Source organism: Acomys minous, assembly GCF_964271855.1.
Source record: "Acomys minous genome assembly, chromosome: 5".
Classification (NCBI taxonomy): domain Eukaryota; kingdom Metazoa; phylum Chordata; class Mammalia; order Rodentia; family Muridae; genus Acomys; species Acomys minous.
The window spans coordinates 109,062,183-109,192,298 of record NC_140494.1 but is presented as its reverse complement, the minus strand read 5'-3'; the positions used below and the strand labels follow the sequence as shown (position 1 = coordinate 109,192,298).

At 46.7% G+C, this 130,116-nt stretch overlaps 2 protein-coding genes across 9 annotated transcripts in view; one reads left to right on the top strand and one right to left on the bottom strand.

Annotated features, from left to right (window-relative positions):
• The window catches only part of ANKK1 (ankyrin repeat and kinase domain containing 1), a 12,114-nt gene extending 8,607 nt beyond the window's left edge, over positions 1-3,507 (top strand). For 4 of the 5 annotated variants that reach the window (XM_084783664.1, XM_084783666.1, XM_084783667.1 and 1 more), the window contains 3 exons: positions 192-310; positions 904-940; positions 1,790-3,507. In XM_084783664.1, coding sequence (XP_084639790.1) covers positions 192-310; positions 904-940; positions 1,790-3,051 — 1,418 coding nt within the window. In that variant the 3' untranslated portion in view covers positions 3,052-3,507. The remainder of the gene's footprint in view (positions 1-191; positions 311-903; positions 941-1,789) is intronic. The other variant, XM_084783663.1, reaches the window with a different exon arrangement.
• Positions 3,508-9,803: 6,296 nt separating this feature from the next.
• Positions 9,804-74,266, bottom strand: DRD2 (dopamine receptor D2). 4 transcript variants are annotated; one of them, XM_084781360.1, is made up of 8 exons: positions 74,099-74,250; positions 22,221-22,536; positions 18,958-19,067; positions 17,915-18,051; positions 16,562-16,752; positions 15,532-15,618; positions 13,744-14,074; positions 9,805-11,889 (listed from the first exon to the last, which is right to left on the bottom strand). In XM_084781360.1, the coding sequence occupies exons 2-8, from the start codon at positions 22,503-22,505 to the stop codon at positions 11,696-11,698; spliced, it is 1,335 nt and encodes a 444-aa protein (XP_084637486.1). In that variant the 5' UTR covers positions 22,506-22,536; positions 74,099-74,250; the 3' UTR covers positions 9,805-11,695. The 4 variants fall into 4 exon arrangements, with proteins under 4 accessions (XP_084637488.1, XP_084637486.1, XP_084637487.1 ...); XM_084781361.1 differs by lacking the exon at positions 74,099-74,250 and adding an exon at positions 73,315-73,564; XM_084781362.1 differs by lacking the exon at positions 15,532-15,618 and having other exon boundaries at positions 9,804-11,889; positions 74,099-74,253.
• Positions 74,267-130,116: the final 55,850 nt, after the last annotated feature.

Sequence of the window (130,116 nt, the reverse complement as noted above, 5' to 3'; positions counted from 1 at the left end):
GTGTACCCCGGCCATGTCAACCAACAGTAGGGCTCAGCTTCCTATCTCATTGTGGGCAAGTGGGAACACACATAAACTTAGGAATGTGTTTAAGGGAACATGGGCAGCATACAAATATCTAAAATACAGTGAGCACCATTGAGCTTGCCTGCTACCTCCTTTTTTTCCACCCCTTATTCCTTGTGGAGCAGATGTGACCATCGAGACAGACATGCTGCTCTCCCTGCTCCAAAATCCTGTGGTAGACCCCGAGTGTGAAACCCTGACCCGGAAGGTGTCTTGCAAGCCATCACTGAGACAGCCCCACAAGGTGGGTATGGCAGGCTGGGCAGGCGACTTAGGGATTCTAGAAGCCACTGTGTGTTGACATCCCATGGGATAGCCCATGAGAGAACAGGCAATGGCTGCCATTTACAAGGCCATCTGACTGCTATGGGGAACATGAGAGCTGCATGCCAAGTCAGCCCACACTTAGCTCGCCAATCCAGGGAGACTAGCTGAGGGCTGCCAGCATCTGTAGAGGAGGGCACCTTTCCTTATTCACCTAACTGTTCTCTAAAGGCGGTAGGTGCTGTGGCTCAGAGCCCCTGGGAAGGACCTTATCCTAAGCTGTCATACTGTGCATGTCAATATCCTCCTTCAGTCTCCTGTCCCCTACTCTGACATGGGAACTGACAAGGACTATCCGGGGTTCCAGAGATCCACCCTGAAGTCTCTAACTGAAGGCCAGACAAGGCCAGAACTCCCATGCTTATCAATATCTTTTATACACATCCTGGAGGGACAGTGATATAGGAAGGTCTCCCAGGAAGGGTAGGATGTGAATCTGGAGAGAGGAAAGGCAGCGGGATGGGACCAGAGCTGATCCCTGATGACCCAGCCACCCTGTACGTTACTTCCCAGGTCAGCAAGGAGGTCAACCAGGAACTTGCAGACTATGGTGAGTCTGTTGTGCTGAGATGAGGCGAAAGACTCCACACGGGGGGAAGAGTGGAATCTCTCCGTTCTCGTCCCTCATCCTCCTTGCCCCCCTCTCCTTTTCAGGCCTATCACATACCAGGGGTGGAGTTCTGCATCCGTGTTCCCTTCACATCTGTGTTCTTCAAAGATTAGGTTCCCTGGTTCTGTCCCGAGAGATAGGACACAAGCTCCCAGTACTGGCTTTGTGTTAGAATTATTTGAGGGAAAAAAAAAATATGAGGAAAAAAAGATGTGTTCAGTGCCTTCCCCACACAAGTTGGAACCTGAAGAGGGTGTGTCTTGCCAGTGGTCACTATGTAGCTCTGATACACAGAAGATGGATGGACCAGGAGGCAGGAAGGCCTGCGGAGCTTATATCACACAAGCCCAAGTCCTAGTGCCGTTCTGATTTTTACAGCTTGCCTTCCTTTCAGGTCCTTCCCTAAGCATTCTTTCCTGCCTACTCTGTCTCCCCAGTGGTAGAATGAGCCGGTGTTGTTCATCTCCTCTTTTAAAAGCTACACGCAGAGACTCTAAGAGGCAGAGAACTAGCAGAGACCAGGGGATGTTCACCGGTAGAGTAAGGATTTTCATCCAGGCCTCCCAGCCCCGGCTCATCCTGCCTCCTCTGCAGAACCACAGGCTCAATGCTCTAACAAAATCATTGGTCCTTGATACCACCAAAGCCACTGCCCTCGAGTCTAGGCTGTTTCTGCAAACTCGGGGGCGGGGGGTGGGTAGGCAGGGGGAATACATAAGGTGACCTTTTAACAGGTTATGGTCTAATTATGTTTTTTTCCAATCTATCCTTCTATCTTGGAAAACTCAGGTGATTCCTTGAAACAGCTCCTACAGCTCTCTGACAGCAAGAGCTCGGTCCCAAGTGATGTCTATGAGAACAAGGTGACTCCCCTCCACTTCCTAGTGGCCCGAGGCAGCTTAGAGCAAGTGAGGCTACTGTTGTCCCACGAGGTTGATGTGGACTGCCAGACATCGTCTGGCTATACACCTCTCCTCATCGCCACCCAAGACCAGCAGTCTGACCTCTGCGCCTTGCTCCTGGCACATGGTGCTGACACCAACCTGGCAGATGAGGATGGCTGGGCCCCATTGCATTTTGCAGCCCAGAGTGGGGATGACCACACTGCCCGTCTGCTCCTGGACCATGGGGCCCTGGTGGATGCCCAGGAGCACGAGGGCTGGACACCACTCCACCTGGCTGCACAGAATAACTTTGAGAATGTGGCCCGGCTTCTGGTCTCCCGTCAGGCTGACCTCAACCCACGCGAGGCTCAGGGCAAGACGCCCCTCCATGTGGCTGCCTACTTTGGCCACATTGGGTTGGTCAAGCTGCTGACAGGACAGGGAGCTGAGCTAGATGCCCGCCAGAGAAACCTGAGGACGCCCCTGCACCTGGCAGTGGAGAGGGGTAAGGTGAGAGCCATCCAACACCTGCTAAAGAGTGGGGCGTTCCCTGATGCACTGGACCAGAGTGGCTACAGCCCACTGCACATTGCTGCAGCCAGGGGTAAGCACCTCATCTTCAAGATGCTTCTCAGATATGGGGCCAGCCTTGAGCTACCCACACAACAGGGATGGACACCCCTGCACCTAGCAACTTACAAGGGCCACCTGGAGATCATCCATCTGCTGGCCAAGAGCCATGCAGACCTGGATGCTGTTGGAAGTATGCAATGGACTCCCCTGCACTTGGCTGCCCTCCATGGGGAGAAGGGGGTGATGTTGGCACTGCTACAGGGCGGGGCCAACCCCAATGTGGCAGAGCAGTCAGGCTGGACTCCTCTCCACCTGGCAGTGCAAAAGGGGACCTTCCTGGACATCACCCATCTTCTGGAGCACGGTGCTGATGTCCACGCATGCAACAAGGTAGGCTGGACAGCTGCCCACCTGGCTGGCCTCAAGGGCAACACAGCCATCCTCAAAGTACTGGTCAAAGCCGGTGCCCAGCTGGATGCGAAGGACAGAGTTGGCCACACACCCCTGCAGCTGGCCCTCCAGAGCCCAAAGCAGAGCATCGGGGCCTTCCTGGAGGGCAAGGAGCCTTCAGCTAGCCGTTCTGAGAGTTTCTGAGCCTGGATTCCAGGTGTACTGGCTCTCTTCACCTTTTTTTGGAAGAGGAGGGGTTTGTGAAAGTGAAACTTGTCATCTGAGAGTCTACTTCCCATCTGCCCATCTGACCTTGAGAGGAACCAGTGTCCTAGGTGATGGAAGGAAGTGGAGAGGTTCCAGTAAGGTTGTTCCAATGAGCGGGGGAAGCTACACACTGCCTGGGAAACTGATTCCGGCTCCCCTCCGAGTCATCTCCAGCCCAGCCTTGCTCTTCCTGCCCTTGAAATGAGCACGTAAGCTTCCTCTCCGGCCTCAAGACCCCTCCCATAGTTTGCCTCTTGCTTTTGAATAACGGAGTTCCTGTATCCCAAGAAACACCCCCAAAATAAAGGCCTAAAGATGAGGAGAGAGGGCTCTGCTCAGCTCCAATTTTGCGTTCTAGATGCTTTGCCTTAGGTGGAGGCAGGAGGGTTGTATACCTTTACATAGGAAGAGTGCACTTAGAGCTCAAAGGACATACCTTCTTACTGTTGGTCTCAGCCATGCTCCTGTCACAGTGACCATAGCTTCTGCTGGCACTGGTCTCAGCCTCTGGTATCCTATACATTCTCGTGGGAGTAGGGGGAAGGATGTTCCCAAACTGCTGGTATGTGCCCATTGGTGGGATGCCAGTGTCCTGTCTCCAACCCCACACCTCTCTCTACCCAGTTATATTGTCAGGTTCCACACCTCAGAGTGAATAAAGCTGGTGATCTTATTAACCCAATTAAACATCAATCAACTGGGAACCCACGGGAGGTTAACCCAAGGTTAGCATGGCATACACCTGTGCGTAATGACTGATATATGTGCGCTAACATATGTATGTGAGCTCCCAAGGGTGGATGGAGCCGGCAGCTGAGGGGAGTTGGGTGACTGTGTGTGCAAGCATTTGTGTGGTGTGGTCCGTGTGCATATATAATACTTTGTGTGTGAGTTTCTGTGAAAGGAGGTAGGGTAACTAAGAGACGTTGCAGGTATGTGCACAATGCATGTATGCATATAGGATGCCTTTGTAAATTAATGCAGGGGAGTAGGCAGGTAGCAAAGAGGAGATAGAGGTATGAATTTATAACATATGCACATGTGTATAATATGTGTGAAAATTAATGTGAGGGAGGAGGCAGAGCAGCTGAAGTCGGTAGTGAGAGGGGGTTGTCTGGGCTCAGGGTGGAGCTGCAGCAGCAGAGACTTCCTGTCTTTCTTATCAGCCGCTCGGAGAACTGCTCTCTATGAACACACATAGGCCACCCACCCATTGGACTACCCAGTGGTTGTGGGCAGGATGGGGAAGCACCAGGGCTGCTCATATCCACTGTTGTGTGTTGGGAAGGCTGGTTCAGTGGTCAGTGACGCAATGGCTGTTAGGAGGGTAGGAGGACGGTAGGTTCTCCCTTCTGCCCTGCCTTCCCACCCCATCAGCATCCTGGCATCACCATGGGGTGAAATACAGGGCAAAAGAGACTTGCTGCCCTAGGTGCCACCCTGCCTCGGGCATGATGAGTTCTCTTTGGCAGTCTTTCTTCCTCTGCCCTGGAGTCTTTGGATAAGATCCACCTGAGCTCTGGACAGTTTGGGGCAGCCGAGGGAGAATCTGAGGTCAGCACTTGTCTGGGTTGTGTCTTTGAGAAGCAGCTGTCAGGCTAGCCTACACATTCGGATTTCCTAACGAGGGATTCTTTAAATATCTCCTCAACCAATTAAACCAGAATCTGAGGGGCAGATCCAGATGTAACTCCGTAACTCTGACGTGGAGAAGCAAGTGCTAAGGATGACCACCAGGGGGCGTACCCAAGGCTTTCTCTGGGCCCTTTCTCAACACAACCATGTCTATGGCACAAAGAGGAGAGGAAGTTTCCTCCAGAGAAGTAGTAGAAACTCCTGGGGCCCGGGAATGCCAGCTTCATCCCCCTATTCTATGCCAGCTTCCTGCTGTGATTAAGAAAACGCTCATAAGTCCGCCTCCTAAAATGAAGAGCAGGAGACTGGAGGAGCAGATCTCTGTGCTCCTCTTAAACCTGGCATATTGATGTAGCTCCTAGTCTAGGAATCTAGAAAAGCTATAGGAGATGGTAGGGACTGAATATTCACACCCCCAGTAAGCATGGAGCAACCAATGGGAATCGTGAGGTCGGAGCCACAGTGCAAGATGACCACATTAGGAAGAGTGTGAGGATAACCCTGAAGACAAGTGTTGGGGGTGGGGATGGGAAATGCATTGGCATTCATTATCCAGTGCATGGCAAGGGTGTCATGGAGGTATGGCCAAGACTGTGCCAGTGAATCACCTTGGCGCTGATGATCCTGGCTTTGCATGGAGGTCCTCAGATGCTTGATTCTTTGAGTCACTTCCTCCAAGAGCTATCAGAAACGATAGTTTAACCTAAGTCTTGAGCAAGAGAGCTTTGCTGTCTGCTGTATTCTCACATTGCCCTAGACAGCTACATACGCGGTCTGTCTTACGCTTTGTTTAGGCACACCTGCCTTCTCAATTACGTATGGATATTTTGGTTAGGTTTAAAGGAGGTCCTTAGAATTGCTGGAAGGAGGTCTCTAGTACGTTTCCACTGTGTTTAAAGTACCTAGGAATGGGGGTGCTAGAAATTGGGACCCTGACTTTTTACTGGATTTCTTTACTGGGAGGCCCTATAGGACCCTTAAAACCAAATCATCCCAGAGTGAACATTGAATGCCCTTCCATCCACAAACCTGCTCCTCACTCTTTATTTCCATCTCAGTCAAAGGTCTCTGAACTACTAACCTAGGATGGGTATGTCCAATGGGAGGGAAGGGATCTTTGGGACCCATGTTGCTTAGTAGGTAGGGTACCCCTAGCTACCTGTGGGACTGAGTCTTTGAAATGTAAAGTGTAACTGGGGGATCAGGTTTTTAATATCACTAAACTCAAGTAGCCATATTGGATAGAAGTGGTCACTGACCTCTCCTTTCTTGCCATCCTCAAGTCAGTTTCCAACCTAAACATTGGATGGATCAGAGTCTCCTGAAAGCATGGTTGTCACTGAGAGGGTCAGGGGCTGGCATAGGAGATGATACTCCATAAGCTTCAGAATGGGGCGGGGGGGGGGGGGGCGGGCAGATAATTTCTGCAGGCAGACGATGTGATGGATCCCCAGTGGGTGAGGCTTTGATGTCCATCTTGAGTCTGGAGCTTAGTCTCGCTGTGAGAGGATGAGGAGGGTTCCCACCTCTTTCCAAGCAGATGGTGAATAGAGTCTGTCTGTACAATGCATTACAAAACCCCTGGGAACTGTGCGCAACGAGGAAGTTGGACACTGTGGCGGGAAACTGGAATTTCACACTATGACAGAGGATTTAGAGGTGGCCAGACAAACCTGGCCTAGGGTCTTGATTTTACACTTTATTAGATGTAGGCTTTCCCGAGACAGGGAGGCCTGTGGATGCTCTAGCCTCTGTGTGTGGAAGTTTGGTTTTTGTTGTTGTTTTGTTTTGTTTTGTTTTTGATGTGAGGATGCTATTGGAACACACTCAACCCCAACATACAAAATCACTCACCTTCACTTTGTTTCTCTTCTGTCTTCCAGTTCTTGTCTTTTCTCTTCCACATTATTTTACTTACCTGCTCTTTCCTTACCATTTACAGAGGCAAATTCCTTTCCTATTCTAAACCTCTGCTTAAGTGGCTTCTTGTGCTTTGAGGAGTCAGTGGGTGGAACCCTCCCGGAGACTAGAGCAGGAAAACAGATGGTGCAGTGCATTTAGCAAGCCACAGCCAAGGGAGTTAAGCTGCAGACTGGAAGTTCCAGTTGGCTTGTGTGACCTTCTTAGATGGGACATGGGCTTGCAGTGATCTGCAGAAAACTCCAGGGGGCTAGAAACTTCTATGGATGCATCCTCAAAGACCTGGGAAAATATGCTGGGGAGGGCACAGAGTGAAGATGGAAGGAGAAGCCAATCTGCAGGTTTGTGGGGGAGGGGGACGCAGGGCAGTCAGTAGGGCAGGGAAGGCCCCCGGAGATTCTGGCTGCACAGATGGTTGCTCTCGTCATCTGTTCACAAGCATTCATTTACGGAGCTCACCAGGCCCAGGGTCATAACACAACCGCTTGACGCTGTGGCTGAGTTCCTTTCCTCCACTGTGCCTGATGTTGTTATACATATCACCCCTGCCTACTTATTCCTACCTAAGAAGCTTTTCCTGCCTGCCCTAATGGAGATGGCCCTTCCTCTTGAAGGCACTGAACTGACACGGCATGCTATCTGCCCTGTTGCTTGCTCAGGTATACAACCTGGCCATTTTTATATCTCATTCTCTCCCCTCTTAGCGCCCAGGACTACCCATGGTGCTGAGTCAGATTACAGGCAAAGGGGGCTGGAAGATGTGCAATGTCGTACAGGCACAAAGGGTTCAAGCCAGGCTAGCCTTTGGCAGGAGAAGGAAGCTAGGAAAGGTTGGTAGGGTGGGCCCAGGAAGGAGACCTCAGTACACATCCTGCCTGGGTCATAGCCTTCCACAACCTCAAGTCGCTGAAAGTTCCTTAGCTTAAGTCACACCACTTAGCAGCTCTTGTGTCCTTAGGGTGTTGTCCATCACACTGAAATCTGATGCCAAGCCTATGAAATGGCAAGGCAGTTAATAAGCACTCAACATTTCAGTTTCTCCTAAACAACAGAATTTTTTTTTCTTGGAAAAGAGCACAAATAATCAAGCGTTGGTAGCCTCCTCGTGAGAATGATGCCCTAGGACGCAGCTGCCTAGTTTCCCATGGCCGTGCATTCTGGGAAAAAACAGGCGAGACTCTTTCTGAGCCTTGGAATGGGCTGTGACCTTGGAACACACCCACAGCCATGCTGAGTCACTACAAGGCAAGGGTGAGCCCCTAGCTCACTAGCTATAACCACTGAGCCACAGCGGTGACATGTGTCTAGCCCCTAATGCTCCAGGAGTTGAACAGAGCTCAGTGTAGATCAAGCCAAAGCACTGTGCCTACATCCATAGGAACAGGGTAGGGTGGAGGGAAGGGACATACATACATATATACATACATACATACATACATACATACATACATACATACATACGTAAGCACATACGTACACACACACACACAAATATGGATCTTGACCTGTCTAGGAGACTCAAAGTTTGTTTCATCATTAGAAGTCTTATGAGGGCACTCCAGTTTATTGGCTGTGAGAACTGGAGAGGTGGGAGGATGAGGGAGGGAAGGAGGGAGAGAGAGAAAGAGGGAGAGGGGGAGAGAGAGAGAGACAGAGACAGAGAGACAGAGGGGGGGAGGGAGAGTATTTGCTGTGAAAAAGGGATGTGTCCAGGGCGTATCAGGAGGTAGCAGAGTGGGTTGGAAGATAGAGGAAGACTAGCTACTTTTCTCCTCTCTCTCTCTCTGTCTCTCTCTCTCTCTCTGTCTCTCTCTCTCTCTCTCTCTCTCTCTCTCTCTCTCTCTCTCTCTCTCTCATCTCCCCATCCCTGCTCTGGAAGTAACCTGAGCAGAGTGAGGATGGCAGGAAAGGCTGTTTGATCACGGTCCTCCCCGCTTCACCCATAAAGCTGGGGGCAGGTCACTTAGGTCTTCGCGCTTAGAAGATGCTGCATTCTCTCTACTGTCCTTCTGCTTAACTTGGTGTAGCAGAGCTACAGACATGTAATAAACAGGAAAGGAACCCCCCAGAAATATAAGACTCCCAGACTCTAGCCTCTTGCCATCACTAATGCTGTCCCTGCTCATTCTCCGCCATCTGCTACTGGGCAGGAAATTACTGTTTGTATGGATCCCCCAGGTATCACCCTAAAGGCCTGGTCTCAAATAGATTTTCTTTCTCTCTCTAAAATAAAATAAGATAAAAATATTAAATCTGAGCACACTAGCCACTCCCAACTACACTGCACAGAACAGACGGTATAAGATCCAGTCAGGGATCTGGGCTGGTCACCCAGGCAAACCACCCTCACGTGAGTCCAGAGCATAGGATTAGCCCCCCTGGGACTAGGAGGAGAGCATCCATGAAAACAAAGCCAAAGACACTCTGTACTTATCAATTCCAAAGTCACAGATAGAGTCTGTCCTTACACCCAGGAGGACAGTAAACCTTTTGGCTCAGGGAAGACTGGGGTAGCAGGCGAAGGAAGCCATACAGTTACTGGAGACAAGGATGGTCTAGGAATAGGCTCTGGGTAGGTGGGGAAACTGGAAATGTTGGGAAGGAAGTGGAGTGGGAAAGTTTTGAGGCTTCCTTCCCAAATCCATCAAGAGAAAGGGTGGGGCCTTTTTTTTTTTTTTGAAAGCCAGAACCCGGGATACCCATTTCTGCTATGTGTTTCTGGGTCCCACTCCTCCCATTCCTTTGCTCCTGAGCACTTAAGGGGGAGAGGGTGGAGCCCAGCCCTCCCCCTGCCCACTCCAGCTGTCAATCTGCTGTCTGGAAGAAAGACTTGAAGCCTCCTGACAATTGTGGGCACCTCTCTCCTGCCCCGCCTCCCGCCCCTGCCCTGCCCTCTTCCCCTTTTCTCTCTGACAGGGTTCTTCTCTGATGGCTCTGTGGATTGCCTCCCCACCCCACTTTCAGGCTCTCTCTCTCTCTCCCCCTCCCTCAAACCTCCTTACCCGAGGTCTCACAGCTGGTAAACTGGAGTGCCCTCATAAGACTTCTAATGATGAAATAAACTTTGAACCTCCCAGACAGGTCAAGATCCATCCTTAGGCTGAGAGTATGCCGTTTGTGTGTGTGTGTGTGTGTGTGTGTGTGTGTGTGGTTTTGGTTTTTGTTTTGTTGGTTAATTATTGGGTAAGTAGCAGCAGCAGAGAGTTCCCTAGGGTTTCTGGGCTAAATTAAGGTCTGATCCATTCCAAGAGATGGCCACCAAGTCATTGGTGGCCCTGGGCTACCCTAGGAGACCTACTTAGCTTACCTTCTGGCATCAGGGAGCTCCTGGGGACAAAAGCCTTTCCCAGAGCTCAGCTCTAGATTCAAGTTCAGCTAGAAGATCAAAGTCCATAATTAAATGTTCAGGGCAAGTTAAGTGCTCCAAACTTTGGTGCTAAAAATATTATATTTAGCATGCAAATTATGCCCTGACAGTTCCCTGGAGCCTGAGCCCGTGGGTGCCACTACCTTGTTTGTCATTATTCCTAATTTTTTTTGTAAGGTGCCAAGAACGTTCCTCTTTCACTAGGTTGATTGCTATCTCACTTTTAAGGAGTCAAGCTGTTGTTGGACAGCGCCAGCCTGAGATCCTGAAAGCCTAGAGCTGTGAACAGGCCTGGAAGTAAGAAGATAGACAGCCATCCAGGACAGACACTGGACAAGGAACAGACAGACAGAAGCAAAGCCAATACCTCAGGGGCCACCTTTACTGTGGAGCTCTCTCTACCCTGGTGGCCACGATTGGTCCTGCGAGGTACCAGGATCCAGGGAGCTGGGGATAGCTGGATTCCATATTATCGTTGTCCCCTGAATGCTATACCTAAATGTTAAATTTATACCTAAATGTTGACAGTGTTCCAGGCCACCCAAGGGCCCATGGGAATGACTCTTGTCAAAGTTTTATTGGTTTGGTGCATGTATAGTGATGTTACAGAGTTGGAACCCGGGACCCTCCAAGCTGCAGTTTCCCCTCCCCGCTCAGGGCTGAACTATGCCTGGTCCAGTGTTATCAGCATCCTCCCCCCCCCCCCCCCGCCCCATCCACAGCCTCCTTTGAGGCAGAGGCACTGGAAAGGAAGAGAAATGGGAGATAGAAGAAGTCGTCAGTCCCCCCAAAGAGCCCCAAGTTACCACCTCCAACTTGAGCTCCAACGCTGGTCCGAGGCCTGACTTCCCAGGCTGGCCAGAATTTGCTGTGAGGAGTGGATGTGTCCAAGGCATGTCAGGAGGTGGCGGAGTGGGTTGGACGGTAAAGGAAGATTAGCTATTTTTTTTCTCCTTACAGTCCCTCTTTGGGCCCTTGAAGATTAGAGTTGTTCCCCTCAAAGGGAAAAACAACTGTATGGGGTGCTATAACAAGGTAGGACATAGCAGGCCCCACTGCTATGAAAAGTAGGGCCTCACACTGGAGTTGGGGGTAGAAAACAGATTTTCAGCCTCAGTTTCTCTCAGGGGGGCGCAGGGGATCCATGGAGCCATCTGGTGTTTATAAGTGTTGCCTAGAGGCCTTGGCGTGTTCCCTGCTTTCCTGTGTGGTCCCTGTGAAGTAAGAACTGTCCCTCCTTCCCACTATCTGATCCAACACAGGCAAGCAAGGCCCAGGCCAAGCCAGCAATCAGGGTGTGCTCGGTCATTGAGTTAATTTCTGGCCTCAGGAACCCCAGATGCCCCCAGAGAAAGGCTATTGCATCTTTGGTGCCAAGGAGACAGGGTCTGGATGTGAAAGGGGGCACTCTGCGAGCTGCCCTGAGCCATGAGTCCAACCCCAGAGCTGGTAAGATACCAGTCTCCCTGGCCCTACACTGGCAGGATGAGGGTACGTGGGCAGAGAGAGACACCCAGCCAAGGTAACACCGCAGGGCCCGCAGGGTTAAGAGAAGGCCGAGTCCATCTGGGCCTTTCTGCCCACAGCTTGCAGGGATGAGGTCTGGCCTGCCTGGGCCGGGAGGCCGGGAAGCAGCTGCTGTGCAGGTGAGGGGCAGTCTCAGCAGTGCAGGATCTTCATGAAGGCCTTGCGGAACTCGATGTTGAAGGTGGTGTAGATGATGGGGTTCACGGCACTGTTGACATAGCCCAGCCATGTGAAGGCGCTGTAGAGGACTGGCGGGATGTTGCAGTCACAGTGTATATTCAGGATGTGTGTGATGAAGAAGGGCAGCCAGCAGATGATGAACACACCTGGGAAGAGGGGGGCAGGGTCAGGCTGGTGCCAGGACAAGGAGAGACTGGCCTCGGTGGGCCCTGCTCCCTGGCCACCTGGCTGCTCTGGCAGAGGCTTCCCCGGGGTCACCGACACTGCTAACCACTGGTGGCAGCCCCAGGTTCACAGCAAAGGGAGCCCTGATCTCATATCTAAACAGCCTGCTTTTAACACACATCAGTAGGAAAGAGTCCCTGCACCTGCCTCAGCTTCCATTTGCTGAATGGAAACGGCATTTGCCTGCTAGGGAAAGAACTGGTTTGAAAAAAAAAAGGGGAAATGTTAGCCTTCTGACATCATTCAGTCTCTGCAAATGGGAGCACCAACTACTTCCCAGTCACCACTGGAGGGAAATGTTATCCTTAAGCTGGTGACACTAGAAAGAATTTATTGTCAGCAGTATAGGACATAACACTGAGGAAAAGAGAGCACTAAGTATCTATCTCACTTAGCGTTCATAGTGACCCCTCAAATTCAATGAGAAAGTTCATGCTGGCTCCACAATGTCCCCAGACCCCATGGCTCTTGAGTGACACAATTGATGTCTGCTCCCCATGTGTCTAGGCCCCTCAAACGGCAAGGCTCTTGCCCTAGCCTTTCCCAGGATAGCTCAGTGTTGGTAAACATACCCTTTGTTGGTCCTCACTGGAGACCATGCCCTCTTACTCAGGCAGGCTTCAAGAGCACTTTCTCCAGTTGGGCACTCGGTGTGTGGGGTTTTAGGGACAGAGCAGTGTCTTGGAGGAACAAGACCCTAGAGTAGAACTGGTGACTGCCACATAGAGCCTGGCTTCAAACCCAGATATGTGTGGGGGAAAGTAATCCCTTACCTTCCTGGGTCCTGTGCTTCTGAACAGGAGGTCATGAGGACCTGCCCACGCATGTGCCAGGATTTCCAGACCATCAGATGGGGTCCCGGTGTCACAAGAATAGCAAACTCACACCCTGCCCTCCTTTCCCAACTGCCTGAATAAGTCTACTTCCTAGATTGTGTCCTTCATCACACAATTTTCTAGAAGCTAAAAAACAGCAATTGCATTTTAGAGAGAGAGACTGTGTGTGTGTGTGTGTGTGTGTGTGTGTGTGTGTGTGTGTGTGAGAGAGAGAGAGAGAGAGAGAGAGAGAGATGGGGGTGGGGTGGGCGTGAGGGAACATCCATATGCCACACGGACATCAGAATTGGTTCTCTCAGTCCACCATATGAGCCTGAGGGCTTGAACTCGGGTTGTCAGGTTTGTGGCAAGTGCCTTTCCCAAGTGTGTCATCCCCTTCTAGCCCATAGGAGAACTTTATTCAAAAGTCTTGCCTAGCAAATCTGTAGCCACCTCTCAAAGGCCAAGCTTGTTTTTCACAGTTTTGTCCCACAGGATTGGTTGAGTGAAAATACATATGTGCCAATTCCTTGGCAATAGTAATAGTGATAAAACACACAGTAACTCACACATGTGATGCTTTCCCAACCACGTGCCATCCTAACTATGACAACAACTCTGAGAGGCAACTTACTCTACAGACAGGAGGACAGAAGGAGAGTACACATACCTAGAACACAGGCTACAGTGTTTCAGAGACAAGGGAAGCTCAGACACTGGGTCAAACTGCCTGTGTTGACCATGGTCAAGTCATACAACTATACAAAACCCTGGTTTGCCCTTCTCTGCAGCAGGCACAATGAGGGATTCTATTGACTATTGACTGTATGTAAGGAATGTGGCCTGCTACTGAGGAAGTACCCAGCCCAAGGTCACCAAGGCAGAGTCTGGGACCTGCAGGGTTGTTTTCTTTCCCCAGCATGGTGGGCTGTGGGTGGCCATCAGCCAGAGGTGACTCACCGAGGACAATGGCAAGCATCTGAGTGGCTTTCTTTTCTTTCTGCTGGGAGAGTTTCCTGCGGCTCATCGTCTTAAGGGAGGTCCGGGTTTTGCCATTGGGCATGGTCTGGATCTCAAAGAACTTGGCAATCCTGGGGTTGACAATCTTCGCATGCCCATTCTTCTCTGGCTTGGCAGGACTGTCAGGGTTGCTATGTAGGCCATGGTGGGATGGATCGGGGAGAGTTAGCTGGTGGTGACTGGGCGGGATGGGGCTGTACCGGGTCCTCTCTGGTGGGCTGGTGCTTGACAGCATCTCCATTTCCAGCTCCTGAGCTCGGCGGGCAGCATCCTATGGCAGAGGCAGAGAATTTGGGATGAGATTCCTGGACAGAAATGCACCAAGCCTCCTTGGTCTTCCTGCTCCTCTGCACACTCTGGAAGACAACAGGGTTCCTCTGCCAGGAACACAAAAAGGATCATCACTGAAAGGCAGAGAGCATCTGAATACAGCACTCAAACTCACAGCAGTCACTCCTGGCCCACTTCTGAGAGCAATCCTTGTGAAGCCTCAATCCCCTAGAAACACATGGGTGCTAACACCCAGACAGTTGTCTTTTTATGACCTGAGTGACACTTCCTAAGTGCTAATGGCAAGACACCAATTGGGCCACTAAGACAAGGCCCTGCTTGACATTCAGTCTTGCCTCACCTTCAAGAACTCAGTTCCAACCATATACAAATCATGTTCCTCATCCTCCCTTCCAGGCAGGAGAGCAGGCTCCCGCACCAGCATGTGGGCTAAGTAGCCTGATCCAGAAACCTGGGCTGATCTGGAAGCTCCCAATCTTCCTTGTTAGGCTGGCCTGGTGGATCCAGCATGGATTCACACATGGCTGCCCCGTTCCTCTTTAGACTCCCCAGTCACAGGCCTTGGTGATCAAGCCTCCAAAGTACAGTCAGTGTGCCCAGATGGTACGAACAGGCTGCTGCCTTGAATATAACCTGGGATCTGCTTTGGTATCAACTACACAAACAGCTCACTTGAGCCCTGTCTTTGGGATGCAGGCAAATTGTGGGGACCTTGCTATCTAAGAGACATATTGCTGGACTTTACATATCCCTACTCAGCAGGGAGATGAAATGCCTGCTTCTTGAGCTGGCACTAACTAGTACCATGAAGAGCTCAGGTCGGCTGAGTCTGCACTTTCAGGATATGCGTTTTGTCTACCCTAGCTGCTCTGCTCCGCCCCAACCCCACCACTGGCCACCAGCTCCCAGCCTCAGAAGTTGCCTATCCAGAAGGTGGCACATGCTAAAGTAAGCAACTTGGGTGTGCATTGAGAGGTTACATAGACTTGGGTTCCGATACGCACTCCGTCACTACTGTTACTGTTTATTTAGGCTTGGGTGAGCTACCGGTAGTCTCTGAGCCTTGGCTTCCTCATCTGCAGGCTGAAGACCAATAAGACTTACTTCCCGAGGTCACGTGAGGATTTGATGAGACAACAGAAGGCATGGCAGGTGTTTGAGAAGTGGAACTAGGCCATATTGTCACTTTACTAGGTTATTGGGTAGGCCATTTCTTCCTACAAGCTTCTACATATCTGTGCCTTGTGAAATTGAGGTATCTCATTGCACTTAATGCTCAGAAGTGTGCCAGGTGAATGTGCTCTCAGCGAAGGCAAAGTAGGGGTGCCAGGAGGCACTTCTCTCCCCTTAAAACAGCTAGTGAGGTCCTAGGAGCAGTGATGGTGGCCTCCACTGGGGGCAGAAAGATGGTATTGGGTCTCTGCTCTGAGCACTTACCATTCTCCGCCTGTTCACTGGGAAACTCCCATTAGACTTCATGATAACGGTGCAGAGTTTCATGTCCTCAGGGTGAGTACAGTTGCCCTGTGGAGTGAGCCAGCACACGAGTCACACAAGACAGGGGAGAGCAGAGGTGGTAAGGGGATAGAATCCCAAGACAAGGGAGTCCATGAAGAAGTCAGACTCTGAGCAGGAGCTCAGCGACTAGAAAAGTGTGGGTTACAGAGGACGGTTGGGGTAAGAGTAAAGGCAGGCGCTGTGATGAGAAGAGGTGGGCAAGGTGAGAGGTCAAAGGGCCTTGCTCTATGTGGAGGACCTACCCAGGATCATGCTAGGCACATGCTCACATCCCTTCTCACATCAAATCTTCAGGCCAGCCCTGTGAGTTGCACATGACTCCCATGTAACAGACGAGGAAACCGAGGCTCACAGAAGCTAAGCAGCATGCCCGAGGACACACATTTTTTTTTGAAAAGTGATGACACCAGGATCAGACCTGAAGCATCTAACTCAGAAGTTCGTGTTATTTCCAAATCCACCCACTGTCTTCATTGTAGAGTGTTGAGTGGAAGAGAGAGACTATGCGACTAGGAAAAAAACATGCAGGGAAAGGATAGAGGGGCAGAGGAGGAAAGTAGGGAAGAGGAGGCAGGGGTGTATTTGGAGGGAAGGACAGAGCATAGCAGGTGCAAAGAATAGTAGAGAGAACATGGAGGAAGGGAAAAAAAAGAAACATGGAGGTCAGAATGAGAAAGGCAAAACATGAGGAGAAAGAGACAGAGGATCTGAGCAAGCAAGATTGCTTTGTGCGGCCACAAGAGCTTCACATTGAGAATCATAGTTAGCTCCCACCATGGACCCCCATCTCTTCCCTTTCCCTTTCCCACTGAGGTCCACCCCCTCATCCAGCCCCAGGAAGCTTTTCCAGCCTAGACCTCCACCTTGCTACAATGTTTAGGCCCCGCTCAAGTGTAGCATGAGTTCTCTTGGTAATGCTTAGGGTAAGGACCCTTGTTGGGGCTGAGACCTTGAGTGGGGTCTTCAGGTTGGCTCTGAAAGCTCGGCTGCTGCGCTTGGTGTTGACCCGCTTTCGACGCTTGCGGAGGACGATGTATATTTTGATATAGACCAGCAGGGTAACGATGAAGGGCACGTAGAAGGAGACGATGGAGGAGTAGACCACGAAGGCAGGGTTGGCGATGATACACTCATTCTGGTCTGGGGGAAAGGAGAAACTCAGATGGGCAATGAGTCAGCAGGCCCACCGGGCCAGAGCACCACCAGAGGACACTCATCTCCTTGCTGGGAATCAGAAGCAATCTTATAGACTACATACCGAATGTTGCCTGGAAATGGTAGATGCAAATAAATGCTCAGTTTAAAAAAAAAAATCAAGGTATAAAATCCACACCTATGAGCAAGAAGTAAAGCTGGGGCTGATTGCTTCCAAGATTTTTATTCCTCTTCTCTAATTACTTGATCATTAGTTTTGTCATTTCTATGTGCACAGGAAAGTCATGATTCAGAAGATACAACACAAGGAAACATGTTTTCAAAAAGGAAAGCCTTAGTCTTTTTTATATTATGGGGGGAAGAGAGGCTCTGCTACTCCATAGTTTTGGAAATGGAATAAAGTCATCTACCAATTTAACTAACGCACCTTTATTCTAGTGCTCAGTATACATCCACATCCCTTCCAGGTAGACCAGATATCTCTTTGTATCAAGTCCATTCTGAATTAATTGGGAATTCCTGTGGCAAGCGTATTCTGAGCTACTCACCTCCAGGGCTTCATGTATGTAGCCTATGCACCACAGAGGTACCTGTATAGCAATTGTCTCTGCTGAGGAGCAGCTCCATACTACAAGAGTTCTGTGCCTCTTTTGTCTGAGATGCTCCTAACTCTGCCTCCTACAAAAGGGGTTTTAGGTTGGCTCACTTTCTACTTGTTTCTAGATTTCTTGCTCCAGGTATTATGGGACCTTGGCTCAGCTAGCCCAATAGGTTGAAATTTCATCCCCCAAATACCACTAACAGACATGGATGGAGTAACCTCCTTGGTAACATACATGACTATATGCATACATGTGAAGTTTGTAAAGCTTTCTGGCTTGCTTCAACACATTAATTGATATTGAAAATGGCTAGACCTTCTCATCAGCCATTTTCCCTACTCCTAACTGAGTCCCAGTGTGCCTGGAAACACTGTTTCCCCTTCTGCCCAATCTATAACAACTCTAAGTTAGGCTGGATCTGGGTGATGCATCCAGCCTCCTTGGAGGTAGGAACCGGCCACCATTAGGCTTCCAACCAACCATATCTGTATCAAAGCCTCAGCCCCTCATTGTCCTAAGCCATGCCAGGCAAAGGCCAGACTTGCCTGTGTTGTTGAGTCCGAAGAGCAGCGGGCAGGAGATAGTGAAGGACAGGACCCAGACGATGGCGATCATGACAGTGACTCGGCGCTTGGAGCTATAGCGTGTGTTGTACAGCATAGGCATGGCCACGGCTGTGTACCTGCAGCGGTGGGGATCTTAAGTTGGGTTACAGGCCATAAGACACATCACTCTACAAGATATACCACAGATGATGCCCCTTCTACCTGGCTCCATGCAGCTCCCCTAAGTCACTCAGCTCTTCCCCTGGCCCCACATTCAAACACACCATCAAGCACTTAATGAGCATCAGCTACTGTGCGCCTCTAGGCCATTCCCTACTTAACCTCCCTCCTGGATTGTAGACTTTCTGGTGGGTCTTTGCACCTTTGAAACCACCCTTACTATACTGGAGGGGATAATTTGTTAACAACTGGTAATGCTGTCCCTCGGAGGAAGGCTTCAGCCCCGTTTAGCAATATGTGATAGCAGCGGCAATCATTTTTAATCCTCCTTCACATTTCTCTGCCAAACACTCGCTGCTCACTCATCTGCCAACAGTGCTGCGAGAGGGAAGTGCAGGGCCTCTGGAAGCCTCATGACGTGTCCTCATATGTGAGTGAAAGGCTCTAAGAATACAGCTTAGTAAAGAGGACATGGCCTGGACCTCCTTGACCAGATGGCTGGACACAAAATTCAAACTCAACACTGGCTTAAGGCACAGGTATCATTTTCGTGTCTAGAGAATGAGCCATGGAGTTCAAATAACTTCTACAACTTTCTCATGGGCAGATGAATAGGGAGCAAGAGGCCTAGGGCTTCAGTCAGAGACAACTCTTTGATAGAAGTTATGATCTAGGGAGTCTGTACTATCAAGCCAAACACACACACACACACACACACACACACACACACACACACACACACACCACACACACAGTCACAAACACACAGCCAGTCATTATAGGGCCTGACTCTGAGAAAAGGTGAGGCACCCAGCAGAAAAGTGAATGACCAAGATCACCTCACTCAACATGGCTGTCCTCACCTGTCGATGCTGATAGCACACAGGTTCAGAATGCTTGCTGTGCACATCATGACATCCAGAGTGACGAAGATGTCACAGTGAATCCTGCTGAATTTCCACTCGCCCACCACCTGGGGACAAAACGATGTCATGAATGGAAAAAAGGGGTGATGGAAATAAAGATCCAAGGCTCAATCTCAGAGGACAGCAGCCCTAGTAGTTGTATTAGCTACTTTTCTCTGTTAAAAAAAATACCTGACAAAATCAGTGTAATGCAGATTTATTTGGGCTCACAATTTTAGGATATTGTCCAGCCTGGTGGAAAAGCATGGTGGTCAGAGCTTGAGGCATCTGCTCACACTGAGTCATCAGTCAGGAGGCAAAGAAAGACGGATGCTTGTGCTCAGCTTGGTTCTTTCGTTTGTATTCAGCTCACCTGTCAGGTGGACATTCCCTAAGATCCATTGTGGAAATCTTATGGGTTACCAGCTGAGTAGCAGTGGGGGTCATGTAGTTCCTATGAGGACTTGGGGCCTGCACTCCTGGCCTCTCTTCTTTCAGACATGGGAATCTGCTTTGTGCCGAAAAGTTCATATTAGAAGAAAGATGACTCACCTCACCTCAGGGCCTCAACTGTAAATCACCTGGGTGATTCCCTGCTGATCTCCACGAGTCTTCCAAAGTTCTGTTTTTGTCCACGTGGCATCCATTCACCACACAGACAACTACAGTCACTATACTTTCTGATGCTCTGATTTTTGACAGAGGGTGGAAAGGCAACTTACAGAGCCAGGGTGAACTTACCCCTCCCAGGGCAAGCTAACTGCAAGTCTGGAGATCCCCAACCATAGAGGAAACCTTCAGCTTCCACTCACAGGAGAGAGAGTGAGAAGCACTCACCCGTGGCCTGGGAAGCACCCACTGTGTGCTCCAGCTCAGTAGGTCCTCATATTAATTGCCATATTTATCCTCACCAACACCGCCCTCTCCTCCCCTTCCCAGACACAAGACCAAACATTTCCACGCAAGCTCCACGAGGGGTAAGAGAGTTGCCCCCGCCTTCCATGGATGGACAAAGTGGCAGTTTTCCTACACACATCTTCTGGGGGTTCACACAAGCCTGTTCCTGCACTATGGGAGCCGAAGACTGGATATACAGCTATAAAGCATGGACAGGACTTCCAAGATACAGCATTTATTTTCAGGGCACCACTAAGCAGGCACCCCTAGGCCCATCTGGTTCACAGGAGCTTTGGAGCCCTCCTGGGGCTGGTACCTGAGAGCTGCCTTCATGTCCCTGAGGACCCAGGACTGAGATATCAATGCCCTCCTTCCCATCTTCCCTGCCCTGTTTCTCTCCCACCTTCCACTCTTCCTTTCGACAAACACCCATTTAGAAACTTAGTGTGTGCCACGCTCCGGCCTGCACTCCTCTCTGGATACAGTCTGGAGCCTGGGTAAAGAAGGAAGATGCTGTTTCTATGGTCTCAGGAGCAGCTCCTCTGGAAAGTAGCTGGGAACAGCTACTCCTCCTTGCTGCAGCCTTCTCAACATTTCTTGCCTGGTGCGTGTTCCCAGTCTCCTATTGAGATCTAGCCATGTTGCCTCAAGTGGACTGTTTAGTCTACACCCTCGTCTCTTTTCCTCTGTGGCACCAAAATTCCACAGGCCCAAGCCCAAGGGAAGAGTAGGACAAAGTGCTCAGTTAGAGTTGAATAAGTGAGCAAATGACTCTGAAAGCGCTTCGCAGTCGCACCTCTTCTAGAAAAGGCACATGGTGACTCTCACTGGAAAGGAGGTGAGACCTCCAAGTCCCCAGGAAGGCAGGAGCTCCCTCCCTGCCCTCTCTCGGTAATCTCTCCCTTAGCTATCCAAGTGGACATGAGTGGAACCAGGAATGCCTTTCTGCACCTTGGCTCTTGCAGCACTCAGCTTCACCTCAGATACAACGGTGAAAAGTTATTCATAAGACATCCTTATGAGGGACTGGGGTTCCTAGAGATCCCAATGTGGTCACTATACAGACTGTCCCTATCCCACAGTCTAATAAGGACGCAGAGGCTGGAAGCTAACAGACCCATGTCCATAGCCCTGAGCAGAACATGTTTCACTCTGTAAAGAGGGTGCCTCTTTGCCTGTGCATGAAGAGGGAAAAGACGTGTGGATGAGATGTGACCAGCTGCTTCAAGTTTCTGCCTCCCTTTGTCCCAGCAAGGGTCTGTGACTTCGAATTATGAGCCAAGATAAACCATTTCCACCCTAGTTTGCTTTTCATCAATGTATTTTTATCATAGCAATAGAAACAAAGCGGCAACAGCCTTTAACACCTAGTCATCCTTCCACATAGCCAGACTTAAGACTGCCTTCTGGCCTGGACAGGCCACTCCAGGCTCCCAGGCAGAGAAAGCAGTGGCACCTCAGTTGTGTCTCTGAAATTCCCCTGTCCCTCGTATCTGCTTGCTAGACCTGAAGAGTCCCCTCAGAGAGAAGAAACAGACATTGAGACTTATCCATCAGCAGCTTTTCCCTTTACTGCAAGGCTTAGGTCAAGATAGACCGTTTCTTCTCGAAGCCTCTGCTTCCTGTTCCGGGACCTAAGCAGGGAAGTGTCAGCTCTCAGGGTCTCTCCATCAATGTCTGCAATGCATGTGCCTGAGGGCCCTCGGCAGGGGCTGTCCACCCTCCAGCTTGAGACAGGAAGCAGGCCTCTGTCCTGGGATGCTGTACTATCCTCCCTGGGAAAGGCCTGGGGCGTGGACCATCCATGGTTGCCTCTACCAAGACATAGACAAACTAGAAGACACTGGGAAGGGGATGTAAGGACAGCCCTGCATAGCAGCCCCCCGTTTCTGAAATGTGGAGAGAGTTCAGACACTGCCTCTCCTTAGGGAGTCTCACCCAGTTAGTCTCACTTCTAGTACAATCTACGGAAGCAAATCTACACCAAGACAGAACCCCAGCAAGGACTATCCAGCTGTGTGAGCAGAGAAGACATCTTCTCTGACCAGCTGGCCCATCATCTGCAAGATGGTGTTAGTGCCATCTCTTGCCAGAGCTGCTATGAAAATCATACAGGAAGATTCTGCATGTATAAAATTCTTACCATGGTGTCCTGCACCTAGAAAGCACACTGTGAATGACAGCCATAATTATGATCATTGTCTGTTCCTTAAAGAGAAAACTGAGTCCAAAGAAGAGGGAAAGGCTATGGGTGCGGAGGGAAGGCAGACACCATTGGGGACTTAAGAAGGTCCTCCTGGAGCAAGGCGGGGTCCCAGACCTACCTCCAGGTAGACGACCCAGGGCATGACCAGTGTGGCTACCAGAAGGTCAGCCACAGCAAGGCTGACTATCAGGTAGTTGGTGGTGGTCTGCAAAGCCTTCTCTCTGGATACAGCCATGCACACCAGCACATTGCCGAAGACGATGATAAAGATGAGGAGGGTGAGCAGCATGGCGTAGTAGTTGTAGTGGGGCCTGTCTGCCTTTCCTTCTGACCCATTGAAGGTCCGGTTCCAGTTCTGCCCCTCCAGATCATCATCGTACCAGGACAGGTTCAGTGGATCCATTGGGGCAGCAGGGCCACTGGGTGGCAAGGCTCTGGCCAGGAGAAATGAACACAGAGGGTGAGAGGGAAGGCTTCCAAGGCACGCTTCATCCCACAGAGGGCTCACTGCAGAAAACCCAAGAGTAGGGAGTTCTCCAGCCTGTGGCCTTTATGCTCATATGTAATGATCTTAAAATGTTGGCCCTGCTTGTGTTCTTCTAGCAGGTCACTTAAGAAACAAAAAAGCATACATTTTGCAAGTGTGATAAAATAACTGAGCTTCAAAAGAACTACTCATCCATCCTTTCATTTGTTCAACCCACTCATACGCAGTCAGTCAGTTAAGAGTTCCAGCATCCACTGGTAGAAATAGGAATGGGCATTCATTAATTTTCAACCCTATTAACACTTATTAATAATTATCATTTTATATGTAGCTAGAAAATACAAGCAAACAAAATATACATGGTTTTGTATCTTACATTCTAGAAGAGATAATAGCTATTCTGCTCACTGGCACACATCTGCAATTCCAGTTGCCCTAGATGCTGATGCTGGGGGATAGAAAGTTCAAGGCCAGCCTGGGCAACAGAGTGAGTTCAAAATCAGCCTGACAACTTAGTGAAGCCCTGTCTCCAAAACTCAAAGAACTAAAAAGAGAGGTTTTGGTATATTTCAGTGGTACAGTGTTTGCCTAGTATACAGAAGGTCCTGGGTTCTTTAGTACTATAAAGAAAGAAAGAAAATAATAGCCAATTAATCAAGCAGCTAACTTGCTCATGGTAAGGACTAGGACATGGAATGGGGAGAGAGATACACATCCTAGTTTTTGTACTTAAGCAAGGCTGAGACCTGAAGGATATGTAGAAATCAGACACACAGAGAGCTGGAGATTATGGAAAGGGTCTGGTCAGAAAGCAGCAAGTGCCATATTAGAGGACTTAAAAGAGATTTGAGAGAGCAGAAGCCTAGAGGGTCTTGGCATGAGTTGCATCAGAGCAGATGTATAGGTGAGACCACAGAGGTCCTGAAAAGTCAGCATCTACTGAACCTGCCTCGCATTCAGATCTGCCTTGCAGAGAGATGAAGCTGAGCATAGCACATAGTGGATGGAAGAGGCCCACAGCAGAAAGAGCACACCACAAGGAAGCCATCGAGGGAATCTAAGCAAGAAATGATGAGGTTCCACAGAACACAAGCCAAGTAGGAAGAGCCTGTTAAGCAACTAAATGTTGGAAGGTGTTTCATTCAAGGAGAACATAGCACAGTCCCAACAGCAAATATTCTGTTCAGCTAAAAATGTAGGGTGTGGCAATGAGGTTGAGGAAAATTACACCAGAGGGACCTTCATAGGCCAAATGTTACTGGGTCTTGTCAGCTTGGGTGAACATGGAAACTTAGGAATAAAAGAATGATACCATTAAACTGGGGTTCTGGAAAGTTCACTGGCTATTTATGGTAGAGGACAGCATAGAGCGAAATGAGGTAACCATAATTCAGGTAAAGAGATGGCAGTCACTAAGTGGAAGTCGTGGAAGTGGGCATAGACAGACCTTAGAAACCAGTGTCATGGATGGAGCCTAGTGGTTGAGTAGTTGGGGACAGGAGAGAGAAGGAAGCTAAGAAGGCAAAGAAAAGCCTATGGCAGCTTATTGATTTCCCTGGGGCTCTGGAAAACTGGCAGTGATACGCTCACAGAGAAAACAAAGATGGGGGAACACTCACAGAGATAATGGAGAAGAGGAGGCTCAGGAGCAGATCTGACAGGCATCAGGCTTGGCTTGGGTTATTGTTGTGATTAAAACAATGCACGCACATGCACACACACACACACACACACACACACACACACACACACACACACACATACAAAATGTAGTCTCAACACTGCTAACAAAGGTGTTTCTATTTCACAGGATGTAATAACGTTTATTGGCATCCTGAGGCATCCCCCTCAAAGTACTGTGGCCTCCAGGTACTCTGCCACCCAGACAGGCTTGAAAACAACCTGTCAATGCCATTTGAGATGAAAATGGGGGGAAAAAAACAGATTGATGGTGTCGTACTCGGCACCACCACTCTGAGATCTCTGGGGATTCAGTGTGGGGTGGCACGGAGTGCGATCCTGCAGGAAGTTTCCCAATTCAAAGTCAGCGAAGCATCATGTCTTATTGATGCTGTATTCAGCAAAGCCAATGGGCCCCTCTCCGCACTTGGAGGACACAGCAGGAAACCTGTGAGTATGTATTGACCAGGCAGCTGGGTTGCTTCTGACATTAATTTATTTAATCGGCCCTTATTGAACCTGCTATACACATGAAACACCTGGAGGAGCTCCTCACTCCTATTCTGTTTGCTTTCCTTCTCAGCACTGGGGGAAAGGCTTGGTACCTTCTGAGCAGCTTTTCTGAACCACCTCCCAGTGCTCTTTCTCTTTGTGTTTAGACAGAGTCTTACTACATCACTTGGGCTAGCCTTGAACTCACTCTGTAACCCAGAGAGGCCTTTAACTAGTGACTGATCCTCCTGCTTCAGCCTTCTCAGCCACCAGAACAACAGGACTTTACTACCAGGCCTGGCTCTACCCCAGATCTCTCTGTTCCCCTTTTTGTTGCCTTGGTCCTTCTGGACTGGCCACTGGTATCTGCCATGATTTTCCTTATGTCCGCTCCCATAATCCTCAGCTCCCTGTGTCCGCTCCCATGATCCTCAGCTCCCTGTGTCCCTTCCCATGATCCTCAGCTCCCTGTGTCCCCTCCCATGATCCTCAGCTCCCTGTGTTCCCTCACTCCACCTGTTCTTACATCAGACCAAATTCATGGTTCACAAGACAACGGTGATATAAAATGATGGAACCATAGACTTATAACGGGCACAAGAGTTTGCCAAGTGACTTTAGATGCACTGCCTCAACCTCAAAACAACTGTCTGCTTTCAGTATCACCCCCACTTTGTAAATGAGGCAAGTATCCAAGACTCTCTTAGTCTGAGCCTACACAAACTTCAAAGAAAGACTAACTCAGAAGTCTCCTTTCCTGGAATTAGCCTGGACTGTCTCCCGCCCTCCTTGGAGCTCTCGCTGCCCTGTTCTGGGTTCTTCCCTGGAACACCTCCACCTGCGTGTCTATTTTCTCATTCCAGCTTTCTCAAGGCTGCACCGTGTGTGGATCCTGCTTCGTTTTCATAGAGTAAACACATGAAAAGCACACTGCTATCTTGCTCTTTCTTGACTCTCAACTCTGTAGTCTGCTGACAATGAATATAGAATCCATTTGCTGAACTGAGTCAGAGGCACTGCCAGCAGACCCGGGAAGAAAACCCTTCCAGCCCTGAAATGTGCTGGCTAACACAGGCCACTAGATTCCCAAATGCCCAGAAGCAATGCGGCACAAGAGCACCACGGATATTGCATGTCAAATCTAGTAACGGGCTGCATTGTGTTTCTCGCATCTGCCTTACAAAATTCACATGATAATGTGCTAGCCCCAGTATCTCAGAGTATGGTCGGAGATGAGACCCTTAATTGGGAGTTAACTTAAATGAGACCACTAAGGTAGACCCTACTCCAAGCTGACCTGTGTCCCATAGGAAGAGGAACTCTGGACACAAAAAGAGTTCTCAGGATTGCAGGAACAGAAGAAAGACTACTTGGGGATACTGCGCAAGAGGAAAAATGTTCGAAGATGAGGTAAAGCTTGTGCCTGGGCCTTGGCTGCAGAACAAACACTCAAGGTGATGGGCGGTTAGCCTGGAGGGCTCTGCCTTCCCAGGTCACCTGCTACAGCCCACTTCTCTAAGACCAAGCACATTTCTGAGGCACTGACAGAGTGAAATGTAAGCTTCGGGGTTGGTTTGTGCAACACCAGGAAAGCAGACGAGAACACTCCAGCATGGACCTAAGATGTTGTCCATTACAAGATGCACTCTGACTTTCTAGACACTGAAATGGAGGGAGGGCACTGCATCTTAGAATGGGTAAAGCAGAGTGCTGCTCTGGCACCTTCACAAAGCCTGAGGAAACCTGGCAAGACCAGGGTCCTGCGTTCGTCCATCTCCTCCCTCTTTTCTTTCAGTCTTTGGACTGTACAAATGGGTGGGAACCCCAAAATATCAAGAGACGTGAAAGCACCTGAAGGAATTTTCCCAATCACCCATGTCTTTGCCATCTACCCTCAGGCTTTTTCATCCTTGCCAGAGATTATCCCTATGGGGTAGACAATGGAGAGTCAGTGCTGAGGCATCCTGGCCTGCTGCTGACTCCAAAGAAGCCAGATGAGATTAGTGTCTGCTCCTAGACTTGTATCCGCAACGAGAAACTACACAGCAGTCGGGACCCTGGATTGGCCAAGAAAGACCAAAATGTTTGTTCTCTCTCTCTCTCTCTCTCTCTCTCTCTCTCTCTCTCTCTCTCTCTCTCTCTCTTTCTCTCTCTCTCTCTTCTGAGACTATTGCTCAGAGTGAATTATTCAGATAAATATGATCACATGTAAGAACAAAAATTTCGGTCGGGGTTTTAAGAATACAAATGAATTGCTCACCACCCTCTAAATGCTGCCTCCATTTTCTCGTAGGTGGCACCTACCTCCTGCAAAGAATTCAAAAACTCCCAATTTACAGTTCCCAGCCAGTGAGCACTTAGTGACCAACAACACATGGAGATGTGGTCATGGCCATATCTGAGGAACCCCGAGATGCTAGTCTCATTCAAGAAGTGTCTGTCTGGGTCAGCCTCCTTAAAGTACCCCCCTGTGTCTCCCTGAGCATCAAAGGGTGGCGACAACTGTTCCCCACCCACCTCACGAGGAGACAAGGACCCATGAGTTTTTCTCCTCAGCTGATTCTGTGACAGACAGGATCACAGGGCGACCTTTTATGTAGGCGGCCTACAAGCCTCAGGCCACTGAAGGGCCAGAAACCATCTGCCCCTCATCTGTTCCCAGTATTCACTAGCTCTGTCCTTGCTTAGAAAGGCAACAGCCAACTAAAAGGTCCTATAGAACCATCTGTTCTGGTGCTCAGGACTTGTCCTCATCAAGTCTCCCTCAGCCTAGCCCCAGCCTGCACTAACGGTGGTCTGCTCAGAAGCTTAGAGCGGATGTCTGGAAGGAGCGAGATTGTGTGGAAATAACAAGCCAAGAGTATGGAGTTTGGTTATCCAACTTCAGCAGCTTCTGCCATTTGCCCCATGGGCCTCACAAAGGCCTCCTTCCTGTGTCTTCCCTAATTTCGAAATTAAGCCAGCTTTCCCATGAAGAAGCTGAGAGACAGTTTGGCGCGGCAGAGCAGGAACTACAGGCAACCTAGACTGATACCCTGCAGAGACCACCCACTACTGAGCCAAAGACAGGGAGCACACAGAGCACGGGACAGGGAGGGGAGCGGAAGTTATGGTACAGAGGGCCTCCCCTCCACACTTCTCCCAGTCACACCCCAGACACAGGCAGGCTCTCTCAGCCTGTCAACAGAAGCTGCTCCTCACAAGCAGTGGGGAGGGGGGAAAGACTGCTTTGAGGTACCCCAGTTAAAGGATGACTCCCAAATAAGGCATTTTCTCAGGGAATGAACTAGAGAGGGGTGATCAAGTTCAGTCCCCCAGACCTCTGGGGTGAGGCCAAAGGGTCCCATCTGTTGGGGCAACTTGGGTCACCAGAAGAAAGCTGGTTGGTCCAGGAAGATGGGTTCGTCCTTTCCCCCTCTCCAGCCTTTGTGCCTTCTCCTTTCTGTTCCACAGGGCACAGAGCTGGCAGGTGGGGGAAGAGCAACCCAGGCAGCCTGTTTCCTGTGCTCTCCCCTCAGCTTCTCTCTTGTGCTGCCTCCTCTGAAGTTTGGCACTTGAAGGAATCTAATTGTCTAATTAAAATTTAACAATCCCTTATCAGGCTCGGTGGCGGGTGAGACACTGCTGTCTTAAACACATCAGTTTTTTTTTTTCTTCTTCTTCTTCTTCTTTTCTGAGACTTTAAGCATTTCAATGAAAAAGTAAGGGGGGGGGGGCATTTCTCATTTACATGTCAAAAGCAGCTTAGTGGAGTGATTTGCTGATGGAGATTGGGAGTGAGTAGGTAGGATGCTTCTCTACAGGGCCCCTGGCAACCCAAGCCACCCCCTCCCTCCTCTAGATAGAAGGTCAGGCTGTGGTTCAGGAGTGGCTCTTTCTCTAGAGTCACTCAACACCTAAACCTGGGTCCACTGAAAAGCTGGTCCTTCTCAGGTGCCAGTAGGTCACATTTGAGTGAAGAATTTGGAAGGAAAGGTACTTCTGTGGTTTGATCTGAGATGTGCCACCAAGGCCCATATACTGATTGATGGCTTGCTCCCCAGATTGGCATTATTGGCAGGTGGTGGCAAAGTTAAGAGGTAGAGCATGTGGGGGAGGGGGGCTCTCAAAGCACTGAGGTGAGCCTCAGTGCCCACCTCAGAAACTCTGACCCTTCTTCTTCCTCTCTTTGCCTCCCAAGTGCTGTGAAGAGAACAGCTTCCTCCACCACAGGCTCCTGACACGATGCGCCTCCTCCACACAGGTCCCCAGACAAAAGAACCAAAGAACTGCCATCTATCTCTCTAAACGAACCCTTCCTCCTAAGTTAATTGCCCCCATATGTTTGTGACAGTCATAGGAAGCTGGTGTTACTCTTGGGCTTCAGAATGGTCCCCTCCACAGCCTCAAGGGACTCCCCCCTCCCCCTCACTGTGGCAAATCAGGTCTGTACTATCTAGACACCTAGGCTAGCGGAGAGGCCTTCCCTCCCATGGCCTGGGCCACCATTTTGGGGGTGACAGAGATTTTTGTAGAGGAAGGAGAACAGACCACACGCTGATGTCATATGGTTATGTTCCCAGCCCCTAACTTCTTAAACGCTCCCTCCTACTTCTGCCATGGGCCATCCAACCTCAAGTTGCACAGCACCGCGCACAGCATAGCAGCACAGCTCATTTTCTTGCTCTGAGTAGAACACTGTTAAGCCTTCCTTGAACAGTTTGGGAAAAGCCAAGAAGAATCTCTTGCCCTCTCACTTTCTGCCTGTGCCTGCCCTGCCTCACTAGAGCCAAAGATACAGCACTGTCCCAAGGGCCTGCAGTGACCCAGCCTGAGCATTGTAGTTCGGCCATCAATTTGAAGTCTCCCCCTAATCTTGCTTCCTAGAATTAAACCTTTCTTGACAGCCTCCAGCCTTGCCTCCTGCTTCATAGGGGGAAAAAAATGGGAGCTCACCCAGCTTCCTGTCCTAGTCTACAAGCCTCCAGCACAGAGGAGCCACTTGTTAACTCCCTGGGTTACAGGGACCCATCTCCTCTGCAGGCTCAGTCCAGACCCGGGCTCAGGATCCTATCACATTCAAAGTCTAGCCTCCCCCTCGGGACTGTCTCCCCAGCCCTTATCCAGGGAAGCTTCCTGGAGATGCTTTTACCATGGCACACCACTTCCGGGAACTCTGCAGACGCAAGGAGGTCTTTATTTGCCTCCTAAACATTTGGTATCAGTGCATCTTATCAAATGTGAGTGACTTGGTATAAGGACCCTGTCTACGTGGTCCCCTCTGGGTGCTTGCCTTCCGGCACAGAGCCTGACAACAAAAGGTGCCTCGTCAATGAAGAGACATTTGTGAAGTAAGTAGCTCATGCAAGGGCGAGGCCAGTAGACACTGGGATATGGGTCTTACTCCTCATGGATCCTTTTCCATGGGGACTACACTCCTTTTCTAGAACTCTCACTTGGCTTCCAGGCCCCAATGACAGCGGCCTAGCTGTCAGGCTCCTTCTAAGGTCTCCTGGAGCTGTACACTGTAGCATCCAGAGTTAAAGTATTGGGAGTGGAGACTGCATGGATCCATGAGGGTACAGGAAGGCAACAGGTGGAGCTGGGTCCCAGGTCACTTGCATTCTGTGGAAGGGGAGCCCACAGCTGAACTCTGGGCTACTGAAGGCCAGGGAAGCCAGGGTGCCCCGGCCTCTTCATTAGTGCCCCACTGAAGAAGCAAAGTTGTCTCCAGAGCCATCACCTCACAATGGTGCCAACTAGGGTGCTAAAGTATTGCAGAGAAGAACAGAAAGCCAGCTTATCTATGGGACATAAAGAGGAGTCTGGGGTCAGCACACATAGCTCCTCAGTCAGCTATGGAGAGAACTCAGCCTGGCTGAGAACTTTCTGGGAGAGAAGGGAGTTAAATGTGACTGATTTCTGTCCCCAGCTGGAAGTGGCTGGAGTGTCATCTCTGGGACTTTCATCCCAGGCACACCTTCCTGTCTGTCTCTTTCTCAGGGTGACCAGGTGTCACAGGGATGTCCAGGCGACCCTGGCAATGTGACTTCCCCACCCCCACCCCCAAGGAGGCCCAGGCAGCAGTGGACTAATGTCAGATCTTTGTCTTCTGCCCTGGTTGCAGGCCTTCGAGGTCTCCATTGGAGCTGGGCAGCATCTGGAGACTCAGGAAAGGCAAGCAGGCATGTGTGGCTCCCAGTCTCATCCCTGTGGATTTTGATGGCTCCGTAAAACTGTCTCCGCACAAACTGTCAAAGTGTCACACATTAATTAACTGTTAGCTGAGTGACTCAGTGTGGGGAGGGGTGTGGAGAAAAGCTTCACTTGGTGCTAAGCAAGGTACCATTCCAGCCGCCGCGTGATTAAAATTCTTCACTGTGCGAGGGAAGGGGCAGATCTCCAGGGGAGCTCACGTGAATTGACAGGTGGGATGCACGCTGTGGGGGTGGGGCCCAGAGCCCCCTCCTTGATAAAGGGAACACAGAAGGGAGGGTGAAGCCTCTGGAAAATGTTCTGACCTAAATCAGAAAGAATCCCACAGGCGTTCTCTCTCTCTCTCTCTCTCTCTCTCTCTCTCTCTCTCTCTCTCTCTCTCTCTCCCTCCCTCCCTCCCTCCCTCTTCCCCACCACCAAGAAAAGACCTAGGGAAGGTGAGTTTGATTTTCCTAAGGGAAATGATCTGGACATTTGAGCCCAAGACACAGACCAAACCAACTCCCCTTTCACAGGAGCTGGAAAGGGAGGGAGCTGAGTCTCAGACCAGCCTCCTTGACCTTTACTTTAATTTCAGGAAAGAATTGAGAAAACATGCTCTTGAAAGTCAAGAGGGAAACAAATCCTGAACCTTATTGCTCTAGAAAGAGGGAAAACAATCCCGGCTATTTGGCAGAAAATTGTTCTACTTTATGAAAAAGCAGCCCTGTTGATGAAAAAAAAAAAAAAAAAAGACACAGGCTGCACAGACTGGATCTGCTTCTGGTTTCAGTGGAAATAACAGCAGGATTGTGATCTTGCTGCTGGGAACATTCAAGAAACACTTCTTTGCCTCTCAGTCATAGGATGCAGCAAGTAAGGGCAAGGGCCATTTCTGTCCAGGGCAAAGAAGGAGAAAGAACCACCCACTCCCCCTTAGCAGACTGGTTAGGCCAAGCAAGACAGAACTTTATGACTCCGAAATAAGTAGCAATTTCATTTCAGCACCTCAAAGACCAATTGACAGTGAACTTCACCAAAGGAATACAAAATCCAGATAGCAGAACATGCTACAGGGCAAATGGCCTGCTTTCTTCAAAAAAAATAAACTCCAAGGAAACAAACAAACCAACCAACAAAAAAAAAAACCCAAAAGATAGAGAAGCATCTAAAATAAAAGCTACTCCAGTGCTGCACTGGCCAGTCACAATGTGTGAATGTATTTGGGTTCTGATTCAAAGAAACCAGCTATTCAAAATCCATTTCTAAGACATTTCTGAGACACTTGAGAATCTCAGCAGGAGATTTTTGATATTAGGACTATGAATAACATTTTTTAGGTGCAACAAGGGTGTTTCTGGTTGGATGGTTTTCTCTTTAGAAACAAGGTCCCAAAGAGCCCAGGTTGGTTTCAAGGTCACTGTACAGCTAAGGATGACCTTGAACTCCTGACCTCTCTGCCTCCACCTCCCAAGAGCTGAGATGTCAGGCATGTACCAGCATGACCAGCTACACTCAAGTTAGAATTTCATGAGTCCTTAGGCTGTAGAGAGACAGAATGAAATGTTTATAGATGAAGTGACATGCTGCCTGAGATGTATTTGAAAATGGTATGAAAGTGGAGGCATAGTGCAAATAAAAATGACCCTAAGTTTATGGTTGACAGTAGGTGATGGAGAAACCGAGTTCCTGCTGCTGTTCTTCCTGTTTCTGCATATGTTCGAAATATTCTCTAACAAACGGTTTTTCTAACCACCTCTTTATAATTTCTTTATCATTCCCTCCCCAACTAAACATTCTTGGGGTACCTGGAATGCCAAACTAAAAATACCAAACTGAAAACTGAGCTCTGAGGAGCACAGAGCCCAGGGGATTCTGGGTAGAACCAATAGGACCCTCGTTCTCTCTTGACTCCAGAACATCCTCAGAGATCTTCCCTCAGGTCCGGTCAGCCAGATGTTCATCCTCCTGTTATTAAAGCTTTCTTTGAGTCCTCCCGTGGGTCATGGCTCCTCTCCCTCCCAGCAGAACTATGGGTTCTCCTGGGATGTTAGATCGTTACTTAGAGGAAATCAAGACGTGTATGTTGCAGAAGGAAGCGTGGAAACAGTGGCCAGGTCCCAGCCACAGGCTAGAGACAGGCACAGGGCTTGTTCCTCCCAGCCTCTCCCATCGATCAGACTTCTCTAGACAGTGAGAACCAGAACACAGTGTAATGAACAGGATTTGACGTGCCCTGTGTTTATTTTCACCACAGAGACACAGCTGGTCTCACACAGTCGCAGCTTGAACACTTCAGGCACTGTGTGCCTCAAGCTTTTTGTTTTGTTGTTTTGGATTTTTTTTGTTAGTTTGTTTGTTTGTTGTTTTGAGACGGGATCTTATGATATAGCTCTGGCTGCATTGGAACTCACTCTGCAGACCAGGCTGGCCTTGAACCCAGAGACCTGCCTGCCTCTGCTTCCTAAGTGCTGGAATTAAAGGCGTGTACCATGGGGCCTGTCTTTGTACCTCAGTTTTCTTATCTGGGAAACTGAGCATTAACTCCTCCCTCGTTGGAATTGCTCTGAAATTAACTTGGGAAACGTAACTCCACTGACAGCAAGCCCGATAGCTGACGGGTAATGTTATAAAGAGGGACGTGATGGTAAATGAGCCTGAGCTGTGTAAGGGCCCCAGAGAAAAACAAACAAACAAACAACAAACTCATTCAGGGATGAGGGGCTGTGAGAGAACCCTGTGATTTCTTCATAGCTCCCAATCCTCTTCACGCCAAGAGACTTCAGCCATCAGGCTGCAAATTTCCCGCCAGCAGCCATGAGCTGAAAGCCTGAGATGGTGATGCACCTCTTAGTCATCCTTCCATCTTGCTGTGTACCTTGCAGTTTGCGACAACCTTGACCCTTTCCTCCGAATGCCACAAAAGTAAGCCATACCTGACCTGTAGCCTTTGTGGTAAACTGGAAAAACACTGAGATATGAGACCTGCTCTTCCTCCAAACACAGAGGTGGACAAACAAAGAGTTCAGTTGGGAGCATTAGACTCTGTGGTCTATAAGGGCATCATCAACCATGAATTAGTTCATCCAACTGCAGGTGTCTGATATGCAGGCATCTAATTGGGTTCCCTTGATGAGCCATGTCCCTAATTCTCAGTTAAATAATTAATACTCAATAAGACTGTGATAATGAGTGCTCTTGTTTCTAATTTCAGAGAGTAGTAGAGGAATCCAATAAAATGATACATTTCAAAGTAACCTGAGAACTTGGAAGTCTTACAGGAAAAGTAGTGTTCGCCTGTCAGTCCAGCTCAGGCCTTTCTTTAAACATCTCCAGATTGGCAACACCTATATTATCACTAGGTGAGGGGGTCCCAGGGATGAAACACAGTGGGTAGAGGGCTTTCCCAGCATGCACAAAGCACCAGAATCCATCCATAGCATTGTATAAGCCACGTGAGGTGGAACATGCAATCCTTGCACTTGGGAAGCTAGGGGCAGGATGATCAGAAGTTGGGGTTTTCAGGACTTGTGGTAAGCACTTTTATCTGGACAGCCATCTTCCAAGTTCAGGTCTTTTGTATTGTTTTTCATTTTCTTTTAAGATTGTGGGGGAAGGGGGTGCACATATGTACAAGTATGCGTGGAAGCTAGAAGAGAGTATTGGTTACCCAGAATCTGGAGTTACAGGGTGCTGGGAGCTTTCCAATGTGCGTTCAGGGAACCACAGTCCAGTCCTCGCAAGAACAAGAAGTGCTCTTAGCCAGTGAGCCCCTCTTTCCAGCCTCCCAGCTGGATTTTGAGACATGATCTTACTCTATAGCAAAAGCTGGCCTAAAACTTACTGCATAGCTCTGGCCAGGCTCAAACCCCCAGGAATTCTCCTGCCTCGGCCTCCTGATTGCTGGGATTACCAGCATGAATTACCACGTCCAACTTGACAGCCACATAACAGAATAGCATGGTGTTGTTTTTATTTTCTTGGGTGTTGAGAGATAAGCCTCGCCGGTGATAGACAAGCAGTTTACCGCTGAGGCACCCACATTCCCAGGCTCCCCCTTAACTTGATAACAGACCAACAGTGAACCTCAGAGACCCACTTACTGGGCAAAGGAGAAAGAGAGAAGGTGCCCATGAGGGAGCTACCAAACTGTTCTGTGGTCCTGAGAATTTCAGAGGCAGAACAAACACTTGGGTCTTACCTTGAGCTCCTGGGACACCGATGAGCTAAGTTCCCTGAGCCCGGGGCAAACAACATAATGTTACTAATCAAACTTCCTATGCACCCACCCAATTTTATAAATCAGTCTTTTGATGCACTAAGTGAAGATGAATTAGCAGTAATGAGGCTGTGACAGCTCCCTGAGGCACAGGCTTGATGAGCGCTTTGATGGCTGTGGCATGAAGGAGGGAGACTCGGCTCCTTGCAGGCATCAGAGCGCGCTGCCAAATTCATGCACCTCGGATTCACCTGTAAATCATACGCGCTCTCTCTCACAAAAGAACGTGGTATCTGAGAAAGTCCAGCCTTTGCAGATCTGAGAAACTGAGTCACCCACCCACTTACCATAAGCTCTCAGGCAGTAGCCACCTTAAACCGTCCACAACAAACGTCTGTCTGTGTTTGTATATGGGAGAAGATAGAGGCCAGTTATACGAGGCTGCAGCAATCAAGGCTACCGATCCCTTGCAGTCTCTACCAACCCAGCAATGCTTGCTAATTCTTTTCGGCTCAAATGTGCAACCTGACAGCCTTCGGTCCACATTTAATTTGCAGATGGAATGTGTTGGACTCGCACAGCATTGTGGGGAAAAAAGAATGCAATGCCAACATTTAACATTTGGAGATTTCATATTAAAATATGAATCTGTAACTTTTCTTATTTAATGGATGCTAAGGTTTTTTTTAAAATACTGGGTCAGTTTATGTATTTGTTTAGTTTATTTTTGGACATGGTCCTATATGCCCTAGAGTTGGCTTTGAACTGCATATGTTGAACACCGGATGCTGTTCCTTCTACCTCCTCAGTGCCGGAATCACGGAATGTGCCACACCTGGCTCTGGACCAGCGTTCTTGAATGGCAGGGACATGCTGGAGCCAGGGAGAGGCAGCTTTGCCCAAGACACACAAGACTGAAGAAGGCACAGGGAGAGCCATGCATACGCTTTGATGGGATTCCAAGGATATGAGAAGGGATGGCTGCCATTTCTATCCCACAACCCCCACTATGTTCTCATCAATTGCCTCATCTTGGAATAGCTTAGACCTCAAGAATTTGGGAAAAGGACTTCTCACATGTCGTGACACCAAGTCTTAGCTGGCTGGGGACACAAGCTCTTGGGTGTACCACGGACACTACCAATGCTTATAACCCTACAACCAACTGGTTTCATCCAGTTCATATTTCCTGTCGGGTTCCACAAAGCATCTAAGATGTGTCTCCTGTTTTATGCTTTTAGGGTAACGCACTTGGACAGCTCCTGAAAAACAAAGACTGTGTGTGAACGGGACTCTGGCACCCCTTGAACCCTTCTACCTATCAAAGGGTAACAGCAGAAGGATGGGGTTGGGGAGGCCGGAAGTTACTCTGCGCCTTTTGAGCACAGCAGTGATTTTGTATACCTCTCCAGCCCTCTGTGGAGACAGGAGCTGAGTCTCACAACTATTTCCCTTTGGCCTTCCAAATGATAGTAGAAATATCATCATCATCATCATCATCATCATCATCATCATCATCATCATCATAATTAAACCTCCCTCCTCGAAAGTTGAATTTGCTTTAGATTCTCTGTGGCTGATGGTCTAATTACATCAGTAGCCTAGAAAGTGGCTATCTTTCCAGGAACTGGAATGCACGCACACTGCAGGCTGAAACAAAACAGTCCATCTTCCTAGCATGTGACAAGCAGAGGGCTGGCATCTGCCTGGAACTCCAGCCTAATAGGCAGGGCTACTGGTGACCTGGGGTGGGACCTGCCTGCTGTCTTTGCTGCTGTGTTTACGCTGCAGAACTGAAACCTCCGAGGAATGACTGGCACCTGCTACCTCATCCCCTTTCCTTATCCGGAATGCTAAGAATCGCTGCGTGGCACAGGGTCCAAAGATTCTACTCCTCACCAGGATCCTGATGATAGAACATGTAACACGCACTCAGCCACTAGTCCCTGCCAGTTCCATGTCAGGGAGGAAGCCCGCGAGCATGCTCACTGGTACAATTGGTTTATTTGAAGGAACAACGTCAAATTCCTTTCTCTCTACAGATCTATCGCTGATCAGAGGCTGCCTCCTCCAGGAAGGTGGCTGTGATCGCTCCTGGAAGAATTATTTACTTACTCCTTCAGAGTCACAGCATATAAATGTTACTGGTGCTGGGGCAGTGCAATCCACACGTCTGTCTATCCCGTGTCTTAGGGTCATTAACGGCAAGGATTCTGTTATATTCGCTCTTAGCCACCTAGAATTTGCTGGAGTGGAACGAGTGTGCAGCAATGGCTAATGAAAGACCTTATGTGTGAGAATGTCTCCACTTTCCAATCATTATTTCAGGAAAGAAAACAAGTTGCTGGAAGGATGCAAAGTGATGCCCGTCATAAACAATCCCAGGGAAGGCGCAGAGCTCTGTCCATCATGCACAGTCTTTGGGAGGATCCAGGGCTCTGCCCATCAAGTCAATACTTGGAGAGATATAGGAAACAGGCTTATGTATAGAGCGCAGTGGTGCACACCTGTAATGCCAACACTCTGTGAGGCAGAGGTGGGGAGGATCTCTCTGAGTTCGAGGCCAGCCTGGTCTACAATATGAGGACAGCCAAAGCTACATGGAGAAACCCTGTCTCAGAAAACCAAACTCATAACAACAACCTCCCCTCCCCAAAAAAGAAATAGGCTTACAATGAGTCAGGCACTTGCAATATAAACCCTTGGATGGTGGCTACCTTGAATGGCCCCTAACACAGAACCAGTCCATGTTGTTATAGAAAAAGAGCTGGAGAGCAGAGAAGACAGGCAGGGGGAAACAAGGCTGCGGCTACCTGGTAAATCTCCACCAATCCAGCAACGGTAGCTAATCCTTCTAGGCCCAAGGGGTTTTTTTTTGACAACTGTCATTAATTCAGTTTGCCATGATATACAGGCACCAACTTATGTTATTGACCCATGACAATGAAATGGAATGCATGGGAAAAGTTTTCTGACAAAGAAAAATTGCACATGAAATTTTTTTTAATTAAAACTATAAAAAGAGATGAAAAAACAAAAACAAAAGAAAAAAGGCTGGGTGGCAGGGAATCCTGACTAGTTACAAAGTAATGAGATCACTCTAAAAAATTGTTTAAAATCTATATGTTTTTGGAAATTTACTTTCTTTAAAAATATTGGAATTTGTAAAAAGAGAAAAAAACTTAGCTATACTACTTCAAATAATTTGAATTAAATTCAAATAGTGGACTCAGGCGTAAAGGCAGGACCTAAGAGGTACCCAAATAATTTGGAAGATGAACATGAACATACATGAGTGCTCTAAGGTATAATGCAATGATTAATGTATTACTTGTTAGTAAGTCCTCTCTCTAAGTCCCTTTTCAATGAGCCCAGGAAGCATATTGAATAAAAGGGTGTGATAGTTAATAAAATATTATCAACCTGACAGGATCTAGAAGCATCTAGGATACAGACTGCTGTCATTTTGAGGAAGCTTCTAGATCGGGTTATTGAGGTGAGAAGACCAACCCTAAATATTGGCCAACAACATCCCATGGGCTGGGGTCCTGGATTGGACAGAAGGCAGAAAGCAAGCGAACAAGAGATTCACTACCCTCTGAGGTTACAACGTATCCGCTGGCTTTCCTGCCCCAATGGTTTGCATCATTAAAACTGAGAGAGAGAGAGAGAGAGAGAGAGAGAGAGAGAGAGAGAGAGAGAGAGAGAGAGAGAAGAAGAAGAAGAAGAAGAAGAAGAAGAAGAAGAAGAAGAGGAGGAGGAGGAGGAGGAGGAGGAGGAGGAGGAAGAGGAGGAGGAGAGGAGAGGAAAAGAGAAGAGAAGAGAAGGGAACCACTCCTTCTCTAAGTTGCTTCTGTGGGATACTTTGTAACAGTAATTAGGACAGTAATGAATACAGAGGACTTCTGTAGGAGGGGTGGCTGCTAATGCTGATTATAATGATTCTCCATTGATTCAGTACATCTTATTGAACCCATCCTATCTGCAGCCTTGATTAAGAGCCCAGAGTGCAGCGCTAAGGAGGATGGGCTAGTCCTCTCGTCCTTAGAGAGTCTGTTCAGTTAGAGTGACTGCGAGCACAAGCTGGCCGCCAGGGTGAGAAGGAAAAGGGACTCACCTCCTGCAAAGGGAAGGTGCCATGGCTAATGTAGCAAGCTAAACAGATTAACTTGCTGCCACTCTTGTAGCTGTGTAGGATCTGTCGCTCCTCGGGGCAGATTCTTGGCAGGAGCAGTATCTCTGGCAGCAGGAAAAAAAAATATAATCCAGCAAAGTGTATGAGAGCAAACCTGCCGAGGTCTGCAGTGCCCGCCTCGCCACAGATGTTCAAAGTAGCTGTCACAGCCTTGATAACGCCTCACCACAGCTCTCCAAAGGTCTCAAAGGTCATGAAAGGCAGGGAGAAAGAGGGGAATGGCTCCAAGTGGGAGAAGGAAGGTGTGGAGGATTGGCAGAGAGCCATCTTTTTGCCTGCAGGTGGGAGTGGAGAGAATGCTGTTTCCTGGAGAGCTGAGAATTTGTGACGCTGCCCCTTTGCACAGATGACTGAGTGTCAGAGGAGGCATGTCACCTGACCATTCTGGGGCAGCTGCAGCTCTGTCTGTGTCTGTCTGTTTGGAATAGGATCTCATATGCTTCTGGCTGACCTCACGCTCTTTAAGTAGTCAAGGATGGCCTTGAACTTTTATTCTCTTCCAGAGCCTCCTTAGTATTGGGATTGTTGGCATGTACCACCATGGCCAGCTTGACACCTGTGCTTTATCTGAGGTAACTTTAGACTTACAGAAGGTTGCAAGAACAGTTCAGAGAGCTTTGATACACTCTTCACCCAGCTTTCCCTATTATCATTTTTACACAACCATGAAACTGTTGTTAGATACTATTAACAAAAAGGCAGATTTTTTTTTTATTCTGGGCACTTTGTCAGTTTTTCCACTAATGTCCTGTTCTCGGCCAGGCTCCCACTTGGTCTTCAGTTCCAGCCATCCACTCAGTCCTTCCAGATCTCTAATGGATATTAGACGATCTTTTGGGCTAGCCTGGACCTAGCCTCTAATTGCCAGGTTCTTGTTATCAGAGTGGTTGCCATGTCATTTCTGCTAAGATGAGTCTCTTCCGTTCGCATTGAGAGTCCCTGTGGCCAATGCTGGAGAAAATGGATTCTTGTTTACCATTAAGACAACAGTAAGAGTGATAATAACAGCGCAAGATGGTTCATCAGGCAGTGAGCACCATGTTGCCCAATAGGCACACCTCTTTCTCCAGCCCTGAAAGAGGCGTAAGTGGTAAATATTACTAACCCTTTTATTACCGACGAAGCAGGAGGTCCAAGGGAGGCCAATAGTATTATACGGCTAGTGAGCAACAGTGGAGGACTAAAAACCTGAGCTACCTACTAGAAAAGTCCTGGTCTCCTCCAGCACAAGGCCACCCACTGTACTCTCAAAGTAAGATGGGATGTGCGGAGACATTGTTACCATGCGGCTGTTGACCTATACAATAAGCCTCTGAAATCAGTCCTGTGATTGAGTCCTCCAGTATTGATTGACTCAGGTACCTCTGAACACAAGGCTGAGAAGCCTGCAGTATTCCTCAGCACTGATGCAAGCAGGCATGCTGCTGTCTCTCTTGGAACAGGATGCAGTCGGCTTCCACAGACCATGCCTTGGAGAAATGATTGATCACATGGAGAATCCATGGGCTCTAACCTGTATTCTCTCCACCACCTCCAGACCAGGTTCCAGTAGCCTTGGCCTTCTCGTAGTAAACAGATGGTCAGGAACAGATGTGGTGTCATAGTGTCACCGAGAACAGGAAGCCATCACAGTTACCTGCTGAATGTGTGCGTGGGATGGTGGGGCAGAATTCCTGACTGGCTACCACTGACTTGTCTGTGATTTTTTTAAAATTCAAGCATACTTAGTTATTTTCTATAATCAAACCCACAAAAATAAGAACTTACATACTTAATGCAGTGCGTTATCCCTGTATGAATGGGGAGAAATGAAACTTAATGTTTTGAGAGCATAGTGGTTGCAATAAGAAAGGCTCCCCTATATCCCCTAAATCCATATGTTTCAATACTTTGTCGCTAATTAAGAGAAACTGTTTGGGAAGGATTAGAAGAAATGTGTCACCTGAGGCTGGCTTTGAGGTTTCAAAATCTGACACTATCCCAAGTTACCTGTCTTGCTCACTTCAGCAGCACATATACTAAAATGGGAACGATACAGAGAAAATTAGCATGGCCCCTGTGCAAGTTACCTCTCTCTGTCTTATGCTTGTAATCAAAATTCAAGTTCTCAGCTCCTGCCCCAGCACTGTGCCTGCCTGCCTGCTGACATGCTCCCTACTAGGTCATGGACTCTAACCCCCTAAAACTATAAGCCTCCAGTAAACTCTTTTCTCTATAAGTTACATTGGTCTTGGTATCTTATCACATCAATAGAAAAGTAACTAAGACATAGACCATATGACTGTTAATTTCTGTAAATACTAACTCAACACAGTAAACTGGGAGATTTCTTTTTTACAAAATTAACAGCACAGCTAAAGTTCCAAAAATTCAAATTCATATATATATTTTTGTATAAACATATAAATAAGATTCACACACACACATATATGTATATATGTATATATATATCCGCAACAGCTTTTCCAGGCTCTGCAGTCACCTGAACAAAATTGTAGAGAGAACTAGTTCACACTATTAAAAGGAACAAAAAATAAAAACAAATTCCCATAAAACAGCATGGTTCTGTAATTATTATGGTACCTGGCATGGTATTGTTATTATTATTATTATTATTATTATTATTATTATTATTATTATTATTAGCCATCATCTGGAAATAAAATGTTCAGAGTAAAAGTATTAAAACAGCTTTGGTGAAGCATGGTCACTACTAGGCATCATAAAGCAGGCACAAGCTATCCTGCATCCAAAGAGGAAAAGCACAGTGCCGTGCCACATCTGCGATGCTGGAGGCAGAGGTTGAAAGGGCATACTTAAGGCTTGATTTTACTTTTCAACCAGGGCTGCTGCGGCTTTGATGACTAAGAAGGATTAGTACCCAGCCAAGAAGGCAGCTCAACAAACACTGAGTAAACACAGACCTGCACAGAAGGCCTCTGGCTCTGGGAAAGGATCTTACAGCCCTTGAAGACTCAGCCTATGCCAGGTCAGTGCTCCAGCATCACACATACCTAGGGCCTGGACTGAGAAAGGAGCGGGCTGAAGTGACTCCCAGCCATATTCTGTTCTGTGGCGCCCATGCCTGTCTTCACGGGAGCAGCTCCAGCCACCACACAGCAACCTGTTCCATTCCTTCCTCAATCTCATGTGGGTTGTCCCTAGGCATGAAAATCCATCAACAGCAGGGTTGGCACTCCCTGGCCCCTTTGACTGATCAGTGCCAAATGTAGCCTGTGAAAGTGAAGCCAGACCCACAGGCCTAGAGCTTGGATTGGACTGAAATCAGGAAGTCCTTTCATTCACTCCTACCCACTGCCAAAGCCACAGCATTAGGTTTGTATTGTCAATTCTGCCTTCCTAAATTAAGCTTCTGTCTCTTCTCTTATGGAAAGGCAAGACTGTATCTGGGGCTGGTCTGTTTTGTGGCTTTTCCTGCCTCCACATGTTGTATCACCTGCGTGGTCCCTCAACTTGAGTGTCACTATTTCTCCACTCCCAGGTGTCTAAATCCCATTAGCCCTTTGATTTCCTGAGGGAAGCCCTGACTAGTGAGCTCATAGTGCACTCTTCCTTCTGCTCCCTTGTGTTCTGACTGAGGGTTTAGAAGAGATGACATGTGGACAAACATCCTGGATCCCTGGGGAAAGAGGCCACCTGGCACGTCCTGGGGAAGTTAGGCAGGTAGAGAAGGAACATCTGGGCATCCCTTCCATTTTGAAATGTCAAGCATCTGTGTAGCGCACATGAGCAGTGATCTGCCAGCTTCCTTTCGGTTGGGGCCAATAGATGAGGCAAGTGCAAGTGGTGAACACTGTCTTCCCAGTGGCTGTAGAAAACATTCAGTGAAGTGGGTTGAGCAAATGCAGGCCTGTGCTAGCATGATGTGGTGGTTAACACTGTAGTCAACTTGACTGGACCGACAGACACTTAGATCATTACAGAGGCTCATTTCTGGCAGTACCCGTGAGGGCATTTCCAGAAACAGTTAGATGATGAGGCTCTGACCTAACCAAGAATGAATCACTGGACAGAGCCGTAAGTTGATGGCATGATATAGAGAAGGTAGAAGGTAGGTCCCAGGTGACAGAAGTGGGCTCCTGGGGGTGGTGCACCTGTGGTGAGCTATACCTTGCCTTGACCCTTTCCCATGCTCCTTTTCTCTACTTCTTGCCCAGTTCAATGCTCTCCCATGATATAAGACCCCTCTCAACCTATAAGGCAAAATACATTCCTCCTTGGTGCAATTTATTTATGTGTGGCATGTAATCACGGCAGCATAAAGTAACAAGTACACAGAGTGACCGACATGACAGGGATGTCCCTGTGATCTCTGTGATCACAGCCTGGTCTACAAAGAGAGTTTCAGGACAGCTACAGCTATTACACAGAGAAACCCTGTCTTGAAAAAAACAAACAAGCAACAACAACAACAACAAAAGATGCTGTCTCCCAAGGGACAGCTATTTTAGGGGGTTAGGCCCAAGATTTTAAGCTGGAGTGAGAGTGAAGGTAAGGTCAGAAATGGCCTTCATATCTGGCAAGTGAATAGACTTAGACAAGTGTGTCACCAGCTGTTGAAAGTAGAGAGAGCTTCCTATATTTCCGATGAACACAGAAATGTGAGCTTTTGTTTGAAACCCCCTTATTTGGATATGGTTGTAACTGGCTGGTAGTACCCTGAAGGCCAAAGCTCATCCACTGGGGCAGATCCAGCTTGCTCCCTCCATACAAAGCCACACAGTAGCCCAGCTAAAGAGAATGGACTCCCCCAAGTCCTCACGAGGGCCCTCTTTAGGCATTGAAGAAAGTTTCCTCAAAAAGGCAAATGAATTTGCCCAGAATCTTTCATCTAGTTAGTAAAAGAGGCAATACTCTCTCTATAACCCTTTCCCTAGATTCTCCATTCTCTCCAGGCTGGAATGGACAATGGAGCTTTGCTATTAGGACAGTCTGAGGCCTGTGGCATTGGCTGCTGATCTTGATACTTTATAAGAGAAATGGAGAGATAGTCTATTGAAGTCTCTAGAGGCAGAAGAATTCTAGATCAAATGGACAGATGCCATCTTCGAATCACCAAAACAGTCATGATCTTCCATCATTCCTAGGGAGGCCAGGTCCTCTTGAGGAAAGTTACAGCTTCCTTGTCCAAAGTCACTGGGTGAGCTATTATTTGTCAGCATTCCTCAGAGGGACCTCTGAACTCCACAGAATAACTTCACATGACAAAATGGAAGCAAACAGTCTTTGGGTGTATTGGGAAGTGGCTGTGAATACACTAGTTCCAGGTGGTCCAAGACATCACTATGGGTCTCTAGCCCACTGACATACTTAAGATAATACAGTCGATTAGCTTTATCTTAGATCCTTCTTCCAGTGGGTCAGAAGGTCCCCCAAACGAGCCTTTCGTTATTTCTCTGGCTTCAGAATTCATAGCTCAGATAAACATATCCAGCAATTTGGAGAATCCTCCATACCACATGACCAGTTGAATCTCTTAGAGCTGCTAAGAGGCTATCTTAAGGGTCATGGCAATCTAGGGAGCTGCATTTTATGTGTTTAGGGTTTACTGCACATAAGGTTTTCCCAATATGGTAGATGTGAACAAGAATAAGACCTGAAAACATAAGAGCAATTACTACCCCAAAAGATGAAGATAGCCCCACACTTTGTGTTGAATTCTATAATCTATAGAACACTGAGTTTTACAGCAATCTCCTTCCAGCTTCTTCCACTGATATGTATGTGTTAATATACATATACCTTGCTTATTTTTAAAACAGCATTTTGTTTACCCCTTGACAATTACATCTATGTATCAAATCTATTCTGACCATGTTCATACCCACCATTCCCCTCTCTTACTCCCTTCTACTTCCTCTGAACCTCTTCTCCCCAAGAAGACCCCCCCTTCCTACCACAATGTGTTTATTTCATATGTGTGATTCACTGAGCTTAGTTAGGGAGGCTTGCATGTGAGTGAGCAAGCAGGTATTTACTAGAGTACAGGCAACTTCCCAGTGGCTTTGCTGCTGAAGGAAAGGATCCCTCTCTCCCAATAGCCACTAGCTGCCAGCTAGGGTTGGGGCCTAAGAAGCCCCTCCCTAGCCATGGCATTCTTTGAGTTTTCTGAGACAAGGTCTTGCTATATAACCCAGGCTAGCCAGATAGACGCTATGTAATGTAGGCTGGCCTTGAACTCCCTACCATCCTTCCTCCCCCCGCCTGTGCCTCTGGAGTGCTGGGATTACAGGCATGTCCCTGTCACTCAGCACAGGCATTTCTTATATCCTTCTGAAAAGCCAGCTGTGTCATCTCACAAGCTCCCCAGCTAATGAATTATGCAAATCTTTGGCACGTACACGTTTGAGAAATAGGATTTTAACCTTTTGAAAAGTATTACTTTAACAGTTTACGTGACTCAAAAGATAAACACCTGTGGAGGACTCGGCAGGCTGGATAAGAAGGCAGAATAATGTCTGATGTCTCCCCCTCCCCTACATAGACCCCACAGCCCAGCACAATGAACTCCTATCAGCCACCCATCAGAACCCTGAAGGCTGCAGGATAGCCTGCCCGTGTATGTGGACTATAGACACCATCCAGTCTCAGACAACACAGCCACACTATGAGAAAGGCCAGTGTTGTCAGCACAGCCTGGGGACAGGTGGCTTCTTTAGGTACCTGTAGTTAGAAAACAAACACATGCGAAAGACAACAGCTACCCCGCCTGTTGGTCTCATTACATGGGGGGAATTTTGCCTAAAGCTTTTCCTTTGCTCTCCACACTGGGGAGTGAGGGCAGGGCCACAGGTACCTACAGGCATGCGTGTGTGCTTGTGCATGTGCGTGAGTGTGTGTGTATATGTGTGTGTGTGTGTGTGTGTGTGTGTGTGCGTGCGTGTGTGTGTGTGTGTGTGTGTGTGTGTGTGTGTGTGTCTGTTTGTGCTCAGAGCTAGAAGGTGGGAGATAGCACCTGCTGATCAAGTGAGCCTTTTGCTCCCCAGAGCACAAATGCCCGCACATCTACAAGCTTCTCTGACTGCCTGACGTCAGCGTTTCCCTTCTCAGAGCCAGCCCTTGCTGTCTAGACTACTGCAGACCACGCTTGGTTTTGCTGGTCATTTGATCAAGAATTAGAAGGTCTGGGTCATCACCTTGGCTCTGCATTTTGTTAGCTACGGGTGTCCCTCTCTCTCTCTCTCTCTCTCTCTCTCTCTCTCTCTCTCTCTCTCTCTCTCTCTCTCTCTGTGTGTGTGTGTGTGTGTGTGTGTGTGTGTGTGTGTGTGTGTTTCTCCTCCCCTTCCCTCCAAAGCCCCAGTTTTATCAAAGGAAAGTAACAGTTGCTTTCTTACTTAATGGGACAACGAATATCAGGCTCGGAATCTGGCCTCTCCGCATACAATGCCAACAGCAAAGAACTCAGCGGTGCCTTCTTAGCTTCTGCTGCTCCTTTCGCTCCCGTAGGAAGTGAAGGTACTGGGAACAGTACTGGCAGCAATGGGGAAATATGAAGACGGAGCCATTAAAGATTAGCTGCGGTACAGGGCAGGGTGTTGAGTGATTTTATCAGTGCATGGTATACCATAGGTATTGTATAGTAATAATTCTCTTAGCTTAAACCTCTCTGAAGCCGTGGGCTTTGCACCCACTGTTAATTACTGTATTTGTGATTACCTACTTTTCATCTATTATCCTGATTCAGATTTGTAGGTTTTACCCCTTTGGGTATATCTGTTGAATACTTTAAAAATGCCAGTAAGTGTGAATACCAAAAGAAACTAGACAGAGTCTGCTCTTCCAGAAGATCACAGCTCAAGTTAAAAACAAGGGTAAAGTGATTAACACAGCCCATGATGAGGTGACAGCACCCAGAGGCCCTGTGACCAGGCTGGGATCCCTGAAGGCAATGCTGGGTCACGGGACTTACAAAGCATCTGGCTTGTCCCTCCAGTCTTTATGCTCTGCCACTAGAACGCAGCTTTGTACATAACAGAAGGACAGCATATATTTGTTGAATAAACATAGAATTGAGTGACCTATCTTGGTGTGTAGGTCACACAAAGTTCCTCTGCTTCGGCAGAGCAATAGCCTCGCTCACCACACACGCCAAGAAAGGCATTATCACAGGTACCGGGATGGTGTGCAAACACTCAACTGTACAGACCGCTTTCTGCAGCAGTTTGGCACGCGGGTGTCTGGCAGGCAGTTTGCTGCAGTTTGCTAGCAGCTGCACTTAGGATATTTGTACAACGAGACTACCAAGCACCACACATGATAGTATTACTTGTTCTCAGTGGGTTGGCTATTAAAACACTCCTAAATGAATCTTTTTCACAGGTGAGAAAATAAAAGTCTGAGTTGTTAAGGAACTCAGTCCACTCAGAATCCCATCTTTTCTTGTGATCCACCCTCTGGCCATCAGTTGCTTGCTGAGGGGTCAGCCCATTACCTCTACCTTGCCCTGGTGAAAAGGAAACGAGGAGAAGAACCACCTCTATACAGGTTCCCAAAAAAGTCTCAGGGCTCTCTCAACCTAGGCCAAGGACCACAGCAACCCCATGCTATCTGTTTCTTTTATTAACGACTTGGAGGCTCCTTGTTCAGCTCCATCAGAAAGGATGAGCCTGCGAGAAGACACTTAGCTTCAATCGGGACAGAAGTAGACTCATCAGCTGACTTGGTTACTGTGGCCATTGCAGGAAAATGGGAGAGAACAAGTAAGTATTGGCAAGGGTGTAGGGTGGTCAGAATCCTTGTAAACCTCTTAACGCCACTGTGAAGCGGTGCCACTGCTGCAGTGAACAGCAAGGGGTTCTTCGAAAAACTACAACTGGGATCGTAAGCTCTGGCAATCCATTTCTGGGGAGAGACTCAAAAGAATGGAAAGAACAACGCACCCACACTTGGTAGAAGCATCATTCACAATAGCAGAAGCCTCAGCAGCCCGGGGAGAGATGATAACGTGTCGGATGTCCATCAGATAGATTGTTATATGCCGTTGGGAAGGAAAGAAGCCCTGGCGGAACGAACAGAGATACCAGAAGAAAATCTTCCCCTCTTTTCTTGGTTGATTTTCAACGAGTGGGTCACAAATACAGAGAAAGGTCTCTTTAATGAGTGGTTTTGAAGACGACTGATTATGTGCAAGAGGAATGATGAATTAGGACACTTACATCACCCCTTACTTAGCAATCGACTCCAAATGGATTAAAAATTTAACCCTGTGACCTAAAACTGTAAAGCTGTTCAAAGAAAACAAGATATGAACTGGGCAGCTATACCCTGCTTTCACATGACCCCAAAACCCAGGCAACAGAAGCAAAACTAGACAGGCTCAAATGAGGCCAAAAGGTTCTGCAAAGTAAAGGAAAGGGTTGGAAGAATGGAGCTTGCACATTATGAGGAAGTGTTTGCAAATCCTTTATCAGCCAAGGAGTTCACACCCGAAACACACAGGAAATCCACACTCTTTAGTAGCAGGAAAACCAGTGAGCACTAAATACTGGTGAGGTCAAAGCTCGGTGTTGGGAGTGCTTGCTGTTCTGGTAGAGGCCTGGAGCTGAATTCCCAGCACCCACACCGGGCAGCTCATGGCTACCTATGATTCCAAACCCAGGGGATCTGATGCCTTTCTTCTGGCCTCCGCAGGCACCTGCACATATATGGCAAATATACACACAACTTTGTAAACAGATAGAGATAGCCTGAGTGAATATTTCTCAAAAGAAGACATACAAAACTCAGACAAACAAATGAAAAAAAAAAGTTCAATCTAGGTGTAATCATTCATGGTTGCTATCTTAGCACTTAGAAAGAAACTAAAGCAAGCCTGGGCTCCTTGGTTCCAGTTGGTTCCAGACAAACTTGGCCTATGAAGTATTGACACCCTTTCTCAAAAAACTAAAACAAAAACAATGAAGAAGAAGGAGGAGGAGGAGGAACAGGGGGAGGAGGAAGAAGAAGAGGAGGAGGAAGAGGAGGAAGAGGAGAAGAAGAAGAAGAAGAAGAAGAAGAAGAAGAAGAAGAAGAAGAAGAAGAAGAAGAAGAAGAAGAAGAAGGAGAAGAAGAAGGAGAAGAAGAAGAAGAAATGTTAAAACCACAGGGTGGTATCTCACACTGTTAGAGTGGCTATTGTCAACATGGTGGAAGGTAACAAGTTGAAGGGACAGAGAAAGGTGAACTTTTGTACATTGGATGAAATGTGATGTAGCATAGCCATTTTAGAAAAAGGGACAAAGATGCTTCTAGAAAATTAAAGTAGGGCCAGCAATATGGCTTAGGAGGTAAAGGCACTTTCTGACAGGACTGAAAGGCCGCTTCTATCCCTGGATTCACATGGCAGAAAGAAAATACTGATAGCTGCAAGTTGCACTGTGACTGCCACATATACATCATAGTACACATGCATGCATGCACATGTGCATGCACTCATAGATGTGTGTGTGCATGCACTCATAAATGTGTGTGTGCCTGCACACACACACACACACACACACACACACACACACACACACTTTGAATGACTAAATAAATTAAACAAATAAAAACCAAAATATAGTTATCACATGATTTAGCAGTCTTGCTTCTGATATGCACACACATAATTGATAACCATATGTCAAAAACATGTTTATGCTTCTACATCTATTGAGTGGATTTTAAAAATGTGTGGTATGCCTATACAGTAGAATATTATGCAGCCTTTAAAAAGACCAAAGTGCTCTCACTTGAAACAACACAACTGTGGAGAGCATTATAGTGTGTAATGCCCCAGCCATAGAGGGATACACATTACCTGATCATTGTGTCAACAATCAGAAAAGCATCACTGTGAAAAATAGGGAGTCTGAGTGGGGGCTACAAAGGATGAAGGAGAGGAGTGGGCCAGGAAATCAATGCTGGCCAAAGAATGCCAAGTCGTCCCAGCTTGGAGGACTACGTTCTAGCTGTCCACCACATGACAAGATGATTGTCACTGATAGGATACCCTGAGTATTGTCTCGTATCTGAAAGAGTAGATTTGAATTGTTCTCATCACAAAGAAGTGATGGAAAATGACAGACATTAATTTGCCTGCTTTGCTCGTTCTACAATAAAACGTGTGTCAAAGCCTCATCCTGCCATCCTAAATATGTGCAATTATCACTCTCAATAAAAATAATTGTATGCCAGGGAAGGAAGAGAGCTGGGAGGGGAAGGAATGGGGGAGGTGAACAAATAAGAATAAAGTTCAATAGAATTTATACATGAAGATGCTGTGTTGAAGCTAATTGTTTTTACACACTACTCTAAAAGACTAGTATTTTTAAAAGTTGTTAATTGCTTTTTTATTTTAAGGGAAATCCTACCACGTACTCCAACACTGATGAATCTCGAGGACATTACACTAAGGGGGAAAAAAGATATACTATACAATTGCACTAGCACAAAGTGTCTGCAGTCGTCAGACTGATGGAGAAGAAAGTGGAAGGGTGGTGACAGGTGCAGGTGGCTGGGGAGACGCAGAGCTCATGTTCAATCATGTAGAGGTTCAACCTTGCACAGCAGAAGCGTGCCGGAGGCTGCCGTACAGCAGTCAAGATAATTCTTAACCTTGTTCAACTGTACACTTTAAGTGACCCATCACTGGGCTGAAGAGATGGTTCAGTCAAGTGTTTGTTGCACAAATGGGAGGACCCAAGTTCTAGCCCATGGCCCATGTAAAAACAAAAATAAAAACAAAATTGGACAGAGTGACACATGCCTGCAATCCCAGAACTGGGGATGGGGAGACTGGAGGACCCCTAGAGCTTAAGGCTATTCAGCTTAGCTGGATCGGTTACCCCAGGTTCAGTGAGAGACCTGACCTCATAAGGTAGAGAGCATTAGAGGAAGGCCTCTGTCCTCCACATGCAGGCACACACACATGTGCACACACATACACCACACACACACACACACACACACACACACACACACACACACAAAACTTTAGTTTCTAGTGGAATTCGTACCCCACCCCTCACCTAAATAAATAGATATGGTTGACCCTGGGCACATCATCTGAGGGGCAGCCGAACCTATGGGAGCTCTGAGACAGGAGTCTGACCTCAAAGGATTTAACCAGCTCTGCAGCCAGGTTTTGAAAATGAATGCATGTGTTTTATTTATCAACAGTCTCCTATCTATGCCTACTGAGTGCAAACCTTTTCTCAGGTCCCTAAAGCGATGTAAAGACATCACAGTGTGTCTCCTTGTGCCTTCCAGTCAGTTGGGAGAGGTAAGTGATGCCTGGAAAGATGGGACTACATATGAATCCCGACCACGCGTAAATCCTAACAGTCTGTGAACCCAATTCGTGAGGCGCTCACTCTCCGAGAGGCTTGGTGATCACATCAGAGCTTATCTTTCCACTGACACTGGACCGGTAAAGGAACAAAGTCTAGGGACAGAGAATGCCTCGATTTGGTGAATGTGCATGCATTTAACTACAGAAGGAGACAAAGGGCTAAGGAAGGACCTTGCTCTACAGTGAGAAACAGTGCCTAGAGGTTGGAGCCCTTAAGAACACGCACTGCTCTTTCAGAGGACCCAAGTTCAGTTCCCAGCACCCATGTCAGGCAGCCCACAATTGCTGGTAACTCCAGCTCCAGAGGATCTGATGACCTCTTCTAGCCGACACAAATACTTGCCCTCCTGAATATGTATCACCACACGGGTATGTATGCCTAGTTTTTTTTTTAATTTTTTCTCCTTTATTAATTTATTCTTGTTACATCTCAATGGTTATCCCATCCCTTGTATCCTCCCATTCTTCCCTCCCTCCCATTTTCCCCTTATTCCCCTCCCCTATGACTGTTCCTGAGGGGGATTACCTCCCCCTGTATATGCTCATAGGGTAGCAAGTCTCTTCTTGGTAACCTGCTGTCCTTCCTCTGAGTGCCACCAGGTCTCCCCCTCCAGGGGACATGGTCAAAGGTGAGGCACCAGAGTATGTGAGAAAGTAATATCCCACTCTCCACTCTACTGTGGAGAATGTTCTGTCCATTGTCTAGATCTGGGTAGGGGTTTAAGGTATACTGCCTGTATTGTCCTTGGCTGGTGCCTTAGTTTGAGCGGGACCCCTGTGCCCAAATCTGCCTATCATAATGAAAGACTCAAATGGTATATACTCACTTATATCTGCATATTAGCCCAAGGGGCATGTCCCACGAAAGCCTTCACTTACCAGGAAACTGAGACAGAGGGGAGGACATTCTAGTGGGACTCTAGATGAGAGAATCATGGGAGAATGGCAAAGTAGAAGGATCCAGAGGGTCCTAGAAGCCTACAACTAGTTGTTTTTTTTATGAAATAAATCTTTCTTTTTTATTTTGAGAAAGAGGAAGCAGTGCTCAAGCTGCTTGCTCTAAAGGCATGAGAACTCGAGTCTCCAGAGCCTGCGGAAAAGGATCACTGGGGCTCTGTGCTCAGCCAACACAGCTTGCTTTGGTGAACTCTAGGCCCTAGGGGACACTGTCTCAACTGAAGTGAACAGTAGACACACACACACACACACACACACACACACACACACACACACACACACACGAGTCCACATGCATACACTGGTGTACTCACTCCCACATACACATATGCATTCCTGGGCACACACTCTCGCAGTCACACACATGCATACATGTGCACATGCAGTAACACACACACATACATGCATATGTGTGCATGTGCATACACACTGCATGCAGAAGCAGTGTCCTGTGTCCTTCCTGGCCTGCACAGGCCCTTCTTGTGCCAAGGCAGTGAGTGAACTTTGAGGTGAATCTTCAGCATTTTCAGTACTTTTCCCAAGTGAAATCCTGCAGCAATAGAACGAGCGAGCTCTACCTCCCTGGCAAATACCTCCTCCTAACTGTCAGAGACTCTGAGAAGGCAAAATGAGGCTCTGAAATATCACACACACACATACAAACACACACACCATCACCCCCAGAAGCAGGACCAAAGCATCCATGGACATTCTGGCAACCAAAGCCCCATTTGCATCTAAATGAAATGGGCTAGAGCTGGGCCTGCTTGGCTGTGAATGAAATAAGTTCCCCAGTCAGATTTCTATGTCTGCCTTTGCCAGCTTTTGCTAGAGCTGCCTCGGAGCTTTGTCTGCACCACAAAATAATCCAGGCCTCAGAAGCATCTAATTTGGAAATTATGGGCTGTCCGAGGCTGCTCTCTAGGCCACTAGCTTAATGCTGATCCCGGTTCCTTTGCAGGCAGCAGTTCTAATCGGCCATAGGCTCTGTCACCTCGGTCTGCTCATTAGAGACAAAGCCAGTTACTGCCAGTTTAGGAAGCTGCCCCACAGCAGGTGGGATCTGATTGGTCAGGGCCCTAGCATCACTGGGGACTGTTACCTAAGACTTGAGTTCTACAAGGCAGTACAGTACAGAGGGAGGCTAGACATTAAGATAATAATAAAAATAATAATTACTTAGCTCCCCGAGGGCTCCCAGCTAGCTAGTGACACAGACAAGACCTGCAATTAGAAAAACAACTGCTGGAGGCCACAGATCAGCTGATTAAGTGGTGTCTAACCTGGGCATTTAGCAGGTCTCATGCGCAAACACACTTCCCTGTAGCGCGCAGAGCAAGAAGTGTCATCGTTTTACAAATGCTTTGTGAAGTCATCGCCTCCTCGGCTCCCTTCTCCTTGGATTTTGTATTCTCTGGCCTGTGTGGGTGAGGTAGGATGCCAGGTCTGGACCAATAGAGAGATTTTATCAGGAAAGCGCAGTCGAGAAAGAATTTGTGTCAAACAGCTTCTGCAGGAGAAATGGCTGAGCATCCCTCTTGCTCCCTTCTAGAGCATCAGCCAAAATTAAAGCCTAAATTTATTTGAAAGGATATGTGCTCATGATCTTGGAGGGAGGGGTATTACTGCTCTTTAAAAAAGACAAATACAATTTATTAAGTGTGTTTGGTGTGCGAGAGAGTTTGCGAATTCACAATGGGTCTGCCCCTTCTTTTTGTCCATGGTGCTGTGAACTGTACTTACACATGTTTTTATGTCTCTAAGTTATCTGTGTTTTAAATTTTGGAATGTCCTATTCCTTCTCTCATAGAGACATTCTCCAAATGGTCCTAAGGGGCCTTCACTAATCTGCTGTGCTGGGACACTAATGGGACAACGGGAAGAAAGAGGCAGTTGTGGTGTACATAGTCACAAATGTGGAAAAGAGCAGAGTGGCATGTGGCAGAATTTAATGTGACTCAGGGGTGACAAGTCCATGCTCCATACCAGCTTCAGCTCTCATCACCAGTGTGGTCTACGGTGTAATCACATAAGGTCTCAGAGCCTCAACATTCTCACCCTAAGAATGGGAATATTAATTCTATCCGTAATGATGACTGTCACAACAATTAAAAAGTGTGGATAAGGAAAATGGCACGCCCTCTGTCTCTGTCTCTGTCTCTGTCTCTGTCTCTGTCTCTGTCTCTGTCTCTGTCTCTGTCTCTCTCTCTCTTTCTCTCTCTCTTTGTGTGTGTGTGTGTGTGTGTGTGTGTGTGTGTGTGTGTGCGCGCGCGCGCGCCATAGAACAATCTGTTGTCACTCCACAGTTGTCTACCTTGCTTTTTAAGGCAGTCTCTCCATAGAACACGGAATCATGAAACCCAATAAAAGCCAGACTGCTTGTCTCCATCTTCCCAATACTCTAAAGATATATATTTTTTTCCTTTCTTCAGACAAATTCTCACTATATAATTCCAGGAAGGCTGCAACTCACTATGTAGACCAGGCTGCCAGAGATTCGCCTGCCTCTGCCAGGTGCTAAGATTAAAGGAATACATCACCAAGCCTTGTAGATAAAATGCCCAGAGTGGTGTGAATAGAATACCTCGGCGGGTTAAGAAGTACCTAGCCTTCAAGCTGGCGGTTAGTGATGTCCACGTGTGAGCAAGGTTTGGGAACCTCTAGAGCAGCTCTGGATGGAAGGACGTGGCACAGGAACAACTGCTGGACATGACAGTCTCTTGGCACTGGAAAGGACCCAACCCAATCCCACCCATCTTCCTAGAAACAAGGAAGCAGAGAGAGGGAAGTTTAATGCACACAGGCTGTCAATTATGGTGGAGAAGTGAGACTAGAACCAGCAGACTCCAGAGATGGCTGGGAGCCTCCACGCGTCGGGTGCGCACAGGCAGAGCTGCAGGTCTGGAAGATGAGCCCTGCTTGTCATTCTTTGTTTTTTGTTTCCATTCTGTTAGGTTTTCAAGAGACTCTGTCTGGAGGGCAGAAACTTGGAGACTGCCATTAGAGACACTATCAAATTGACTGTCCAGACAAGTGGCTTATTGCTATCATTACAATTCACCCTGGTCACACTGTTCCCAGGGCCAGAGCAGCCAGTGGCCATTCAGTGAGGACCCTGAGTCTTTTCAGGCAACCATGTCTCTCATGTCCTCAACTACCCCACGCCTTGAAGAGCTTACAAGATGCTGCCAGCAGGCAGAATGGAGTCTGGAGATGTACTTAAGGACCACCAGGTAGGTATGTGTGTGTACACGAGCATGTGTGTGTGTGTGTGTGTGTGTGTGTGTGTGTGTGTGTGTGTGTGTGCATGTGTGTGCTGATTAGTTTTGTCAGCTTGCTTGGATTAAAAAAACAACTAGGGCATTATTGAGACACACCTCTTTGTATACCTGTCAGGGCCTTCCCACAGAGGATAAGAGGATAGCTGAGTGGTAAGCTCTGCCCTGGATGGGGGGCTGCCACCTCCTGTGGCCTGATGTCCTGGACTGAGTGAAAGAAGGAAAAGGAAAAAGGCACCTGGGTGTTGGCATTCATCTCTCTACTTCCTGTTCTGCAGATATATGAGGAAGTGAGGAGCCTCAAGACACACACTCTCCACCACTCTTTTCCCACCGTGATGATGGACTGTGCCTCACTCTAACAATGAAGCAAAATAAACTCTGTCTTGATGCCAGCAACAAGAAAACTACGTGACACAAGGGGCTTTCTGGGACCACACAGAACCTGGGTTGTATCCCTTGAACTGAATGTAATTCCTACCTAAGGAAGACCCACAGACACAAATAGAAATAGCTCACCTCTAAGAGCCTCCTGGACACAGAAATTACCCTAGCTGATCAAGAGCCACTTGGTTGTTTTGTTGTTGTTGTTGTTGTTGTTGTTGTTTTCCCCTGATCAGAAATGTGCTCGGAGACACCGAGTGTGGCCCTCCCCCTGGCCCTCCTCACTGCCTCATGGTCCATTGCAGCTGCAATGTTCAGAAATGGCACATGGGTACCGCTAGCCACGTGCCCTCCTGCCTCTGCCCTTTTCTCCTCTCTCCTCCATCAGGACCATAGGCTTAGTGGCTGTGACATTACCATGGTGATCGCGTATGGAGAGATGTAGCAGAGGGCAGGTAGCTGGCTGCTCAGGGATACCGAAGAGATGGAAGCCAGAGACGCTGGAACAAATGAGGAACGGGGAGAGGTCAGGATGTCAGCATAGGCTTCAAGCCACATGCAAGTTGGAGCCTTTGAGAACTCTAGTCCTAACACTGCGTTGAATGAAGGTTCACCTTACCACCACGGTTCCTTTCTTACACATTCTCTCACTTGCCACAGTGAGGCCATTCAGCCTTCTCTCTGGAGTTGAGTGTCACTCAAGTGGTATGACAAAAAACATCTCCTTGGCACCAGAAGTACCAACTATGTCCTTGCACACTGGCCAGCTAGGTACACTTAATCCAACTCTCTCAGGCCCTACTAGTCTGTCTGTCATTTCTCTTCTCCATGGGAGCTTGCATCTCATGCCTTCCCTTTGTCACTTCTGGTGAAGCTGAACTCAATGACAAGAATCCAGAAGTGTCCTTATTCCTCGTTCTAGCCCTGCCACATCAGTTAGCAACAGTAAAAATGACCTGTGGAAACAAACACTGTTCATAGTCAAGCCCCGTCCAGACACAGGGACGTGTTACCTAGAGAATTCACAGGTACCCTTAGCATTCTACAGACTGAAGGAGAAGAACTTGGCTTGTGTGACATACACTGAGACTTACAAGGCTGAGTTTGGGGTCTTAGTCAATTGCCCTGGCCTACCAGAGCCTTAGTGTGGTCATCTGTCAAATGAGTGCATTAGGTGGGCCTAGTCCACAGACAGTACTAAATCAATGCTCGTAAAATGGATATTAAATGAACAACCTCAAATCTCTGAGTTCCTGGAAACTATATAAGGATGCCAACATTTGCACCCAGCTCTTAGGATCACTGAGTACTCTGGACCTCAAGTTCCCATGGACCCCTTCTTTCTGAACTGTTCAAGTGACTCTCTTCCTCTACCTGTATTCCTCCAAACTCTCCCATCTTGCTCCTCCACACTAGCCACCATGCCAGCAGGTCAGTGAATCCCTTTAAGCCCCAGATCCCAGTTGCACTAATTGCTTTCCTTCTTGTCCTTATTTGCCTTCCAACTTGGGAGGTGAGACTTCGGTTAGGTACATGGAAAGCTGTTCCCAAACAGGGGACTAGGAAGAATGTGGTCCTGCCCTGGAGGATGCAAAAGATGGCCTACAGGGACAAGGAATGAGGATGGTAGGAAACTCTCTGTACTAGGTTGAAAATATCACCCCAAAATCTATGGCCACCCAGAAGCTCAGAAGAATGTGACCTCATTTGCAGAAAGGGCCTTGGTAGATATAGTTAGTAAAGATGGAATCTTGTTGACTCACAGTGGGTCCTAAATCAATGTCTAGTATCCCCACAGGAAGAAGCAAAGCAAAGACACAGGGAAGACAGTGTGAAGATGGAGGCAGGCACTGGAGTGATGTTCCCACAAGCCAAGAAACATTAGGAACCACAAGAAGCTGGAAGGCTCTCAGGAAGCTCCTTCCAGGAGACTTCAGAGGATGCACAGCTACATCAATGTCTTGACGCTGGATTTATAGCTGTCCCCACCCCCCTCTGAATTGGGAGAGAACTGTCTCTTATTTTAAACCTCCTAGCTGTATGAAACTAATAGAGCCCTCAAGTTCCCCTAGACTTACAACGCTTGAGTACGTGACTGAGCTTGGCAGAGGTCTTCCCGGATCCCCTCTCCCCTTGGAGATTTCCTCAATGCCTTCGGCCTTTAGTTCTCCAATCAGGTGTAACCATCCTCCCCTGTGTGCTCTTTAACCTTTAGTGGTGTTGGGGATAGAACCCAGGCCTTCATATATACTAGTTGAGCACCAAATTACCCATGCCTCCCAGAGCCCACTGTCTTTGAGCAATTTCATTTGCTCATGCATCCAACATCTACTGACGCCCTGCTGACGTCTGACTGTTCTAGGTGCAGAGCATAGGAACTGGCCTGTCTGCTGTCCCTCCCTCACTGCCCAGTCCATAAGATCTGACTAATGACATAAGAGTTGTCACCATACTTGATCTATTATTTTGAATGACAGCAACACAGCCTCTAATTAGTTATGGCCTTTTCTGTTTGTTTGCATTTTGAGACAAGATCTCATATAACTCAGGTTGTCCTTGAGATTAATATGTAGTTGAAGATGACCTTGAGCCCCTGATCCTCCTGCCTCTACATCCAATGAGATGAGATTACAGACATGCACCATCACTCTTGGTGATTCAGATTGTACCATCTGGTTTTGTGTGTCAACTTGCCACAAGCTAGGAATCAGAGAGAAAGGAGCCTCAGTCGAGGCTTGGGTTCTATAAGAAAGCTGAGGAAGCCACGGAAAGCAAGCCAGTAAGCAGCATCCCTCCATAGCTTCTGCATCAGCTCCTGCCTCCAGGTTCCAGCCCTGCTTGAGTTGCTGTCCTGACTTCCTCCAGTGATGGACTATGGTCTAGAAGTGTAAGCCAAATAAACCCTTTCCTCTCTAACTTGCTTTTTGGTCATTGTGTTTTGTCACAGCAATGGACACCCAAACTAAGACAAGCATCAAACTCAGGTCCTCATGCACACTAGGCAAGTACTCCAGCAACCAAGTTACAGTCCATTCCTGCTAATGAGTTGTTCTTGTCACTTGATATGCTTAACACCAACCTGTCCACCATGTGAGATAATGGGAACACTGGCGGCTCTACAGTCCTGACACTTGATGCCATAAACCCCCCACATGTGTGAGTACTAGCCTGGCTCTGCCTAGAACTTCACTTCTCTAGATTTATCAGGAGATAGATGACGCAGCTAAGTGGTTGCCAAATCTAGAAAACAGGAAGAGAAAGAGATTGTTCTTAGAGGAGTGTGAAGTACCTCATCTTTGGCTACAAGGCCCAGGACGGGGCTGGTTTGCTAAAATGACTTAGGTGGATGACACGCCCAGGGCGAGGGTCTGGTCATCTGCAAAGCAGTCACACAACTCCAGCCACATTGCTTTCTCCTCTGAGAAGAATGTTTTCATCCACACATGAAGAGTGGCTTATATCCCCCCAAAGCTCTACACTCTTGACGTTCGGAGATCTTTTCATACTGAACCATTTGCTGGAGAGATTCCTAACCTGCCTCAGTGGTGTGAAGGATATTTCAGAAGCTACCACGGGCTCAAGTTTGTCCTGTAAGGCCACTGCTATATTACGATTGAACATGTGTGTTGCTGTGTGGAGTGACCACTATCCCAGTGTGGGCACTTGCAGTGGGCTTATTGCCTCATGTTGAGTGATTAGGATCCCATTACCACCGTCAAGGGATTTAACCATTAAGTGATGTAATCAGGCCAGCCAGTAGACAATCACAATGCCATCCTATACTGTATGCTGTGGAACATGAAGGAAGAGACTCCAGGCCAGGCAATGTAGAAAGGAAACCCAGAGAAGGCTCTCTAAAAAGAATTGCTGCTTATGCTCAGTTGTAAAGACTGAGTAGGAGTCAGCCTTCAGGGTCAATGGCGCAAGCATCCAGGTAGACCAAGATCATGGTAAGTGACTGGTCCTGATATGCTGGGTGCAGAGAAGCAATGGACACCACTGATCTATTCGCTTTCCCTTTCTTCCAGTCTCCATTCCTTTTATCTCTCATCCCTGTCTTTCTACGAACTCACCATGTTCTCTCCTCTGTCTTATTCCATAGTTTGGAGAGGAATGAGATCTAGTGAGTCCACAAGCTAGTGAAGAAGCAGGAATAAATGCTAAGACATGACCCAGGGCAGAGGTATGGACCATCTCTCAAAGCAGGCCGACCTCTCCCAGCTTCATCTGAGAGCATCACTTCCTTTGCACCTTCTTCAATCCTTGCGTCTCATCACCACTCCTCTACTTTCTTGTAAAGACCTTAGTCAGAGATCCTGCCACCCACTATGGCATCTGCAACTCTTTGTCACGGTTGTCCATGGATTCCTGGTCAGTTCCCCTGCTTCCCCTGCACCTAGCTTACTGGTTTTCACTCAGGTTCAAGTCCTTCCACTGATGTGGGTGAAATTATCTCAAAACACATTGATGTTTCATCTCTGTGACCTTCAGACCTTCCAGTTCGGCCAGTGTTTCCCACGACTGCATCTTGAACCCTGACTCATCCATTCTGTGTTCCCTACACTGTGACCACAACTGCCTCTACATCCCAACACCAGCACTCAACAAGTCCAGCTTGATCCAGTTGCCTGTCCCCACCAGCACCATCAACTTGCCGATTCTGTTTCCCCTGTAGCCACAGCCTTTTTATTGATCCAGATTCCAGGCCCAGAATCAAGATCCTTTTAATCAACATCCTTAGCACACATTGCCTCGCTGCCCTGTAATCACCCTCGGCCTTCCTCTTCAGCCCATCCTCTACAGCCCATCAGTCACCAGGTTCATGTGCCTTTCCAACCCCAGTGTCCACTTTGTCTAGGTCACCTGTATCACTGTCCCAGACAATTGTAAACACCTTACTGTGCCTCTGTCAGTACGCCCTACCTCCCTGTAATTACTTCTCCCACAGAGGAGCCTCTATTTTTTTTATTGCAATTCAAAGCAATGGAGATATCCTCCTGCCCAAAACTCTACCACTTCAAGAATGATTTTTTGCTTCCTTAGGGTAAAAACCCATCTCCTTCATAAAGCCTGGAGGTTCACGATGTGGTCACAGCTGATGCCTCTGGCCACACTTTGTACTGTCTCCAATGCAAAATCTACTCTTTATCCACTGCATTTATAAAATAATCCATGCTCTATCCTGAGGCCAGCTACCCAGAGAGTAGAAAAAAGGTCTGGGCAGAAGTGAGTATAATCCAGACCTGCTGTTCCCTTGCTGAGTGACCCTGGATTCCTCCAGAAAGGAGTCAAGTCTACTTGTCTAGTTGCCTTATCTACAATGATGTCTTTCTTTTCTCTGGAAGAGAAGGTACATTGCAGAGCACACATTGGGAAGGATGCTATGGGCAACCCGCTCAATCCTGATAATTAGAAAAATAGTACAAGTAAATGGTTTTAAAGGATTGCTTTATGTGCATGTATCTGTGTCTGTGTGAGTGTCTGCACCATGTGAGTGCAGAACAGGTACGTAGAGAGGCCAGAAGATGATGTCTGATCCCTGGAGATGGAGCTGCATGTGGTAGTGAACTGCCTGATACGAGTACTAGGAACCAAATCTGGTTTTCTCTGTGAGAGAAGCAAGTGCTCTTAACCATGTAGTCATCTCTTATGGGCCACAGTAAAAGCTGTTTGAGAGATTGATGTAGGACATGTGCCAAGTCAAACACTTGATATGCATGATCCATTGGCAAAGCACAGAACCCTATCAAGTAAGCGCCACCTTCATTTTGTGAGAAGACAAAAAAATTTCTGCTTTTTTAAAAAAAAGCAATAGAACTTGAGCAAGATCACACAACTCATTAGTGACAAAAAATGAGAAAGTTCTGAGTTGAGTCTTTATCACTCTAGCTTTCCAAGTTCGTAATCTGAATTGCTTTGTGAGATAAATACCTAAATGCCCTATCTATCTTACTTTATGTATGTCTCTCTGCATGTACATGCGTGTGCGTGCATTTATGTATGCATGTGCAGAAGTCAGTGGTTGACAGCAGGTGTCTTTTTCTATCAATTCTCCATTTTTTGAGTTGGTCTCTGGCTGAACCTGAGGCTTGCTGACTCAGCTTGACTGGCTGGACAGCTAGCTCCAGGGATCTCTGTCTCTGTGTGTCTGTTGGTCCAGCTCTGGGACTGTAGATAGACACAGCCCGCCACACCTGGCTTTTTGCATTCGTGTTGGGGAATCCCAACTGGGGTCCTTGGGCTTGAAACATAAGCAGCTTACTGGGCCCAATACACCATTAAAAAAAAAACTTTTGAGAAACATAGGTACAAGACCTTAGGACTTTTGGAGTCTCAGATTAAATGATACTCTTGCAAACTGAGAACAGATCTGATTGGCCAGACTGCAAGCCCCAGCCTCAAAACACAGGATGCCCCCAAGAACACTGCCAACAGTCCCAAGAACAGCTCCACCCTGAGTGTCCTGGTCCCCCAGGCTGACCTGCACCAATACATCAGTCCATGTTTTCTTGCTTCTCATCTTGGCACACATATCTGGCTGATGCAAGAACTAACAACTTAGTATCCCCCCTTCCCATAGGCTACGTACGGCAACTATAGGAAATGTCTAGCCAAACCACAACATAGCCATGGCAGCTGGCTAGCATTAGTTGAGGATGAAGAAGAAGAAAGTGTGAAGCATCTTGTTGACCCACAAACATGGTGTACACTTCACACACTGCCACCCTCTTGTGGAACTTCCACTGAGTAGGGAGTGTGTGAGGCTGTCAGGAAGCACAACACGTCACTCACTGACCCATCACTCATCCGTTCCACAATTTAAGTAACTACCGAGTGCTTAGCATCACTTTGGATTACAGCAGTTTCCATGGAAGTAGGAGACAGATTCTCCACTTCAAAACCCTCATAGTCTAGTGGGAGAAATAAGAAATGCACAATCAAAATGTTAGCATTATGATGGCAATATAAGGAAGGATATGGGAGACAGCTCAGTGGGCAAAGTGCTTGCTATGCAGGCATGAGAACCTGAGTTCAGATTTCAAACACACACACAGAGAGAGAGAGAGAGAGAGAGAGAGAGAGAGAGAGAGAGAGAGAGAGAGAGAGGAAGCCCAGATAAGACAGTGCATACCTGTAGCCTCAGTATTGGAATAAGTGGGTGAGACAGGTGGAACCCCCGCCCAGGGCTTGCTGGTGGGTCAACGTAGCTGAAAGGAGTGAGCTCCAAGTTCAATGAGATACCTTTTCTTTAAAAAAAAAAAAGGTGCAGAGAAAGAGGAAGGCAGGAGATGTTGATGTCTGACTTCCACATGTGCACACAGGAGTGAGAGCACTGACACAAACATATGTACCCACATGCATGTACACCACACACACACACACACACACACACACACACACACACACATACACACACACAATTTTGGAAAAGCAAGATGTCAATACAAGACAGGACTATGAGGGCTGGGGTTGTAGCTAGGTGGTAGAGCTCTTGCTGAGCATCCTGTGGGTCTGGGTTCACACCCAGCACTGAAAACACAAGTGTATGAGATGTCATAAGGCACTGACTAGTGTCCCAGCTCTGTGACTCTGAGCCACTCTGCACAACAGGTCATAAGGACGACATTGGTGAGTTACCGCAAGGAGCTGCTGCGGCGGTGTATATGAAGGTGCCTCACAGGGGAAAGAGATTAGTATTGCTTGATGGCTTCTGAAAAGTAAAAGAGGATTCCAAACTGCAGAGCATCATCACTATTGTTTCCCAGGGAGTAAGACAATTATTTTAAATGCGTGAGAGCGAGTGCGGACTGGATGCTTTCGCTGTCTGGAATGTCAGCCTTTCCCTCGACGTGTGAACAGCTCACTTCCACACCCTTTAGCTCTTTCCCTCAAGCGTCTTCCTCTCCACAGGGTCCATCCATCCCGCACATGTTATTTAATGCAACAGAGTTATCTCTGGTCCCACACCTCTGCCTCCCAGATTGCTGTAATCCTAATCTGTTCGCTCTGTCCCCTGGTGTGTGTGTTTACCGTCTGACATACTCAGTCATTTGCTCTTTATATTATTGTTTGTCATTTGTCTTCTTCCAGTAGAAGACAAATCTTTGTTGCGTTCACGGATGTGTCTGCAACCAAAAATGAATACCTGGCACACAGTACATGCTCAATAATACAGTTCAATGAGAGAATAAGAAACGAAGTTTATGTTGCACGGCTACCGTAGCAGAGGGTACCAGAGGAGAGGGATGCAGGAAGACAGAACATGGGAACCAGAAGCAGGTCTGAAAAGATGATAATGAAGGGGATACGTGAGCATGGTGTGCAAAATACAAACCTGCAGTCTTTAGGGTAACACAAGTGGCTGGGTGATGGGGGAGGCTTTCAAGCGACAGTGTCAGGCCAATGTGTGTACATCAGGCACTGAACAGAGTCCACGCCACTTCAGATGACAAACTGGCATAATCGTGGAGAACAATTTCTGACTGAGTATCTGTTATATATTGTTGCGTAATCAATTGTCCCAGAACTTAGCAACTTAGAACAATAACTATGTTGCCTTGTAGGTTCTGTGGGTCGGGAATGTAGACAGCTCAGGTGGGAGGGTCTGGTTCAGAGTCGTTCAAAAGGTTCCGATGGCAAGGTGAGCTCTTGTCACATGACGGCTCATCTAAAGAAGGAAGCCCTGCAGCTAAGACAGTTTACCGGTCAAATATGGGGCACCAGAGTTCGTGTGAAAGTCAGACCACATCCCCTGAATGGGGAGGCCTGATGGCACGCAGAGGAAGGATAGCAGGCTACCAAGAAGAAACATGATACCCTATGAGTGTATACAGGGGGAGGAGGCCCCCAACAGTCACAGTCATAGGGGAAGGGAGTAAGGGGAAAATAGGAAGGAGGGAGGAATGGGAGGATACAAGGGATGGGATAACAATTGAGATGTAATATGAATAAAATAAAATATATTTTTTAAAAGACAGTTTATCAGATGGCTGAAACATCAGTTCCTTGCCATATAGGCCTTTCCAGAGGACTCCAGGCATTTTCTAGCTCTCCCCCCGAAAAGCAATCCAAGACAGAACCAGGTTGAAGCTGCAATCCTTTCTGGATTTGTCTTTAGAAACCACATTCTGCCCTTTAGGCCTTGTTCTATTAGCTCCCGGGTGTGCCCTGCTCAATGTAGGGACAGATCACACATGAACATGAATGCCAGGAGATGGGGAGGAGTCTGAGGGCCACCCTGGAGGTCAGCTACCATGGATAGTAACTAAGAAAGCTACCGGGATCATTGGAGAGCCATGTTGGTTCACGGCTATCACCAGTTTCCTCCAGCTCTCTAGAGAACACCGGTCACAGATGTGTTATCTCCTGTCAAGTCACATCAGGCCTTCGGCTGTACACATCACTAAAGAAAATCTGTGTATCAGAGCATGGATCCACAGCAGAGATCCCTGCATCATTTGCTTGGGCCATGGATGCTAGTTGCTGCCTGTCAATACTTCTCATGATGGGCATGTTGTAAATGAATGAAAGAGATGAATGTGCTTGGTATCTGAAACAGGAACAGTTGACCATGCTGACCTGGGGATATAATCTGCGCCAAAGCTTCCAAAATCTCTTCCCATTACTAAAAAGTAAGCAAATGCAGTCAGCCCACATCACTAACGAGAGTCCTTCCTAGGGAAAGATTCATAGACAAGTGAAAAGGCCCGGCAGATAAGTTGCTTCTTAGATTGGAAAGTGTCAGCACCAGAAACTGCTGAAGTCCATTCGTGTTTTTTTTTTAAGGCAGAACTGTGCTTCATGGCAATACAAGAGTGGCATTTAGCATCCCTGGAAAGTACAAAGTATATGGGTTTGTTTGGTTTATGTGGGGGCGGGGCAGAGCTGTTGTTTTATTTTGTTTTGGGGTGTGTGTGTGTGTGTGTGTGTGTGTGTGTGTGTGTGTGTGTAGGTGTGTGTGTGTATGTGTGTGTATGTGTGTGTGTATGTGTGTGTATGTGTATGTGTGTGTGTATGTGTGTGTGTATGTGTGTGTGTGTGTGTGTGTGTTACTCTATTGTGCTCTGCCTTATTCCCTGGATGCAGGCTGGCATCCAGCACACCCGAGCCATCCTTGAGCCATCCTCCTGTCTCTGCCCTCCCCTAGGCTCATGGGATATTAGAAGCACCTGACCATGCCCAGCTTTTTAGATGACAGCAAGAGTTCAAACTCAGATCCTCCTGTTTGCACAGCAAGTCCTCACCCACTGAGCAGCTCCTCAGCCCTTATCTCTTATCCTAATTTTTTTTAAATGTCCTTTCTCAGAGTGCACATCACACGTCTCTGCCAATTAGGAAGGATCAGACAAAAGGCAGCGGGTGAAGGACACGGGATGCTATTGCGGGGAATGGGGCCATGGAAAGGCCATCACCAGGAAGACTGACACCTCCTCCTGGCTTGTGTAGAGTGATCTGGAAGCTCAGCAGTGCCTAATTCAAAGGGGGGTGACAAAGCACTTCAAAAGACCTCTCTCCCTTGGGATAAGTAAGCATTCCTGACAGGTGCCCGCCAAATAATTTTGGTAAAGATAAATGTAGACCATGAGAGAGAGGCATAAGCTTGAATTCTGGGGAAGTTTAGGAACATCTTTTCAGAGGTGTAAAATCAGATTCAGAATTAGGGGGAAAGTAATCGGCTGTAACAGCCCCTACAGCGAACACCCAGAAATTACTAAACAGAGGTCTCTTCAATGCCTCATGTCTGGGACCTTTAGCTATTATCAGCAGACAGTGTTAGCACTGACAGCCACTCACACAGAAGTCCAAGGTGATACAGACTTCTCAGATTGCCTCTGAGCACTTAGCAAGAAAGTGTCAGGGTTAGAACCAGACTCCAAGCTTGTGAGGTCAGAGTCTGCAGGTGTACCTGCTGTCCCAGGTTGTTTTAAGGGGTTAAGTAAGGAACAAAATGTTGGTACACATTATCCACAAAGCACATGCTGAGGTTCAACAACAGGTAAGAAACTTTCTAGCTTCTTTCAAGGGAAGTACAATTTTTTTGATCAGTATAATGGAACGTCTGATGCTGTTGAATCCTGGGGGAGTTCAAATGTATCAGGAAGCATATTAGCTCCCTTCTTTTGCACTTGAAGAAACTTGCATGCCTCTCCTGTCTATGCCCACCAGAAACACATGAATTGGTCAGTTCTCAGAGGCAGCTCTTAGGAATTGCCCCTCTATGGTGGGATCTCAGGATGGCCTACCCTCTCTCCTGTCTGTTCAGTCAAGAAGCCAAGGCTTGAAGACTTCTTATGGATCAAGCCAGGTGTCTAAGAAAGCAACAACAGCCTGAATGTTGGCAGAAGTTTGCGTTTCATTCCTTAGACAGATTGAGTCACTCAGGTGTGGGAAAGAAGGCCAGTCACCAAGCTTAAGTCCAGCTTGAGAGATGCCCTATCTACACCTTGTCCCTTGTTCCTCCCTCCAAGTTGGAAGACTTGTATGATAGCTTAGACCTCCATTCTTTCTCTGCCTCTTGCACCTAAGACCTCATGACTCACTGTGGTACATTCCTAGTGCACTGCAGCTGAGGGAGCTCAGACCCAGGGTGGAGCAATACTTCTCAGCTAGTCCTCAAATTTAAGAATGCCACAGAGTGCCAGGCAGTGGTGGTGGCATGCACCCATAATCCCAGCACTCAGGAGGAAGAGGCAGGCAGACCTCTGAGTTTGAGGCCAGCCTGGTCTACAAAGCAAGTTCCAGGACAGCCAGAGCTATACAGAGAAGCCATGTCTTGAAGAAGAAGAAGAAGAAGAAGAAGAAGAAGAAGAAGAAGGAGGAGGAGGAGGAGGAGGAGGAGGAGGGGGAGGAGGAGGGGGAAGAGGAGGGGGAAGAGGAGGGGGAGGAGGAGGGGGAGGAGGAGGGGGAAGAGGAGGGGGAGGAGGAGGGGGAAGAGGAGGGGGAGGAGGAGGGGGAGGAGGAGGGGGAAGAGGAGGGGGAGGAGGAGGGGGAAGAGGAGGGGGAGGAGGAGGGGGAAGAGGAGGGGGAGGAGGAGGGGGAGGAGGAGGGGGAAGAGGAGGGGGAGGAGGAGGGGGAAGAGGAGGGGGAAGAGGAGGGGGAAGAGGAGGGGGAGGAGGAGGGGGAGGAGGAGGGGGAGGAGGAGGGGGAAGAGGAAGAAGAAGAAGAAGAAAAGAAAGAAAGAAAGAAAGAAAGAAAAGAATGTCACAGAGTAAGTGCACGAATCTTCTCCTTTCCTGGTATCATCTGCAATATTTACCAGCACTTAATATATTAAAGAAGATTTATCCAGGGGCTGGAGAGGTGGCTCAGCAGTTAAGAGCACTGGCTGCTCTTCCAGAGGACCCAGGTTCAATTCCCAGCACCCATATGACAGTTCACAACTGTCTGTAACTCCAGTTCCAGGAGATCCGACACAGACCCTGACACAGACACATGCAGGCAAGATACCAATGCACACGAAATAAAAATAAATAAACTTAAAAAGAGCCCTTGCTGTGCAAGCCTAGGGAGCTGAGTTCGTGGACCTCCAGTGCCCACAAAGAATTCAGTCATATCATAAATGCACATGTATAACCCCAGAACAGGAGTGAGGGAGGAGGAAGCAGCCAGTCTAGCTGAAAAGGACAAGCTCCAGTTTCAGTGAGAGGCTCTGTTCTGAGGGAATCAGACAGAGAGCGGTAAAACAGGGCACCCATAGCTCCTTTCAGTTTTTGCACACGTGGTCAAGAACACAAGACACAAGAGCAAAGACACATTTCTCTTTCCCTCTTCCAACCCGCCACACACGAAAGAAGTAAAAGACTTACCCCCATGCCCAGTCTTCTTCCTTTCTCATTATTTATGCCACTTACGTAAGTCGGCAAGGCCTGTTATTTAACCATCATGTCACCGCCTGGCCTTGACTCTCCACCCGCACCTTAGCTGTGTGACCTTGTATGAGCCACCTACTTTCCTAAGGCCATGGTGTGTTCCTCTGCCAAATGGGGACAATGAAAGGCCCCGTTTCTAGACTCCACACGATGGTGAGTTGAAATGGAAAACACATGTCAAGTGATGAGCACAATGCCCCGCACACAGCAAGTGAGCGCTAAGTGTTGGCTGCTGTAATGGTGAGGCCAGCAATGGAAGTGGGGGAAGGGAGAGGCTGGTGAGAAGGCCCACTTGTCATAAGCAGCCATACCAAAGAAGTTCGTGAGCCAGGCTTTCTCAGACCAAGGGATCCCAGGGAACTGCTTGTGATGTTGCTGCCTGGGGTAACAGGAAGGAACTGAGGCAATTATACAGTGTGCAGCAGAAATAATTTCATTTCTAATGCCTTTCCCCTGCTGGGCCACTTAGACCCAAACAATAACAACAAGGCGGAGGTGGGAACAAGCAGGGCAGGCACATTCTGAAGGAGCTCAGCGGTGAATAGATGGGGCCCCAGGACTCATTTTTGTCTCCCAGACATCTACAGCGGAGAGTCCCTGGGGCCACAGCTGCAGTTCCATGCTGATAGTCAATGCCTTGAGACACTGGAGGCTAGAGCCTCTCCATGGGAGCAAGCTGACGTCATCCCAGGGCTCTGGGGAAGTCAGGGGTCCCCCTTCTCTTCTTACCTGGGCAGACAGCAGACTTCCCTCTTCACCTCCTGGGAAAAGTGGAAGTCCTTGCAACTGACCTAAGATTATGACAAAATTGCCCATATTGCATGAAGCTGATGCCCGTGTTCAGGGTACTCTTAACGTCAGCCTATTCTAGGAGCCCCTGCAAGCTGTTCTTCTCTGTTCCTACCTTTACAGACACACACACACACACACACACACACACACACACACACACACACACACACACAGCCCCATAGTCTCCAGTCAACCTCTCGGTTCAATTTAGCCTCTTCTATCCAGGGAAGTCAGGGGAGTCCCCAGGCCCCAGTGACTCACCTCTAGTTCCTCCCTGCACACTGGAGCCAACAGAAGCCTTGGCTTCTCTGAAGAACATCTCTGTGTCTCCTAGGGAAACAATAAAGCACTCTCTCCCAGGGGCAGCTTGTCTGCCAAAGGTGTCGATTTAACCCATTTGTCAGATTGAGGTAAAAGGGACAAAAATGAGCCTGCTGTCCAAATGGCAAGTTCTTCTCCTTTCTCTGGACTTATCTGCAAACTGAGTGCCTGAATCTTGGTTTTATTTCTCCTCCATAATCACATCCTGACACTAAACTCAAGCTATTTTCCAGGCCTATGCATTTAGATCATATGATTCTATTATATTTTTAAATAAGAAAAAGTCTTCAATTACACTGTTGGGGAAAAATGAGAGGCAGGGAATAATAGCACTAGATTCCAACACTCTTAGAGGTAATAAAAAGTACGGCAATAACATCAGTCTACCACCCAGACTTGGTGAGTAAACAGCTTCCACATCCCAGTCTCGCCATATATTATTATGGAAATTGTGGGGGCTAGTGCATAGGCCCAAAGACAAGACAGGACCAGAAGATGCCTTTAAGTAAGTAGAAACACAGGCACAGAGGAGGGTTCCTGGTGAGAAGCTGAGCCAAGCTGTGGTCTTTCTAGTGTCTGTAGTTTTCAGGCATTTCAGAAGTGTCCATGCCACACAGAGCACTTGGTAGGATTGAGATGCTTTGGTCAATAAGTCAAACCAGAGAGTCCAGGAACTGGAAACATGACACCACTCTTTTGGGAGAAAGTAACAGGAGATAACTCGGTATTTGTGGGGTAGTTGCCCTGCTTGGAAACAAGGTCATCCAGGATGCCCTTCAAGGAGTATAAAGAATCTAAGGTTCTAAAGTCCTATTAACAGTATATGAGAGAAATATGGATGACTGGTCCGTACTCTAAGTTTTCTCCAAGACCTAGAAGCTTAGGTGGAAGTGAGCGGTTGACACATGATCCTGGTATCTGCAAATATGGCTTCATAAAAATCACAGCTTGGATTCTCCATAACTTGTGAATGTGCAAAATCACCTTCCTTGCTCAAGTTTTGCAGAGATTAACTACAAGAAAGAAAGCAGCAGATGAGAAAATATGAGTCTCTGGAAGAAGGGGTGGGCAGTGTCTCAAAGATGCCTCATACATCATACATTGCCTCATGTGCTCATGTGTGTATGCACGTTTGCAGCACACATGCATGTGAGTGTGCACACACATATACACACACATAGTCACTGTATGACCTTCACAGCCGTACTTCATAATATCATAGTGCAGCTTTCACTAGTGAGGGAGATAGAGATGGCTTTCTCCATGAATGTCCATGTCATCCCCCTTGTCCTTGCTTCTCAGAGAACAGCGACATGAGACCCATTTGGCCTCAGCATATTGGTGCCAGGAATATTTAAAGCAATCTTGCTTACATGACTCTGAGCTCCTCTCTGTTTCCCCTGGTATCTGAGGAGAAGCCGAGTCTCCCTCACCTCGAGGTTCTTCTAAAATTTTCCCAAGATTACATTTGTATATTTATAAACAGAAATAATCCAGCCTGGAAAGTGGAAGACTGGTAGCTGATTCATCCCCACAAACCTTCCAGTTTATGGAACAAAGAATCAACACAGTAGAGTTGAAGCATCACTGCCAAGAGGGCACGGGTGCCTACCAGCGCTGGGAAGCATGACGTGCCTCTAGGCTGAACTAATCTTGTCTTGGCATTTCAAGAGCAGTTGTGCTAGCAGAAAAGACCATCACTCACAAGAGGGGGTGGCAAGGAGGCACACATTAGGCTGTCCGTGAGAGAAAGACAGTATTTACACAAGGCTATCTGCATCCATATTGGCGAGTCTTAGAGGGAGGAACCTTAGGTCCCAGTAAAGGAACTGAATCAGGTGGATGGTTCTTCCACCCCGAGATCCATATTTTAAGAATTTAACATGAATAACTTTAGGAGACAGTGATAAATGAGAGACTTTAATTTGTATCCACTAAAAATTTACACAGACTCCCTTAGAAGTCTGAGAGGTAGTTTCCCAAAGCATGAATGTATGCATGGATAGATAGATAGATAGATAGATAGATAGATAGATAGATAGATAGACAGACATGAATCCCCCAGTAAAGCATGATATCATGGGCCTTGACTTTAGATTCTAATTCAGCATTTTATTTGAAAAAGAAGCAAAAGTATACATTTTAAACCAGAGTCCCAGATGATTCAGACATAGAGACTCCTTTGCAACCCCTTTGGGAAATACTGCCTAAGACCTCTACAGAGGATGAGAATCTTCACGTTCCAGGAAAGGAAGGTTGATGGAACTCGGAACATTCTTTAGGAGAGCAAAGCTGAGGAATGTAGCTCAATAGTAGAGCAGGTGCTTAGTGTATACAAGACCCCGGGGTGGATCCCCAGCTCCACAAACAAGCAAGAAGACCACAGCTGGAAGATCCCCCTTTACTTTTGAGTCTAACCCTCCCAGATTCCTTCCCTGTTCCACATTTGGCTTCAGAGATGTTACCAAAGCCCCAAGAATACAGATATGCAGCGCATTTGTAAACACGAAACAGCAAAGTCCAAGGCAGGGGTCTGCGACCCAGCAAATCAGCTCCCCGATTCTTTTTAAATCAGTTGCATTCACTTTGGCCGCTCTCTGCCCACCCTCACCAAACAACAGCACATGGAAAAGATGAAAAGGATGCTTTCTCAAGTGGCCCTAATGCGGCAGGATGAATCAGGCATAAACACAGTATTTGCATCCGAAGCAGGGTTGAAGGGCAGTGCTGAACATCTAGTTCCCAAGAAGAGAAGCAAGGATTGCCTTAAAAGGTTTGTAGCCTGGTCAGAACCCGTACATTTTTGAGTGTAGAGAAAGACCCAGAGAGAAAGAGTCCACAAACTGGCTTGCACCTCATCTAACCTAAGGAGCCCCAGAACAGAAAGTAGCCCCGTTACCCAGTGAGGAAATTATGACTCGCTGAAGCCGCTTCCCTGTGGCTGAGAACAAGGGCTTATCCCCAGGGAGCTGCAGTGCTATGCCTTGTGTCCATGGTGAAGCCTGTTGTGTAGATGGCAACGGGCTCTCTTACCTCTGCTCCTCAAGAGGAACCTCACAGGCTGCCCGCTGCAAAAGGGGATGGGGGGAGCGCTCTGCTTGACGCTTAGAGAAGCTTCTCGTCTCCGCATATGGACTTAGTGGGCTCTTGATCCATTCCAGAGCTGAAAAGTCACCCTCTGCCACTGTCCTCTGTTTCCAATGTCACCTGCACTACCACAGGAAATGGGTCCGAAAACCCAGGCTTTCCTCCAGACAGGATGACAGAGAAGCTGGCAGAGAACGGGAATTCAGCACCAAGGACAGCGGAAAGCCTATAGGTAGGAGACTGCTCTAGGAAGCAGCATCTCTCTTCATCACCCTTGGCTTTTTGTCCTTTCAAAAGTCTCAGTTTGCACCAATAACAGAGATGTCAAAAACTACCCTTCTTCCTTTTGGGTGGTGGGAAGCTCTGGTGCGCGCCTGAGGTCCTAGTCTTGGATATCAGAAGGACAGTGCCTTACCGAAACGCTCAGATGTCAGCCACTCACTCTCACTCAACTACCACCCCCTGGTACCCAGGATAAGGACTCCCACCCGGAGAGCGCAAAGGACTCTAAGTCGGAAGAAAAAGAGATGACATCCTCCGGGTTCCCGACGCCCAGGGCGCAATCTGCCCGACGGAGACTCAGTGGAAAAGGGTGCTCTGGGACAGGCAGCACTCGAGTGCCGGACAAACTTCTGTTGCCGGCCGGTCAGCTCTGGACGCTCCCGCTCCTCTCCCTATGCCCCTTGTAGAAGCTACGAACCTCTTGCCGCCCCATTCCGCCAGTTCTTACCTTCAAGCCATAGGGCGCCCGGGGGCAGAGACAGCGCCGGCTGCTCGAGGCTTCCGGCTCCCGCCGCATCCACGCACGGCCACCCCTCCGGCAGCCGTCCGGGGCCGCCGGTCCCCTCCGCGGGTCCCTCGGCTCCCGGCCCCGCCGCGCCGTTCAGATCCCCGGCGGGCAGCCGCTCGGCCGGCTCGGGCCCGCGGGGAGCAGTGGACGGGCCGCGGCGGGGCAGGGCGAGGCTGGGCGGGAGGTTGGGAGCACAGCGCGGGGACCAGGCGCGGAGGCGGGCACGCGGCGCTGCGCGGGAGAGGCGACCAGCTCAGGCACTGAAGCTGGACAGCTCGGCGGAGTCAGAGCGCGGAGAGCTCAGGAGGAGGGGGCGGGGCCGCCCTGGCCACGAGGCGCCTGAGAACCCCGCCCCTGGGACAGGCCCCACCCACCCAGGGCCCAGTGCTAGCTATCTCTACACTATAGGGCCTGGGGAAGGAACTCTAGATAGCTGAGGCAGTGCATCCATCTCTGTCTTTGAGTGGATAGAGATAGCCTGAGCTCCGGACTGCCCACTCATCAAGTAACACCCTGTCCTTCAAAACCTACTCTGGTCCAGCACTGCAACACCAGCCTGCTGATCCCGTCCTTTGAGGAGACAAGGCCAAGCGTTGGGCAAAGCACTATCTGAGGTACATTAAGTCTCTGAAGGAGAAGTAGATTCCAGAAAGAGGAGGTCCATGCTCCGTGAACAGACCTCAGGTGTGAAAATCACAGCAGCTTCTGTGCTTTCCCAGAGGAAGACTTAGGCAGAGCCGATCTAAGATGGAAATGAAAAAGAAGGCCCAGGGAGCTCCATCTCTGCACTGAGGTGCGTGTCCAGGAAGTGGAAAGAGGAAGAGATACACCGATCTTCTTCCGCCCTGCCAAGGGTCATTTCCCACCCAGGGAACATGGTCCCCTTTCCTTCTTCTTTCTCTCCCATCTTTTCCAGCAGTTGGTGCTGTCTGGCCTGCCTCTCCTGGCCTCTCTGTCAGTCAGAGTGAGAAGCCCATACAGGAATGAAGTCAGGCTCCTGGCGTGAATCCAGAGTAGAGACTTGCAAACACTTGTGGCATAAACCGGTACTGTGGAGCACCGAAGAGATACAAATCCCCAAGGAGAAGCCCACACAGAACTCCACCACCACCACAGAGAACTGTCTGCAGACAGCAAGGACTCGGCCCTACACAGTCAGAGTCATGACAGTTAGTTACAAAGAAGAAATGTCTTCTGTGGACGCACACAATTCTAGAAAAATAGGATCAGAAAAAAGGCCTTGGTATTCAACTAATCCCCTGTTTAGTTTAGAGGGGGAAACCTGGGCCCAGAGAGAAGACCTGTCCTTCCAAACCCCACAGGGACTGAATAGTCCCTATATGTGGCACATTTCCCTTAGATGTGGCAAGCTATGGAGACACTTGGAGGAGGGGAAACTGTGAGTGACTGTCATGTCGCCTCTGGCTGCCTGACCATTGTATACGGCTATCTAAGAAGAACGTTTAGAGGAGGGGAAACTGTGAGTAAACTGACCCTGCCCATTATTCTGCAGAAATAACCTGTTCCCTGCTCTCTTTTACTTGGTAGGGAAGGATTAGAACCACCAGAGACATTAGAGTTTTTCACATTTGCTTTTAAGGCACTCAAACATTACAGATAATGGTTGAATTCCCACTCTTTCCCTATGTGCCCTTGACATGTTCTTCCCCCCCAAAATAGCCTACTTAAAGATGGATTTGGCCCTTCTCAGCCCCACCACCTCTATGTTATTCCAACCCAGCCTGGTGTCCTGTTTCTGTCCCTTACCAGTTATAGATGCTCCTTAAATTGTTTAACTTCTCTGGGTCTCCCCAATGCTCACATCTTTAAATTGGCCCATGCAATGCTTACTTCTCTGGGGTGTGCCGAGGTAAATAGGTAAATTCTCAATGGATGGACTATAATAAACACTCTGGCTGCTCTTAGGTGGGGAGCTTAGCTTTTGTTGGTTGAGGAGGCAGAAGCAGAAGCCAGGTGACCTCAGTGAAGAGGCCTCCACCCAAGGACACCACACCTCTGCACTTCCTTTTTTACCCACATCATGCATGGCTGAGTGATTTCATGCTGGCTGTGAGTGAGACGGATGGATCTTTTAGTTTTCAATTAGCAGACGCCTTGCTTTTTAAACAAGCAGTGCAGCAAGCAGATGCTCTGGGTGATTGATGGCAGGGAACATCTGTGGCCAGAAAGTGGCTGCACCAGAGACTCTCAGCTTCCTGGCTGCCAGGAGCCCTCTGGAGGTTGTTCAGTGCCTCCCCTACCACCAGACAGAACTGGACCCAATCCAAGTAGGTTGGATGGGAGCAAGATACCCCGTTTTTCTCATATGCTTCCTGGAAAGGGGGATACAATTTTTTAACTTCTAAATTATATGCTACAGAGTTTGGGGTTTGAGATGGTTTTTTTTACCCCATATGCCTCCTAAATCTGTAATTTACCTCTATCTTCAGTGTGTGGGGGTGGGGGGAGGTATATACACACATTTGGGTGGGCCTGTGCATATGCGTGCCTACGAATGTCAGAGGTCAACGTAAGGTGTTTCCCTCAATTTTTCTCCACGTTATTTCTCACTGTATTCAAGCTCATCAATTTGGCTGAGTTGGCTGGCCAGTAATCCGCCTGTCTCTGCCTCTCCAGCGCTTGGATTGTAGGTCTGAGCTGTTGACTTTGCTTCTATGCGTGTCCTGGGGGAATCATAAGCTAAGGCTCTCATGTCTGTGTTGCAATTGCTTTATTGACTGAAATTTTTGTGAAGTCCAAGATCAAGGTGCTGACAGGTCCAGCAGCTGGTGTGGCTCTGCTTCCTGGGAAGGATATGATGCCAATCAGCTGAGTCAGGGCTATGGAACAAAGCAATGGACTTGGCCTTTTGTGCTTGGTTATGTCTGTCGTGGTGCAGAGACCCTTAGAGAGGTGCAGTGTACTTAGCCACTAATGCTACTGAGAGAGGCACATCCCTCAATGGAAAAAGCTAGTGAAGGGATGATGGTGGGCCAGATGAATCACCCTGATGGGAAAGAAAGCTCCTCCAGATGGACAGAGGTTCAGGGCACTGTTTTTCACCAACACAGGAGAACAGTTACCTGAGAGCTTTGACAGCTGTGTGTGAAAGTCACCCGAACAGACCAATTTCCTTAATAGCGGGTTCTAATGGGGCTTTGCACCTCAGTGTGAAATGGACATTTGTAGATGTTTCTTGCGTCCTTCTAATGATAAACAATAAAGACACAGGTGTGACCCACTTCAAGAAATTCAACTCTACAACTCCTCCCCATTACAAAACTCTTAGGGTGCAGCCACCCATGAGGTTTACTTACTTGCCTTGTGGAAAAGAGTTGTGAAAGTATATGACTTACTTAACTCACCCATGCTTACAGAACTATTATTTCCAGCAGCTGACTCTGACTTTCTTTATGAGGGGGTTCAAATCCCTGGGATGGCCTTGAAGTTTTTGTGTAGATGAAGATGACTTTAAACTGCTAATCTTCTTACCTCTACCCCTCATATTATAAAAGCTCTGCTTCCATGCCCACTTTATGTAGTTCTACCATTTGTGCCCTGGGCTTCATGCATGGTAGGGAAGTGAGCATTCTACAAATGTAGCCACGTCTTCAGCAACATTAATAGTAGCCAAAAGAGAGAGAGAGAGAGAGAGAGAGAGAGAGAGAGAGAGAGAGAGAGAGAGAGAGATGATATCAACATGGATAAATAAAGTATGATATGCACATACATGGAATATTATTCAGCCTTTAAAGGGAGTGGTTTCTCACAAATGCTACCGTGTGATGAATTGCGACATTATGACATTATGCTGAATAAAACAGGTTGTTCACAAAAGGACCGACACTGCGTGATCTCACTTATACAAGATGTCTAAAGAAGCTAAGTCATAAGATAGTGGACTGGGGGTTGCCAGAGACTTGGGGAAGAGGTGGATGGGGAGCTATTTGAAAGGCACAGGGTTCCAGTTCTGGAAGATGAAGTAGTTCAAGAGGTGGCTGGTGGTGATGGCGTCACAAGAGCTATCTATGCACTTAATGTTCCTGACCTGGACACCTGCCCAGTGACATATTAGTAGATGTGTAGCCATGTAACAGTGAATACATAGGAAGTTATCTTCTTTGATCATGTGGAATGAGAACGGCTTCCATGGGCTCATATGTTTTAGTAATTGTTCCCCGCTTGGCGGAACGGTTTGGGAAGGGTCAAAGTGTATGGCCTTGTTAGAGGACACATATACCTGGGGGCTGGGGGTGGGCTTTGAAGTTTCAAAAGGCCTTTGCTCTTCTACCTCCAGCTTGTGAACACTTTCCTGGTTATAAGTAACTCAGTCCTGTGTGCACAGCAAAGCTTAAGACACGACTACATCCAAACTCAGGTAAGTTCTCAGCTCCTGTTGTAGTGCCCTGCCTGCCTGCTGCCATGCCCTCGACATGATGGTCATGGACTAAACCTCTGAAACGGAAAGTCTCCAATAAACTATTTTTTTAATAAGTTGCCTTGGTCATGGTGTCTTCTCAGAGCAATAGAAAAATAGCAAAGACATATGATGTGTGTAGGTACATGTGCATGTATGCATATATATATATACATACATAACGTATATATATACATCGTCATATGGAAGTTATAGGACAAGCTCTGCTATCATTGTCAGGAGCCCATTACTTTTTAAATTAGTTGATTGATTGATTGATTGATTGATTGATTGAGATACGTTCTGTCACTTTTACTGAAACTTGCTGGTTTCTGGAGCCTGGCTAGCCAACAAGTCACACAAATCTTCCTTGCCTTTGCTCCCCAGACCTAGTATTGTAAGTACCTGCCATTACACCCAGCTTTTGTATGTGGGTTCTAGAAATATAGCTCAGGTCTTCATGCTTACCAAGCAAACACATTACTGACTAAGCCATGCAGGAATCTCTGCAACCATGACAGCCAGCCGAGTAAGGATCCATGGGAGGCAGGAAGTTGGTTCTGTTTAACATGACTCAGTAGCTGGTATTGGTTCAAACTGCTTGTCTGGCCCTGAGCTTATTTTAGGCATATTTCAAAGCACAGCACAATTTTGTGAAAACTTTCCTGGTTTTCACAAACTAACTCAGCCCTGTGTGCACAGCAAAGCTTAAGACACGACTACATCCAAACTCAAGTATATATGACACCTTTCATAAAGATGGGCTCTTTAGGTTGACTGAGAAAAGCAAGCTCCCAATAAGGGTCTGGAGGAGGGTCCAGAGTGGTCCTGGCCACACAGATAGCACAAAGTCACTGGGCTATTATACGTCTGCTCCCAGCCTGAGAGGAAAACAGGTTCTACACCTCTTTCTTTAAAGAGACGAAGCTCTCTGTTTAACATCCCTGGTTCCTCTGTTTATCTGAGAGTACAAGAACCTCTGTCACACACACACACACACACACACACACACACACACACACACACACACACATCCTTTTTGTATTTCTTAAAGAGAAAAGTATGGCTGTAGTAGAGGCCGAGGTTGAATGTATTCGCTGTACGGCTAGTCTAATACATGCAAGTGGAAGAGAAGTGTAAGAATAGCTAACAGAGACCAAGGAAAGGGGGAAACTATCTTAACTATGGCAGCCATTCAAAGGCCATTGAGAGATTTCATTATCTCTTTATATGAGTTATTAATTTTCCATCAATAGTATGAGAAAAATCTGACACATTAAAGCAACACATACCAGTAAGACTTTGCTTGAGAAACAAATAATCTGTCATTTCTCTATTTGTAAAACTGTGGTTCTCAGTTTGCCTATCTCTTGACTATTTTCTGCCAATATTTTTGACCTAATACTAGTTTTACTAACTGTAAGGTTCATTTTTGAAACCTCTATTTATAGTCCAGTAATCATTCCTGGTGCTAGCAATTTAAAAAAAAAAAAAAAGCAGTTGTGGCTGCAAACATCACAGGATCCAAAAGATCAAAGAACCATCACAATATTCAGAGAGGGCTCTCTTAATTCTGCCGATAGATTGCAAAGATTTATTGAATAAAATGGTTGTGCTAGGGCCTATCCCACATAAGCCTTTATAATCCATATAAGTGGCATTTTTAAAAAGAAAACAAAAACAACAAAAAAGGTACATCCCAACGGCAGTTGTTTACCAGAGGGAGATGTATGATTGGAGGAAGAATTGCAATAAGGAAGGTTATAAGTACATCTAAAGCATAATGTGATTTTAAAGAACCATTGGCAGGAATATCAAGTAAGCCCTATAAATACAGGTGTGGGAGTCTATTTTGTCCCCTGTTATTTGTGCATAATGCAGATGAGTGACTCCTAGGCCAGAAACATTTCTTTTTTAAGAGCCCAGGAATAGACAGGTCTCCCCTGACACAAAAAGATTGTTCTTTCTGACTGCTGTTGCCCAATTGAAGCCAGGACTTATTTTCTAAACCACTGGCAACAGGTGAAATTATTATAGGCACAATAATAACAGCTCAAGTAAGCAATACATCAACTATTCCTTTTTTTTTTATCTTGATACAGATATAATTCACTATCAGAGCTTTCTAAAGCATACTGAATTATGCCAAAATCTGCATTGTTGCGTTTGGACTGATCAATTAGATTAGCCCAACCATAATATCCCCTTTTCACTTGACTGCATATTGTAAAGCATCTTTTGTCCAGACAACTGGTCCCAAAGGATTAACAACAATGCTTAGCTTGGAAAAGCATCGTGCTGCCTCCTATCTCGCACATGCTTTTTATCACTCCTACAAAAGGCATTTGGCTTCTACACTGACACGCTGAGAGTGAGCATGTGATATGGCCAATGAACATAACAGCATCGTTTTGGGGTCAGTAGCGTCATGTCCTTGTTGTCTCCCTAAGTCACTGGCTGTTCTTCCTCTTGGGACACCTCTTCCTCATGGGTTTGTCAGAAGCTTCGTCTGTCTTCTGAAGCTTCTCCAGAAGCTCTGTCTGTCTGCCTGCTGGGCTCTGGGGTATTCTCCTGGGTGCATCATAGGTAGGAACCATCTGGGACTTCGTTCACTTTCTGGAAAGACACAAGCATAACCTCGTCCCAGTGTTAGAAGAACACCAGGCCCTTCTCACTTATTGGTTTTTAGATATTTTCATTTAGCATACACTTTAGGTTGTGTCTCCTTTAGGGCAAAATACTTTGTGACAACAGAAAAAGCATTATGCTTTAAAGTGGGGGGAAAAAAGCCCAAAAGTTAGCATAGCTAAATGTAGCATAGCACATGGGGATTTAGGTGGATGTATATACCTCCTTCTTAATTTTAAAGTTTGCCATTTAAGCATCTGGTGGTGTCATTCCATAATAGCTTGACCCTTGTGGACTGTAAGGGATTTCTGTAACACAATTAACATTTCATAAGCTGCAAAAAGTCCCTAAGGCATTTGCTACCATGAGCAGGGCTGTTATCAGTTTTGAGTTGTGGTGGGAGAACTAGAAAGAAAACGCATAAAGCTATTTGACAAAGTCACATTTCACAGGTGGTACACCGGCATCTTCCTGGTGCCTCTGGTTCCTAGTGCCTTGCCTGGGACCATGCTCTACAGCTGACGTGTTAAAGAGAGACACTGTGCACACACAGGGTGCACTCCAAGCTCAGCTCTGTACACACCTGACAGCAAAGAAGGCCTCAGACATCGACACCCTAGCTCCACATCCAAACGCTACTAACTATGCACTAGAAGCTGGGATGCCGTGTAAAGCATGCCTTTAGCAGAGCATAGACTCTCGTGGGCCTCCTCTGATTTCCTTCTTTGCCAGAGTTTGCTCATTTATGTCAGTCCAAGGACAAGTACAGAACTTTAAAAAAAAAAAAACCTACAGTAACAATAGTCATTCATTTCTAAAGATTTAAACCTAGGGCCATTTATTGAAGATTTGGGATCTTTACAACTCAGGGCAATCTTAATTGTAAGAAGGGAAACTCGGAAGTACCTGAGACATAACCATGGAAGATTCTGGGGGAGAAAACAATTGGGTTTTCCCATGCAGGCATGAAGGTGTGTCTCTAGCTGATACTGTAAATGAAACAAAAATGTGAGCAATATCAAAGCATAACACATCCATGGAGGAAGAACTCGCTGGAGGTCTGATTCTTAACTCCATTTCACAGGTCTGATGTAACAGATTCTCTGGCTGCACCAAAAATAATTTTAGGTGAAAACTTCAAAATAATCTAACTCCTACTGATTGCACTTTTGGTTTAGCCACTCTGGTCTCCAACAGAATCTGAAAAACATGCAATTATATTTGCATTCCTTGATCATTGCATTATTCATAAGAAACATTATAAAACAACAATTTTTTATCCCAATTTACCCCTATTTTTCTCTTTAAAAGCCACCCCAAGCCTGCCTGCACTGTTATTTTTAATTATTGTTATACTGTACAAAATACAAATTTAAAAAAAAATGAAGTCTTAGTAATCATAACTTACACAGGAACCTTGGTGGTGTCAGAGTCTCAGTTTAAGAACGGCCTCAGTGAGAATGTCTCCACTTCTGATGCAGAGGACAAGATGAAATGCCTTACTTTGCTAATGGACTCCACTAACATTGCAAGGGCATCACTGGATGGATTCCTAAGTTGACCAAGCTTCGGCAGGGAATATAGTCTCAGTAGCAGACAGCTCACAGTTAACAGACAGCTCCAGACCTCTGGAGCAGCCTCCTACCAGCAGCAGCCTTGGCTGTTCCCAACTTCCCTCCTAGGCAGGCTCTCTTTGCTCGTGTTCTCTAGAGACAGAAGAGCCAACACTTCAGTAATATTGTCTTGTTGCAGTAGGGTTGCAGGTCTTTTTCTCCATTTATTTAGGTAATCACTTTACATCCCAATCCCAGCACACTCCCTCCTCTCCTCCAGTCCCACGCCCTCACCCCTCTCCTCTCATTCCTCCCTCTCCTGCCTCCCAGAGAAGGGGAGGCCCCCTAAGTGGTACCAATCCACCCTGGTATCTCAAGTCACAGCAGGACTAAGCACATCCTCTTCCATTGGGGGGCAAAAGTGAAGCAGCTACAGGCAACAGAGTCAGAGACAGCCCCAGTAGAGTTGGATTTATTTTCCTATGCACTTTTTCTTTTCAAGGAACTCAACTGATCCCTCCTAACCCTTCCTGCCCTGTCTGTCTCCATGTTCCACCTAGTCCAATGTTCTGTTTACTAGACTCCACCCTTGATGACCTCATCTCAAATGTTTCCATCTATCCACTGCACCCTCTCCACATTCACAGCCCTGCTGCAACACTCCTCCTCCCTCATGTGAGGCCAGTGCCCACTGTCTGTGCCTGTCTGTCCTTCCTGTGTGAGTTTTAACATGAGGTCAGTGTGTTGAGCCTCTTCCTTAGGATGCCTACTGAGGATGTACAACAGGGGACCCAAAGCTGCCCATCATGACTGGAAGTCTCGGATTCCTCCTCAATCCACCCAATAAACTTCCATCCAAATTTAAACAAACAGCTGTTTAAAGACCCATTTCTGCCTCTGGGCTTTTTCCACTTCCCTGAGGTTCCGGGGTCTTAAACACTCTAGCTTTCCTCAGTCTCTGCAACCTGTCTACCAAGTTTATCTTAATCTGGCCAAGCAGACAGATCTCTGTGAGTTCAAGGACAGCCTGGTCTACAAACTGAGTTCCAGGACAGCCAGGACTACACAGAGAAACTCTGTCTTAAAAAAAAAAAAAAAAAAAAAAGAGCCACCACACATTCTGTTCCAGTGGTCACTACAGGTGTACATATATATAAACAAAATCAAATACCTTGCTAAGTAGATGCAAAGAGTCTGTACTGTGTTCAGGGTAGTGCAAAGCACCCACCTACCAGAGATTAAATTCCCCACCCCCTTTGAAGCTGGGTTTCATTAACTTCCAATAGCCTCATGATGTCACCAAAGAACTTGGGAGGACACTGTGTCAGTTAAAAAAAAAAAAAGATCTTCCTTTCTGGAAGACAAGAGTAGGCAAGACCAGAACAGGTTTCACGGTAGCCTTTGACTACAAGGTTCCATTAGCCACTCAGGTTCCGAATGGAGTTGTGCAGTTCAGAGACAGCACTCTGCTGTGAAGAAAAGCTCCACCCCAGCTTGATTTATCAAGGTTGGGCAGATAAGGAACAGGGGTGGTTTTTAGTCTATACACTGACCAGCAGCCAAGGGGATCCTGCCCCTTCAACCTGTCCGCTGGTGCACACTGCCATTTTGGGGGGACCACAGCATCCAACTGCTTATGGCCCTCTGCTCCTATAACACAGTTGGGATGCAATCAGGGACCACAGATGTGGGAAACAGTTCTGGCAATTTGAGAAGAAATGAGTTTCGCTGAAAATATCATAGTAGCTTGCCAAGTCACAGGGGAGATTAGAGAACCTGGTTTGCAAAGCAGACAGTAACAAAATGCTTAGACACTTATTTTCCAGCAAAATCAGGTCTGAGCAGTACCCAGCAAGGAGTGAGCTATTGTAGCTAAATGAAGGCACCAGATGGCGTGTCCGTGGCTGCTGGCACTGGAGGCTGACATCCTCCATGCACTCTTTTCTTTACTAAAAGTTGTCTCTGCTACATAGGTAAGTGGTGCTCCACTGTCTGCCCTTCTTAGATTAGTGAACACCTCAATGGCAGTGCAGGGTAGCCGCCTGTCATCGGATGAGCTGGGTCATGAGTATCTTGCAATGGGATGAGGGCTCTGCTTTTCCCCAATAGCCACATGCCGTGCATTCTCAAGGTAAGAATGGAATAAAAGGTACCACAGAACCAAACAACACCCTCCCCCCAAAGCATAGGGAGAACCAGAGTTCTGCTTACTCTCCTTTATTAACAGAGAACAAATAACCCAGTCTCTCCACTCCTCCTGCCCCCACTTTCATCCAGTCCAGCATCTCCCTGTATTCAAATTATCACAGAGCCTTCCGACTGGCTCCCGCCTCCAGCTCATCTCCTGCACTGAATAAGAATGCTGGTCCTAAAGCATAAATCTGATAGTATCACCTACTTAAACCCCTTCAGAGTCATTCCTGTTGTCACTGAGATAAAGTCTAATCTTCCTGAAGTGAATTAAAAAGCTCACCTCATCCCTCATCACCGAGTTACAGCTTCTCACCATTCATTTTTCCCTCTGAGGAGACGACTCCCTAAATGAGAGCATGAGATTCAGAAAGGCAAGCACAGCAGATCCGTGCTAGGATTTCCCTGAGGTCAATACAATAATTGGCTTGAAAGCAACAATAGAACCTGGGAAACTAAGAAAAAATTATATATATATTTAGAGTCCCACTTCCAGATCTACTAGATCAGAATATAGGAGGCAGAAGCTAGGGATCCCTATTTATACACCCATCCAGTGGTTCTAAGCTCCAGGCAGGGATAAGGGAGGATTCTGCTCTATCGCCTTTGTCTTACATGTGTGGAAGCTGAGGGCCAAGGAGCTTAAGTGCTCAAGGTACATGCACCTCTTCTACTGTTGTAATGAAGCAAAAATTCGCGCAAAGTTACTTTTGACACATTTGGCGCTACTTATACTCCTTATTGTGCCGTTTGGTAATTAGACATAAACAGTGAGTAAGTTAGTTGGATGGAGGATGGTTGTTACAGTTATAGTATTGGGGGAGGAAGATCAGCCCAGGGCAAAGAGGGCCCATTGGGAAAGATCGGGTGCTGCCCTGAAGCCCCACAGAGGCACCCAGGTTTGCCACTTGCATTCTCACAGATCCAAAGTTAGGGGCATCTGCTGCGGAGTTGAATCCAGTGGGAACTGCATGGGGAGAGAGGTTCTTCAACGCAAGCCCTCAGCAATAATGGCGAATGAATGACCAACACCTTCTGTCCCCTTCTCCTAAAGAGTAAGCAGGAAAGATGGGAGAAGAGAAAGTAATCATTGTGGGCATCCAGGTCCTCCCATCCCGAGAGTTAACTGGAGGATGGGACTTATGGGAAATTCCATTCTATGCCTGGGTTCAGCAGAAGCATCTCCCTGGTGTGATGGAATGGACCACTGTTTTCCGGACACAGACTCCAGGTCCATCTGCTCCCATCCCCTGAAGGGTGGTCACCCTGCAAGATAATCCGTCTTCCTTGTCAACGTGATTAGATTAAGAAACATCTCGGACATTATTGGGGTGGATCTTTTGAGTGTGTCTGTGAGGGCCTCTCCCGAGAGGGAGAATACCCACCCTGAACTGGGCAGCGCCATCCAGTGGGCGGGAGTCTCAGATTGAAATGGGAAAGATTCACTGGGGCGTTCCTCTTTTCTCTGCAGCCTGCCCTGCCCAAATGTGATCAAGTTTCTTCAACCACAGCCCCCAGCCCCTCCCACCACCATACCCTCCCTGACGTGGTGGACTGTAATCCCCTAAACTGTCAACCAGAAAGAGTTTTTCTCCATTAAGGTGTGTCTTGCTAGATTTTAAGTCACTGAGACAAGCAAGATAACCCACAACTATATCAAGGCACAACCCACAGTGGCACTCCAGAAGGCCTTTCCTCGTCTACCCTAGTCCAGTCTTTTTTACTATAATTTATTTATCTTACATCCTGATTGGTAACCTCTCACTTGTATCTTCCCATTCATACCCTCCCTCCCTCTTCTGTCCTATTCCCCTCCCCTAGACCTCTGATATGGGAGCCCTCCTCCCCGACTGTCTGACCACAGCCTATCAGGTCTCATCTGGATAGCCATGTGCCCCATAGGGCCCCCCCCCAGCCAAGGGGAAATAATCAAATCGTGGGCAATGGAGTTCATGTCAGAGGTAGTCTCCGCTCCCCCCTCAACCTTGGAGAATGAACTGTCCATTCGCTATATCTTAGCAAGGGGTCTAGGTTCTATTACACATTGACCTTGGTTGGTGCATCAGTTTGTGCAGAGCCCCCTGTGGGACTCCTGACCCAAGTCCAATCTTAATGAAGACATGGACCACCACTTCATGACATCAATTATATCACCGTGTGTGTACTTACCTATCAGTATGTGTGTACTTAATTTTCTGTCTTGGCTAAGAAAATGGATCTTCTGTCTCCCTTTATCCCAGTTACCCACACAGTTACCTATCACTAGCTAGACGCACAACAAGCATTTGTTTAAAGGAAATTCCCCAATTAGTAATCCATTTGTCTTAATGAGTAAACATCTCTGATGATTTAGGGGCTGTAGTTTCACGTGCTGTGGTTTGCTTCCCTGAGCTTGCTTTCTAACATCCTAGTTGAGAGGCTCTAGGGGTGTGGGACTGACACGGAGTAGGGAATAGAAATTTAGCCATGGGGAGGCAAGAACTTGCTATTCCATGTCTGTACACGGTAGGTCCATTTACACATGCTTTGAAAAGCAGATTAGTGTAGCTAGACATCATAGGAAAGAAGGTACAAGAGCCAGGGCATCAGAGAAGGCTGTAACGGATGATGAGTCCAAAGATGCAGATGGCCTTGTGGTCCTTGTGATGCACTTTCCTCTCACCATCACCACTTCATGGCCTGTGAAGAGTTAGGATGGAAGGAAGCCATTCTACCCTTCACCCTAGCCCCAGCCCAGGCTAGTAAAGGAAGAGCCTCGAAGTCTAGTAGCTGAAGCTTCTTGTCCATGTTTCAGTCTCTCCCTGGGAGCTGGGGACCTAGTGCTTTCTACAGCAGGAGTCTGTGCTTTCCCAGTCAGTCTCATGAGCACTGCCTGGCTTTGTGGGGGTGGAACACATAACCTGACAGAATGATGAGTGCAGTTGTTTGTTTTTGAAAGTCATGGTGGGGATCGTATGTGATCTCACAGTGGAAGTACCTCGAGAAAGAACACTCACTCACACAGAAGCGCCCCAAGCCAAAATGTGCTGGTTTTAAACACCCTCTCAAGCAGGTGACTTAGCAGGGACTTGGGGTACACTTATCTACTCCCATGGGCATCACATTTCCATGGGAGACAAGTCAGACTCCCCAAATAAGGAGGAAGCCATCCTTCCCTATCATCCAAAGCTCCTTGCAACTTCTCTCAAGCCATCCCTAGAGAGGAAAGCTTTCCTCTAAGCTTCCTACATTCCGTTGCCACTTAAGCTGGAAGCCTAGAACTCTGTGGGTTTCCTGAGCACTCCAGAAATCCTTAATTACCTCAATGCAGAATTATCTGCTGAAATCTCTGATTCTTAAGCAGCTTAGGGCCAATCGCCAACCAGTCCAATAGCAACGAAGAACAGCAGCTACAGAGCTTGGGCCTTGCTGGGAGGGCTCTCAGCCTCGTGTTAGGTGTCACAGCGAGATGGATTCTGAGCTCAGCTGCCCGTGTGATGCTCTGAGGGACCCGGTAGGTCTCTATGGGGTCAGTTCTAGTGGGCAGTCTTGCCTAGCTCAGACCCTCACTTTCACCAGCCTGTATAATTGCAGTTGTGTCCTTAATTGTCCCTTAGCTCCAATTTTCCCCAGCCTCTAGAGAGGAGTGTGCAAATGCACAAGACCTGCCTATTGGCCCCACTGTGCTGTGTGCTCCTCCTTGTTCACTCAAGGTACCCAAGCTGCCAAGGTATGCCTGTACCTCATCTTCAGCCACCTCTCTCGCCACGTTTTACCTCTCATTTTTCAACCACAGCAATGCCTGCCCGTGCTGCAGCTCTGTTTTTTTCACAGGCTCTGCCTGTGCCTCCTTCCTTGACCTGACCCTCATCCTCTAAAGGAGCTTTGGAATGTTCTCTGCAGTATGCCAAGCCCAGATTGGGGTGTGGGGGTCCTCGAGACCCCTTGATACCTCTATGTAATCATTCTTCACATTATATCGAACTCGTTAGTAGGGTGTCTTTTCTCATTAGAAAGGCTGCCTCTCTGTGTACCCCAGGCTGTTCTAGAACTCACAATGCTCCTAGCCCTGTCTCCTGAGTGGAAGTATTGCAGGCGTGCACCTCCATACCTGGCTCTGGAATGAATTTTCTTCTCCATCTTCAGTTTGTTAATATCCAATATGGACTTGTGAACATTGAGTTGAATTTATCTGCTGAAGTCTGTGAATCTTGCCTAAGAGTCCACACGGCTGTGCCTAACCCACTGGATGGACCATCTGTGTCCCTCCAAGCTGGACTTCCCTGTGCCCATGATTGCACCGTCTTAATGCTTTTTGCTCACTCCTCCAAACTTCATCTTCTACCAGTTAGATGAGCCAAATATCCATGCCTCACGACCCTTACCCCTACGGCCTGCTTGCTTGATATCAGGTGTCCTTTATTATCATAGAAATTTCCTTTTCCTCTTCTCAGATCTCTGCCAGCCAGGCCAGCAAACCTCAAAGCGGGAATTGTAGGTACCAGCTGAAGAGCATTTATCCTAATTCTGGATTGGGGGTGGCTGACAGGGAGAAATTCCTGTAAGCTGGAGATCTCTTATCTACCCTTCTAGGTCTCCTCCCTTTTCTCCGCCTCATGCCCCAGCATGCATTGCATCAAGGATTCTGCCCTCTGCCTTCCAGGACTCTAACTGGGGTACTAGAAGGGGATCAAAGGAAGAGAGGTGATCATTCCTGGAGCAAGACTCACTCCGCCACCGCAGGCCACAGTTCACAACTCTCACACTCCGGTCTCTCCTCCCTCCCTTCCTTTCTTCCTCCCTGACAGTAACTGCTTCCTGTCAACTCCTTTGCTCCCTTCAAATGACAATGGAGTCCCACTGCCACTAGTCCCATAAACTACAATATTCCTTCTGATCCTTCTGCTTGCCGCCTGCACATTTGTAGTAATCCTTCTTGCTAACTTCCTTTCAAATATTCCCATTAGACTCTGTTCCCTGCTGGGGATCTGACAGGTAGGACAGGAAGCTCAAAGTGGAAATCAAGGTACACAGACAGGGGCTTCTATCAAGGAGAAGTCAGTGAGGCTAGTCATAAGTAACAGCGAGAACCGAGGTCAAGACCTCACACAGCCACACAAGGTTAGAGATGGTGGGACACTGAATAGTACCAAAAAAGCAGGACTAGTTCATTCAAGTGGACAGTTTGAAGATGAAAGTGGATTTTAGTTCTTTTTTTTTTTTTAATTTAGGCTAATTCTGCTTCTTATTGGGGAATAATCTTACACTCTGATTACCTTTGATGGCTCTCACAACCCAGACCTCCAGTACATGCTAAGGTAGAGTCTTTCTCTTCCATCCCCTTGGCAGTGCCATGTGGCACGAGATGCTTGAATTTCTATTTTGCCCCTGGAGCCAGTGACCCTACAGTGAAGCGCCTTAGGAGCACTTCATGGTGTGATTGGGGTACACTGTAGGTTATGGGGACATCTTACATAGACTGTCTCACAGTAGCCTTGGTGCCTGGCTATCTTTGTGCCAAGGTATGTACCTTTCCATTTAATTGTTTCACTTACTCATGCCAGCCAGTATCAAACCCTATCCCTCCATAAGCAAGAACCCTGAATTGTACACCAGCACCAGGTTCTCTAAAAAGGAATCCTGGGAAGGGCACTTCATGGGCCTGGCTGAGTTTACCCTTGGAGGGACTCTAGGCCCAGCACCAACCCAAGCTAATCTACAGCCTAGAATACTTGAACCCTTTGACTTATGCCAGGATGCCAGGAGACTCCTCCGACGTTACTTAATCCAGCTGCTTCTATGTCCTGAGCCCAGCTGCATCACATGGTAGTAACCATGCAACTGCCTTCTCAGTACCCAGAGCCTTTGCATAAATTATAGGGTCCTATGAAGGCACGAAGGCATTGAGGTTTGTCCTGAGCACTGCTCAAAGATCAAACCTTGCTTATCTAGACAGGCATAAGACCCAGTTCAGATGCACAGCTGTAAGAGCATCTTAGTAATGGCCCTGAGGAATTATTACTCTGGGGAAAAAATCTCTTTTTACACTGTGAAGATAGTATCCAACAACATCTATTCTCTGTACCTAAACAACTAGATACAGTTTAAGACTGCAGTTGGCCTAGGATGACTAAAGCAGCCTGACACTGCTTGCTTCTTTCTTTCTCATATGAGAAGGTGTCTTAGTCAATGTTCTATTGCTATGAAGAGATGCCATGATCATGGCAACTCTTAGGAATATTTAATTGGCTCTGGCTTACAGTTTCAGAGGCTTAGTCTGTTATCAGCATGGTGGGAATCGTGGTGTAATGGAAGCAGATATGATTCTGAAAAAGGAGCTTAGATTTCTACATCTGGATCTATGAACAGCAGGGAGAGAGAGAGTCACTGGGCCTACCTTGGGCTTTTGAAACTTCAAAGCCTGCCTAGTGCCATACTTCCTCCAACAAGAACACACTGTACTCCAACAAGGCCACACTTCCAATCTTTCTAAGTTGGGTCACTCCCTGATAACTAAGCACTCAAGTATTTATAAGAGTGGGGGGGGCCCACTATAAGGGCGATTCTCATTCAACCACTGCAGGAGGAGTGCTGGACTCTTGCAGTAGGTTCAGCTTCCTCTCCATCATTTTCAGGACCACCTCTGATTGACTTAGGATGGAGGAACTGTTTTTGATGACTCGCTCTCCTGGAGCCTCCAGCCTGGATGGATGATTGGGCAGGCAGTGAGAAACTCCTCTTCTCTTTATTGGACAGTTAATGTATGAGGTGGTCTAATATAAAAGTTTTTCTCATTGGAGAAAATTAGGGTCAAACTGCACAATTAAGTGTTCTCTATCAGAAATTGGAAATATAAGAGTCTATAGATAGAAATGTTTTGTTGGGGATGGGAGCAAAAGTTAATTCAAGAGGAAGTCAGGACAAGTCAAGGACCATGAACAGCCATGAGTAAGTGACATTTCAGAGCAATCTGAAATTATCAATGAGAAAGAGATGAAGGTGTAGCAAGAAAATTGTTTCATGGCTTGCGATATAGATGAACACAAAAGGGCTGATTATAGAGCAGAGAGCGTGTCAGTAGAGAGGTAGAGCTGAGGGCAGATTATAGAGCAGAGAGCACATCAGTAGAGAGGTAGAGCCAAGGGCAGATTATAGAGCAGAGAGCATATCAGTAGAGAGGTAGAGCCACTTGGATTTGATCTAGCCTTCTTGTGCAGCCAGGTTGGAAATCCTTCCTGGCATCTTTGAGGCCTGGCCCTGTAGTTGGAATCTCTAGTCACTAATTCTGCATCCTTCCTCTCAGCCATTCTTTCTTTCTCTTACACATGCACACTTATTTGATGTGACCCAAGAAGGCCTCCAGTCCTTTCCTCAAAATAGCCTAAGATCCCCTTACCCATAGGCTGATCTCTAGTTCTAAACAGTGGTTTGCTTCCTGCTCCCCAGGACCCAAGCCTGGTCCATGGGGTTTGCATGAGCCGAGGTCCCTGACTTGTCAACATTGTCAACTGGGGGCTCTTTCTGAGCCTTTCCTAATTCTACCAACTTGAACCCAAGACCTCAATAGGGTAAATGAGACAAGAGAGCACTAAAGCTCAAGGGAAATACTCAAGGGTTCATGTAAGTATACACAGAGAAACCTCAGAGTCAGAGGAAGACCTTAACTCCCACTGATAGGGTCCTGAGTACCCTCCTCCATCCCCAAGTGCCCTCCTGGACCTTCCATTTTCATGGTTCTTCTCAAGATGGCTAGTGTCCTCCACACCACTCACAACTCCTCACCTTCTTTGCTGTGGGCAGTTCCTTTCTCCCCTTAGATCAATAAAGAAGTTGATATTTTTACAACTGTAGAAAACTAAGGGAAAATCAAACACAGCCCAAACGGAAAAATAATGAAATGGAAAATAATGAAAAGGCCAACCAAGACACTTTCTATTTGTCTAGTACACAGTCTTTATCCCAGGGCTCCCTGGGCCTCCTGCCTAGGTCACCTAAGGTTTAGTTTTTGCACGCAGGCTGGGCCTGGCCTCAGAATTTTCAGCATCCTCTAGAGTGGACTAACTGACCTTTTTATTCCATGGGGCCTCTCTCCACACCTTTGCTGGAATGTCACTCACTGCCAGTCTCTGACACCAGGCCTTCTGCTCCCGTATACCTCCTCTAGAATCTGGGTGATTGGGTCACTCTCTGTCTTTCTCTGATGGAAGTGTTTCTAAGACCCTAAGAAATCCACACTTGTCGCTGAGCCAAGTCTGAAGTCAGTGATGGCTACTGTGAGAGAAGGAAGCCAGCATCTACCTTGGAAACCACTGTTTTGGGTTCTCTGGTTTCCCCCATTAGCAGACAGTATCCCGGAGAGTCAATGTCATCCTTCAGAGTTCACTGGCAGCAGCACAGCTTTGGGGATCACTTGAGAAAGAAGAAGCATGATCCTAAACTTGTTCAAATTCAGGACTCTGAGCTTTCCCCCACTTTCATGGGACCTCTAAGTCAGCAACGACATAGAGATTTCATCTCAAGTGTCAGTCCTGATTGGCTGCCTGCAGTGATATGGCAGGAAGCAATAAGCCTCCTCTGGGCTCGGTGGTACATGATATACTATAGAAGTCTGGGAGTAGGATAGCTCCAGGGAGTGGCAGCCTACATCAGTGCCCTGTATTTACCACCCATGGCCTGCTGTTTTGAAAGCCACATGGCAGTATTGGATACTACCGTCTTCAGAAACTGCTCCCATCAGTCTCTTGCCATGTGGAAGAATATGCCTCTCCTCAATCTGCAAGCATGCGTCTCCTCAATCTGCATTCAAGACTCAGCTTTGCCGTTTCTACCTGCAGGGCTCTAGGCAAGCCACTTAGCCTCTTTGGGTCACAGTCATTTGGAAATCACAGTCATGCATAGTATCTGCTATATAGTTTCCTTTCATCATGAACAAAACGCGTGACACAAATGACTTGAGAGAACGGGAAGGATTTTAGAGAGTTTGCACAGTTCTAGAGAAACCTCGGTCTACAGTGTCAAGGAAGACATGATGGCTGGAGCAGGTGATGGAGGCTCCTCAGGTAGTGCTGGGACAGGAAGCAGAGAGCAGCTGGAACCAGGGGTAGGACTTTTAACCTTCATAGCGTTTCTCCCACTGACCTACTTCTACCTACCTCCTGAAGGGTCCAGAGCCTTGAAAATGGTGCCTGTGGGAGACATTTAGGATTCAAACTATGACATCTATAACATAAGGTTTCCATATAAAATAATTGACAACATGCGGCTCATAAAGCACCAGGCACACACCAGGCTTTCGTCAAGCAATGATTGTTGTTGGATATCGTTCTATTAACATCAAAGCCTACAACCTTGACTGTTGTAGACGCTAGCTTCCTGTTCCTATGACGTGTTAAGGTACAGAGCACCCAGTCTTCCCAGATGGCCCACGCTCTTCTTCAAATGGCATTGGCTCGTGGCAGCTCTTAGAGGGTCTGTGTTTACCTTCAAGTCCCATTATTCTCCACTCTACTGTTAGACATTTCATATCTTCCCCCACGGGTTCCTCCCTTGTTAATGCGATTACATGTGGTGATTGTTTCATTAAGCGCCTTTTCATAGAGTGTTTGGTAAATACCTGGCAGAATGTGAAAGCTAATTATCATCTTAATTGGCAAAGATGAACTGGTACATAATATGTGTGATTTAATTATCAGGGCAAGCCCTATGAAGGTTAATAAGAAATGAGAACTCAGAAGCAAAGGTTCTGAGGTTTTCTGGGCAGGTAACTGCTGAGCTTTGGAGACAACAGAGCCAATCTCTGTGACTTTAGCATTGTGGGGTGCTACACTTTCCCTTTGCACAATCAGAAAATTAGAGCTAAAATCTTATCAATACAGAGAATGGACCCATTCATTTCTTAGTCTGTTCATTGATATATAAAAGGTCTTTTTCCTCTCTCTGTATACCTCCCCCCAACTTCACTGAGGTACATAATAAACAATTTTAAGAGCTTTTTTCTTTTCTTCCGTTCATCTTTCTTTCTTTCTTTCATGCATGTGTGTGAGTGTGTGTGTGTGTGTGTGTGTGAGAGAGAGAGAGAGAGAGAGAGAGAGAGAGAGAGAGAGAGAGAGAGAGAGAGAGAGAGAGAGAGAGAGATGATTTAGGGCAGTTTTGTTCTCCAAGGTAATCTGTTGTTTACCCCACGAGGTGAGACTCTTGAGAGTTACTAATTCATTGTGTACTCTTTTGGCCTTAAATTCCTTCTTTTAAAAAGGCCTAGAATGTTCTTCACACTGATTCAGCCATGCCCCTTACCCTTACTGTCTTGCCCCATGACTGACCTGTTTTCTCCCACTGCCTTGGACTTGTCCCATCACAATAGAAGATCTCCAAGTTTGTTTTAGAACCAACTCTCTGGTAAACAGATGTTGCTCTTCCAGAAGTCTCTTGAACCATGCCTTAACTGCATCTCCGCTGTCTCTTGAGGCTGCGACTTCCCCCTGCAGGCTTCACGTTGGGCTCTGTTCTTCCTTCCTCAGCCCAGAGCTCTCCATCAGGAGCTGAGGGTGGTATCCTCTACCCTCCCTAATATTACGTGCAGACATCTTTGCTCCACTCCCAGGTTAGGGTAGCACCCTTCCCCCATTTTTGTCTTCCCCAGATCTCCAAATAACAGACTCTCTTCTCTGGATACTCTCATCCTACCTCTTGGTCCCTCGGGTGCACTCCTTTGTCCAGCTGTCATTTTGTTGAATGTCTATCCATTGTATGAACTACTTATTTAACTTCTAGGCCTCTCCCAGGATTCTTCACAGCTTCCATTCCCTTTACCTCCCGTCTACTCTTCAACTATGGCCTGAATCTGGACAGCATCTCAACAGCCCCTTCAAACTCTCACTTTACCATTCCTGCTCAGCCACTTGTATCCTCACACATCTTTACTCTGATCATCAGTTCTTGCTACTTGCGTCCCCTCCATAGCCCCCACTTTCCTCCTTCACTATCTAGCTTGGACCTTGGAGCTTATCATTGGAATCACTTCCCTGCCAACATTTTACTCTCTTGCCATTCCAAACTCTATTATTAGCCCACAACCCTTTCTCCCTCCCCGTCTTTGCTATGGTTCACTGCGGGCAGAGTACTTTTCCCTGCTTTATGGTGGTTGAGGCTGAGGTTTCCATGTGACTTGCTTTGGATAGCAGTGTGGGTAGTGGTGATAATGTGCTGGTTCAGAGCCAAGACCTTAGAAGACCTCAGATATTTCTGGGCCTCCTTCTCCAGCCCTTACCAACACCAAGAGAACACGTCTGGGTAGCTTTTGGATTTGAGGACAGTGGAGCCGACTTAGACACACAAGCCTGCAATGGAATACAGAACCACACAGTCAGCCTGCAGACCCATGAGCTCAATCAGTGTTTGATATCACCATAAACCACTGAGATGAGGAGTAGCTTATTAGATGAGATCATTGCTTCCGTAACTCGTAGTGGCTCCTGGATCTTAATCCTCCTTTCAGACCCTTCCCATCAATAATTAAACACATGTATCTCTCCCATCTTACAAAGCAAATCTAACTCCAACCCCTGCTCCTCCTCGAGGCCCCTCCATGGCCTTTTTTTTACCTCCTACCATCTCACTGGTCTCCTCTCAGGGGAGACCTGTCTTTTCTTATTGACTCTCAGATCACTTTCCTTTCTTGCCTCACCTTCCTGCAGTCTGTGTTCCCCACTTTCCTGAACTAGCTCTGTCTAGGCATTAAGGATGCAACTACAAGAGCACTGATAGAAACCTTGACAACCTGGTGGGGCATTTTGGACTTGTGAATATCCAATTTGCTAAGAGCTACACAGGGGCTAAAAGGGTACCCAGGTGGAACACAAAACCCAAATCCAGAGGTCAGAGAATCTTCCCTATCCAGAGGAGGCAGGTTTGATAAAGAATAAGCAGAACATGGCAGGCAAAAAATGGCAGAAGGAGGCACTTTTCAACTACTTACAGGAAAGAATTGCCCCCCTTAAAGACACAAACCCTACCACTTTGAGGCTGAAAACCTTCATTTTGTGTTTTTGTTTTTGTTTTTTTAATCTGAGCAGCTGTGAGAGAGAGAGTTTTTGTTGGTCACTTTATCCTCACTGGAATTATCATAGGAATTTGGTAAATATTTGATATTAATGAGCAAAAAGGTAACAAAGTCACGTGGATGAAACACTAGAAACAATAGACAGTGTCACTTGCTAAATTCCTTAGCACAGTGTTATCGGTGATTGAGTGCTAGAGCAAAAACTAGTATTTGTTTTGCATCAAGCACAATGTCATGTGCAGAGCTGGTGCTTCATAAATGATTATTAAATCTATACAGTGCCTAGTAAGTCAAGTTCATAGGATGTTCCATAATCTTACATCTTGTAACCCAGGCTCAGAGAACAGAAACTGATGCTCTGAAAAAGTGTGACAGTTCACCCCCATTAATAAGTACTGGTGACATCATACTTTAGGCCTCCTGTGGCAAAGTCTATGGGCTTTCTTTTCGGAGCAAACTGGGAACAAACCACAACACTGAAAATTCCTCACATAGATGAAACATGGGCTGGACCAGAGATGTAGTGTCATTTGGATAAACAAAAAAAAATTCAGAAAGGGAATTGATGGTAAAGGGACCAATGACAACCCATGAACAGAAACAGTGATAATTAATAGATTGATGAGCAAAGGGCCCACCTTGCTATGAAAGACCACAACCAAAAGTCAGACTGAGCTCCAAGTCCAAATAATAGTTCTTCCTCCCTGATAACTGAATCTCAATTGGGTCTGATTAAAAACATCTTAAGCAAAAGGAAAATGTGTTAACATACACAGAATGTTATCAAGCAGAAAAAAAGGACACTATCATCTTTCCATCTCTATATACAAGTTCCTGGAAGACAATGGCATATATCCACAAAAGTAGAAATGTATACCAACTCCCAAACTGAGTCACACTATTAGACCAGAGACCCCGTTGCTTAGATCAAGCTGCAAGCCCATTGGAATTCCTAAAGCCTTGAATGGGCCTTCCCGTGACTATCAGTTTAATCTGCTTGCAAATCTTAATGGAACAAGAAGTGTCTGAGTGAAATAAGAGAACCATTTCAGTGAGTAAAACCATTGTGAGAGTGGCACATGGGTAACTTGCCCTGCTGGGGGCCCAACCACTGCTGCACAGGTGGGGAATAGCATCAGGTGTGTTTGTGGGAAGGGAGCAGACACAGACTTTGTAACCATTCAGAGTTTAGTAAGGCCTGTAGTGTTGATTTGATATTCTATGTCAGTTGTATTTACATCAACTGCCTCTTAATTCTGAGTAATTTTCTTCCTGTATCACAGAGAGATTAGGATTTTCCTGCACTAAGACTTTAAGCCTATGTTTAAAGTGGTTTTTATTTCCTGGGAATTTCCACTTCCTCTTTATCACTTGCATGCAAATAAAGTACAGGAGAAACTATAGCTGGATAAAAAAATAAGGAACAAAATTTAGTGTGGCCCCAGAGATCTGGGATACCTACAGTTAACTGGCTGATATATAACTCTCCAGGAGCTTGGCATAATTTCTAAAATAAAACTTAGAGCATGCTGTGCATATAGTTTTATGTCCTGATTTTTATTTGACAATGTTCACTGAACATCTTCTCATGTCCATAAATCACCCCGCATCTCATTGTTATAGCCACATACTATTCTGTTTCACTGATGGTGTTAGCGATAACCTACTGTCTGGCATCTAAGCTGTCATCAGGTTTCAGATGTCATAATGGTAAATGATGCTTCTGTGGACCTCTTCATACATTCTGAATTATCCCTTTGAGTTTTTGCCTCGCTTTCCACTCTTCCTTCTTTATGCCTTTGTGTCCCTCCCGCTCTCTATCATCTTAGTGTCCAAACAAAACCTCCTAGATCCCCTTAACCACACCACACTCTCTGATTCTATGCATGAGGACATGCTCTGCTCACTTTATAGAAAGTTCTCCCACCATATGCAATTCCTTTTTCACCATCACTCAGTCATCATGCTCTTAAAGAAGTGGTTCTCAACCTGTGGGTCACAACCTCCTTGGCAAATCTCTATCTCCAGAAGTATTTACATTATGATTCATAACAGTGGGAAAATTACAGTTATGAAGTAGCTGTGAAAACAGTCTTGTGATTGGGGTCACCACAACATAAGGAATTATATTAAAGGGTCTCGTCACAGGAAGGTTAAGAGCCACTGTCTTAAAACCAAAGTCACGTGCAGTGGATTCCATTTCTTCCTCTCTCACTGATTTGTAAGGGGAAGGGATAATGTCTGCCTTGGTCCAGCTACTGAAAACAATGCTAACACAGAGGCAATTATGTGGAACATTCAGTGAATAAATTTGTCAGGAAAAGAATGCTAAGTCAAAGGTCTCTACTTGTCAAGGCTGGTGATGAGTATAGCCTAACTATCCCGCTGACTTACTTTTGCTCTCAAAGAGTGTAAAGTTCCTCATTTCCCCGACGCATGTGAAAATTCAAGAACCATTTCTTGCCTTGGCTTGGTCTCGGGAGCCCTGACTAGAGTGACATACAATGGTTCCTGAGGAGTCTCATCACAGTAGGGTATAAACTTGAAAGTTCATGTTTTTCAAGCTTTGCTTTCTGCTACGTTCTGCTGAATCCCCTTTCCCATCCCTTAGAGATATTTTGAGCACAAAAAAATAAATAATAAGAATGTTCCTGTCACTTTCAGTTATTTAAAAAATCTCAGTCTAGTTAGTTTCAAACTCAAACTTTGTGTTTGTTTTGAAGCTCCTATATCCCCTACCATTTCAAGGCCCAGGAAGACTGTGCGGCTCTAGGGACCCAGAGGTGGGACTTGTGTGCTGTCTCTTTTACTTCCTTCTCCTCTTTCTCTTGTTTCTAGCTCTTCTAGACTTGGGAGCAGGAAATCAATGGGTAGATGACAGGCACCTCAGCCCACAGAGGAGCAAAAGTCATGGAGGGCTTCTCCAAGCTTGATCTGTTTAGATCTGGTTCTGCAGGAAGTCAGTGGTCAGTGCTGGTGTGGCAGTCCCCACGTAGACTTTATGGTTTCTTGTTGGAGGGATGTTCAATTCAACCAAGTTTTCCTTTCATATAAGGGCCACTCAGAGAAAGATAAGGTGTCCACTAATATGGGCTACGGCCTTGCCATCTCTGAGAGATCTCATCACTTGCTCTAGCAACCAGCCTGACAGCTCCCGGCTCTGGCCCTTCCTCATTCCATACCCCATTAGGTCAATCAACAAAAAAGATTAGTCTTCTTCTTTGCCCTTCAAAGATCAGCTGGAAAAAAGGATGGAGACGCCTCCAGTTCTTCCATAGATCATGGTTTTGAAGCTCTTATCTCAAAAAAGAAGCACTCCTTCCTGAAAGGATTGGGAAGGCTCACAAGACTCAGGAAGTAAATAAAACTCACTAGGCTCAGGGAGCTCCTGAAAGTTACAGGATTCACAAGGCCCCTCCCCAAGGTTTTATCAGCAACAGCAATGGCTAGAAAGAGAAAGCGCCATAAATGCTGATCATTGCCCATGTTAAGGTTGGCTTTGAGGTGATACAGCTGCTTTAGAGTCATCTATATTCTTAGAAGTAACTCTTCACCTGCAGGCCTTAATGTAACCCAAATATACTATTGGTGGTTTCCTTGGGCTTTGTTACTCTGCCTAGGGCTCATAGGCATTTGTTCATGTCCCAGAAACCCTACACAGTATCCTCTTCCTCTGCCCAGGCCTTTTGTAGAAATCTCTAAACCCCAAGGGGCCACTGGTCTTTGGTCATGTGTTCTCCCAGGGGAGATAAAGGACAAGTTACTGCAAGCATAACCATCGTGTAGCCATCTCACCACATCATTTCCCATCGCCACCTTATATAACTGAGAGCAGAGGGACAGAGGTCAGAATAGAAGGCAGGTAAAAGATGGTAGGTCAATCAATCCTGCAACACGGGACTTCCAAACTGCAGTGTCAAGATGTGTTGGCTCTGCTCCTCAGCATATCTGATCGGAATACAAAATTCATTTGTGCTTCTCTTATGCCTTGGTTTGGGTCTTGGCTATAGTTCTGGGCACCAGAAAAAAAAAATCTCATCATTCTACTGCGAATGTGCCCATCCCAAATCCACAAAAAAATATTTATGTAATTATTTCAGAAATTGATTGCATATGGCTATTTCTTGAAGCGACACTGGAACAAAAAGCTGCAGGTGAGACCAGGCAAATTGTGATTAAAGGGGAAATGCTCACATAAAAGAAAAGAGGTTGAACCCAGGATCCTGCAAGGTGGGGATAGGGCAGGGTGAAGAGTGGGGCTGTGACAAAGGAGTGGCTTTTGTGCCTCCAGGTGCCTGTAAGTTCAGGAACCTCTTGTTCAGCTTTGTCTGTTGTTAGGGGCAAAAGAGAGGGAGAAGAAAGATTCCCTAGTGAATCCCATGGACCAAGTTTATCCTTCAAATGCAAATGTCACCTCCAATTGAGCAAAAGCTCTGGCTAAAGTTCCTTCCTTACCATTGTCAATGAATGTAATAGTCCTTTTGGTCACTGAACGTTTAAAGCTGACTGAGTAGCTACAGAAGGACCCGTGAGTGGGAGGGTGAATGGCAGGAATTCTTCCAGCCTCAGGATCCATTGGAAAAGAAATCTAGGACAGGGTCTCAATGAATCACTCACAATGACAGGGCCCTCTCTTCCTTTCTAGGTGGTCTGTGCAAGTCAGGTGCTCACTGTAGTAATTACAGTCAGAGTGTTGGTAGCCTTGGGACTCATTAATCTTGACTTCAGTGGCATTGATTTCTTGTTTAGTAATTAGCTTACCAGAGCCCTTGATGGCACAATCTGTCCATTTACATAATTAAGACATGAGTCTTAAGCTTGGATAGTAGCCAGAGCATTGGAGACTGGACACCAAGGGCAGCAGGTGCATGACAGCTTGGAGTCTCAGCATCACAGTCTCACCAGCTGATCCCGTTTGCCTCTGTGACTTCAGTGAGCCGAGATCTTCTCTTTACATGCTTGTTTTTGAAGGCTGATGCCAAGGAGATTGGTGTACTAAAACTGGACTTCCAGAGAGGTGCTCGCTCTCTCTCTCTCTCTCTCTCTCTCTCTCTCTCTCTCTCTCTCTCTCTCTCTCCCCTCCCTCCTTCCCTCCCTCCCTCCCTCTCTCCCTTCTTCCCTTCCTCCTCCTCCCTCTCTATATATTCTGGGGGAAGTGATTGCTAGGTTATTCAAGCAGGTCATTGAAAACTGACACTGGGGAGAAACTGGCAGCGTGCCCTGGCCAGCCACACTAGTGAGCTACAGCAGTAGTAAGTCCTCCAGCCCCGACCAAGCTTTCAAATGACTGCAGCTCAGCGGCCAGCCCTATGAGACCTCAAGGAAAAAACCTGCCAGCCAAGTTTTCCCAAATTCCTGGCAGTGAGATAGTAAATGTTTATTAAGATACATGTTTAAAAGTGAATTATTGCATATATAAATCATGCACAATAAAGGGTTGCAGTGTGACATTTTTATTCATGCACTTAATGTATTTCACTATTATTCACCCTATTTTATTCTCTCTCTCTTGTCCTCCTCACACTCTTACTGATCCCCTTTCTTTTACTATCTTGCCCCCTTCTGCTTTCATGTCTTTTTAATGAACCTGTGAACTTTATGAAGGCTGCTCACAGGAGCATGGGTAAGGATTTGCTTGAGGGGCATAGGTACCTTCCAGTAGCTCCAGAACAGAAGAGACTGTCTCTCTCTCCCACCAACCATTAGCTGCGTATAAATGCTCAGGAAGGCCTGGACCCCATGAATCCATTCCCACACCGTGACAGGATGAGGATGGTCCCAATCATGTGTAGGCTTCGTGCAGGTTAGTCACAGCTTCTGTGGCTTCAAGGGAGTAACAGACACGCCTTTCCCAGAAAGCAGCACCCTATACCACTTCCTGTCCTTCCTCTGGCTCTTCCATCCCTTCTGCTCTGTCTTCTGAAGTGTTCCCTGAGCCTTGGAAGGAGTGATGTGGACAAACCATTTATAGCGAAGCATTTAACAGTCATTCTTCTGATTACTTTAACTAGTTGTGAGTCTGCAGGTATCTCTGCCCACTGCAAAAAAAGAAGCTACTCTGATCAAAGCAAACAGGAGTTCTAGTCTATGATCCCAAGCATAGCTACTTGTAGGCTTTGAACTTTTCCAAACCTATTTGGGGTTCTTTAACGCTTACATCCCCCTTCCAACCCACCTACCCTAGATAGGAGAGAAAAGAAGTTAGTAGGAACAGAAGAGATAGACTTTTTAAAATACTCAGTTCCTTGGAGCGATTCCACTGGTGTAGACGGCAGGATTCCAATAGACCAATTTAACAGTAAACCAGCAATTCAGCAAAGGTGACTGTAAGCGCAGCTGCTAGAACCTGGAGCAGCAGCTGGAACCCGAAGCAGCAGCAAGGGTCCTGAGCCTCGCAGACTTTGCAGGGCGGTTCTCTCTAGGAGCATCTCGAAGTAAAGTGATGAACAGCCAAAACCAACAAACAAACAAAAAGCCCCGCCTCAGAGTCCGTACTAGGATGTTTATTAGTTGGCAAAGACCATGCCTTCACAAGGGGCGGTTCCTCTTCAAGTGGACAAACGTCACCCGTTCTTTTACAAGTCTGCTTTCAGTGGAAAAAACACCCAACGCCCTCACAGAAGTCTGTTTCACATCCCACACTTGGGATCAAAACAAAAACATGTTTACATCCACAACAGTTACTTAAAAGGCAGCTTGGTAGGCACATCATGTCTCTGTTTAACAAAAATTAAATTAAATTAAATTTTAAAAATGGCAGCTTCCTAACTAGGGCCTATGGTCTCCCTAGCCATGGTCTTTTGACTCAGTTTACAAATTCAGAAATGAATTCTTTCCTGGGAACCAGGCCTCAAATCCAATCAGAAAGTGGTTCGTTACCCTATAACAGATTTGCCATTATTTCATCATTGGACACACCTTGCCTGGCTGGTCAGTACTGCTGCACATACATAGGGTCTATAGCTGAGTAAAACTGTCCATGACAGTCCTCCCTAAGCTGACTATGTAGCATCTTCTGGTCCTGGGAGGTCTAGAGAGCAGGAAGCTCCAAGTATAGTCCCAGCCTGATTTCTCTGTGTCCTGAAACCATGATAAGACACTAAGTTTTGAGGTCACTTGATATATACAATTAATGTTCAGGGGACATTAGCTTTTTTAAAATAAATCTTTTTAAATTAATTTTATGTATTGGTTCATATATATGCACATTTTTCTATCTATATGTATGTACGTGCACCCAAGGAGATGAGAAGAAGGTGTCTAAGCCTCTGGGGGTGGAATTATGAACAGTTGTGAGTGCTGTGTGGGTGCTAGAACTTGAACCCAGGTCCTCTGCAAGAGCAGCCAATGCTCTTAACCACTGAGCCATCTTGTCATCCCCTAATGCTGTTCTTTAAAGAATGAAGGAATCTGATATGAAAACAATTAAAAAGTATTTATATTCTAAACCACCAATTCCTCTGGCAAGAATTTGCCTTATAAAAATATATCTAAAGTGTAAGTACTCACACGTATTTTTTAAAAGTTCATTGCAGTGTCCTCTCTAATAGTACAAGGAGAAAGCAATAGGTGTTTTTAATCAATATAGTTAAATGAATTACAGAGAAAAGCTGAATAACTCCATCCAAGCATTAAATAAATAAAATTTGCACTTAAAAACTCACAAAATTTCAAATCCAGATGGTTTAATTAGTAGGTGTCTTAGGATTTCTATTGCAGTGATTATGGGAAAAGAAGGAACACCATGACTGAAAGCCATTTAGGCAGGGGAGGGTTAATTTTCTTCTTTCAGCTTATAGTCCATCATCCAGGGAAGTCAGGGCAGGAACTCAAGGCAGAAATCTGGAGGCAGGAAGTGATGCAGAAGCCGTGAAAGAGCCCCGTACAGGCTTGGTCCTCACAGCTTGCTCAGTCTGCCTTCTTATACTACATAGGACCACCATCCCAGAGACTGCATTGGCCACAGTAAGCTCTCCTCCCCTCCCCGCTCCCCAGCACACACACTCATCAGTCACCAGTCAAGAAAATAGACCACAGACTTGCCCACAAGCCAGTCTGGTAGGTACATTTTTCCAATCAAGGTTCCTTGCCAAGTTGATATAAAACTAGACAACACAGTAAGTTTACCAGCAATTTATGAGGAAAAAAATATATAAATCTTTATATAATCAATCCTGAGGAAGAAAAAGAGAGGGAGAAGAATTTCCAAGTTAAGCATAGCATTGATTTCAAAAGGTGACAGAAGTAACTTTTAAAAGGAAAATTATACGCAATCATGGTTCATTAGCGTAGATTCAAAATGTTTTAAACAACATTTTAGGAGTAACAGTAGGGTCTGAGATGGCTCAGCAGGTGGAAGCACCTGCTGCCAAGCCTGATGACCTGAGTTTGATCCCCAGAACCCACAGGGTGGAAGAAGAGAGTTGCCTTCTGTTGCCCATTTGTGATGCAAGTGTGTTCCCTATAAATGTGGCACAAAAATGCAAGATTGTTTTAAAATATCAAAGTAACTTATCTTATTAAAAAAGAAAAAAATGGAAAGAGTCAAGTCTTGGGGTGAAATCCAGAAATAGAGCCCCGGGGTTTTCACTTTGTTTTTTGTTTTGTTTTGTTTTGTTTTGTTGGTTTTTGTTTTTTGTCTTTTATTTTATTACACATGTATAAGACAAACTACATACAGCAGGGAGAACCATGTGACAATCATGAGAATAATGAGCTCTATACATGTTACATTCATAGTGACTTGGCCATCTGCATTCGTCTCCTTTGAAGAAAGTGTTTTTTCTGTCCTGTTGGGTCTAAGTTTCACCCCAAGACTTGACTCTTTCCATATCAGCTTTACAGGAGAGAGGGGAGGAGCAGGCAGGCAGACAGACAAACACAGACAGATATAGACAGAGAAAGAAAGAAAGAAAGAAAGAAAGAAAGAAAGAGGGAAGGGGAGGGAGGGAGGGAGGGAGAGAGGGAGGGAAAAATGAACTCTGACCCTTTAAGATGTCCACTCACCAAAACACTATTTTATAAATTTGGCATTAATTCTGAGCATTTGAAAATGATGAAGTAAAGCATACTAACTTCTCAACAACAACAAAAAAAAGATGATGACTGAATGTCCCAAGGTCTGTCACTCTCTGCATGATGTCTCCATCAAATCACTCCCAACTTAAGGCTCAGGAAAGAAGAGACCGGAAGAGTATAAACGCCATAGGGGATGGAGGACATCAAGAAAACAAGGCACTCTAGATCAACATTATCAAAGTCCACCTGAACTCAGAGACTCGGGCAGCATGTGCAGAGCCTGCAGGGATCCACACCAGGTCCTCCGCATGTAGTTTATGGCTTTCAGGGTGCTGTTTATGTGGGACTCCTGAGTGTGTGAACACGTGGGCCTCTCATTCTTGTGCCTTCTCCTGATGGCTTTTCCTTCCATTTGTTTGGTTTTTCCAATTCCAATGTGTTAGTTTTTTGTTTTATCGTATCACATCTTTTTTGTTTTATTTTATTTTAATACTATTCCGTAGAAGCCTGTTTGCTTTCTAAGGAGAGACACAAAGGGAGTGGAGTGGATGAGAGGGCAAGGGAGGAGGAACTGGGAGGCATGGAGGGAGGGAAAACTGTAATCAGGATATGTTATGAGAGAAAAAAAACTATTTTCAAAAAAGAGAGAGAGAGAGAAAGAAGAGCACAAGAGGCCATAAAATTGGGAGGGAGCTAAAAGGAAAAGGAGGAGGTAATTATGTAATCATATTTTAACTAATTTTTTAAAGAAAAGCCATTGAGGAGAAATGATGGGGAGAAAACCACATTATCACAATGTGGGAAGTTATCTCTTGACAAAATGCAACATTTATTGATGATTTTAAAGAATAACTTACCTGGAAAGAAACAGAAAGGATGCTTTCTCAACACTACATGGAAATGTTAGGAAACAGAAACAGATGTTTCACACTAATGCTTGTAGCCTAGCATTGTACTGCACACATCTTGTCTAGTGCATTAAGGGAAGAAAAATAAATTAAAAGTACAAAGATTACAAATAAAGAAAAAAACTGTCACTGTTCACTGACAAAATTATTATGCATCTAAGAATTATTAAAGCTTGCAATTAAACTACTATCATTAATAAGCAATTAGTAAGCATACTACATACAAAAATTGGTATTTTGGAAAAATGGTATTTTTGTACACCAGCCACTAACAGAAAATGAAATTTATGAATTACATATTTCATAATAGCATCAAAAATTGTCAGCATCTAGGAAGCATAGCTATCTCCAATGATGAGGGACACTGAAGAGTTTTGCTAAAATGGAAATCAAGGCTTCCAGGGTTTTATGGTATATGAGACGCTGCCTCTTTGTGACACAGTAGATGAGAAAGGCCGTGTAGAGAAAATGACAAGAGCTCTGGAATAACCAAAGGGGTGATGGAAAATAGCATAGATTATGGAAATGAACAAGGTTGACACGGCTTCCTCCATGGCTCTTCTGCATGAGAATGAGTGGGACAAGACAGAAGTTTCATTCAAGAGGTAAGCTATGCAGTTAGAGTAAAGAAGAGCCCGGGAATCCATAAAACAAGTCAACAATTCTCAGGAGACCTAAATGCAACTAGGAGGCTTATTGAGACTGTGACTCCTCTGGTGTACTGGGCCAGCAGTCCAGAAAAGGTTCATCCTATCAATCACCATATGTCTTATGCCTCCATTCAGAAGCCACCCTGAGAAGACACCTCGTATTTAAGACTGAGCTCCACTGAGACCCTGACAAGCAACAGTCACAAGTCAAGGATGCTGAAGTCAACCAAACAAAGGCCCAGGGTGGACACAGGTATGGGAGGCAGTCTGGAAGATGTGGTGGGCATACCAAGAAGTATTGGTGGCCCACAGCTCAGCTTAAAGAGTGAAGAGCATGGGTGGTTGGTAGCCCAACTTCTATAGCAAGCCATTGACCTCAACACCTGGGAATAGCTGTGGAGTCTGTTAGCCATGACCCTGAAGTCAGTGGGTGGCCCAAACTTTGGAACCACCAACTGCCACAAATTTCATTGTCGGTGGGATGAAAAACTGTCTAAAGTTTCCATCAGCTCAGTTCTCCAGGAGTGTGGTTGCTGATACGTGTGTTTAGAAAGCACAGACACTGGTCCTCTGGTACAGACCCATCTCAGTGATGTTTTCTCCTCCTCAATGCACTCAGGAGACATCCCCTAGCCAGAACCCTGGCTGTCTCACGCAGTGCAAGCTGCAGAGTCTCAGAGTACCAGAGAGCCTTTCCATCCCACAAAACCAAGTGTATTCAGTCAAGGATATCAGTTCACAAAGAAAAGAGTCTCCTCCAGGGATAAATGTTTTAGTGAACGTTTGACACTTGGCTGATCTTGTGTCAAATGTCAACACTTGACACTTAACAGGACTAACACACAACCTGCCATACTCCAAATTCTATCCCCTCTCTTTCCTTTAAACTATGCTCTTAAGAGTTTCTTTACACCTTTATCTTTGTTTCTTTGCATTGATTTAATTCTGTGGTGCATTTTTTTGTTATTGTTGAATCCAATTGTTTGTCTCTTCCTCTTTATAGTATTCTCCATTGTTCCTTTGCCCACTCTTTCATTTAACTTTGCTTTGTGTCCTTGTCATCTTTGCCTGTTCCCTTCATCCACCGTCACTTATTTTGTGTGTTTATTATTTGTTTGCTTTTACCCTAAGAAAAATTTAACTCCATAGCACATTCTACACTGGTTTTTTTTTTCATGTTCCCTTTTTATGGTCATTGGTGATGTGTTAGTTGGTTTTAGTTTATTTTTAGTGTATCCTTATGTCTTATTTGGTTCGGTGTTATATTACCGTTACAGCAGTTTGCTGCCTGAGTGGTGCTGGGGACTGAGCCATCAAGAAAAAGCTGTTCACTAAAAGAATCCCCAGATAGAACTGAAAGAGATACATCAGCCAATAGATGTGCAAATTGCGACAGAGAAACATAAGGAAAATGAAAAATCAAGCCAATGTGGTATCTTCAAAAGATCACTACTCAATTCCCAAATCCAAAGATACTGAAATGGTTGAAATGCCAGACAAAAATATTCAAAAATCTACTTGTAAATATGATCAGTGGCTTCAAAGAGGAAACAAACAAACAGCTAAATGAAGTAAGGAAATTAGTTCTGGATATGAATGAGAAAGTCAACATCATAGAGGAGAAATTCAGCAACATGAATGAGAAATTCAGCAAGAAAATTAGACTCTTCTTGGTCATATTGTCATCATCATGGACATGAGTCACATGCCACCCAGCAAGCTGGCTAAAGATGCCAACATACTAGACAGGACCAGTTCAAAGGGATAGCGCATGCAGGAGCATTCAGAATTTATGGGTAGCACCAACTGTCCCATCATTTTTCTCCCCTACCCTCTACCCCCCACCCCCATGTGAGAGGATGATAAGCTCACTCTGCTGGAGTCAGAAAGAGAGGGTGGTGGCTGTGCTGATCTTGCTACTGGGCCCTGGGTATCCACTACATGGCCCATGGGATGAAGGATGACCTGCAATGGTTAAAAATACATCATTTATGCTGTGTGCTTACAAAAAAGAAAGAAAGAAATGGCACATTCACAGAGAGAGGAGAGAGAGAGAGAGAGAGAGAGAGAGAGAGAGAGAGAGAGAGAGAGAAATTGGAAATGAAAAACAATGAGTCAAAGAAAAAAATCAAGTGGAAACATCACCAATATACTAGATTAAACAGGAGAAAGAATATTACAAATGGGAAATTGAGGTCTAGGAAATGCTATACTCACACAAAAATTAAGAAAAAAATAAATAAACGCAATTTCTAAGAACTCTGGGAGATGATCAAAGATCAAACCTAAGAATCCATGAAATAAAAGAAGGAGCTGAGATAATAAATATGTAAATAAATAAATAATCTAGCCAGTGAAATTATAATAGAAGTATTCTCAAAATTTAGGCAAAGAAATAGACATCCCATAAGTGTCAATAGGTATGACCAGCAAAGACACATACTATAGTCAAAAATTCATCTCACCCATAAAACAGTTAGTGGAATAAAGCCAGAAATTATTAGAAAAATAAACTAATAACGCTATAAAATACATGAAAAATGAACAGTATACTCTTGAATGATCAATAGGTCACTGAAGAAATTGAGGAGAAATATTTTAAATCCTAGAATAAAACAAAAATAATAGCATAATTTATCAGTAATGTTGGGATTCAGCAAGGCATTCTAAGAGAGAAGTCTATAGCTACATGTGTTTACAACTAAAAAAAATGAAAGAGAATTCAAATAATCTAATGATATGCCACAGAAGGCCTTAACAAAACACAGTAAGCCAGACTTAGTGGTGCAGGCCAGTAATCCTAGCTACTTGGGCGGTTAAGGCTTGACGATTAAAAGTGGAAGGCCCACTCTACTGCAAAGTAAGGCCAAGGCCATCCCAGGTAATTTAGTGGGTTAAAATTTAGAAAAGAATTTTAAGAGGGCTGAGGCTATAAATAGGTGGCTTGGTGGTAGAGCACTTTTTACATGTATGAAATCTCTTACTGAATTCTACATACTGAAGAGGCAGGGGAAGGAAGGGAAGAAAACAACTGAAACCCCACATCAGTAGATGAAGAGAAATACTAAAAATCAGGGTAGAAATTAATGAGGTGGTCAGTGAAGGAACAATCCAAAGAATCAAGAAACCAAAGTGTCATAGCTTAAACATGATATGTCCCCCATAGGCTCATGTGGTTGAACACCTTGGGACCTGATGGCACTGTTTGGGAATGTTATGGAATCTTTAAGCCTTGGTGCCTCCATGACAAATGAAAGCCATGGGAGTGGAGCCAGAGAGCCATAGGCAACCCCAGTTATGTCTCAAGATCTCTGCTTTCTGATATACCAAGGTGTCAGCAAGCAACTTCACACTCATTCACCAAAAACAGCTGCTTTGCCACCAAGCCTTTCTCATGATGATGGTCTGAGTCCTCTCAGAGAGTGAACCAAAATAAAGCCTTGCTCCATTAAGTTGCTTCTTGTAATATATTGTAAGGTCATGGTGGCGACAACACAACCTAGTACACAAAAAAACTGGTTCTTTGAAAAGTGGCAAACCCTTGGCCAAACCAACAAAAAGAAAGTGAATAAAGGCTAAAGTTAATAAAATTAGAATAAAAGTGGGACATTAAAACAGATCCCAAAAAAGAAAGTAAATAAATAACAAATAAAATTAAATAAAAATAAATAAAAATTAAATTTAAAAATGAAATAAAATAAAACAGATCCCAACAAAGTCAAAATATTTGGGAATATTTTAAAAACATATTTGTGATACATTTGTAGACACATCTGACCTAGCAAAACTAAATCAAGAGGATATAAGCAACTTAAAGAGATCTTGAATGAGTGATGATAATGAAACAGTCACAAAAAGGAAAATCCCAGGACTAGGTAGGCTCACCGGAGACTTCTACCAGACTAAAGGAAAACTGTAAGTTTCACATGATTCCATAAAAAGAGAAAGAGCGCTATCAAGCTCATTCTATGAGGACAGTAGTATTCAGGTATGAAAACGTGGTAAGGCCACAACAAAAACAGAAAACTAATAGGCCAACACCTGTGATGAACATAAATCCAGTAGTTCTCCGTGGAATAGTAGGAAGCTGAGGTCAGCAGCACATTAAGAAAGCCATCCGCTGCAACCAAGTTGTTTTCATTCCATGGGTGTAAGAACAGTTCAATATCACAAATCAATAGATGTAATATAGCACACGGACTCAGGGTAGAAATCACATGGCATCTCAAATCAAAGGGCTCGTGCAGAAAATGCCTTTGACAGAATTCAATACATTTTACTTGAAAAGCCCCCAAAGAAAGTAGAAGGAACATGCCTCAACTTAATAAAGACTGTACAGCAAATCTATAGCCAGCATCATGCAAAACGGGAAAAACCTAAAAAGCATTTCATTTAAAATCGGGAGAGAGACAAAGGGCCCCACTCTCTCTGCACGTGTTCAATATAAGGCTTGGAATCACAGAGCTATGGCACACCAAAAAGGTGGGATACGAATAGGAAAGGAAGAGGTCATCATATTTCCATTTGCACACAATACCATCCTGTATTTAAAAGACCCTATTGGTTCCACCAGAAAACTTTAAAATCTGCTGAACACTTTCAATACAGTGATAAGATTAAAATCAGCATACATTAACCAAGAGCTTTTCAAGGCAGGAACAGTGGCTCACAGTGATTGTAGTGAGGTCTGAGGCCAGCCTGGAGTACAGAGTGACCTCCAGGCCAGTCCGGGCTATAGAGCAAGTCCTTGTCCATCACATAAACAGACAACAGAAAAGTAGCTTTTCTACTTTTCCCCAACAAACTTACTGAGAATAAAGTTATGGTGTGGGTGTTGGGGGGGAGGGTCTCATCTGCACAAGCATGCGTGTATGTGTGTGTGTGTGTGTGTGTGTGTGTGTGTGTGAGAGAGAGAGAGAGAGAGAGAGAGAGAGAGAGAGAGAGAGAGAGAGAGAGGGAGAGGGAGAGGGAGAGGGAGAGGGACAGAGACAGAGACAGAGATAGGGAGACAGAAAGACAGAGAGACAGAGACAGAAAGACAGAGACAGAGAGACAGAGACAGAGACACAGAGGAGAAACTGAAAACAAAACCCAGTCAAAGAAGGCGATTGCTCAGCACTAGCTTTAAAACACTACAAATGTAACATTTATATAATTCCTTATTGTTTCATGGTTCTTCTTGCTCTATGTAGTTTATTTTATTTATGTGTAATAATATAAATGTGTATGTAAAAAATATTTTTTAAGAAAAAAAAAAGCACACTCAAGAAAGCCAGGCCAGTGGCTCATGCCTGTAATCCCATTTAAAAGGATAAAGGTAACTGACTGCTTATGCAGAGAAATGCCTACCTTTGTGGGATCACACACATCTTCTGTGTCAGTTACTAGGGTGTGAGAGCAGAGGAGAGGCGATTTCTTTAACCCCCAAGGTTAAATATTTCCCCATCTTCCAAATTCATCTGTTCAAGTCCAGTATCTCAGAAGTTACATTATTTAAAAATAGTCATTATGAGGGTAAAGCAAGGCCATTGGGATGGGCTGCTGTTCAATATGACTGAGGTCATTGTAGGAAGAGTTCACTTGGAAGCAGCCACGCTTCGTGGGAAGACTGAGGAAGAAAGAGGAGGTGGCCATGTGGCACAGTGAGTCCCTAAAAAGCCGTGTTGTCCCTTTCCAGGTGATCTATGGTTTCTCACCTCCAGAGCCAATACAGTTTAAGTTCAGAGTCCTGGATCCTTTGTCACAGCAGCCTTAGGAAGCTAATACCATTGGGTGGTGGATGACTGGAGGCTGGATAGATAGACGGATGTGTAATGGTTCCCAGAGAGTTGCTGTAAAGTGTACACAGTGTAGCTGCTGTGCTTGAGAACCTGTAAGTGTTTGGAGAAAAAGACCATAGCCAAGAGTTCTCTTCCAGCCAGGAAAAAAATAACTCTCTTCCCAGTGTTGCTTCATTCACTCCTAGAAATTCTGTGACTAGATTGTTCCCCACCCAGAAAAGAGCAAAGAGCTTCAACCAGCTCATAAGCAGTGGCTGGCACACACACACACACACACACACACACACACACACACACACACACACACACACACGAGGGAGAGGGGTTGCCGTACATGTGATTCAGAACTCCTTTAGAGACTCTGTTCCAAAACTATGAAATAAAAGCACTGCTCTGTGAGCGCATTCTTACTGCTTCATTATCATTTGTGTGACAATAGAAACAATCCAGAGGCAACTTGGCTGCTGTCCCCTGAGGAAAGGCTGACTAAAGGGGTGCTTCATTGGTGGAACACTGCGTTGCAGTTCAGTGAGCTAAATCTGCATTGTTGCGTGCATACTCTTAGTTGCTGCCCCATGCTGTATCTCAACCTATATTATTTTTTTGTAATTGCACAATTTTCATAATGAGATAGCATATAACAACACCATAAAGGATTAATGAAAAGTTGAACAAAACAGGGCATTCTCCTGTGAAGATTCCAATAGTAGTTAAGTCGCCTTCTCTTCTAAGAATGTTCCTGAAATCCTGCTCAAGGAGGAGAGAGGAGGGGGAGGCATCCAAGGCTAACTGAAACCGCTGGCCCCCGAGGCCAGTGGCAAAAGTAATAAAGGACCCTGGAGTCAAGCCAGCGAAGCTTGGGGAAGCTGAGGGGAAGAGCCAACCGTGGAGCAGAGTTGAAGTGGAGACAGAGTTTGGGTCTGGGGCTGGCACTGGGGCTTATCCATTGAGAATCCGAGTCTTAGAGAAGCCAGGCGGAAAAGAACTAGTAGACAGACTTGAGCCAGAGAACAGACTTGGGATCTGGGTTTCCCACTATTTGTGGGCAAGTCCCACACTGCGCTCTATTTTGTCATTTGTAAAAGAGGTGGAAGAGTAAGTGGCGATATATCCAGATCGCTCTGACAGTGTTCAGAGGCAAAACCCACATTATTAGTATCTGAGCTCACACAGCAGATGTTCAGAAATGATGACAACATTCATTATCGCGTCCTCCGGTGCAGACCATGCATTCCAAATGCTCAACCATGTCACCGCTGGCGTCGGTGTCGTGATGTTTTCTTTGTCCTCCTCAGAGATGAAAAGAGGGAGACATTTTCCTCTGCCTTCCTTGAGTTCTGTTCCACAGGCCGGGAGCCTCCTGTTTCCCCATCTTTTATTATCTCCGTGTGTGGCTGAGGAATGCATCCTTTAAGCAGCTCAAATGGCAGGAAGCCAGAGGGAGAACCCATCACGACAGTGTCCTGGAAATAATTGGCCCTGATTCATTCATGCAAATTGTTCGTGTGTGCACTGTGCCAATGAAGACATCAGGACCTGGCTCAGAGCTGGGAAGGGGGAGGAAAGGTCTGGAGAGAAACAGCAGTTTGAGGAAGAGGAGGGAGGAGGAGGAGGAGAGAGGTGGGAGACTGGAGCAAGAAAAGTCTGGCCTTATTGGCCAGAGCGACTAGAGGGCCAAAGCGACTAGAGAGGCAGGATAAAAAACCCAAGTGTTATTCATGAGAATCAGAAAGTGATAACCCACCCATTCCTATAAATTAGTTCTGGGGGTGTTTAGATCGAATGGCCCACTCTGGGAAGTTCCATAGTTCTGCTCTGTCCGAGACTCGGTTGGCGGAGCTAGGTGGCAGGAGATAGGCCCTTGTGCCGCCAGCCTGACAAGCAGAGAAACCAAAGAGGTCCTCTGCCCAGCCTCCTCCTACCTGATGAGCCACCGTCGCCTCTCAGATGAAGGGAAAGCCTCCACAAACCTCACGCTGCATTCCACCTTGTTCCAGGCAGGAGATTTCTCCTGGGTTTTCTTGGCCATTTTACCACAGGATATCACATACTTTCTATGGCTAAAGGAAAACTCTCCAGCTCCTTCTTGAGTAAACCACTCCCTGCTCACAGAACTTCAGGACGGTCTGTCCTCCGTGACGAATATCCCAACTCCGTGGAGACTTCATATTCTGCCTTAACTGTGAACAAGCGTGTACCCACACTGCACCCTCCAGCACCCCTCTGTCCCACCAACACTTCAGAAGAGGTGGGGAGAAATAGAAAAAATGGCGTCCAAAAAGGGTTAAGGTTAGGGCCCAGGTATTAACTGTCAACTGAAGTTATTCTCAACGACCTCAATCCTTGAGATTTATCTGATTCTTTTGCCTCAGTGGGCATCCTGCCATCTGCCTTGTCTTTAGAGCCCTGTGACCTTACCACCTAGCTACTGCCCCAGCTCTGCATCAATACAACAACCCTGGTGGGTAGACATGCAAAGCGACTGTGCTGGTTGGCTTTAACTCTAAAGCAGCAATTATCTGAGAAGAGAGCCTCAGGTGAAGAGTTACCTAGATCGGGCTGGCCCTGGTGGTTGTGGTAATTGGTTGATAATGGTGGGTGGGTCCAGCCCATTGGAGGTAGCACTGTTCCCTGTGTAGGGGCCCCTGCACTGTATAAGGCAGGAGATATCTATTTGACAAGAAAGTAAGCAAGGAGCCATTCATTTATTCTCTCTCTGCTCTCGACCAAGGATGTGATGTTTCAAGTTCCTGCCTTGTCTTCCCAGCAATGTGAGCAAAGAAATCTGGAATCACAAGCCAAATAAACCCTCTCTTCCCTAAAATTGCTTTTGGTTGTGGTATTTTGTCACAGCAATGGAATCGAAGCTAGAATAAAGTCCCTCATTTGGAAGGCTGCCACCTCTTCTACCTCAGCCTCTTCTGCTTCCCTCCCATCACCTAAGGCTGGAAGTGTCATTTGTTTGGTTTTATGTCCATTTGGAAAAAGCCTAGCGGCACACTGCCAGGATCCGGGGCTGCTGCCCTGGGTTGGTCTTCCCATTATGTCTATTGCATAACAAGTGCCTTTGTTCCTGGCTGAGTGTCGACATAACTCAAATGTGACAATGCTCCCTTTGCTCTCCTCCTCCCTGCTCATCAGCCTCAACCGTTCCGCACCATGCCACCGTGAAAACCTAATCAGCAGGAGCCAACTGGAAACTGATGCGGGACGTGTGATGCCTGAGACACTGCTCTGGATACCCATGATTGACATCTTCTCTTGATGGTCTCAGAATTGCTTCGGGGCCTTGTCACTCGTCAGCGGCACAAGCAATATGCTATTAAAGCTCATCTACCCTATTTAAGCGTGTGGTCCCTGATGGACACAGGCTTCCCTAGTGCTATAGATGTCCAAGAAAGACAGACCTGAAAAAGTCATTGGGTCCATCCTCTAGTTCCCAGACTAACCAAACTCTAAGAGTCCAACTTTGTGTTTAGTAAAGTGGGAATTCTATTCTCTTTTCCTGGATAAAGCATGAGCTTTGACAAACACAGATGTAGTGATGGTTTCATCAGTGGCCTTACAAACTCTAAAGAAGGGTTCTTGGTAGAACGGGGCCTGAGGAGAGTCTGCAATCATGACTGTCATGCAGGAGCAACTGCCTAAAGATGCTACCCACTTCTAATGTCTCGGTGTGAGTGACTAAAGCAGAGGCTATCATGAGATACAAACACACACACACCTCCTGCCCAGTGGGCGACTACACCACTGAGATCCAACAGGAGACTCCCAGACTGAGGAGGCAGGGGATTATGGGTAGAAGATTTCAGGATCCTCTGTTAAAGCTGTAAGTTGCCCCGACAGACTTGGAGCCCACTCACCTGCTTCTTGCTGAGAGATGGGTCTCCGTGAGATTGGTCAGCAGTCAGTGCATTACCCAGAGCATGAGGCTGGAGGTAACCTCCCCCATTTGGAACCCCAGCTCCTAAATGCCACTGCAAGTGGTTTTGAGGACCATTTAGATTAGGATGTTTGCTTCTTAGACAGAAAAAGCTTTAGCTTTCTTTTTGTTTTTAATGGGGGCAATGAAAGCTATTCCTCTTGGGGGGCTCCATTTATTTGGAGAAACCTGTGGAAGCCTTTGTCCAGCCCTTGCTTGCCCATCCCATGGCGAGGGCTGCCCATTTTGTGCCTTGGCAAGAATATAAAACCAGGTCACCAGGAATCCCAGGATTTGAGCAAGAGAAGACAAAAATAGAAAGGAAATCACAGGCAAGAGGAAGAAGAAGGTGAGAAAGAGAGGTTGGAGGGAAAGGAAGCAAAGAAAATGTGATGATCAACACTGATTGTCAACTTGACAGCATCTAGAACCTTCTAGACGTGTCTACAGTGGATTCTGGTGGGGAGCCCATTCTGTGGGCTGGAGTCCTGGAATGAATAAAAAGGAGAAAACAAGCTAAGGGCCAACATCACCTTTTTCTGCTATGGATGCAGTGTGACCATTATATCTTTTGTTCCTATGTTCATGACTTCTCCATCATGAGGGGCTGTGTCATTGATTCTTAAGCCAAACAAACCCTTCCTTCCTTCCTTCCCTCTTTTCTTCCTTCCTTCCTTCCAATGCTTTTGTTGGGAATTTTATCACTACAATGAGCGAAGTAATTAATGTAGAAATGCGGAAGAGGAGGAGTCTAGAAAATGATTAAGCAAGAAAGGGATAGGTAGGGGGGAAAGGACCGGGAAGGTGCATTGGAAAAGCTTTCTGTTCGTCTCAATCTGGGCTGTATGGGTTTGTATCTCCACACTTGCTCAGAACCGCTGTTACTCACAGTGCTTCCCCTGGAGGAAAACCCAGGCTACGCGGCAGAAAATAAAAGCTGCGCTAGGAGTGGTGATAATATTAATAAATAAAACAGACTAAAGGCCGGAGTTATTAAGTCAAAACAAAGCCAGCTGCAGAGAGAGCTCTCCACTTCCTATGTGGCTCCAATTGGTGTCTAGGGAGGATTTTTTTAGTGCCTTAGCCACATGCTATTCTAAAGTTAGGAGAAACCTAGTTGTCTTGGGGGTTGTTCAACCCCCTCATTTGACAGAGAAGGTTCTGAGAAATTAAATTATTTTCTCAGTGCCAGTCAGCAAGTTAGTAGCAGATTCTGACTCAGGGGATGCTCAGTTCCAGGTCTGGGAGGTGACTTCAGAGAGCTGAGGGCCTGGGAGCTTTGACACCAGTCAGCTCTGAGCTATAATCCCAGCTCTTCGCTCTGGCTCTTTAGAGTTTCCTGTGGGACAAATCAAACAAATAGCATCAGGAAAATAAAATGGATGTCTCTCTTTTTTAATATCAGCCTTGGTCAAAATTGCATCTCTCTGTGTGAAATGGAGTTCAGCTGTAGCCTTCTATCCTGGTGCTGGGAATGATGTCATAAGAAAAGAACCTTCAGCGTTAGCCCGCCTGGCGGTTTAAATAGGAATGGTCCCCATCATGCCATATTATTTGGATGCTTGGTCATTAGGGAGTAGTGCTACTTGACAGGGATTAGGAGGTGTGGCCTTGGTAGAGGAAGTGTGTCACTGGTGATTGGCTTTGTGGGTCTCAAATACTCAAGCCAGGCCCAGTATCTCGCTCCTCCTGCTGCCTGTGGATACAGATATAGAACTCTCAGCTCCTTCTCCAGCACCATGCCTGCCTGCATGCCGCCATGCTTCCCGCTGTCATGGCAATGGGCCAAACCTCTGAACTGCAAGCCAGCCCCAATTAAACCTTTTCCTTTAGAAGAGTTGCAGCGGTCATGGCGTCTCAGCACAGCAATAAGAAAACACTGACTAAGACAACCCAAGACTACAAGAGGGACTCCAAGGTCTTAATATATGAACAAAAATTTTATAGTGTTCTTTTCAGACAACTGAGACCTGAGGGTGTTGCTTAGTTACCCCTTTCCTATGCTGCCCCAGGCTCATTCTCCTTCCTCCCCATCCATTCACACCACAATATCGAGATTGACACCAGCTGCTATGAAAGCCACTAGCTAGTGTGGCGTTTTACATTTAAAGTCACTGAGAGAAGATAAAATGGAAAATCCAAGTCCCTCCACTCATTGTCCTTCAATTGTGACACATGGCCAAATACCTGCCACATTAGACATCAGTGCAGAACATGTCTGTCATTTCAGGAAATGCTAAAGCATCCCCCTCATCATCTGTCTGTTCTCTTTTCAGTGCTTCCTGCTTTGTCTGTGTTCACTACGGGTTAACCTCAATCATCAGTATAAGTGGATGGGCAAGTACCTAAGAAGCAAGGCCCACTACTGGGTACCACATGTGAGGGTGTCTCCAAAGAGAGCTTAGTGATCAATCAGTGATGATAGGCCGGAATGTGAGAGGCACCACCCCATAGGCTGGGATCTGATTGGAAAGGGAAAGGGTAGAAAGCCAGCTAACACAGGCCTGTGCTCTCTGCTTCCTGGACACCATAATGCAGCCTATACCCATCCTACATCCAGCCAGCCACAGTGGACTGAAATCCCCAAACTCTAAGTCAAAATAGATCATACCTTCCTTAAATTGTCCTGTCAGATGTTTGTCACAGTGGCAAAAGGTCTAACTACACCCTCAGCTATAGTCCTAAGCTGTTACATGGAAATTCTAGGAGGAAACAGTCCATACCCTTTGTTTTATTAATGTTTGTTGGCTGGTTAGCACAAGATTTTGCTATGCTGTCTAGACTGGCCAGGAGTTTCCTAGGTAGCCCCAGGCTAGCCTTGAACTCACCACCTTTTTTCCTCAGCCTCTCGGGTCTACATTACCAGTCCTAGTTCTCAGTTCATATGCTTTAAACTGCGTGCTAGTCGGGGTGGCAGAAATCTCATGCTACCCTGCTCAGAACTCTGAACAGAGTTCGAGTCTCCTCCGTGTCACACTTAGCAATACCATACACTCTACCTGCCCACTAGTCACTTAGCAGTCATCAGACCAACTGGTCACCACACTGACACGTTTGCATTCCAGAAAAGCTTTACAACAAAGTCCCACTGACAGAGAGCAATAGACAGTTACCATATGGCAAAGAGAACGTATACCATGAATGAGACGTAAAGCAGAAAGCTCACCCTAGGCATGTGAATATGTAGAGCAAAGGACAGTACATGTAAAGTTTGATATGATCTGCAGTTTCAAACATCCACCGAGGGGAGAGATATGTCTGAAATTTTATCCCACTTGGCTAAGGCTCACTTTTGTAGTTTTATTGCTCTCTGTGATGTTCCACTGTTCCACCAAAAAATTGCTACAAGCCCAGCTGTTGCCTTGTTTCCAGAAACCGGAGTTTGAGGACAAGAGTTTCACATCCTGCCTTACTGCCCCTGCCTGGCTGTGGACAGCACTGCGGGGAGCCCCGGGGGTGTGCACTGGTGCTGAGCTGCTGAGGTGCCTCCCTCTGGGCTAGCAGATGACTAGAAATCTAGAAATCAGGTCGCTCCGCATGGCTTCCAGTGTGCTGACTGGTTTGCCTGTCTTTTCTCCTTCATCTTCATTCCTGACTTCACCGAAGCTCCCCAGGGACTGGAGGTTAAACAGCCTGACCTCGGTGCCAAGGTCTGGCTGGGTTGCTCCCAGTACAGGGCAGATGAAGGGGAGGATGCTGAATTAACTCTGCTTCCTCATTTTCTTTCTTGCTGTGACCTCAATTTCCAGTCCAATATATGTGCTAACAGCAAGCAGCAACCATAGCTTCCTGCGAATAGGGCTCTAAAGAGGAAAGGCCAGATTTCTGTTTCTGGACAATTTTTGATTTCTGGTCCAAAGAAGAAGGAGGAGGTGGTAAGAGCAGCTCGCTCTCACTCCCCTAGCTAGGGTTGTTTTGCCAACTGAGAAGAAACAAGACTATGAAAGAACATACCCACCACCTGCCTAAACTGACAAGTGGCTCTTCTGCGTTTGCTCTCGCATTTCATCTTTGCAACTAAACCCCTATGTGCTCAGATGGCTAGTCGCCTTCTACTCATTCATTATTCTGAGCCACACCTTTCCACTGGAATCACCTGAAGAGGGTATTTCTTTTCAGTGTGTACAATCCCAGTCTGTAGGCAAAACAGATTAGCTCTGAATCATTGGCTAGCAAGAGTGGGATTGAACTGGAAGGGTGTAGGCTTGGGTGCTGCAAAACATTCCCAGGGCATCCTGTTACTGGGCCCCGGGTCCGAGCCCTGGCGCTCACTCCTTCCTTTACCACATAGCCAGTCAGTAAACACACCTTGGATGCTGAAGCCCACGGAACTCATGTTCAAATGCAGAGGCTTGGATGCCCGTGGGAAACACCCAGAAACGTTTGAATACCCATGATGCCCAGGGCTTCGTCCAAAGTAATGACTCCGAACCTCCTCAGGGAGAGACTTAGGCACTAGTATTCTTTAAAAGTCATTCTAGAATTGCCACTTGAGGGTAGAGAAAGTCTATGAACGCTCTGGGTGGGGGCGGGGCAGCCATAGCAAAGCTCCCATTTAGCTTTGGTGGGAAGATCAGCACAGCTCCGCTGGAGAGAGACCAAGTTGCAGTGAGCACCCCAGCCTGCTGCCTTCATTAGCAAGGCACAGAGGACCTGCCCAGGGCAGAAGTCAAAGGACATAGTTATGCGGGCCATCCTGAGAAATGGCTGCGGTCACACCGTAGACTTAAATACCTTGCCCCTTTAATAACAGAGAATCCATTTCAAAGCAAAGTTGTGGTTATAAAATATCACCACTACTAGAGAGAAGGCTGGCTGTGGGACAGAAGTAAGAGCGACCATCTCTGACACTCCACTATGTTTTTTTGCTCTTTGTTGATAGTCTCTTCTGTGTTTTGTTGAGTGTGTGTGTGTGTGTGTGTGTGTGTGTGTGTGTGTGTGTGTGTGTGTGTTGGGTGAGTGCACAGGCTCGCACATGAATGCGTGCATATGTGAGCCTGTGTGCTGGGGTTTGGACCTAGGACCCTCCACATGTTAGCTTGGTGCCCAACCGCAGAGCTACATTCCCATTCCTATGAACACTTCAGAATGTCTGCAGTGGGCCAGACAATGGAAAAGATACATCAGCCATTAGGGAGAACATGGTCAGACTCACTCTCCTCATCCTGAATGAGGATGTATTTGTACTTTTCCAACCGCTGTGGGGATGACCAACAAAACCAACTAAAGAAGAGAGCATTGCTCTGGCTTGCTGTTTGAGGGGACCATCCTCCCTAGCAGGGAAAGCGTGGCAGCAGGACCTTGAGGCAGCTGCTCATGTCAGCCATCAGGAAGCAGAGAGTGGATGCTTGTAATCAGTTCATTTTCTCTCATTTATTCATCTAGAACCTCAGTCCATGGAAAGGTGCAGGAAAGACCCAGCATGGCTCTTTTCATGTTAGTTAACCCAATCTTGAGACTTCCTCACATGCATGCCCAAAGGTTAGTTTACTCAGTGATTTCAGATCCTGCCATGCTGGTCATCACAGAGGGTATAATAAAAACAAATATTAATGATGCCAAAAGGCTCCAATGGCTCATGGACATATGATACTGTGAAACTGGCTAAAACAGGAAGATGCTCTTTGCCTCCCATACTGACTTTCCTAAATGGCTGGTGGGTTTCTATTGCGGCTGATCTGGAGCTACTGTGTATTCAAATATTAATTGCTTGCCCCCACAAGATCCTTACAAGCAAATGACGTGGTGTAAACCTTGCCTCCCAAAGATCCCTGATTGACAAATAAAGTCACCTACAAGCTTGGACTGGGCAGAAGAGACATAGGTGGGGCCAAGGTTCAAGGCAGTGGGAGGGGGGCATCAGAGAGACCACAAGGAGGAGAGAGGAAGGAGAGAGAAAGGAGCAGGCCGTCATGGGTTAGCGTGAGCTAGAAGCATGTGGCAGAGAGCACCTTGCTCTAAGCATTGGCATGATGGAGAGAATCAGCCCAATGGAAATCATGTGCAAGTATTGAAGGGTGTTTCAGCTGGGAAGTAGATGAGATAGCTTAGAGGGTTAATATTTGCCCAGCCTCAGTGCATTAAGGCTTATTTTAAAAGGTTTCTGTGTCGTTTATTTATATAAAAGCGGGTTAAGGAATATCTGCAGCCTTAATAATTATATGAATCAATATTAAATATTAATAATTCCACAACAGGTTTTGTTACTTTTTGAGTCACTGAATGAATACCGACAAGAGGCAATTTGAGGGAGGAAGCCTTCATTTGGAGTCCTGGTTTAAGGAGGGTCTCAGGAGCAGGACCATGGGTTGCTTCCAAACCTCAGTGAACAGAGAAGCACACGGAAAGGACAAAAGAAGTGAGGCCAGACACCCCAAAGATCCCTACTTCCTCCAACTAGGCTCTACATCCTCCTGAAAGCCCCACAGCATCCTCCCAATAGCACCACCATGTGGGAACCAGTTGTTTACCTGTGGGGCACATTTTACACTCAAATTTACTGCACTGTACATTTTTCATTTGTTGGCATTTTAGCCACAATCTAACCCAGCTGACCAAATCAGATGCCCTAAGCCAAGAATTTGGCTATGACGATAGGCACATGCCTCACTCAGCCTGGAGTAGGCCTGTGGCAAAACCCTAGCGCATCCCCTTGTATAGCTCCAGAGTCTCTGCCTCTCTTCTGCGCAAGCTCACACACAGCGCTGTGTAAGAACCTGAGTCCCTGCCTCCCTTCTGCGCAAGCTCACAGACCTCTCTGTGTTTCCATTGGTTTGTCTGTCTTTGCTGTTGTGTTTGTTTCGAGCCCGACATTCTTGAGAGTTGGCCCCTCCTCAGGGAGGCTGTGCTTCTTAGATCACGAATAGGCTTTCCAGAATCAAGCGAGGGCGGTTAGCAACACTCACAGAGTGTTCGGCACCATACCAATCTCTTCCTGCGCTACCATTCCATTCCAAAGCCCTGCAGAAGGAAGGCAATGTGATAGTGGGCAGGGAAGAAAAGGTAGAGCTAGGAAAGACCTGTGTTCAAGCTATGGCTCCTCATAGCTAGGCTAAGCCACATGAAGCGAGTGCTGGTTCCGCACTGTTCCCTCTCTAGCAGTCACTGCACTCCATGCCTCCCAGCATCGTACGTTTATGCTCTTCCTTTCCGTTTCTTCACCTGTGCAACCAGGTGTACCTGTTGTTTATACGATACCACAACCAGGACAGACTTCGCTTTAGCTTATGTTTCCAGAGGGATGAGGGGTGAGAGTTCATCAGGGTGGCAAGGGTGGCAGCCGAAGCGGGAAGCAGAGGTCACAGGGGTAAAGACAGGTGTTCAGACAGGGGCTCCCTCCTCTGAAGCTCAAATAAGGCAATTGTGCCCAGGCACTTGAACATACTTTTTTTTTCCATGTAGTTGTTTGGGGTGGGGAATGTTTTGTGCCACAGCATTCATGTGGGGTCAGGAGGATCACTTATAGGAGTGGGTTCCTTTGCTCAACCATGTTCATAGCAGCCTTATTCATAATAGCCAGAACATGGAAACAGCCTAAGTGTCCCTCAATAGAAGAATGGATAAAGAAACTGTGGTACATATACACTATGGAATACTATTCAGCTATTAAAAACAAGGAATTCCCGAAATTTGTGGATAAATGGATTGAGCTAGAAATGATCATAATGAGTGAGTTAACCCAGAAGCAGAAAGACTCAAATGGTATATACTCACTTATATCTGCATATTAGCCCAACGGGCATGTCCCACGAAAGCCTTCACTTACCAGGAAACTGGGACAGAGGGGAGGACATTCTAGAGGGGCTCTAGATGAGAGAAGCATGGGAGAATGGCAAAGTAGAAGGATCCAGAGGGTCCTAGAAGCCTACAAGTAGAACATTATGATAGGCAGATTTGGGCCCAGGGGTCCCGCTCAAACTAAGGCACCAGCCAAGGACAATACAGTCGGTAAACCTTAAACCCCTACCCAGATCTAGACAGAACACTCTCCACAGTAGAGTGGAGAGTGGGATATGACTTTCTCACATACTCTGGTGCCTCACCTTTGACCATGTCCCCTGGAGGGGGAGACCTGGTGGCACTCAGAGGAAGGACAGCAGGTTACCAAGAAGAGACTTGATACCCTATGAACATATACAGGGGGAGGTAATCCCCCTCAGGAACAGTCATAGGGGAGGGGAATAAGGAGAAAATGGGAGGGAGGGAAGAATGGGAGGATACAAGGGATGGGATAACCATTGAGATGTAACAAGAATAAATTAATAAAGGAGAAAAAAAAAGTTAAAAAAAAAAAGGAGTGGGTTCCCAGTTTCTACCACGCAGGTCCTAGAAATAGAGGCCAGGTTGTCAGACTTGACATAAGGCAACTTTGCCCGTGGGTCTAGCATGGCAGGCCTGAATCACTTCTTCCATGTGAAGCTGGTCATTCGGTGCATCCTGAAGGTGAGGCCAGTGGCTCACCAATAGCAGCCATCGTTACTGTACTAAGCTGCTTGGCAACACGCAGGCCATCTCTGCTGCTCCTAAGCTCAGATTTCTGAAGAGGTCCTATTAACAGAGGCATAGACACTGATACACAATGAAAGATCTGGGTGACAAGCATGGGGTGGCCTGAACTCTTGCTCCCCCGTGTGCAGATCTGGAGCAAGCCAGACGCTCCCAGATCTCAGTCAGCTCTTACCTGACAGAGAGATGCTTATTTCAAGAAATAAATGATTATGTACGTATGTTGCTGACAGGGTAAACGTGTCACTAATGGCCTTGGTCACAAGACCCACAGAGTTGGGGAATATGTAGGAAGCAGGAGGGGACATTAGCAGTAGGATGAGCTGACGCTTGGAGTGATTTCTCTACACATGCTGAGCTGTTACCGTTGGAGATGTGTCTAGCGTTCCTGGTCCTGGGGGATGGCTCCCCTCTCTCTCTGGAAACCATACTGAAAAGTGGGAGAAAGAGAGAAAGGAACGCAATGCCCAACAACAACAGGCAACCAGATGCCGGAAGCAGCAAAGGCTCAGAGCCTTAATTGGGGATTAGAAGCTCAACTTCACCCACATGCTGCCTTGGCAGCCTCATTAAAAGCTGGAAAATTCACCTTGCAGGTGCAGTGATCTTTTAGGAAGTGACCTAGAGGGTGCTGTGGGCCCCAGGGAGCATCCTGCCCTGGCCTGACACCAGTAACATGCCTAACACAGCAGGAGACTATCCTTCCCTTCTCTGCCCTCCTGCAGCGTGGATCCTGTGTGCTTGGGAACAGAACAGTCTGCCGGAGACCCTAGTCCACCTGTGTTCCAGTGGGGGCGCTTGGACAGTCCAGGTGGCTTCCTACTTTCCCATGCAGAAGCTGCTTCATCTAAACCTCATCTATCCCAGAACTTTTTGCTTTGTGTATGTGGATTTCTTTTTCTTGGCTTTGGTTTGGTTTGGCTTAGTGTTTTGGTTGTTTACAAACAACAAGAAAACAGAAAACTAATAGTTTCATGTAGCCAAAGGTGGCCTCAAACTTACTACATAGCCACCCTTGAATGTCTGGTCCTCTGTCCCCCACCTCCCCATTACTAGGATTGCATGAGTGAGCCACTATACCTGTCTTAGGTGGTTCTGGGGAAACCAACCCGAAGCTTCTTACACGCCAAGCAAGTGTTCTACCAAGTGAACTGCACACCCAGCCCTATTAAAGCCTCTTTAAAACTAGAAACCTAAAGGTTTCTCTTTAAGATGAAAATGATAGGGGCCCCAGCTCCAATATTCTGGGTGGATCCATGACCAGTTCATCTTTTTTTTTGAGTCTCCTAATGATTCCTACAACTGAGCAAGTGAATAAGAACCTCTTCAGACTTTAGAGACAGAAACTGAGACCAGAGGCAGTCAAGTCCCAGGATGAAAACCCAAACCCAGATCTTCCAATGTTCTGTTGCTTTGAAGTAAGCAAGTAAGCAAGCCAGTCCCTACCTACTGTCCCCAAGGCCATGTTTGCCAAATGTCCAGTGACCTTTACTTCTGGCCAGGCAGCATTCCCTCTGGTCCTCCAGGTTCCAGGAAGAGATCAATGGATCAATCTTGGAATACACTTTGACGTTCGCAAAGAAGGGAGATCTCTCTCCTAATATATGGAGCATTCAAAGTATAGAGACAGAGAGGCAGCCGTTTAAAGCCAAAACCTGACGACACCAGCCTCAAGGCACCTTATTGCTCGCATGGACTTATAACCTCCTCTTTATGTGACTGTAAATGAAGCACTTAGGTGCCCTGGAGAACAAAAGCGAGGACGGTTACAGTATTTTTCATGGATTGCAAGCTACTTGAAAGAGATGCTGTTTTATTCATTGTGTAGCTTCTGCGTGTGGCCTGGCATGTCTTGAAGGGAATACAGGTAAATATTTGCAGACGGTTAAAGGTCATCCCACCTTTACAAAATGTCTGTGCAGAGATTTTCTTTTCTTTAAAGAGAAGGCATCTGAGACACTACTGGGGAAAGTGACACACCGCTAGTAACAGACAGAGCTGGAAGGCATCCTGTGCCAATTATAAAATGAGCTGCCTAGAGTGACTGTGAAAACCTGGCTGTTTCAGGCCTCTTCATGGTGAGGGAGCTCAGAGAGACACAGAAGAAAGAAAGAAAAGAAGAAGACCCTAGGATGAGATTGCAGAAATGAGCTCCCCTGGAACACCCAGGAATGTGTGGGAAGTGGGGAGAGTTCCTTGAAGGGCCTTTTATGCCAAGCTGATCTTATTAAGGGTTGAAGTTTTATCTAGAAATCCATAGGCGCTGGGTGCCATCTGAAGCACTTTCGAGCCATGGACAGGACCTCTGAGCCTGTGTTCCTCTGCTACAGAGCTCTGGGTTGGTCCTACTAAGTACTAGATCCTGAAGGGATGGGGACATTTTAAGACCCAAGACAAAGCCATGTGCTAGGCAACATGTTTTCATGCATTAGCAACCTGTCCCGGCTCCTAATGAGAAAGATTGGTGCCCACTGATGCATGGTCATTACTGAAGGTGCTACATTAATCATGAACTCTGAAAAGGAAGGGGAAGCTGTATGCTCAAGCTGAGGAGCCATGGGATTGCCACCCATTAGGAGAGGATGGCCCTAGGGAAATGCTGGCAGCCCCGAGCCCAGCCTTCATGACTCATCTCAGGCCCACAAGGAATGTCCACATAGCTCTGCATTGACTCATTAACTCACTCCACAAACATTTCTTAAGTGTTGTCTTTGAATACAGCACCTGTTTCAAGGTCTGGCCTTGTGCCCTTGGGAACTCTAGAAATATAGTGATTATTGGCGACAGACTCATGCTCAGACATTGGAATAAACTCTTCTGGAAGACACATCCAAACTATGAGGGTCCTGGTTTGAGGGTGACCAAGTGAGTCTGAAATATTTTGCAAAGCACTAAAGGGCACAATTTTGTGAGAAGATAAGAGAGTCACGTGGCCAGACGTCATGTCTACCTCAGAGACACCCAACACTTTTAACTGTCCCACCTCTGCATTTGCTCCCCACTCTTCTTCTTTACCTGGACATTGTCTATGCTGGACTCCATCCCTCCAGATACACTCTGTGTCATGGCACTGCTCTGTTGGAAGTGGCGTGCCTGACAATAGGACCAATGTCTTCAATGCAGGATGACCACAAATGAGAACCAGGACTAATCACTTGTTTTGTTACTATCATCTGCCCAAAGGGCTGGTGGGGGTCCTGCCAGAAGTCAGTTATGCCAGAACAATGGTTAGCTTAGGGATTTGGAATCAGAGGAGTCAGGGAGTTGAAACCTTCTGGAGACTATGTGACACATGAGGGCAGAACAGCTCTGAGAAGGTCTTAGGAAGATCCAAGGTCCATGGGTATGGTTACCCTGCACTCCTGGTTCCCTTCCACAGGCTTACCCTTAACCAGATCTCTGGCCACAGCCTGGTTCTCTTTCCCCATCTGGGCCTCTCTCCTATGCACTCCTCATTTCCTCTACCCAGTTCCTTATGTGACAGCGTCATTAGTATCCTCACACTCTTAGAGAACAGAGCCCTGGTCCTTATAACAATAGGGAAGAGTGTAGGGAAAGAAAGAAGCCATGACTGGTAACCATGGACCAGCTCAGTGTTTATTGTGAGCCTGGTAGAGTTGTGAATGATTGAATGAATGAATGAATGAATGAATGAATGCTAGGCTCAACCTGGTCGCTCCCATGCTCTGATTTTATAGAGGTCTTTTCACCAGCCAGATCCTCTGAAAGTCTTCCAGTTCTCTGTAGCACTAACAACAACGTGCCTTGCATAGACAGGCTAAAGTGATTTAATATGTTAACTATGAGCCTCCTATAATGACTGACTAGTCAGTAAATGCCAGGTAATACTAAGGGTTATGCAATCGAAGTCGGAAATTGGATGTCAACAAGGGGGAAAATTCTTCTGTAGGTATAGTCTCCCAGATGGTCATATTTTGTTATTGATGGTACTGCTCCTACTGTTGCTTTTATGTTTTCACTTATTTCTTTTTTATTTATATTTTTAATAATTTATTCAGATTACATCCCGATTGTTATCCCCTCACTGTGTCTTCCTGTTTCCCCCTCCCTCTTTTGCCCTATTTCTCTCCCCTATGCCTCTAACAGAAGGGGACCTCCTCCCCCATTGCATGACCACCACAGCCTATCAGGTCTCATCCCGATAGCCTGCTTCCCCTTTCTCTGAGTGCCTCCAGACCTCCCACCAAGGGGAAGTGGTCAAATTGGGGGCACCAGAGTTCATGTCAGAGCCAGTCCCCACTCCCACAACTGTGGAGAATGAGCTGTCCATTGGCTAGATCTAAACAGGGCGTCTAGGTTTACTATATGCATTGACCTTGGTTGGTACAG

Excerpts from the sequence above, each read along its gene's own strand:
- DRD2 (XM_084781360.1), bottom strand. The coding sequence starts at position 22,505 with ATGGATCCACTGAACCTGTCCTGGTACGATGATGATCTGGAGGGGCAG. Across the intron at positions 15,619-16,561 it reads ACCTGAAGACCCCACTCAAG|GGCAACTGTACTCACCCTGA; the intron begins GTCTCAGCCCCA and ends CTCACTCCACAG. Across the intron at positions 11,890-13,743 it reads GATGCTTGCCATTGTCCTCG|GTGTGTTCATCATCTGCTGG; the intron begins GTGAGTCACCTC and ends CCCTCTTCCCAG.